This window comes from Phascolarctos cinereus, unplaced genomic scaffold (assembly GCF_003287225.1).
Source record: "Phascolarctos cinereus isolate Bilbo 61053 unplaced genomic scaffold, phaCin_HiC Scaffold_4;HRSCAF=312, whole genome shotgun sequence".
NCBI lineage: Eukaryota > Metazoa > Chordata > Mammalia > Diprotodontia > Phascolarctidae > Phascolarctos > Phascolarctos cinereus.
Genome location: NW_027555847.1, coordinates 194,935,353 through 195,057,248, shown reverse-complemented (window position 1 = coordinate 195,057,248; position 121,896 = coordinate 194,935,353). Strand labels below are relative to the sequence as shown.

General features: G+C 35.4%; 2 protein-coding genes across 3 annotated transcripts; both read left to right on the top strand.

Annotated features, from left to right (window-relative positions):
• Window positions 1-252: 252 nt before the first annotated feature.
• PLAA (phospholipase A2 activating protein) lies at window positions 253-34,807 on the top strand. Its single transcript, XM_020970032.2, is given in 15 exon segments — window positions 253-612; window positions 614-669; window positions 5,907-6,100; window positions 9,010-9,110; window positions 9,240-9,360; window positions 10,975-11,142; window positions 16,114-16,249; window positions 18,795-18,964; window positions 21,339-21,496; window positions 22,543-22,762; window positions 25,204-25,272; window positions 26,334-26,405; window positions 32,116-32,217; window positions 33,256-33,420; window positions 34,082-34,807. Coding segments are annotated over 15 exon segments (2,391 nt in total). The 5' UTR covers window positions 253-519; the 3' UTR covers window positions 34,648-34,807.
• Window positions 34,808-38,507: 3,700 nt separating this feature from the next.
• Window positions 38,508-96,364, top strand: CAAP1 (caspase activity and apoptosis inhibitor 1). Of its 2 annotated transcripts, XM_020970036.2 has the most exons (7): window positions 38,508-38,812; window positions 43,998-44,204; window positions 47,782-47,866; window positions 49,287-49,362; window positions 61,060-61,173; window positions 77,305-77,378; window positions 94,927-96,364. In XM_020970036.2, the coding sequence occupies exons 1-7, from the start codon at window positions 38,666-38,668 to the stop codon at window positions 95,268-95,270; spliced, it is 1,047 nt and encodes a 348-aa protein (XP_020825695.1). In that variant the 5' UTR covers window positions 38,508-38,665; the 3' UTR covers window positions 95,271-96,364. The 2 variants fall into 2 exon arrangements, with proteins under 2 accessions (XP_020825695.1, XP_020825696.1); XM_020970037.2 differs by lacking the exon at window positions 61,060-61,173 and having other exon boundaries at window positions 38,511-38,812.
• The last annotated feature ends 25,532 nt before the right edge of the window (window positions 96,365-121,896 follow it).

Here is a 121,896-nt window from a genome sequence, read left to right as displayed (position 1 = left end):
AGTCCCGATTGATCTCGGGCTTAAAACTCGAGCTTGGTTAAATCCAGAAGAGGATATGAAGATCTGCGTCCTTCGACCGCAATGTTATCATCCCTACTTTCTCTCCGCGGAGTGGAGAAGCAGAGCGCAGAGAATGAGGCGAGGGCGCCCGCCTGTAGCCCCCTAATAAGTGCGTCACGCCCGGCTGCGACCGATGACGCATTTCCCGTGTGCAGTGTAGGGTTGCTGTGTCAGAGCCTCCCGCCCCCCGTTTCCCCGCCCCCCCCTCCCGCCCGGGTCTCCTCACGGTCCCCTCTCTTCTCCCCGGGCTCCTGCTCTTACTCTCTAGAGTCACCGCAAAAACTCTCTACGTGTGGCTCGAGCGCTTGGCGGGGGTGGTCTCTGTCCGCCCACTTTCCCGGCCTCCCTTTTGGGGAATTTGCGGGACAAGCACTGTGTCCGTTTCCCGGGATTTCCCCGCCCCGGTGCACTCCCTACTGCCCTCCGTTCATCCCCGCGCTGTCCGGGGGATCCGGGGCCATGGCGAGCGGCGGGGGCAGGTACCGGCTGAGCTGCTCGCTTCTGGGCCACGAGCTGGACGTGCGGGGCGTGGTAGCCGGCCTTTACCCGCCGGGGGGCCTTCGTGTCGGTGTCCCGCGATCGCACCACCCGTCTGTGGGCCCCGAACAGGTGAGCATGGCCTCGGAGTCCGCAGAGGGACACGGCCCCGCCCCAGCCTTCCCTGTTGGACCGTCTTCCTAGCCCGGAATTCTTGACTTAAGAGATTTAACTGCGTTTCCAGCTGGGCGAAATTATCTAGAACAGGGCCATCTAGACTCAGCTGCCTCCTCCTGTCGCCCAGACTCTGATTAGGCCGAGGGCATACTTCGTTAAATTGTTGACAAGGGAAAGGAATTGTTTATAGCTGTTGGCAAATCATTTCAGAACCCCTACCTCCAAAATCACTAGTACACGGTCGCACTCTTTTATTTTCTGTATTTGTGTGTTAGATTTCAGTAGTCTAACATTAGTGTCAGTGGTTTAAAAAAGTGATTAAGTGGTAGCATGATGCGGAAGAAAATTTTCGTAAAATAGAAATTTACTTCTAGGATGATTTTTTAGATATTATTTTGTACATCAAAGGCATCTTGACAAGAGGTGATTTCATAGCATACAGCCAGGAAGAACTTTTGTGTGTCTGGATTTTCTAGGCTGATGGGGGCGGGGGGGGGGGCAGCAAAGTAGGACATTTTGATTTACTTGTATAAAAGCTTTTATAGAAGCTCGTATAAAAAGCACTTGTGAAATTTTGTCTTGGGGTTTCTCACAAATACTGATGTCTTCAGGATAGTAGTAATTCTTCCTCTTAGATAATGCTGCTCAGATGTAGGTATCTTAAGTGTCTTCATAAATACAACAAGAATTAAGGGCCTATTATGTGGCAGGCACTAGGGATACAAGTAAAAAGGATGAAACAGTCCTTAATCACAAGGGGCTTAATGGAGGAGACAACAGTTATGCTCTTCTTGTTCATTGCAGATTTATGGTACTTTCTGGAGTGTAGTCAGTATATTGAATATCTTAACTAGGGGTGGGGAACCTGGGCCTAGAGGCCACATGTGACCCTTTAGGTCTTCAAGTGTAGCCTTTTGAATACAAACTTCCAGAGGGCTGCACTTGAGGACCTTGAGGGTCACATGTGGCCTTGAGGCCCAGGTTCCCCAACCCTGGTCTTACTTATGCATACAATAATGCTTCAGCATGTTGGAGATCTTTTCATTGTAGATACTCTTACAGCCTATCATTTCTTACAGTGAGGCATTTCCTCTCCCTATTTTTTTGTAAATCTTTCAAAACGGAGCTCTCTTTCATTCTTTGCCTTTTTAGTATTTATTTGTTTCTAGTGTAATACTCAGGCTCTCCAATTGTTCTCAACAGTTTGCTGTCCGAATGAGCTTTAGTTTGTCTCTTTTCTGGTTGTATGTTTCCTGGATAGTGTCTTTTTTCACACTATTTTTTGAGTACCAATTATCATTGCCTGTATGCTGTAGTGTACTTGTGCCAACTATAAGTCTTTCCACATGGTGGTGTTTCTCAATTTTGATTCTTTGGACATTGTAGTGTAACACGATTGGAAGCCATATAGCACCAATGAGTGACTGGTTGTATTAAAAAGATGAGCTTTACATAAGGGAACATCTTGGAGTCTTTGACAGCAGTATCCCAAAGGGACATCAGAAATTTTTATTTTTTTCCATCTTTTCAATTCTGGGTTCATTTTTCATCTTCTGTCTGTCCAAGGTAGATGAATTTGTGTGTATGTGTGTGTACACATGCGCGCGCACGCACACACGCACATGGGTGTGCTGATGAAATAACTTATTGGTCTACCTTTCCAGCTACTTTTTATAGTCTAAGCAATACATGTTCTTCATCCACCTTCTTACTCCTGTCTAGGTTGTTATATCAACCCCTTTTGAATGACTCTGTATTTCACTGAGGAGTTTGATATAATCAGTACAGTGTTATCTGCAATAGGAGCATCTAGAGAACCTTACTACCTATAGAGTATCTCTTCAATATGGACTCTTATCATACTGGCAAATCTTTAGCTAGCATATGTCTTCCTGTGCTGGATATTCTTGAATCAACTTTCTCTGATTACGTTAGTCAAGAAATCAAAGAATAATCTTAACTTTTGTATCTTGATCTTGTTAGAGGAGAGCCTGTAGTTAAGGGTGCATTTAATGCTCTATTGAGTCAGATTTATTCCTTTATTTTTGGTAATTAACAAATTTTCATAGCCAATTGTGCTGAAGATGTGACTTCTTTTGAAAGTTATCTATGAAAGCCTGCCCTTTCTTATATTTTTATCAAGGATACACTTTGATATGTGTAGACACCATTCTCAAAAAGATTTTATATAGATGAGAGGCAAAGGTTGGGATTTGCTGGTGTTTGCTCATTTGCATCTTTTTTTATGATATCTTAATGTGTTGTTTTTTTTCACTCCATTCTTTTGGTAACGTTAGAGAGTTTCGGAAATGGAATATCTAGTCTAACCCATTCTTGAAAAAGGATTCCTTCTACAACATTTCCAGCAAGTGGCTATCCATCCATTATTGATTGTGAGGTACCCTCTACTTCATTTGGTAGCTCATTATACTTTTGGATAGCTCTAATGGTTAAGAAATTTTTTCTTATTTCAAGCACAAATTTGCTTCTTTGTAGCTTCCACCCATTGCTCCTAGTTTGGTACTTGAGACCAAGCAGAATAAAGCATTTTCCATGTGTCAGCCCTTCAGATACTTAAAGATAGTTATTGTATCCTTCCAAGTCTTCTATTATCCAGGCTCATATCTCTTGTATCTTCAAAGGAGCTTTATTGTATACAAAGCCATGATCTGGGAATCACTTTGAGATGTTCAAAATTGATCCATGAGGACCTTCAAAATTGTCATCTTGAGCACAGATTTCTTCTGTATCTACTAGACAAACTATGGCAGTGCTTCCCAACTCCATCTTCTTAATTGCCATTTCCATTTCCTCATATAACGCATTAAGTATTGAGATGCTGAAGATTAGATGTAGTAGTTCTACTATTACTGAAGAGAAAAACTGCTAGAGAAATACTGATAGCTGTTTGTTTATACATGTTTTTCAGATGATTTGGCTTAGGTCTCAATTTATCTTTCATTGCTTTTTATTCTGTGAGGGAATACTATTTTCTACTGTAAATATATCTAGTTTCACTCTTACAACTAAATGTTTAATTGAGACTGATGTCCTTTCAAAGTTTGTATCTTGGATTTTCCTTAACTGAATGGAAGAGTTGCTTGGTGCTTGCTACACCATAAGGTAAATAAAATTCACCTCAGTTCAATTCAACAAACATTTATTAACACCTTCTTATATGCTCAACAATTGGCTTATTCCAGGGAACAGAGATGAAAAATTACATGATCTCTGCTCTCAAGGACCTTACTGTCTTACCCAGACTCAGACTTATTAGTAATGAATAAACAAATAGATTTTTTACTTTTTATAAGTCCTGAGGCTTAGGACTTAAAGCAGGACAGTACAAAGAAGGAGGCTTACAGGTGAATCAGCTACTGTGATCTAGTTTATGTGTTGGGTCCAGGCCACTAAGTTTTGGGGAGCTCTTAGTTACTTGTCGTTGGTTCTGCTGTTGAGGTGCCTGGATCATAGTCACTTTCAGATGAGAGCAGGTTCATAAAGCTGCTAGAGGTTATGGGTTTTGTGGGAGAGGAGCTGAATTCTTGTCCTAAAGAGTCCACTTATAATTCTAGATATTGGATCCTTGGGGGACTCTGTTGACTCAAATTGCGAATATAAACCTGGAGTATGGAAGGAGATTGGAGGTAGAGGAGGTCAGGTAAGAGGCTATTACAATACTCCAGGTGAAAAGGAGTAAACTAGTCTTGTTGCAGTGCAATCTAGAGATGTGTGTGTGCACTGTGATTCACTTCAGAGGGTGGGGAAAGGGAAAGGTATAAGCATTTATATAGTGTCTGCTATGTGCCAGGCACCGTGCTAAGTACTTTTTATAAATATGGGCTTTGGATTTAACCCTATTCGTTGTACCCCAGGAAATTGGATCAGTTCTAAGGTCAGCCTTAAGTTTTAAAGTTACTTTGGGGGGAACACCTAATCTTATTCTTACAAAGACCCAGTCCCCTTGAAGGAAGTTATTAATGACTTTATGGGAGTGACTTCAGTACTGGCAATGGCATGACTACAGCATAAATCTTGAGTTTTCATGAGCCTAGAATAGTTACCATGCTGTTGCTTCAAATTCCTTGGGCCCGCCTCTGATTATATGATCTAGAGTAGACCTTGGTTTTGAATTCAGAGTTTGCACAAGTGAGGTTTCCCAAGAATGTAGGACCTTGACTTGGATGTTATATTTTAGTGTGTTCTTCATCCCATTTCTCACCCTCCACCCCACCCCACTCTCTGTTTCTGCTTATCAAAATCATAAGCTGCTTTGATTGGCCAATCCTAATATGCCTGTCTCCAGAAGCAGAAACCTGTGACAACCCTAGTTGCAAGTGGTCTCTCCCTTCTCTGAACTACCGTAATTACTCAGGACATGCCATTTACCACCATGTGTTGTTGGTAATCTTTTCTCATGCGCCCATTTTGTAGCCTCACTACCAAACTAAGCATCTTGCACGTTTTGATAAACTCTAATTAGTTCATTTGATTATGTGAAGCAGCACAAGAGTGCTATAGTAGAGCTATGTAAAACAGATTGAAAATCCTGTTTTCATATCTACTACTGAATTGTGGCCTTGATGTCCCTGTGTTAGACCATCTTCTGTAATTTAGAATGATAGACATGCTATTTATTAAAATAGATTACTCTATTCCAGAGCCATGTGAATGCTTATCATATGTTAGCATTGTTACTGTCATTGTTGAGATTTTCTGTATTGGATCAAATTATTATAATTTCAGGAATCATTTCACTTGAACCAGAACCCTGACTTTTAGAGTAACGGTTGCTGAAAGAGGAAATGAAGTTTCAGTGATAATCTATTAATATAAAATTTATTTTCTTTCTTTCTATGTCCCTTGTTCTTTCTGTTAATTGATGTATTTTAAGGACATTTCAACTAGATTTCTAGTTATAAATTAGTAGCATTTATTTTGTAGTAAGTACTATACTACCCTTCTGTTTTTTAATTCAGTAGGGCATAAAATAATTGATTGGGCTGAGGTTCAAAACTTTTATTTCATTCTAGGTGATTAAATAGTAACTTTAACATGGTATCATTAGAATAACACACTAAAGTTCAACTTTAAGAAAAATATGTAATGACTATCTTGTATCTTTGATGGTTTGTTAGGTTATATCTATGGAAATAAAATATACAATATATTGATTAGCATATTTTTTTCAGTCCTAACAGGGGTTTTACTGAAATGCACTATATGAGTGGCCACTCCAATTTTGTTTCTTGTGTATGTATTATACCATCAAGTGATATCTATCCTCGAGGACTAATTGCCACTGGTGGAAATGACCACAATATTTGCATATTTACACTGGACAGTTCAGCACCACTTTATATACTGAAAGGTCACAAAAACACTGGTAGGTATAATGTCAGTTTTTTTTCACTTAAAGTTTTATTCTCTCCAAGTTGCATAAAATTAATATTTTCTGGTCAATAAGAATCATGTTTTTTATTTTGTTCCTACTACTACTACAATGGTTCTTTCTAGTTTTCGTAAAGTATTTAAATATATTTCATTTTGTTTTATCACAACATTTTTGCTTATCGGTAAAGCTGGGTATACCGGAATTTTGGAATTAAGTCATTATTAGAAAGTAACAAATTCATTTATAGGAATATGTTTGCATAATTTTGATGTTTTTCAATGGATATGTTTAATGTTCTGTTTGAATAGAAAATTGACAGTGTTTTTGGTGAGATAATGCCCTCTTTTTCTGCAGAAAATGTTATATGTACCTAAAACTAGTGTGGTATAATTTAATTTTATTTTGGAAAGTATGTTTTATTCCTTATTTCCAAAAAAAAAGAGTACTGTGCTTATTATCATCAGTTTGTTCATTAATGGCTACTTTGTATAAAACTATGCGCTCCGATTTGTTGTATGTAATTTTATCTGAAATGGCATAAAAATATGCATAAGGAGTCATTTCAACAGTCAAATATTATGAAAGATTGTAGAATTTAGATCTGGAAGGGATCTTAGACATCATCTACTACAACTCCACATTTTGAAGATGTAGAAATTGAGGCCCCAAGAGTTTGGGACTTTGCTAAAGTCATACAAGTTAATAAAAATAGCAGAAACCGGGGATTCTAACTCTAAATCTAGTGTTCTGTTCTCTTTATTTGGAGCATATGATAATGTATCCCCTTTTCTGTAGTTTTTAAGAATCTTTCAGCTATTAAGGTAGAAACATCTGTGACTTTTAAGTCAAAGGAAGATAATTTGGATCTTTGTTCTTGAAACTTTATAGAAGCGTAGTTTGTATGTGCTCCAAGGCCACAAAGGCAGCAATCTTTCATAGCAGCAATGTGACTGAGCAGATGGAGTGCTAGGTAGGCCTGGAGTCAGGAAGATCTGAGTTCAGATTTGACCTTAGTCACTTGCTCGCTGCGTGATGCTGGCCAAAAATCACTTAACCTCTATGTGCTTCTGTTCTTCATCTGTAAAATGAAGATAATAGCACCTACCTCCCAGGGTTGTTGTGAGGCTAAAATGAGATGGTAGTTGTAAAGCACTTTGCAAATCTTAAAGTGCTGTATAAATTCTGGGCTGTTGATGTTATGTTTTGGCAATCTTCTAAATTGCATGATTATTATTTGAGAGTATATTAAACATTAGAATATGTTAGATATCAGTGTACATTAACATAATCAGTATCGCATGATTTGATGATTATGCATATTCCACATTGCTTCATTTATTTAGTGTCTGTTTACATTAGAACCACTGTGGGAGTGGAGAGATGGAAATTAGATACAAAAATACTTAAGACAGCAAAATCTTTGCCTTCAAGCAACTTGCAATCTGGAACATGTTGATATATACATAAATAAGCCTGAATGTATGATAAAGGACCTGTAATGTGAAATATAATGATAGTAATATGACAGTTGAATGTGTCTTCTTTTGCAAAATAGAGGGTTGGAGAACTAAATATCATTAGCAGTTTTGTAGGAAAGGTCAAATATACTAACTAGTTTTTTAACCCAACAACTTTCTTTTTTTTAAGTGACAATTTCATATTATCCTCTGAGTGGATGTAGTCAGATAGGCATTAATTTTGATACTATGAACGCATTTTACTTTTTCTTTTTCAGGAAAAAAACCCTTTTATTGCCTACAAATTACTTTAGTCTTTTTGTGGTACTGTTATAATGATTTTTAATTCACCCTGCAAATATTTACTGAGCACAGACTATGTTCAAGGTACCGTCCTTGCTACAATAGCAGATAAAAAGAATATGAAGTGACCTTTTCCCTCTTTGAGCTCAGAGCCTAGAAGAGGAGGGAAATCAAAGAACTAAGTAACTAACACAAGGTACATTTTGGCACGTGTGGCTTGAGGTGCACACTGCCATGTTAGTCAGTAGTATGATAAAATTACTTCTGGATGTAATAGGGGAATGTTTGGTGTATCCTCCTGTGTAGGGAATAAGGTGAGGTCTAGCTACAAGAATGAAGAGGAAGGAATTTCTGTGATACTTCAGATAGGATTATTTAATCAGTATGTAGTCATTAAGTACCTACTATGCCCTTGGCATTATGGAGGATACTAAAATAAATAAGCATCAAAATATGGCTGAATGGAAAGAATATCAAATGTATTTTAAGTTATATTACTTGTCATTATCCTTGATATTTTCTTTTTCAGTCAATGCTTGTCTCATATCTCTTTAGGTTTTATTAAACTTTAAAAATTAAGATATGCTGGTATGTGCAAATATAAAGAGTTCAGTAATTTTCTAATCTTAAAAATAATCTGAATTTCACAATTGAAGATAGAGATATGTCATGAGAGGAAAATCCTGCTGCTTCAGAAGACTTTAAATTTCTTTAATTGAACTTTTATAAATTCAATGAAAAAAATTATATTTTCTTTTAAATATATAGTATGTACAATTTTAGAGACAGGTGACCTTTTTTTCACCCATGCCTCTTTGCTAGCAGAAAAATGAGGCATAATTTTGATGGTTTTTGTTAATTATACTATTAAAAAGGAGTATTAATTTGAGGATCAGATGATTGGATTCCTTTACCTTCTAGGAAGTTTAGCTAAAAGGACTAAGACTAGATGTATTTGCTTAAATTTTAAGTCTAAAGTCACTTTTGGGATGTCTCTTACAACGTCCTTTCAAAAATGAGAAACTCAGGCACCACAAGCAGTCGTATTGAAGGCTGAATTTTTTTCCTTTTTAAAATATAAAATCAGATTTGAAGACAGAAATATGTAAAAATATTCACTGATTTTTTTTTTCACCCTAGTTTGTAGCCTTTCATCTGGAAAATTTGGAACATTACTTAGTGGCTCATGGGACACTACAGCCAAAGTCTGGCTCAATGACAAATGCATGATGACGTTACAGGTATAGTAATTCTGAGTCAACATTATAAATAATTGAGTATCTTCTTGAACTGTTGTGTGATCATTCTCTGGTTCTTTATTTGCATGATCATTCTTTGACCCCTTAGATTGATTCCAGTCTTATTTACAGGGTCATACAGCAGCAGTATGGGCAGTGAAGATATTGCCAGAACAAGGTTTAATGTTGACTGGATCAGCAGACAAAACTATTAAACTTTGGAAAGCTGGAAGGTGTGAAAGAACATTCTCTGGTAAGAACAGGAAACAAAATGGCTTTAGTTTATGTGAAACCATTCACATGAAGATTAAGTTGGTATAACTTATCTAGTGAGAGAATTAAGTAGGTAAGAGTTAAAATAATACTAAATTTGGAATTAAAATAACTGAGTTTGAATCCGGCTTTTGTTACTTAGATTGGCTGTCACTTTATTAACAAAGTAAATCACTATCTCTGGGCCTCTTTATGAACTATATTACTTTGACTGTTTTCTTTGTGTAGTTAGATTTGAAGGGGTCATAACCTGGCCCCAGTTATATAGATTATGGAGAAAACTCCAAGTCCGTGCTATACCAGTTGCTTTCTATCTGTCCATCTGGCAGTATTGTTATTGCTTTACTTTAAATGTAAACATAACACACCAGAAAATGCCAGGATTGTTTATAATGTGGTTCTAGAAGGTAGATTTTTCAAGCTTTAATTATTAGATAATTCTAAAAATAAAGTGATTCTTACCTGTTTTCACAGATTTTACATAATTTTAGACAAAACAGGAACATGAAAGATTTTTTTGTGTACTCGTTGGATTAATTTATTTTTCCAAGTTAGCAATTATCTCGAGTAGTACTGGGAGAAGCTCCTTTTATATACGTCACTAAAAGCTGAGGGGAAAATAGTAATCACAGAGTAGCACTGTTTCATATTCCATATTTAAGAGAAATACTTGGGACTTTGTTAATTCTGGAAGAAATCGGTTTTGTTGCTAGTCTATCTCTGATGTGCCTTGACAAAAGAAAATTGAACTTGGGCACCATATTGATGTGTTCTAAGGAATCCTTTGTATGGCATTTTTTTAAAATATGAAAATTATTAACTCTTTACCAGTAGCACAGCTTATATGCTTTCCAAAATTGGTAGTATGAGGTATACCCCTGATTCCCTCCTTAAATTACCTCGTATTTAACTACTTTGTATTTGGTTGCATTTATTCTCTTTATATTTACTCTATGGATATGTCCTTGTTGCCTCCCCAATTAGAATGTAAAGTTCTTGTGAGTAGAAATTATTTCTTTTAATGTTTGTATCCTCTATATCTAGCACAGTACCAGTCACATAGAAGGTACTTTATAAATTTTTTGTTGATTTATTGATGCATGGCAGTTGGCTCTGTGAAGTCTTATTCTTTTTTGATGGTAATAATCTTGTCAGAGATTATATCATTATAAATATTTGTTATGTAATAAATATCTATATGTAAATTGAGGACTTACAGTGTTTTAGTACATAAAACATTTGGTAAGATTTGTCATATGTAAGAGCTTACTAATTTATTGCATATTAAAGCTCAGAACAACTTGGTCTTTGTAAAATCTGATATTTAAATGCTTTAACAAAGGTAATTTTCCTCAGAATTTTTAGGTGGAAAACGTGAAGGGATGTTGAAAGAATACATGTGTATTTTACATGAAATACATGTAAGGCTTCTGATGGATTGTCAAAACTGAAATACAAACTGATTACTTCATCTCTTCAAAGATTAAAATCTCACCAGATCATTTGTTACTATATTTTAATGTATTCTGTAAATAACATATAATATAGTCATCAAATTACTGATACTCTGTTAATTTCTTTTTTCTTTATGAAGGTCATGAAGACTGTGTGAGAGGTTTAGCAATTCTAAATGAAACAGAATTTCTTTCCTGTGCAAATGATGCCAGTATTAGAAGATGGCAAATTACTGGCGAGTGTCTTGAAGTGTTTTATGGGCATACAAATTATATTTATAGTATATCTGTTTTCCCAAATTGTAAAGGTAAGATTCTTATGCTATAACTAGAAAAGTGTAGTAATGGACATTTTTCATAAAATAGCTTCTTAAAATAACAGTAAGTTATTTGATATTTTAGTAACTTAATATCCTACTTAATAATTCATTCTCTTGACAGAGAAAGGTATGTATTCTGTATATCAGTGCAAGCTAATTATTAATTATAAGATTGAAAGATCTTAGACCTCAGAAAAAAAATTATATGATTGATTTGTTGGTATGATCCATGGTTTTCTAATGGAATAGCTGGAAATATGTACTGTGAAATGAAGGAGCATAATACATTTTCATTATTTGTGTGAAATAAATTGTAATGTACATATGTTCTTGTGGTCTGAGAGTTCAGGGAACAGAGAAAGAACTTAATAGTAAGTTGATCTAACTATGGGGTTTATTTGGTAGTATACAAAGTGAACAAATAGACAAAGGATATTGAGTAAATTTAGAATATTAAGAAATATTGAGAATGTTAGATTGGCCCTATCTCCTGCCACTTGAATTTTAGTTATTGGTTCTGGTGTTATTGAAGGTATGTGTCTAGGAGAGAACTGCCTTACCCAGAATTTCTGGCCTGTTCCAGTTGCCAGAGGTAGTTAATGCTAGGCTTATTCTTATATTCAGGAGGACAAAGGGAGCTGGGGCCTTTACAGAGGCATATCCTGGATACTTCTGGTTATATCAGTCATGAGTAGATTATATAGAATAAACACAGTGGTTAGCAGAATCACTTTGGAATTCAAGGGCAACCTTTTTAGACTCATTCTTCATTGTAGTATCCATGTCTTGCCCCTGTACACCAGACCCCAAGGGAAAAAGCCTAGTCTAATTAGAAAGATAGAAAAACAATGTTATAGGAGGTAGAGCCAAGATGGCTGGAGAAAAGGTGACTATTCGCTTGAGCTGTCCCCAAAACCCCATAAAACAACTCTTGAAGTAGCAGAACCCATAAAAGGACAGGGTGAAATTTGTAGCCAAAGATGACTTAGAAGATCAGCAGAATCAGCAGCACCTGGGTGAGGGTGGGGAACAGTTCAGTGCTTATGTATCATGCTTCATCTGAAGTAAAAAAAAAGCAGATGTAGCAATCCTGATCTCAGACAAAGCAAAAGGAAAAATAGACCAAATTAAAAGAGATAAGGAAGGAAACTACATCTTGCTAAAAGGTACGATAGGCAATAAAGTAATATCAGTACTAAACATATGCACCAAGTGGTATATCATCCAAATTCTTAGAGGAGAAGTTAAGTGAGTTACAGATTTGTGACCAAACAAAAGATAGAGAGCATTATGAAATGTAAAATAGATAATTTTTATTGTGTTAGATTAAAAAGCTTTTGCACAAACAAAACCAATGCAACCAAGATTACAAGAAAAGCAGAAAGATGGAAAACGATCTTTACAGCAAGTGTCTCTGATAAAGGCCTCATTTCTCAAATATATAGAGAACTGAGTCCAATTTATAAACATACAAGCCATTCCCTAATTGATAAATGGTCAAAGGATATGAACAGGCAGTTTTTAGATGAAGAAATCAAAGTTATCTATGAGCATATATGAAGTAGTGCTCTAAATCATTTTTGATTAGAGAAATACAAATTAAAACAACCCTGAGGTACCACTTCTTACCTATTAGATTGGCTAATGTGACAGAAAAGAAAATGATAAGTGTTGAAGGAGATGTGGGAAAATTGGAATATTAATGCACTGTTGGTGGACTTGTGAACTGATCCAACCATTCTGGAGAGGAATTTGGAATTATGCCCAAAGGGCTATAAAACTGTGCATATACCCTTTGATCTAGCAATACTACTACTAGGTCTGTATCCCAAAGAGATCATACAAAAGGGAAAAGGACCTACATGTGCAAAAATATTTATAGCAGGCCTTATCTTGGCAGCAAAATATTGGAAATTGAGGGGATGCCTATCAATTTGGGAATAGCTGTACAAGCTGTGATATATGAATGTAATAGAATACTACTGTGCAATAAGAAATGAACAGGCTGATTTCAGAAAAACCTGGAAAGACTTGTATGAACTGATGCAAAGTGAAATGAGCAAAACCAGAAAAACATTGTACACAGTATCAGCAACATTGTGTGATGATCAACTATAAATGGCTTAGCTCTTCTCAGCAACACAGTGATCCAAAACAAGTACAAAGGACTGATGAAAGAAAGTGCTAACCACATCCAGATAAAGAACTGATAGACTCTGAATGCAGATTGAAGCATACTTTTTTCACTTACTTTATTCTTTTTTGTTTTTTTTTTCCTTTTGATCTGTTTCTTCTCTCACAATGTGATTCATATGGAAATAAGTTTTACATGATAGCACATGGATAACCTATATGAAATTGCCTACCATTTTAGGAAGAGAGGAGGGAAAGGGAGAAAAATTTAGAATTCAAATTCTTGTAAAAATTGAATGCTAAAAACTGTGTTGACGTCTAATTGGGAAAAAAATTAAGTGCTATTTGAAAAAACCCCACAGACTAGGTCATATGGTAAAAGAGATATAAAAAGCCAATGAGGAGAAGAATGCCTTGAAAAGTAAAATTGGCCAATTGGAAAAAGAAGCACAAAAATTCACTGAAGAAAAAAAATCCTTAAAAGTAGAATTGGCCAAATGGAAAAGGAGGAACAAAAGCTCACTGAAGAAAATAATTCCTTAAAAATTAGAATTGAGCAAATGGAAGCTAATGATTTTATGAGAAATCAAGAAACAATAAAACAAAATAGAAAGAATGAAAAATATAGAAGACAATGTGAAATATCTCATTGGAAAAATAACTGAACTGGAAAATAGGTCCAGGAAAGATAATTTAAAAATTATTAGACTACCTAAAAGCCGTGATCAAAAAAGAGCCTGGACATCATCTTTCAAGAAATTATCAAAGAAAACTGTCATGATAGTGTAGAAGCAGAAGGTAAAATAGAAATTGAGAGAATCCACTGTTCACCTCCTGAAAGGGATCACAAAATGAAAATTCCAAGAAATATTATAGCTAAATCCCGGAGCTCTCAGGTCAAAGAGAGAATATTGCAAACAGCGAGAAAGAAACAATTCAAGTATTGTGGAACCACAGTCAGGATAACACAAGGTTTAGTAGCTTCTACAGTAAAAAATTGGAGGGATTGGAATATGGTATTCCAGAGGGCAAAGGGGTTAGGATTACAACCAAGATTCATCTACCCAGCAGAACTGAGTGTGATCCTTTAGGGGAAAAATGGATAGTCTTTCAAGCATTCTTGATGAAAAGATCAGAGAATAGATAGATAGAATGGAGATTGAAAATTTGACTTTCAAATACAAGACTCAGGAGAAGCTTGAAAAGGGAAATCATAAGGGACTTAATAAGGTTAAACTGTTTACATTCCTATGTGGGAAGATGATACTTGTAACTCATAAAAATTTTCTCATTATTAGGACATTTAGGAGTATATATAGACAGAGGGCATAGGTGTGAGTTGAATATGGAAGAATGATATCTAAAAAAAATTAAGGGGAGAGAAAGAGAAATGCACTGGGAGAAAGGGAAAGGGAAGGGTAGAATGGGGTAAATTATCTCACATAAAAGAGGCAAGAAAAAACTTTTACAGTGGAGGGGGGAGTTAATGAGCCTTACTCTCATTAGAATTGGCTCAAAGAGGGAATAACATATGTACTCAATTGGGTATAGAAATCTGTCTTACCTTACAGGAAAGTAGAAGGGGAAGGGATTAAGAGAAAGGGGTGGGGGTGATAGGAGAGAGGGCAGATTGGAGGAGGTGGTAGTCAGAAGCAAAACACTTTTGAGGAGGTTCAGGCTGAAAGGAGAGAGAATAGAATAAAGAGGGATGGGAGAAATAGGATGGAGGGAAATATGTTTAGCAATCTTAACTAAAAAAAATTTTGAAGCAAGTTTTTTTTCTGGTAAAGGCCTCATTTCTCAAATACATAGAGAACTGAGTCAGATTTGTAAAAATAGGAGCTGTTTCCTAACTGATAAATGATCAAGAGATACGAACAGTTTTCAGATGAAGTAACCAAAAAGCTATCTATAGCCATATGAGAAGGTGCCGTAAATCACTGTTGATTGGAGGAAGGTAAATTGAAACAATTCTGAGGTACTGCCTCATACTTATATTAGATTGGCTAATAGGACAGAAAAGGAGAATGAAAGATTTTGGAGGGGATGTGGGAAAAATGAGCCATTAATGCGTTGTTGGTGGAATTGTGAACTGATTCAGCCATTCTTTAGAGCAATTTGGAACTATGCCCAAAGGGCTATAAAATCTTGCATACTCTTTTATGTAGCTGTGTGACTATTACTATTAGGTCTGTATTCAAAAAGAGATTAAAAAACAAAAGAGAAAAGGACCTATATATACAAAAATATTTATAGCAGTTCTTTTCTGGTGGTAGGAAATTTGAAATAGGTAGTATGCCCATCAATTGAGGAATGACTGAACAAATTATGCCATATGATTGTAATGGAATACTATAAGAAAAGATGAGCAGGATGCTCTCAGAAAAACCTGATAAGACTTACATGAGCTGATGCAAAGTGAAATACACTGTGTACAACGTAACAGCAATCTTGTAAGATGATCAGCTGTGAATGGCTTGGCTATTTTCAGCAATACAGTGATCCAAGATAACGCTGAAGGACTTATGATGAAACATGCCATCTATCCCTAGAGAAAGAACTGATGGTGTCTAAATACAGATTGAAACATATTTTACTTTTTAAAAAAATTTTTTTTCAGAGTTCTTTTGTCTATGTTTTCTTTCACTACATGACTAATATGGAAATATGTTATACACTGCACGTGTATAATCTATATCAAATATGAAATTGCTTGCCTTCTCAGTGAGGAAGGTGGGGAGGGAGGAAGGGAGAGCATTGTTTTGCTATGTATAAGTGTTCATCCCTCTTAGTTATTATAGCTAATTGTTCCTATGTTAATTTTAGATTTTGTGACAACAGCAGAAGACAGATCTCTGAGAATCTGGAAAGATGGGGAATGTGCCCAAACAATCAGACTTCCAGCACAGTCTATTTGGTGCTGCTGTGTGCTAGGAAATGGTGACATTGTGGTTGGTGCGAGGTATTCAAATATCAGTTTAAAGTATTAAGCATTTACTGTGTGCCTAGACTTGCATTATGTATTGTGAGATGTAATAACATAATAAGACATGAGTCTTGCTCAAATAATTTACCTTTGAATTAGGGTAACAAAAGTATATTTGAAAGTTAGTGAAAAGATAGCATTCTTATTCTGTGTGTAGTATGTTGGCATAACATACTCTTGTAAAACGAATTGTGCAGTACAGATGGTGCAAAAGGCATTTTAAAAGTTTGAGATCAGTATGGGCTAGGTATGGTTAGAGATTTCATGGAGTAACTGAGACTGGAGTTTATAGTCTTGAAGGATAAAAGAGGCATTTCTGGTGTAAACAGAATGTTTACATTCCGTTGGAAGTTGGAAGTGAGCAATGATATATATATGGGGGACAGTAAAGAGACAGGCATGACTGAAGTAGAAATTATACATAAGAGAGTATCAGGAAACCCATTTGGACAAGTAAAATGCAACTGAATTATTGAAAGCCTTGAAACTTTGACAGAAATATTTAGAATAATAGAATCTCTGATTTGAAACGTACCAAAGAAGTCGTCTAAGTCTACCCATTACTTGAACTATTAATCTAAGCCTCTTGTTGGAGATAACGCCTTTGTTTTACAGATGAAGAAAACAAAACTCACTGGGGTTATGTGACTTGACTGAGATTACACAGCTAGTTTTTGGTTGTCAGGACTAGAACCTTTATTTAACCCTCATTTAGAGTTTCTACTGATTGTAACTGCAGGAATAGAAAGGAGGGAATTGTTTATTAGAAAAATTTCAAAGGAAAAAAAGAACTTGGGCACTGACTTACTAAGAAGGATAAGTAAAATGTTTACAGATTGGGTTATTGTAGGAGTGACAGTGCTAGTAAAAGAAATAGGAAAATCTGGAAAAGAGGCAAATTTTCAGTTAAATATGAGTTTGATCTTAGAATTACTGATGTTAATCTGGTAACAGATCAGCTACATAAAGATTTTCTTATACACAGGAAATAGGAATTGAAACATAGACTTAAAGAATCTCAGGTGGAGACCTGAGGTAAAGTAGTGAAGTGGAAAGAGTGCTGGATTTAGTGACAAGACCTGAGTTCAAATTCCAGATTGGCCACTTACTGTGTGAAGTAGGGCATTTCCCTCTGGAAGGGATGGCAAAGAGAGAAGAGCAGAGGACCAAAGACCTTGTGATATAATAGAAAAAAATTGGATTTAAGGTTTTAAGACTTTGCTACACACCTCTGTTAATACTTTAGTTTCCTCATCTGTGAAATGAAGAAGTTGGACAAGATGACTCTAAGGTCCTTTCCAGCTTTAAATCCTGTCATCCTGAGGGGCAGCTAGGTGGCGCAGAGGATAGAGTACCGGCCCTGAAGTCAGGAGTACCTGAGTTCAAATCTGGCCTCAGACCAAACACTTGACATGTACTAGCTGAGTGAACCTGGGCAAGTCACTTAACCCCAATTGCCTTAAAAAAAAAAATCCTGTCATCCTGAGACCTTCACAGATAGGAGATAGGATGAGGAAGAAGAGTGAAATGTAATAAGACCAAGAATGAGTGATTAGGAAACTTAGGATCGAGTTAGTGTTATTTTGTGTAATTAAAAGAGTTTTAAGTGCTTGTGTGATATCAGGAGAAAGAGAATAGGGAAAACTCAATGGAGTTTTTATTTGGTTTGGCAACCTAAGTGTAGTGATGGCAAAAGGAAGGAGATTAAAAAATAGATAGTAGGGATTAGTTAAGGAGGAAGAAAATGGTGACAAATTAGAAGCAAGAGGAATAAATCACTCTTGCAAAAAACTTAGTCTTAACAGCAAGAGAAATAGAGCATGGTGAAATGACTGGGGATTTTTACTGTTGAAGTAACTAAAGTTACAAAGCATGTTTGAGGATGCAGGGAAAGACTGAAGATGGTAAAGAGGTTGATGTTAAATGTGGAAAGCAAGTATCTTGGAAGGGAGGTGATAAGATTTGACAGGTTGGAGAAGTTAATTTTAGAGAACAGGTATACTTTCAGGAAGAAAAGATATATGCAAAATCTATTCTAAACAATCGTTATAAATTGAAGGAAATTTACATGAAAAATGATTTGTTAGTCATATCAAAACGATGAGTCACTTAACAGATTTAGGGTAATCAGTAAATATTCATATCTGAGTTGGTAGTATCTAAATGGATTTGAAATCAAACCAGACTTTGAGTTTGAAAATCAAAGTATATGTTTTTCTATAAATTTTACCTACAAATGATCAGATTTTCTGCCTCTTGTCTACAAAATAATAAAAGATATAAATGCTCAGCGCTATGCTCATGGAGACTATTAAATTGATCTTGCCAATATTTTTTTTTTGGCTGTTTGATACATAGATACCTATGTATTATATATACATGCTTACCAGTTTGGCCCCTCACTTGTCAGCTTTTTAGAAATGTTTACATTTTTGCAGCATTATATTTTTGATTCATGAAATCGTCAGCATACACTAACATGAAGTAAAGTAATAAGTTCATTTATTTATTTATTTTACAGTGATGGCATTATCAGAGTGTTTACAGAATCAGTGGAACGAACAGCCAGTCCTGAAGAACTTCAGGCCTTTGAAAATGAACTTTCTCGGGCAACTATTGATTCAAAAACTGGTGATTTGGGAGATATTGATGCTGACCAGCTTCCAGGAAGAGAGCATCTGAATGAACCTGGTAAATATTGTTTCTTGGGCAAAAAAATCTTTCCCTTTTGTGGAAGAATTTTAGATAATTCATATGGAAGTGACTGTTAATTTTTCAAAATTGTACTTGAAATGCCAAACAGTAGCTCTTAATCACTAATTTGAGATTTAATACTAAGTAAAAAGAATACTGATGAGTTCCCTCTTTTCTCTTGGTACATGTCTTTGAGGAGACAGAAACTTACATACTAAATATAAATTCATGTTTCATGATTTTTTATTGCTTTTGACTCTGAAGTTTTAGTAAATTGTATCTTTGCCAAACAAACCCCAAATGAGGTCGTGAAGAGTCAGACATGACTGAAAAATGATTTAACAACAATAATAACTTAGAAAAAATTCTTGGGGTAGAACCATATTGCTCTCTTCAATATATAATTGAACTATTCAAAGCCAGCCTATAAAAATGGAAATTAGAAAAAGGTTACACATGTATACTACTAGTCTCTACTTGATATAATAAGGGTATCAATAATGGTAGGATTTTAGTTTTTACATTTTTTTTTTGTTTTGAACTTAATATCAACAAACATGAAAATTTTAACAGTACTAGCAACGAGTTAATGTGCCTGTTCTACTGCCCTTCGCAACAATTGCTATTCTTCGCCTTTTGCCATCTATGCTAATCTAAATGGGTAATATAATTTGTATTGTTTTCATTTGACTTTCTCTTAATAATTTGGAGCATTTTTTCAGGTGATTGTTGATAGCTTGCATTTCTTCTTTTGAAAACTTGCTATTCATATCGAGGGTGTTTTTGAACTGGAGGCTGAGAATAGAAAAGGAGTGCTTCTTTCATTATATTTTCTCCAGTGATCTCTCCTTTGTAAAACCAGCAATATCCTGCTATCAAAAATCCAACAAGAAGTCTAGAAATTGGGTGGTGTTAAGATTTTTATTGCGTCTGAGAATTAGAAATTTCTTCAGGAGTTATTTGCACTTTGAGGTTCATTGATCATTAGACCTTAAAGGTACGTAGGAGACAATTCAGTTCATTCTTCGCTTTTTGCAGTTAAAGAAACTGAAACCCAGAGAGGAGAAATTGCCCAAAGACCCCAATTTTACTGATTCCAGTGTTTTTGTATTGTACCATGCAATCTCTCATGGTTTTGTTTGTGCTGTCATATAATCCTTATTGTATCTCCTATGATGGTGCTTTTGATTTTGTATTTATGTATTAACTTTAAGACTAGATTTTAAGTTAGTTGAATGTTAGAACTCTGCTCTCTGGGTACAAGATGCTATGGGGAGATGAAAGGATAAGTAAAATTGTCTCATTTATTTTCATTTTTAATGCTTCATTTTATACAATATGAGAAATTCCATAATCGAGCAGTGCCATATATATAGTAGGTAGTCCCCTAATGTTCTTTTTCACTAGACATTCCATATGGCAAATGATAACATCATGTATCACTTAATTGCTTTGAGGAATGTTCTGCTTGTGTCTTTACTAAATCTATCATGAGACCATTGATTGGCAAGTCACATAAATCACTCTGGGCCTCAGTTTCCTCACCCGTAGAACGAGAGTGTTGTGGATTAGTTCTGAGGCTGTTTCCATTTAAGGCTTCCTTGTTCAGTAGTTGCTTTGTGTGCAGATTGTCTTCTCACCTAAATTGGAAGCTCCCTGTTGGCATAGTTTCTTAAACTATTGTTTACAAGCCCTCGGCACATGGCCAATTAATATTAGTTGAATTAATCACTCTCCTGACAGGCTTAAAATAGAAATAGAAATAGATTCAAGTTAAAGTAAATTCTTAGCCTAAGGATAAATTCAAGTTAGGGGGAAGTTAGTGATATTAGCCAAAATTAGAAGTTATGTAATATGCTCTCTCAAAATGTGCTAGGTGGCGCAGTGGATAGAACACCAGCCCTGAAGTCAGGAGGACCTGAGTTCAAATGTGACCTCAGACCAAATGCTTGACACTTACTAGCTATATGACTCTAGGCAAGTCATTTAACCCCAGTAGCCTAAACAAAACAAAAAAACCCATGCATTGTTGTTATCCATTGTTAGAGACAATATTGGGAGCTTTAAGTGGCATAAAATATAGCCACAAATTAATATTGATATTTTATCAGTTTAGCCCAGAAAGTGTAGATAGGTAGTAAAATATAATCTGATATTTTTTTTTGCTGATTATGTCAGTTATTTGTTCAGTGTGAATGTCTATCTGATATTAAGACTAGAATCACATTTTGTTGTTTTAGATGAAAATAAAGAAAATCTTCAAGATAAAATGTATTGATTTTTTCCATATACTTTTAAGGATTGGAATCTTTGTTTCTAACATTATGTTTTGTTCTTCAGTATTTGTGATCCTTTAATTTTTTTTTTCAAGGTACTAGAGAGGGACAGACACGTCTGATCAGAGATGGGGAGAAAGTTGAAGCCTATCAGTGGAGTGTTAGTGATGGAAGGTGGTTGAAGATTGGTGATGTTGTTGGCTCATCTGGAGCTAATCAGCAAACTTCTGGAAGAGTTTTATATGAAGGAAAAGTATGTTAACCATTGTTTTATTACTGATTTGTAGGAAATTGGAAGTTATCTCTGTACCTAGCTTACTTGAGCAACCAGTATAGATTTCTGGGGGTGTGGGTTTAAAAAAAAATGTTTCACAATGAAGCAAACTTTTTATTCTATTTTTTCTCTCTCATATTTTCTAACATAGATCTTATTTCTTTCTAGATATAGAAATTTTAGCTGCCTTTTATGTCTTAGTTCAGGGATCTCAACATTTTTGTGGTGAGGACCTGCAGTGCCCTTCATGAGCAATTGACATTTAAATCAGGGAGATGTGGAGGTAGCCAACAGGTTGCTCTCCTGAAGGGTCAATATTTGAAATGCCAGAATCACTTGATCATGGTCAACATGTTGTTGAGGACTCCTGCCTTTGATTTTTAAGAGTACAAAAAAGGTGAGGGTGGATAGGGAGGGTGGAGGGGAAATGTGTAGATGCAACAATCAGTTAAGGGGTTATCACTTACTTTTTTACTGTGTACATTAGAGTCAAATGACAGAATATTTGTAAAGCTTTTTACAAACCTTAATGCACTATACAAATACTAGCTATTATTTTTTTTTCTAGGCTTAGTAGTTAGTCTGTTGTAATTGTCATTAAGGAGATTTGCCTTTGATATTTACTAGTTGTGTGACTGGGAGGAAAGTTACTTAAGCTGTCAAAAGCTCAGTTTTCTAGTCCATAAAATGAAAATGATAAAATTTTAAGTAATTACCTCATAAGGTTGCTGTAAGGCTTAAATGAAGATAACCTATGTAGAACACTTTGCAAACTTTGAAATGTATGTAAATATTTATTATTAGTAATAAGGTAAATTTGTATTCATGCCTTTAAAAAATTAATATGCTTTAAAAGTCAGGAATTTAAGGTACTGGATAAAAATGCTAATAGAACTTGATGTTTTAAAAAACAACTGTTTAGGCAACTATAATTTTTCATACTTGCTCTTATTTGTGTAACATTAGACTGATGGTGAAAAAAGCAATTATTGTCAAACCATTTCCCCTTGTATTTATTTTTAAAGGAATTTGATTATGTTTTTACCATTGATGTCAATGAAAGCGGGCCTTCCTATAAGTTGCCATATAATACCAGTGATGATCCATGGTTGACAGCATACAACTTTTTGCAGAAGAATGACCTAAATCCTATGTTTTTGGATCAAGTGGCCAAATTTATTATTGATAATACAAAAGGGCAGACATTAGGAAATATGAACACTGACTTTTCAGATCCATTTACAGGTAAGGGTAGAGGCATATTATACCTCTATTAGTAATGGTTGACTTTTTAAATTTTTTTTGAATAGGGGAGGAAATGGGTTCGTTTTCCTTGGCCTGTTTAAGAGATCTAACAAATTATTTTTAAAACTTTAGCTCCATAACAGGTTGATAAATATGTGAATTTAGTAGTGAACTTAAAATTTTATAGTGTAGTTGCCATATAAAAACAGCTACAAATCACATCAAAAATAATTAACTACATCTAGATTATCTAGAATTTATTTTTAAAATTTCTTCAGAATGATAATCTATTAGATCATTATCTCATTAAAAAGTTTTTAAAATATGAGATTCCTTGAAGTTGTAGAAAAACCTTGGGAATGAAAATTTTGAAATCTAGTTCTTATATAAAATATTTTGATAGGTCTGTTATCTACCAAAGCTAGAATTAGGGTACAAGCTTTTCTTTTACAAGTTTTTAAGTCATTATTTTAGAACTCTGAATGGATTTTCTCATAGAGATCATGTTATCTCAATAGTGATTATGTTCTTTGGGCATCCAAACAAATGTCTGTTTAATGTATGATATAAGTGAACTTCAATAATAATATTAGCTTGAGTTTCATGTCCTGGGTGAAGAAGGTCATGTGATACAGGAAAAGCAAGAGGAAGAGAATTTTATTTTTCTAATGAGTGCAAGGGTTAGAATTAAGCTGAATTTTTAAATGCGTGTAATTTTGTTTAAACTTTTCCTCACTTTTCTCTGCATTCCTTCCCTGACCCCAAACTTTTTAATGCTTATCTTTCCCAGGCCCATAAGTGCATGATCTGCTTACATTGCATTAAAGCTGTCACTCTGCAATCCTACCCAGGTCTGCTTCCCAGATTTGTTTCTTGATCCAAATTTGTGTACTGTTAAAATTTCAAATTCCCCAAGTATTAATAATCTCAGGTACCAAGGATGCAGTCTAACTGAATGAATTCATATATATATATATATTCCTCAGTCTTTTGGAAGATAACATGATCTCTATGAGAAAATCCATTCAGAGTTCTAAAGTAATGACTTAAAAACTTGTAGAATGAAAAGCCTATTTGTTCAATTTTATATGCTTGTGCCTAATTCTAGCTTTGGTAGATAACAGACCTATTTCTAAAAAAAACCCCCAATACTTGTTAACCAAACTACTCTATATTTGGTAGAACTTCAGAGGGTTGGTCATAAGAGCCAGGAAGACCTAGATTCAAGTCCTGTTCCTGGCACATACTGTATTGTTCTGTCAAGTCACTTAACCGCTCAGTGCTTTTGGCAATCTCTAAGACTAAGTCGAAAAGTAAATGCTGATCTGCATTAGTGGAGGGAGTTTCCTTATCCAGTAGTTCCCCACATAAATGAAATCATAGATTCAGCCCCTCTTCTTTTCCATTTCAAGCCAATCTTCTCTCAGATTCTCCAGGATCAGCTTCTACCTTTGAACAAACAAATTCTTGAAAAGCTCCAAACTTTAAAATGGATTGTCTTATTCTGACTATTCCTAATGTGCCACTTTAATAAGTAAACCTTTCTAAAATCGACTTAAGGCTGGCTTACTAAATGATTCTCAACAGATAATCCTGATGGGAGTGGAGGGAGAACATAGCAGTGGCATTAGACAATCCCTCCTGAAGGTATGATATAACTAAGATCTAGGGACCCACATGTGGTGCATATGAGCTCTAAGGATTCCTTATCCAAACTCTCCCCCCACTGATGAGCAGGGCCCTAGAGCTTGGCTATATCACCATCTCATCTTAAATGAGATAATATTTATAAAACACTTTTAGTACAGTGTCTGGGACATAGTAAACAATAAATTCTTCTGGTGCTATCAGCTCCAGTTCCTCCCAAGATTATCAGAATATGGGTCATTTGTAATAGGAAATTAATTTTAATTCTGTTTTTGCTTGTTTTGAAACTGTTGAACTTTATCAGTTTAATTTGATTAAAAATAAAACAAGAAGGATTGCTCTACCTAAGAATTGAAGGAGTTGGTACTTTTTCAGCCCTGGTGCTCATATATCAAGTCCTGCTGTGAAGCATTGGCAGGGTGTAAGAGTACTTCAGTATTGAAGCTGCATGCAGGATAACTCATTTTAGCCCTAAAATTCTCATTTAGTTCTTTTCACTTGCAAACTTTTTTTTTGTTGTTATATATCTTTTTTTGAGGGGGTGGGATGGAGGTGGTCAGTGATGTGAAGAGCCATGTGTATACAAAGTAAAAAATGCTCTATAGATATATACTTCTTGCCTTCAGGAAACTGTCCTAGATTGTTCAGTTTCCTTATGCTTGATCTTTTAACTTATATCTGTTCCTAAATAAATAAGCAGACTGTAGAAAAACATTACAGGGCAGAATTATGGGATAATTTTTATTAATTTGCTTGATGATACAGGGTTTCATTTTTGTTTTTAAACTCTACAGGTGGTGGTCGTTATGTTCCAGGTTCTTCTTCTGGATCAGACATGTTAGCTGCTGCAGATCCTTTTACAGGTAAAGGTTGGGCTTTGTTGATATTTTATTCCTGAATATGTAATACTTTTTAGTTTAAGAAATATTGGGGAAATGATCTATTCACATATCTCTTAGAAACATATATTTCTAATATTGTCTTCTCATCTTCTCTTTGTCTCATAGTTATTGCTTTCTGCTAGATCCTTTAATTGGTTATACCACTGTCCCTTAAGCCAACATATTATCAGAATTCATTACCTTCTCCAGCAAACCTTTCCTCATTTTTATCTTCTGATTTCTGTTACCTCATTCTTTATTACTCCAGTTCTCATTTCTATTATCTTACTACTTATCTTTGAATCTCCTCCAGGTTCATAAAATTTGGGATCACCTTTGATTCATTTTTTTTTTAACTTATTTTCAAGAAGCAGTCCATTTAAAAAGTCAACAAGCACTTATTAAGTACTTAATATGCCAGGTACTGTGCTAAGAATTGGGGTTACAAAGAAAGGCAGAAACAAGTATTTATTGAGAATTTCTTCCTTTTGTCAGAACTAGGTATATTTCACTGTCTTAGCTAACTCATGTTTGGCTTTTGTAGCAGCATCTTTACCTTAAAATCCATCATATGTGCAACTACAAGTATTATCCTATCTTAGCAGCCAATCATGTCCATTAATTTATCCACAATACTGCTCAAATTCCATCTTGTACTGGTAGAATTTCCATAGTAACTTTTCTCCAGTCAGCAATTCGGTTCAAAAACCACTTACTTATTGGTCACTCTTCTGAGTGCCAGAGGTCTTTTGTAAATGTAATTTAAAAGTAACATGATGTGCAAAATGGATGTTCCCACCTTCAGGATTTATTCACAGTTAATTATATTTCTATTTCAAATAGTGCTAGGAAACCCATGTTGGATGAAATCATGGTTCCACTGAAATTATTCATATATATATATATATATATATAGTGTATTTGAATTGGTATTGAAAAAAATCATGTGGAATGCAAAAAAAAATGCTACGTAAGAAACAGTTTTTACTTGAAAATAAAATAATTTGTGAGTAGATGCTACTAATTCCAGTATTATGTTTTAGGTTCGGGTCGTTATGTTCCTGGCTCAACAACAAGCACTGGAGTACCTTCAGCTGGAGTTGACCGATTTATAGGTAGATTCTTAAAATGTACTCAAATCTTTTAAGCCTTTAAAAATTGTCTTTCAAGAATATTTCCCAAAACCAGTTTTTCTTATTTTTCCTTCTTAATAAAGTGCCTACATTACCCTTTATTACTTAGTAAATCAAATTCCTACTTCTTTGCCTGGTTTTCAGGGATTTTAACAATAAGCATCACTGTTTGTACAGTATTATTTTGCCATACTGTGTCAGTCAACAAACATTTTTTCAGAGTGCTTATTATCTGACAGGCACTGTGCTGAGCAGCGGGGATAAGAAGAAAGATAGTCTTTGCCTTTAAGGTGTTTTCTTTCTTTCAAAGGATGCATAAATCAATGGGTATATATTACTATAAATAGTGAAAGGAAAACAGATTTAGAGAGGAAGGCATTAGAAGCTGAGGCGGGGGAGGGCTCCAGGAAAAGCCTCCTACAGAAGATGGGATATGAGCTGAATCTTGAAGGAAGCCAGGGAAACAAAGTGGCAAAGAGGTAAAGGAGGGGAAGAGTATTATAGATGTAGGAGACAGCCAGTACAAAGGCATGGAAATGGTTTGGTTGACCACTTCACTGATTTTATATAAGCCATTCTCATCCTGAGTTCTTTTCACTGTTCATTCTTTCTCCTGACTGGAATGCTATTTTCCCTTACTCCTTCTCTTCCTCTAGTTAAAATTCTGCTCTTCTAGTTCCAATCCAAGCTCCACCAAGAAGCCTTTCCTGATTTTTACCAGCCCACAGTGACCACAAAATTCTTTGAACTCCTTAACGTGATTAGTAACATAGTGTTTTAATGGTGGTTGCCCATAATTGTTTTTATGTTAAAGTGATAGCTCCTCAATAAGATTTAAAAATCTTGAAGGGTAGCAGAGACCATTTGAACTACATATTTGTTTCATCTCAAAATACCTAGCATAATTTCTCCGCTTATATTTAGGTATTCTATAAGTAACTGGATAGTAGGGGAAAAAATCTGACAGAACATTTATTAAGTATCTGCTGTGTACAGAACAATGATAGATGCTGGGGATAATACAGAGTTTTGATATGAAATAATCTTTGCCCTCATTGAGCCTTTATATTATCTTTGTATGACAGAATAGCTACTGAAAGTATTGAGGAACTAAAAAACTTAGGAAAATGCTTTCCTTTGTTGTTCTTATGCATATTGGTATTGCATGTGTATTGGTACATTTGGAGTACAAATTTCTGCTGTATTTTATATATTTTGTATCAAGGGAGAGAAAGCTTCCTTATTTTCTTTGGTTGTAGACTCAGTTTAAGTCCATATTTAACTAGTATAAAGTAGAATAAACACTTAATTTCACTTCAATGGCTTGAGACTGTGATCTCAGTGAAGAGGGTCTTCCTTCATTTATAGATCATCAAAAAAATCCTACCTCATTCTGTGGTTCTTGTCCATTTACTCACATGAGTCTTTCATGGCTAAGTTCTACCTCTTCTTTGATCCAGTTTTTCCCAATGTGGGTTAAAAATACCATATAAAAATTTACTTCTTTGCATTAGGACCTCTAGTTTACACTGCTTGTTTTCCATATTTTGCATTTGAATGTATAGCTAAAGCCAATATATAACTGTATTGCTAACTCCCTTGTTGGATTTTGTTTACTATGAATTATTCTGTATATCTCTTTGTGTAATATGTCTTACATTGTTGTTACTCTATTGTGTCTAGCATAGACATTTTTTTTCTTTCTGTTTCACTTCTCAGTTTACAACCTTTTTTATTAGAATTGTAAAACTAGGCAAACATTTTTACCAGACTTTGCGTATTAGTAGGTTCCTGGCTAGAGATGAAGTATATCATTACCATATTTTAAAAAATCAAGGTCCAGAAATGAAAACTCTGTTCACCATCCTTTTTTTTTTTAAGTAACTTTTATTTTTTTGCTTCTCTTAAGGAAAACTTGACAAATCCCCCCCCCAAAAAAAGAGAGAATATTTTCAAATACAAAGGACAGAAAAATAGAATTATATTTAAAACCACAACTCTGTCACATATAGCTTATTTTTAAAGTATATAATAAATTTAACATACTAGTTTCAAACCTGTCAGTGAACACTGTGCCAGGTCTTCTTGCTGTGAACTGGGATTACAAAGAAAGGCAAAAACAATGTCCTTGACTTCAAAGAGGTCCTATTCTAATGGAGTACACAACATGCAAACAATTAGGTGCATATAAGTCATATGCAGTGTTAAATGAGGGGTAACCTTATAAGGTCAATGTTGCTAGATTATAGACTGTGTGGAAGGGAGTAAACTCTACGAGGTCTGGAGAAGTAGAAAGGGGCCAGGTTGTGAAGGTCTTTAAAAGACAAAACAGGACTTTATAGTTGATCCTCGAGGTAATAGGGGGTCACCTGTTACCACTGTTTTTTTCTCGTTGGGGGGAGGTGGTGAGGAGGGAGTGACATGGTCAGACAAGTTCTTTAAACTCACTTGCAGCATATTGGAGGATGGATTAGGATGGAGAGAGACTTGGAAGGGAGACCAACCTAAAGGCTGTTGCAGTAGTCCAGGTGTGAGGTGATAAGTGCCTGTACTTAGTGTTTATCAGCTGTGTGAATGGAGAGAAAAGGACAGAGAAGAGATATCAAGGAAGAAACAACAAAATTAGCAGCAGATTGGGTATGTGGGGCAAGTGCAAGTGAGGAATCCGAGATCACAATGAGGTTGTAACCCTTGGTGAATGGGAGGATGGTGTTAACTTTGATAGTGTTAGGGTAATTGGAAAGAGGGGTTTGGGAGGAAAAATAATGAATTTTGTCCTGTTGTTTGTACCTCTTTCTGATCTTCCTTCTGTTTTCTAGAGTGTGTGTATAATGCTTAAAAGAACTTCTTTTCTACTTTTGTTAGCTAGCCTCTCTATCATTCCAATGACCCTATTCCCTAATTAAAAACAATAGTCCCTTTTTAATAAATAAGCACAGTCAAGCAAAACAAATCCACAAAATGAATGGCCTTCTCCAAAAAGGTATGTCTTGTTCTGCACATCTAATCAGTCACCTTCCTATTAAGAGTTGGGTAGCATGCTTCATCATTGGACCTCTGGAGTTGTAGTTCAGTATTTCAAAGTTGTTTTTCTTTATAGGGTTGTAGTCATTGTGTAAATTGCTTTTCTGGTTCTTTTAATTTTTGTTGGTATCATTTCATACGTCTTCCCAGATATTTATGAATCCATACTCTTTGTCATTTTGACACTATCTTAACCATTTCTCAATTCTGCCTTGAATTCAGTTAGCATTTGTGTCATTAATGTGTGTTAAATTTCTTGTTCAAAACTTTGTAACTTTTAGTAACTCATTCTCAATTCTTTTTTTTTTGTCTTTTTTTTTTGTCCATGTGAATCAACAGAAGTTAGTAACAGGGTTGAAAAGTTTGGGGAGGTTTTTGGTCATGTCCTGGTTACATACTCCAAGAAAATTCAATTCAATTAAATAAACATTAAGCACCTACTCTGTGCCAGGCACTGTGCTGAGTGCTAGGGATATAAAAAGAGACAAGACAGCCCTTGCCCTCAAGGAATTTACAATCATTAATAATAAGATAGACCTTATTATTGTCTCGTGGGCCAATACCCTGATACCCTTAATAGGGATTTACCCATCATCATCACTTGTCTCTTCTTATGAATCTTATTGGATGACCTTTCTTCTGGTAACCCCCATGGATCCACGTCTTCATTCCTTAGAGTACAAGATCATTCTTTATCAGAGGATCTGGTTCTTTTCTCTGTAAAAATAACCGTCTGTCATTTATTTAGCTTGAAATGTTCAGTGGTCTTTCTCCTTGTTAGATTTTTCTACCCTTTAGCCTCCTTTAACCATCAGGGTTCAACTCTGCTTCAGAATGTCTTTTGTTTTTATCTTTTTGGTGATCCCTTTTTAAAGGATTCTTCATTTTTCCTGATACTGTGAAGAAGTCTTCTCCAAGTCCCTTTACCTTCATCCTTAGAGGTAGTCCAGCTGGTAACTTTGAGTGCAACAAAAGACTAATAAGTATTTCACCACAAAATTGTCCTCTTCCTTCTTACTTGCTACGGGGTCCTTCATCTCTCTCATTCTTGTTGGCGGCTCTTTTAATCTCCCATGGTGACTAGAATCAGAAAATAACATTTTTTTACCATGCTAATTCTTGCATGGAAATCAATAACATATTTGGACCTATTGTGTGTGTTCTTAGAATGAACTGACATAATTGGGCTTCATGCCAATGTCTTCCACCATCGTTTCCCATAATTTTTTTGTTAATGAATTTATACTCTAAACCTGTTTTGCCCATGGTTGACAAGTTTTTTTTCTTTAGAAAAGAGATTGTACTTGCTGGTTTAGATAGTTTTGGGATGGGGAGTTGTTTTTTGGACTCTTCATTTTAGTGATTGTGATAATTTCTTAGCGAACTGATAAAACAATCAGTGTTTTTACTTTTGTCCATTTCCGTTTTTTAGAAGCAACAGCTTTTAAAAATAGGTCATTTTGTAGCTGCTATAAATTGCACACAGTGTCTTCTCATCTTTTCCCTTCTAATGTTGTGATTTAGATTTTTGCATTAACTAGTCTGGCTATACACTGAGCTCATTGGTAAATGACTCACTTCAGTAATCAGACATTTCTTATCTGCTAAGATATAATCAATTTCATGTAAAAAGTTTTTTTGCCTGTCCTGTCCAATGCCTTATCACTATTTTCAAAGAAAATACTCATAATAAATAAGTTATAGATTGCAAGCTAGAAGAGTGTGAGGCTTCTGAGTAGTATATATGCCTTTTGAATCTTTAAATTCATAATTGTGAAACGATTTCCAATATAGTTTTTGCTGTCCTCCCCTATGCCCACCTTCATGTTGGAGTCACCAATTATCAAGGTATGTTATATTGACTTAGTTTGAAGCATCTTGTCAGATTCTTTCTAGATTTTTCTTACATCATTCTTTATCAAGTATTTTGCATAAGGTGCATTACAGTCTTTTTGGTTACAATCAGATTACTGGTAAGTTGTGATAATATAATAGGCTTGGAATTTGTAGATTTATCTTTCTCAATGTAAATGGCCAATTAAAATTTATCAAGTATATATTAAGTGCCTGCTGTGCATGGCACTTTCTTCGGAAAGCATGAAGAATAAAAAAAAGAGATGTGGAACATACAGTTTTTGTCTTAAAGAACTTTCCAGTGTTGTTGAGTTAGAAGAGACAAGTGATAAATTTGCTTTTCTGTGGTATCTTGCATTCTTTGTAATGTCTGTAGTGGCTCAGGAGTCCTGCATTCTACTTCTTAGTACCCTAGGATGTTTGTCTGGTATAAACAGTAAGTGATTTAGAAGGGAAAAAAATATACAGAGGGTGGAATTGATCAGGAGAGGTTTCTTGAAAATAGTAATAGCTTTTTGTTTCACATTTATTTTATAATCTATTAATATATTAGTCACCTTGAAGGCACACATTGTACAGATGTCAAACGTTTAAGCAGCAGAGTAGTTCTCTATTTATATTTCTTCCCCATTTCCTTTTTAGAAAATATCATGTAACTAATACATCATAAGCAAATGGTCTCTTAATATTTACCAAATTATAAACATTTTTGCAATAGTCTTTCTATTCTTTGAACAATTGAAAATGTGAATTTGGGAATAAAAATTTTGCAATAAAATTATTAAAAATCTGCTTACAATAATCTTTTTAATAGGTAGTGGTGTCTTCCAGTCAGCCCCATTTAAAACACTAAATATATATTTTCCCAAGAAGGAAGCTGTCACATTTGACCAGGCCAACCTGACACAAATATTGGGTGAGTATGGTTTTATCATTAAATTCAGTAGATATCACTAAGCATCTTTCTTACCTTAATCTAGTGATTCTATGAGGGATCACTTATTTTGAAAATATTTGTTAACTTAAATCAAGTTTACTTATCCTCGCAATGACTACATACTACATGTGGTACTCTCTATAAAATGGGAATGAAGGAACTAAGGTTGATAATTTTTTATTTGAGAGTCAACTTTGAAAGACAGTCTGTGGTTACCCATCTAGTAAATGTGTTAGGTAGGATTCAAATTCAGACCTTTCTTGGCACCACATCTAGAGTTTTGCCTCACTATGATTAAAGAAAGTTATACAAATGAAAACATTTAGTTGCTTTTGGATTTGTTAGGGGGGAAATAAATACAGACTACTGAGTGGAGCAAGTTTTTTCTTTTTCCCCTCTTAGATCAAGCCTGTAGTTTCTATAGATTGAAAGTACAGAGGTAGAAAGCAGAACACTTTAGAAGTTCTTGGGAAATGATGGGTAAATGACAGGTACATGAAGTTCATTCCCCCAAACCTTACTCCCCATTCTTCCCCAAGATTTATACTCTTTGCCATGGATTGGATGGACTCTAAAGTCCTTCCCTTCCAATGCTAAAATCCCCTGTATGATTTTATGACTTGTGGCCCTTGACTGTTATAATTAGCTTGTAAAACATTTTCAAGTGACTTTCTGGCACTTTATTTTGTCCATCTTTATTTAGAGAGGTAACCTTAGATCTTAGTTGATCTTAGATCAACTCTTAACTTGATTACAGTGTAAGAATCAGGTTAGACATATATTCATGGACTGTATTAGAGTTCCTTCCGGTGCTAAATGTTTCTGGGTTCTAAGGCAATTAAAACTTGTTAATAAAATATTCTTCGAATTAGAAATTTCTCAGGGACAAAAGACTGTTTTCTTCCATTAGTGCATCCCATAATGTACATGCAAACATTTGGCAAGTAAATGTTGACTGGCTGATTACAAATGATGTTTCTGTGATATTAATGATTTTAACTTTTGGTCATATCCTAGGTAAATTAAAAGAACTTAATGGAACTGCACCTGAAGAACAGAAGTTAACTGAAGATGACTTGATACTTCTTGAAAAGATACTGTCTCTAACCTGTGATAGCTCTGCAGAAGGACCCACAGCTCACCAGCTTCAGACTTTGTGGAAAGCTGTTAACTGGCCTGAAGGTATATAAAAATGTTTAAAGGGGAAAATTATATAAATAGGTAATAGGACAGAGTTTTAATGATTTTAAAACAAAATCAATTATCTGTTTTCCATTGTGTTTTTAGGTGACATCTAAAATTTGGGGTCATCACTCACATCTGTTCATAAAGGTTTCTCATTTTGCAAGAGTATCTTCCAAGATAGCAAACTCTCAAAATAGGAGCATAGGTACTAGAGCTGTGCTATATATATGTAATGTTAGTTCTCTGTAGGACTACGGAACTCTATTGTTAGAGAGAGGAAGAACCGCCCCTGGCTTCTCTCAGTGTAGGACATCTCTGCAACTTAAAATTTTAGAGAGTTGCTTGAAACAATAAGGGGGGTTAAATGACTTGCCCAAGGTCACAAAGTCAGTATGTATCAAAGACAGGCCTTGAACCCAGATCGTCTTAGCCCCAAGGCCACTTCTCTATCCACTATACTGTGTTGTCTTTCTGGTCCTTATAAATACATTTAAAATACGAAAAATTAAAATTGTAACTTTTCAGGAATATAGGCATTTTGTAAAGTGGTTATGTCTCTTAGGAATAACATGCATTTTAAGAAAGTGGGTTGTTTTTGTTTTTCATGGAAACAGTAATTAAGATTCATTCAACTAACAACATTTTTTTCAAAATATAGATATCGTCTTTCCAGCACTAGACATTCTTCGGTTGTCAATTAGGCATCCCGCTGTGAATGAGAATTTCTGCAATGAAAAGGAAGGTGCTCAGTTCAGCAGTCACCTCCTCAAACTTCTGAATCCTAAAGGAAAACCAGCAAACCAATTGCTCACACTCAGGACTCTTTGCAATTGTTTTATCGGCCAGGCAGGACAGAGGCTGATGATGTCACAGAGGGAATCATTACTATCACAAGCAATAGAACTGAAATCAGGCAGCAATAAGAACATTCATATTGCACTGGCTACGTTGACCCTGAACTACTCTGTTTGTTTACATAAAAACCATAATATTGAAGGTAAAGCTCAATGCCTGTCAGTAATCAGCACAGTCTTGGAAGTTGTGCAAGACCTTGAAGCCACTTTTAGACTCCTTGTGGCTCTTGGGACACTGATCAGTGACGATTCAAATGCTGTGCAATTAGCCAAGTCTTTAGGAGTTGACTCTCAAATAAAAAAATATGGCTCAGTATCAGAACCAGCTAAAGTAAGTGAATGCTGTAGGTTTGTCCTTAATTTGCTGTAATTGTTTTTACTATATGGGGACCTAAAGTTATGCCTTGATTAGTGCTTTTTTTTTCCATATTTTACATGACTGGATATAATTGAAAAATACTGTGGATGAAGTAAAAATTAAGTTCTGTTGAGTGGGAGGGAAAACAAATAAAAAACAATTTTTGCACTAATCGTAAACTGTGATACTTTCCTATATGGCTACGGGTGGATTTTAGAGTGTATAAAACAAATAAACATAAGGAAGTTTGGTGAAACAGTCATTTGTAAAAAACAAATATAGTGGATGTTTTTATCACTACCCAGTCAAAGAAGAATGAAAGGACTGATTTGGAAGGGTGTAATTTGCCTGTATTTTTCCTTTATATACAACACAGAATTATTTGGTGTTGGCTTTTTATTCTGGTGCATCAATTTTCATTAGCAGTTATCAACAATATTGATTTGAGGGCTTGAGAATACACATTTAAACTTTTAATTAAGTGCATTAAAAATACCTTTTACGTATTGGACAAGGGAGTGTGGTGAAGTGGAAAGAATACTGGCCTTGGAGTCAGGAGTACTGGGTTCACATTCTTTCTTGGAGACTTACTGGCTGAGTGACCTGGCCAAGTCTCATAAGGACCTTGAATTCTAATTTTCTCATCTGCTACATGGGTCTGATAATATTTATACTACCAGGATCAAAGGATTGTTGTGAAGAAAGCACTTTGTAAACATTAAATCGCTGTAGATGTTTTTTTTCGATGCAAATATGTGGAGCAAATCACTCAGTCTCATTATATGTGATGTATAAATTCAGATAAGTTTGGCATCTAACATGTTATTTGAGTACCAGTCCTACACTTCAAAGCAGTTTTCCCTGCCATTATTTGGAGTATTTGATTTTTCTCTCTAATTTTGACACCTGCTAGTTTATGCCAGGCCATCAGTTTATTCTAAATATACATTGAATTTTAGATGGCCATTGCTAAAGTTAATGCAATAGCTGATTATGGTTTGATGATGATTAGTCAAAGAAAGGTTAAATTATACTCTTCATGCCCATCCACATAAGCAGAGAAGGCTACATTTATATATTAGTGGAGAAAAGCTTTTTTTCTTGGTATGTTAGCACATTTTTTATTTTAGTTACAACTCGCATGCATTCATTTGTACATTCTTAGTATTAGAGAATTATGTGTCCTTGAACTATTTGTCCTGGCTGTCACAGATTTTTTTAATTGCTTTTTTAAACTTCATGAGGCCATTTTTGTTCTCATTTAATGAAACCACTGATGCTGTTTTTACACCATAGTAATTTTCAAGTGTTACCCAATTGAATGTGTCCTAGTGTTGAAAAATTGCTAAGTAAAAATGACCAGCTTATCCATAGTTCTGTTTCATCTTATTCTCTGGGACTGAGGTTAACTGTACATAAGCAGGTTTAGCACTGTTTTAGTATTTTCAGTTATCTCTAATAACTGGATATGTTTATAACAAGTTTATCTTTATAAAGTTCTTTATAGTTATGAAGCATTTTACATTCTATGTATTATTTGAGCCTTATCATACTTCTTGTATTATTCTGATTTTACAGATTAAATTCTATTCAGCAAACTTTAAGCACTTGTAAGTCCAGTACATTGTGCTAGGCAGTGGAAGATACCAAACTTAAATAAACAGAGTCCTTGCACTTGTGGAGCTCACAATTTAGCAGGCACACATCAAATAGAGGTACAAAGTGCTATGTGAAGTCCACAGTGGTAGAGACTGAAGTAAGCATTCATAGAAATTATTTGAGTTTGACTTTACAGCATAGGTTGGATTTAAACAAGAAAAGGTACGTGGAGAACAGCATGTGTGCTGCAGCAGAAACATGCTGTCTAGGTGGGGAATGTTGAGTTGTCCAGCTTAACTGGAGTACTGAAGAAGTGTGTAGATAAAAGGAGTATGAGATAAGGCAAGGGAGATAAAAGATTTAGAAGACCTTGAATACTAAGCTGGTAGAAAACCATAGAATGGCTTTGTGCAGATAGCATTGGTATAGCTAGATGAGCTAATGAGAAAGCACTTGTTTTGCGGTGTGCCAAGGGGATACAAATAGAAAAGTTAAGACAGTCCCTTATACTCAAGGACTTGAGAATTTGGGTGAAAATACTATTACAATAATCACCAAGTAGAGTTGGTAATGAAACCTTGGGATTATCAAACTGACAAGACTTGATATAAGAAGTGGAAGGGGGAAAAGTTAAAGGTAATCCCAAAGTTTGAAACATGAGATCCTAGGTAAATGGCAGTGTCACTGACTTAAATTTTCAAACCTTAAGTCAGGAGGAATAGGTTTACAAGATGAAGGCATATTTTAATGACGCATAATGTGAAGTTAGTACTGAAACCTAGTATTTGTGTATTGAAGGCCAGTGCTCTTTCTACATTAGACAACTGGTTGAACATATAAGCATGGTATTCACAAAACCATTCATTAACTAAAAGACGTAAGTAAAGTAGGTATGGTACATAATGTCATGTGATAAATAGGTGTGAATGTGTAGAGCTTCCAGAGGCCTTTGAAATTTAATCCAGTCTCACTTTATAAGCAGGTAAACTGGCCTAAAAGGGTGATTTGCTTAATATACCAGCATCGACAGTGGATCCTAGATTTAGAACCCAGATCTCTTGAGAACCCACTGCCTTTTTCCTTTATACATCATAGCCAGAATGGCACTATGTTTAGATTGCTTAGCTTTTAAATAAGATTATTATAATTATTATTACTATTATTTGCCTCTCCCATTAAACTTTAAGATCAGGTGACCTGGAAGAGAAAAAAAATGGAGGTATCTGAAGTTGATTGTGAGGGGGAGGGGCCATAAAGGATGAGGCTTGTGTTTATCAGGAACAAGAATTGCTATAGGCTGTGTATCCTGTACCCGAAGCATTTATTAAGCGCCTATCTTGAGCTAGGTACTATGTTAAACTCTGGTGATAGAAATAAGAGGCAAAAATAGCTTCTGAAAGGAGCTCACGTTTTAGTGGGGGAGACTACATGAAAACAATTATGTATAATATGTATACAGGACAAATTGGAGATAATCAATGGAGAGAAGGCACGTTAAGGAGGATTGGGGTAAGGCTCCTTGGACCAGGACGGAGAAAGTTCCAGGCATGGGAGCAGCCACTGTGACAATTTCAGAAATTGGGAGACTGGAGTTTCTTACGTAAGCAAGGGCAGTGTCACTGACTGTAGAGTACTTGGAGGTGGGGGTGGGGTGTAAGGTATAAGTGATGTACTCAACCTCTCATAACTGCATGAATATAGATCCTAAATTGGAATCCAGGTCAAATACGGATTCATTGCTTTTTTCCCTTTATACTTCACAGTCCAAATGACATTATGTTTAGATTGCTTACCTCTTAAACAAGATTTTTTTTGTGTGTGCCTGCCCCATTAAACTTAAAAAATTAGGTGACTTTGAACAGAAAAAATTCATGGGGGGGAGTGGGACCCGGGCAGGGAAGCGGGGAAGGGGGCGCGGGGGGCATAAAATGTAATTAAACTGGAAAGTCAGGAAAGGGCCAGATTATGAAGGGTTTTGAATAGAAAAAGGGCGATTTTGTTTTTGATTCAGATGGTGAAGGGGAGCCACTAGTTTATTGTGGGAATGGTGGTGACATGTTAGATCTCCGATTTAGAGAGATGATGCAGAGAAGCCAACCAGAAAAATTTCTCCCCACCCCGGTAAAGACAAATATCACAAAAACCCCTCGCTTCCTAGTCCTGCATTCCTGTGGGTCAGACCCAGCAGCACCACCACCAAGACCCGTCTTCCCTAGGAAGACCGCTCACGTCCCAGCGTGCCGCAGACGTACTCAAGCTCCCGGAAGTGGCGCAAAAGGAATGGAGCGGGGGCGGAAGTGGCGTCACACCGTTGCTCTGGAGGTTCTAGGTGAGCCTGTGGTTCTCTCCCCGCCGAGGAGCAGCGCTGAGGGAGAGCTGAGGCTTCGCGTTACCTGAACTCCCTCCGTCGAATGGTACCCGCGGAGTGGGCATGACGGGGAAGAAGTCCTCGCGGGAGAAGCGGCGCAAACGCGGCCGGTCGGAGACCGCGATGTCCACGGCGCCTATTCCGGCGGGAGGAGAGAGACGGAAGCGGAGAAGCACGGACTCTACGAGTCTCCCTCTTCCCCAGCCACAGGTGGGGCGGCCCATCCCCCCGACCCCCTCTTCCTAACCCCCTTCTGCAGCCGCGGAGCTCTGTGACGTCACAAGGATCCTGCGGGAATCCGGGCCTGGAGCCGGGGCTTACCCTGGTAACCTCCGCTCCTGGTGCTTCCTTCTCTCTAACATCTTCCCAGCTATCCTCCCTGCTTTTCTCTGTCTTTCCCCCATCCCCCCTTGGAGGAGTGAAGTAGCATCCCTGGGCACTTGTCACAGTCTTGGAGGAGTGAAGTAGCATCCCTGGGCACTTGTCACAGTCTTCATCTTCACACACTGTAATGATTAGAAATTCTCTTTCCCCTACCCTGTGCTAGCTCAGACATCCCACACCCAGTTACTTGATAGGACTTGTAGCCTCAGAGCCTTCGTCTCTTTACTGATGAGGAAACAGACCTCCCCTTCCCCAAATCTAATGACTTGCCCAGTGTCACACAGGCAGGAAGCAACAGATTTAGGATTTGAACCCAAGTTCCAAGCCTGTTCTTTCAACCATACTACCTCTTCTTATACTTAGGTGTTTTGTGCATTCTCCAAGGTCATCCTTAGCTCAACGTCCTGCACTTCCATCTTTAGTCTGAACATTGTTCACTTCAGAAATTCTCTGTCATACTCCCTATTATGCGGGAGCTAAATTTGGATAGACTATTGATATTGGGACTAATCTAGGTGACACTGGATAGAGTGGAAGACCTGGAGTAAAGGATGAGTTCAAATCCAATCTCAGACACTAGATGTGTCACCCTGGGCAAGTCACTTAACCTTATTTTCCTCAGTTTACTCATCTTTAATATGAGCTGGAGAAGGAAATGGCAAACCACCCCATTATCTTTGCTAAGAAAATCCCAAATGGGATCAAGAAGAGTGGGACACCAAAAAACAAGGAGCCTTTGTACCTTTTCCTGTTAGTGGTGTTAAAATGTAGAGATGAAACTTAGTAGCAGACAATACCAGAAGAGGTGTTTGATGTCTATCTCCTAGAAACCCATTGCACATCTATTGGTTCATATTCAGATATGTAGTTACTTCTTACTTCTGAGGATTGTAGCCTTTTAATAAATTAACATTTTACAGAAGATAAGTCTTAAGGAGTCTAGAGGAATTGTTTATGTGTTCTCCATAAAACTTAGTACTTTGTGAGTACCATGAAATAGTGTCACATACTTTCAGTTCAGTATTGGGTCACTGGTAGTTCATATTTTAGTCCAGTTGCTACTACTGAATGACAGAATAGTCACAGTGAAATTTCATCAAGAATCATAGAGCTGGAAGGGATGTTAGAGATCATCTTCACCTCCCTCATTTTACAGAGGGCAAGTCACTTAGTCTTTCTGTGCATCAGTTTCCTGTATTGTAAAATAAAGCCTTGAACTAGAAGCCCCTTTGGCTCCAAATCTAGGATCCTAAGGTATGAATCTATAGGCATTATAAAACTGTTAAAAGAGAACAAAACCAGAACATCGAAGTAGTCTCAGAAATCAAGCAGCATTTTATTTGGGTTCAAATGGTTGGCCAGTTTTTTAGCTAGTATACGAGGTAGGTATATTTAAGCTTCTCTTTGTATTCCCAGTGCCAAACATTTTAGTGCTTCCTAAGTATTTGTTGAATTGAATTGTTGAATTATTTGTCTGAAATTGCTTTCTCTAGGATTATCAGTTTGGAATGAATTTTAAAAGACCATTTATTAAGGACTTACCTATGCACCAAATATGGCTGAGCACTGAGGATACAAACACCTGCTTTCTCTAAGAGGGAGAAACTATGGGGAGTTGTGGCCAAGGAAGGATTATGTTGGTTTGGAGAGTTACTGGGGTGTTAGGTGGAACTTTGGGAGAATGGATTGACACCATTTTTCTATGAACAATGGTAGATTTCATTCGATTATGGTTCTAGGAGTGAAGAAGGTGGAGGAGAGCGGCAAACTTGTATGAGATTGCCGGTAAACACAGTGAATCTTGTCTAGAGCAGATCCTAGATGTGATCTAGAGGGGAAAAAAAAACTCTTAAAAAAATGATTTTCTGAATTACTGTATTTAATGAAGTATGGTTTTCTCTTTCACTGAGTATGCACCTCCCTTTTCTTTCTCCAGATTATCATCCCAGGGTGAATCAGTTCATCTCTACAAAAACCCCTACTCTCAAACTCTTATTCCTTTCTTCTTGCCTGTCACACCTTGCCAAAGGCGTATATATCTGATAGATATGTCTATCATCTGTCTCTTCTTATTCATGCTCTGCTGAAAGGAGTTGAAAGAAATCACTTACCTTCACTACAAATTCCTGTTATAATAATAATAGCTAACATACATATATATGTGTGTATATATATATATATATATATATATATATATATATATATATATTTATTTATTTATTGTTTTTTTAGTGAGGCAATAGGGGTTAAGTGAGTTGCAAGGTCACACAGCTAGTACGTGTCAAGTGTTTGATCTGAGATGGATTTGAACTCAGGTCCTCCTGACTTCAGGGCCAGTGCTCTATCCACTGCGCCACCTAGCTGCCCCACATTTATATATTTTTAAGGATTGCAAACCTCTTTACAAACATTGCCTTATTTTATCCACACTGCAGCTTTAGGAGGTAGGTGCTATTATCCTCATTTTATAGATGAGGAAAGTGAGGCAAACAGGCTTCTTGACTTATTCGGGGTCATATATCTAATAAGTGTAGTATAAGTCCAAATTTAAATTTAGGTCTTGTGCCTTCACTACAGCAAGATTCTCCCTAATCAGATTTGCTGTCCCACACTCTAATGGTGATTGTTATAAGCCTTTTTTTGTCTCTCTGTAAGTATTACATGGCATCTGCCTTTGCCCCCCAAATAGAGGCCATTCAGCCAGAACTCTTCTTATCTCATAACATTCAGATGTCTTCTCCCACTCTCTCTGTCTTCATTCCTGTCTCAGTTAAAGAGATGACTTTTCTCCTTGCCTAGGCCTACCACTCTACATGCACCCTTGATCACTTTCTCTTCTGTCGTCTACAATAGATTGGCCCTATTATCATCCCTACTCTCTGATCTTCATTCTTAACCTATCAGCTGGCTCCTTCCCTGATTGATGCCCATGCTTTCTCCATCCTTCAGAAATTCTTACTTGATCTTGCCATAATTATTGTCTGGTATCTCTTTTCCCCTTCTCAGCTAAATTTCTTGAGAAAGACATGAACTTCCATTTCTTTTCTTCTTATTCTCTTCAAAACCTTCTGCCATCTGGCATTCCACTGAAACTACTCTAAAATTGCCAGCAATTTCTAAATTGCTGAGCCTAATGTTCTTTTCTCAAATCCTCATCCTTGACTTATCTGTAGTTTTTGATCGTCTTAATCACCTTTTTCTCCTGGATTTTCTCCTCTCTAGATTTCTTTGATACTGAAATCCCAGTTCTTTTATCTGTCTGACTGTTCCTTCATAGTCTTCTTTTTTGGAATTTCATCTGTAACATTCTCACTAACCATAAGGGTCCTTCAGACGTCTGTCCTGTTCCCCTTTCTACCTCTACTCTCTCATTTGGTAACTTCATTTCCACCTTTAGGTTCCTTTATTATCTCTTTGCAGATCATTCTCAGATCTATTTCCAGGTTTAAACTCTCTCCTGAGCTCCATTTCTGTATCACTACCTGCCTTTTGGACATGTCCCTTAGGCATTTCAAACTCAACAAGTCCAAGATAGAATTCATCTTAATCTCTAGATCCTTCCCTCTTCTTAACTTTTCCTGTTTCTATCAGGAGCACTCTGATCCTTCCAGTTACCGAGACCTACAAGCCAGCTCTTGTTCTCAACTTCTCACTCTCAGGCTCACATATCTAGTCAGCTGCCAGATGGTGTTATTTGGTGGCACAGTGGATAGAGGACTTGCCTGAGTTCGGGAAAACCTGAGTTCAAATCCCACCTCAGACACTTACTGGCTGTGTAAAATGGGGATAATAATGGTACCTACTTTTCAGGGTTTTTTTGAGGACCAAATAAGGTAATAATTGTAAAGCACTTAATATAGTACCTGGCACATTGTTGTTGTTCTTCGGTCATTTTAGTGGTGTCTGATTCTTCATGACCTAATTTGGGGTGTTCTTGGCACAGATATTGGCACGGTTTGTCATTTCCTTCTCTAGCTCATTTTGTAGGTGAGGAAGCTGAGGCAAACAGGGTCAAGTGACTTGCCCAGAGTCACACAACTAGTAAGTATCTGGAAGCCAAATTTAGACCCAGGAGGATGACTCTTCCTGACTGTGACCCAGCACTCTGTGCACTGAGCCGCTTACTTGCCCCGGCACATGTAAGTGCTAGATAAATGTTAGCTCTTCTTCTCTTCTGCTTCTTCCTTCTACCTCCTCAGTTTTGAATGTGTACCCTTCTCTTCACTTGCATGTCTACCAACCCTAGTTCAGGTCCTCATCGCCTCTCGTTTGGCCTATTGCAATAGTCTCATTGGGCCTCCTGTCTTGTCTCCCTTCTTCAATCCATCCTCCACTCCACAGTGAAAGTGATTTTCCTAAAGTGTAGATCTGGCATGTTAATTTCTACAATTACCTTAATGTTCTGTTTTATCCAGGATAAAATTTAAAATGCTTCAGTGTTTAAAGTCCTAAATAACTTGACTCCTTCTTACCTTGACAGTTTTTTTACACTCTACTGTCATTTGTGAATTCTGTATCCAGCCTCTCTGTCCAAGTCTGGTCTACTTGCTGTTCCTCGAATGTGACGTTTCCATCTCCATCTCATTGTATGGCTGTCCCCATGCCTGAAATGCTTTCCCTCCTTCTCACCTACACACACACATATGTATATATACACATACATGTATGTATATGTATATCTATATATTTTGCACATGCCTATTTTTCTGTCCAATTTCAGTGTGAGCTTCTTGAGGACGGGGAACAATTTTGCTTTTCTGTATGTTTGTTGGCCAGTTGACTATTATAGTAATTACCTTCTTTGAATTTTTCTCATTCCAGTGGGAGACTTATATGTAGTTATGATGGTAAGGCACATCTTTAATTTTTTTTTATCCATTTAATTTTTTATTAATCCAGACTTGTGATTTTATAAGTATAGAGATCTCTTGGTCAGGAAACACCCTCTTTGATATGATATTAAAGCATATCAACAATTTGTGCCTTAACTAATCTAAATCTTTGATTTCAGGAAATGAAATGTCCATTGCCATCCGTGGAAAGAGAGAAAGAAAAAGAAGTAGAGGAGCCTAGTGACATTGAAGAAGGTGGATTGGACCTCACTGTATCACTAAAACCAGTTAGCTTCTACATAGCAGATAAAAAAGAAATGCTTCAGCAGTGTTTCTATGTCATAGGAGAGAAGAAATTGCAGAAGATGCTTCCTGATGTCTTAAAGGTGCTGAAATATATACTTTTTCAGACTCAGAGTACACGTGGATTGAATAAGCCTCTTGTTTTGAAAAAGTAAAAATCCTAATTTTATGTCCTTTTCCAGGAATGGATGGAGAGATACTGTTCTTGTCAGAATTGTGAGACCTTCTCTTACCCTGTTAAGAGTTTTTTTTCAGTAGGGCTCTTGAGGTTGGACAAGATTTAATCTTTCTGAGAAAGGATTTTTAAAACAAGTGCATTTACACATTTTGTTATGTGAGAATGGTTGTTTAAGAATGGGAATGAGAATGAGAATACATAGCTTTTACTATGTATATCTCAGACATCTATAGAACCCCTAGTATATAAAATATTTATCCAGAATGTAAGTGCTAGTGTAAACAACCTAAAATTGGTCATGGAATCCAGTGTACCCTGTACCATATTTTAAGAAATCAGTACCTTTATATAATTAGTTAATTAAGGATTGAGATGTACAGATATCATTATTTCCATTTTAGCATGTTTTGGAAAATACTAACATTTTTTTCACATATCAGGTCTGTATTTGCCAAAATTTCCACACAGAATTTCACATTTTTATGAAAAATACAAAATATTGAATTATAAATCCTTTTGAGTGAAAAGATTACTTAGTATGATTCTTATCCTGTCTTTGCCAGATTATGACGATAATAATAGAGTTATATAACTTTAGGCTCCAGAAGTGCTACTTACTTGCTGTGTGATGAAGACAATTTCTTTGTGCTTGTTCTTTTGCAAAAGTGGAGATAATCTGTCTCTTAAGTGATATTATAAATCTAACTATGAATCTCTACAGACTTAGCAAAAGAAAGATATTTTATAAATGTTCAATGGTGTTATTTTGAGGAATTGAGAACCAGAATTATAATCCTTTCAAGTAAAGGGAGATAGTTGTACTTCAAAGAAAAGTAGGAAGCTTACCAAGAAGAAAAAAATTTTGTTGCTGAGTGTAGCTAAAAATTCGTAATAAATGATAGTGCTAGATTCATATTTTATAGGCTATCAGAAGAGACAGTAACCTTAACATCATTTTTAACTTGGTAGTCATATTTCTTAAATGAAAAAAAAGCACATAGACTAAATAAATATTGTAAGTTAATTTTAAATCTATAATCCAAGGAAGTTAACTGTCCCCCAGATTCATAATTAATTCCTATAATTTGAAATAGTATGTATAATTTTAACCTTTTTTTTTGGTCTACTGAAGGGAACTCAAAGTCCAATTTTATAAAAGGTTATTCAAGGGTCATATAAAAGCATTATACTTACTGTTAAGATCTGGATTTGAGTCACAGTTTGGTCAAGCTGTGTTACATAGAGCACATGGAGGCAGTGTGGTCTAGTAGAAAGAAAATTATTAGATTTTGGGGTCAGAGAATATGGGCTCACATTTTACCTTTGCTGCTTACTACTTGTTTTAATTTTGGGCAAGTCCTTTCTCCTCTCTGGCTCTCTGTTTTGTCATTTGTAAAATTAAGAGGGGTGATTAGATTGATCTCTTAAGTTCCCTTTTATCTTTGAATCCTATAAACCTAAGTTTCTTAACCTCTTTAAGACTTTGTTTCTTCTGCAAAATGGGATTAACAGCATTTGTTATCTCACAGGAAATTGTTTATTAAGCTAAAGTAATATATATAAATGTGAGTTGTTATTGTTGTTATTATTTTCATCATCTTATATAGCTGTGGGGAATCATTTAAGCCTGAGTAGGCAAAAGATTTATACTTAAAACATATTATAGCTGATCTTCACCTCTAAATGTTATTAATTTGCATTTCACTGATTTGGAATTTGATAATTCCAGTTCAATTCCAAATGAAAAAAGTGGTTGCTGAATAAGTGAATATAAAGAAAATTCTGATTATACCAAAGTACATATACATTACCATTCACACCATTTTAAAGCATCACCTTAGTTACTATGACAAAATTTAAATACATCAACAAACATGAACATTTTAATATGCAAAGAACAGAAAAGAGAAATGTGTGTGAAACTCAGAATTTCTGTTACATAGGTTTTAAAGAATGTCTGTAAAATTTAACAGAGTAGTAAGGCTTGCCTGCTTTTCTATGTCCTCTTCTGAACCTCCTCTTCTCCTGTTTATTTGTTCAGTGTTTCGTTGATGCTTTTTTCTTTCTTTTTGTTTTTGTTTTTAATTTTTTTTGCATCACTATTATTACCCACCAACTTCCTCTTTCCTTCATATAGAACCTGTCTCATTACAAATATAGTCAAGTAAAGCAAGTCAAGACATTGTCTGTATCTGAAAATTATATCATTTTGCACCCCAGTCCTTTACCTCTCTGCCAAGAAGTAGGAAGCTTGCTTCATTAATAGCCTTGTGAAATCATGATTGGTCATTGCATTGAATAAAATTCTGAAGTCTTTCAAAGTTTCTTTCCCTTATTATCATTGTGGTCATTGTTCTAATTTTGTTCACTTTACTCGATGTGAGTTTACATAAGTTTCCCTAATTTTTTCTGAATACATCATATTTGTTATTTGGTTCAATAATACCCTAGTAAAAAACCTTAATCTGTAATTTGTTCAGCCATTTCTTGTTTGATGGGCAGCACCCTTGTGTTTCCAGTTCTTTGCTACAACAAGAAATGCTACTGTATGTATATGTGTATATGTGTGTGTGTATATTATATGTATGTATATAAATGTATAAAATATGTATCTTTATACTTATGGGCCTTTCCCTCTCAGGTGGCTGTATATGTTAAAATATTTGCAAGTTTCTGAATCTATCTTGATTTCTTCATGTACTTTAAAATAATGAAAATTGTATTTGTTTAAAAATGTTTGAGTGGCTTTACCCAGAATTTCCATTATATAAAAAGGCAATTCTGGAAGAAATAGAGATATTATATTTTTTCTTGAAAAACTATTATGTTCATTTCCATTCTAGAACCAAGTTTAGCCTCCTTTTTTGGTTGATGGAGTGAATGTTGAAACATTTATCAGGTGGATTATGTAAATGCAGGAAGGATCTTAGATATCTCCTAGTATGGGAATCTCCTCTACCAACATGGATCACAAACCATTTTTGACTTAGATAAGTCCTAGGGAGTTTCTGAGTCATATGGAGGTTAAGTGACTTACTTAAGGTCCACCAGCTAGTTACTAATTGTCAGACTTGGAACATGAACCCAAGTCTTTATGATTTCAAGTCCAGATCTTTAACTATTATGCCATGCTTTCTTTATCAGGTAACTTCCCCGTTGTACTTAGGGTTACTATTGAATGTATTGTAAATACATTTGATATTGAATGTGTCTTAATACTTACCCTTTTTCAGTTTGTTCTGTTACGGTAAATGAAGTTTTATACGTAAATGTCCTCTTGAAAAGATGTATCTGATTTTCACTATCTATTTAACACTTTTCAGATACTTTTTTCAGTTTTCGTGATAAGAAGTGGCTTATGTAAACCTCTGCAAGGCCTTAAATATGTTAGTCAGTGATTTAGCTAACCAGTCATTTATTTTAAGTAGTTTTCAAGAGTATATTGGAAGTATTAATGTATATTTGTTTGTCATTTTCCTTAGAACTGTTCACTAGATGAAATAAAAAAACTCTGCCAGGAACAGTTAGAACTCCTATCAGAAAAAAAGCTCTTGAAGATTCTTGAGGGTAAGACTGCATATATCTTTATTAAGTATAACTTATTATTACTTAGTTTGATATGAAAACACACTATTTAATATTCTCCTTATTACCTTTGATTTCAAGATGGGGTAAGTTTTAATATGCTTTCTTCTCCATGATAAAATATCAGTTATGCAGAAGACCTTCTGAGATTCAGTTTTTTTTCTTTCAAATTATGTATATACAAAATAGACTACAGTTTATATAAAAATGAAAAATTAATTTAACAAAAATTCTCTCAGATATACTTAATCAAAATGTCTCAGAAAAAAAGCAGCTGTTGAGAAGTTAGAAATTTAGCTCACCTTCATTAGCCTGGTACATACACCATGGAAAAATTATTTAACTTGAAATCAGAATACCAGGGTCTTGGCTCTGCTGCTCACTATCTTTGTGCTCTTGGGCAAGTCCTTTAACTTCTCTTAGCCTCAGGCTACCCATCTCTAAAATTGGTATTGATGCTACTTGCACTGTCCAGCTTGGAAGGTTGTTGTGAACTAAGTTCTTTAGTTCTTTATAAGCTTTGAAGAGTTATGTGAATGTGAGTTGCTACACTTAATAACCTATTACCTTGCTTTTAGTTATTTCATAAAATTGCATAATTATGTATCCCCTCTAATTTCAGTTATAATTGGTGACCTGGTCACGTAATAGTGGTATCAAAATTTTTTTTACTATTTTTTTACTATTACTACATTTTTTACTATTACTTATATATTTACTATTACTTATATACCCACCTACGTAACATTACCTTATTTGATCAAATAATTAACCATATATGCCTGACCTTCCATCTTTTATGGTATAAGTTTTATTTTGTCTGGAACTGAATTTATTAGTGGAAGAAACTCACTGAGGAAAATCCTTCTAACAGTGCCAACTTACAGTGTTAGAAAATTTCCTGGAACAATCTTTGTGTGATAGAAATAGGACCTTTACCCAGATCTTCATTACCCTGAAGCCAGCTTTTCATTGGCCTTTCATTTCTAAGAATCATGCCCTTAATCTCTTCATTTTCATTCCAAAAAATCCTTCTTGGAAGTGTATGGCAGTTTTCATGTTAGCCTTATTGGTCAAAGAAGAAAAAAATAGACGCTGAATTTCTAGAGATAATTTAATCAGGATAAAAATAATTCTTTTGAATACGACAACTTAGGCAGTATTCAAATATGTATGAATGTGTGCATGCACACACAGGAAATAAGCTTTAAAAAAAGACAACTAATTTATTAATAAAATAATTGACTTTTCAGGAATAATAACTTTAAGACAAATTTTCAACAACTGGAAAGTTCTTCAGTCTAGGTGCCCTCACCTCTTTAAAAAAAGGTAACACTTAAGTATATGAAATAAGGTCAATGGAATGTAGGCACAAATTTTCATGTAAATTTCATTTACTAAGGTGAGAATGGGATCGACTCTGATACGGAAGAAGAGGCAGATGATGGATCTAAGATGGGATCAGAATCAGTCAGTCAGTGAGTGAAAAAAATTCATTTTGAGTTATTTGTATTGTTTCATGTGAGTCTTTATAATTCTTGATCTGTAGCATGTAATTAATTTAGTAACATGAGAGAATTTATTGGCTTTTTGGCTTAATCCTTGTATTAATCCTTCCTGGATGTATGAAGAACAGTGTCAGTAGCTGTGGCTATCTAATCACAGTGCTTTCAACTTATTATCATTTTTAATGGATTTTGCTATTGCCTTTTTCTCCTCCTGTCATGTGGGCTTAATTTTGAAAAAGGAAAGTTTGGTAATGATGTTGGTTGACATTGTGTAGCCTAATTGTTACTCAAGTTGTAAATCAAAATTGAACATGAATGAGATTATCACATGTCATTCTTGTTTATTTATATATGGAATTTTTTTTTCATCTTAAATTCATTTTTAAATGTTCTGAAATAAATAGGTTGATACCATGTAAGTATAACTTTAAAAAAACACTCAACTACTTCGGTCTTATGATACTTTGTCTCCTAAGCATATTATATTAAGAATGCATGCTACCAAAATATATCATACCAGGCTACCTCTACAAAGTTAGAATTCTTAGACATTAGTGTTGTGGAAAAAGCAGAATGTTCACTGGAATGAAATCAGATGCACCACTTTTTGGGGGTTAGGTCTCTTACCTTGATAAAAATCAGTGTGAAAAAATAGATTAAAGAAGGGGTAGCTAAGCACTGGCCCTAGAGTCAGGAGAACCTGAGTTCAAATGTGGCCTCAGACACTTGCTAGCTGTGTGACCCTGGGCAAGTCACTTAAGCTTAGGCTGAAAAAGAGGAAAGAAAGAAAAAAATAGATTAAAGAACAGTTTAACTATCAAGATTTTAACCATAGAGTCACAATAGAATTTTGGAGTTTTGGAACTGGAATAGAAAGGGGAAGATACGTAATTCTGCACCCTTCACTTTAGGAGAAAACCAGCCTAGAAAAAGAGGAAGTTATTTTTCCCTAAAATCATATAACTATTTAATGGCAGAACCCTGGTGTCTTGACTATTTCATAGTGAACTTTCTGGTATACCGGGTTGCCTCAGAGATTTCAAATAAAAAACAAAATAAAAAACCCTCTATTTATCCCTGTAAGTACTCACAGTTTATCCTCAAAATCAATTTTTAGCTGGTGAAGGAACAGGAGGTTCTAAAAGGAAGTGATTAATAAATAATGAAATGTTTATTAGGTTTAGTGCTCATGATAGCCTAAAATACATAACAGTGTAATCACAGTATATGTGAGAAACACTGACTGGCAGGCAGCATGTCACTATTAGTCACGGTATTTATCATCTTTAAGACCTTTTTGCTGTATAATTATGATGCATAGAATTGTAAATATGTTAGATTTGAAATAATAAAAAAGTGGATTGTATCTAAAATGGACATTTTATAATTCCCAAAACTAAGAAATCCTGAATTATTTTTTAGTAATGCTCTTTGCTTTCCACCAATAAGAGCAGTTGTACCTTATGTTATTATGTTAAATTGCAAGATAAAGTTCATTTTCAGTTATGCTGAAGTTAAGAACTTTTGCAATAGCCTATACATATGACCTTATGATATGAATTACCAAATAATAAAAATAATCATTATTGTATTTCAAATATTTCTTTCCTATGAAGCATAATTTCCTGTCGTTAAATACTTAAGAGTTGTTGCACTTTTTACAACTCTCACTTAAAACTTGAAGTGGGATAGTATATAAGCCTTGGAGTAAGGAGATCCTGGTTTGGATCCTGGATTTGGTACATACTGTAGGCAAGGCTCCATGCCTCAGATTCAGGTCATAGTTTTAGAGCTGAGTTCACTTTGTCTAATTTCCCTCAAATGTAAAAGGAAGGTTAGGCCTATTTGTATTACTTTTCTCACAGGGGAGTTGTAAGAAAATTACTTTGTAAACCTTGAAATGTTATATAAATGTTAATTATTACTCATATCTTTTCCCAGCAGTCCTATGAATCTGATGAAGAGGGCTTTAAACTAGAAATCTAGGGGAAGGAAAAAAAGTCCCCATTATCTGTTTACTAAGCTAGATACCGAATGATTGATTATCAGGTACTATTCAGGAAGGTTATCAGTAGAGATGACCAATAATTCGCAAGAGATTGTTTAACTAAAGAGAGTTTGGTATAAACAAAAGAACTCCTCAGACTTAGATACACAAATACAACAAAATATGAATACTAGGGTAAATTAAGATGCAGCTATGGGTAGAAAGGTTTGGAGTTAGAAATCAGTCACTCAGCGAGCATTTCCTAAGAGCTTACTGAGTGCCAGAGACTGCTAAATGCTGGGTAAGACAAAAAATGAAACAGTCCTTGCACTTTGTGCTATAAGGGGAGACAGAGAGAGAGAGAGAGAGAGAGAGAGAGAGAGAGAGAGAGAGAGAGAGAGAGAGAGTGTGTGTGTGTGTGTGTGTGTGTGTGTACGTGTACATACCCAGCGAGGGAGGGAGGGAGGATGTTACTAGTTGAGATCAGGAAATGCATCCTGAAGGAGATGTGGCTTGAAGTGCGTCTTGAAGGGTTTCTTTGAGGCATAGTTAATAAGGGAGTTTATTCCAGAAATGGGTGCCTGCCAGTATGGTCAGACAATACAGTATATGAAGGAGGATGGATTGTGAAGGGTTTTAAAAGTCAAACCAGAGAACTCTGCTTTTTATCGTATATATCATAAGATGAACTAGATAATAAATATTAAATAAACTGGGGTTAATTATGTAAGGGAGCAACATAGTTAAATCTGACCATAAGGAAAGTTTTTTTGACTTATATGTGGAACATAGTAGAGAAGGGAGAGACTCAAGGCAGGGAAGCCAATTAGGCCATTGTAGTTGTTTAGATAAAAAATGATAAAGGGCCATGATAAGTAGTGGAGAGGTGTTGTATGAAAGAAGTGTTGTAAAGACAGGAAATGATGAAGAGTAACTACATTATGGTCCTTCCTCTGGTATTGATTGACTGAGTGACCCTAGACACGTCACTTAAATTTCTCTAAGGCTGTACTTAATGAGTAGGTACTGATATCATTGGTAGAGGGAATTTCCTCATGTGGGAGTTCCATATACTAATGAAATCATAGATCTGCCCAAAAAAAAAAATCTAAAATTAAGACTTATACCAGGAAATAATTTTGAACACAGTAAATGTAAGATTTAGGCAGGATCTGACACATGACTATAATATGACCCAGTTCAAAAGGATTCATATGGAAAACAAGGGCAGTAAATGACCATTGGACTATGATTACCATTGGACTACTTTACTTTCGAAATCTCTCCCAGTTCTGGACCTGTGATCCTGTGATCGTAAGGTATACCTCTGTGAAGAAATGCATAAAATATTGGGAAGGAAGTATGGAAGTGTGATATGCATTTGAGTTAGAATTAATGGAGGTAAAAGCAGGAAGTATTGTTGTGGGAATACACTGCAATTCTCTGGGCCAAAAAGCAAGGCCTTTAGGAAACAGCTTGCAAACCTTTCATGGAGGAAGGATATAGTACTGATTGGGGTTTTCAACTATTTGGATATCTCCTTGAGTTTATTATTTGTCAAAAGGAGAACACCTGAGAAATTCTTTACCTATTGTCAGTTACCATCAAAAAGTCCAGAAAAACTTGAGAGGTCTCACAGGACTGGAAACAGGCAAAAGTCACAATTTTCGAGAAAAGAAAAGAGGGCAGAGTCTTTAAACTAAACACTTAGCAGAATTCTAGAGTACATTATTAAAAAGCTGTCATGCAAGCATTTAGAAAGGAAAGTGAAGAGCCCAGCATTATCAAGAACAGGTTATGTCAGACTAAACTTATTTCCTTCATTGAAGGGCTTAAGTATATGGACATGCTTTTCCTTTCAGCAAAGCCTTTGACAATTTCTTGCTAGTTTAGTGGACCAAAGGGATGGAGAAAGATGGGTTAAGTTGATAATACAGGTTAGTTGGATTCAGAAGTAGTCTAGTGATTGGACGCAAAGAGGAATAGTCAAAGGTTCGATGCCAGTTTGAAGGCAGTGTTCTAGTGGAATTCTTGGGCATCTATGCTAGGCCTTGTGTTGTAGAACATTTTTGTCACTGACTTGGATACAGTTGTAAAAGGCATGATTGTCAAATTTGCAGATGATATAAAATTCATAGGGATAGCTAACGGATAATGTTGACAGGAATTTAGAATCCCAGAAGATATCAATAGCCTAGAATAATGGGTCAGTTCTAATAAGATTAAATTCATTTGGGAATTTGTCCAAGTTTTACACAACAAATCCTTTTTTTAAGGGAATTTGTTCTATGAAGTTTGGATTCAGTCAAAGGGCCACACCTGAGGACTCAGGTTCCTGACCCTGTGTTAAATGCAACAAAACTAAAACATCTAATTGTCTTTCCTCTCCAAACCATCTGCTTCCAAATTTTAATTTTGTTGAAGACAACATCTAATCTCACAGGTTCACAAACTGCATTATTATAGTTTCCTCATTCTTCCTTACCCCACATATTCAGTTAGTTAACAAAGTTCACCATTTCTACCACCAACATGCACTGTTTACTTATGTAACTACCATTTTAGTTCAGTCATAGCCTGTAATAATATAGTCTTCCTGCATCAAGATTCTCGTTTTTCCAGTCTATCCTTCATACTGCTGTCTAAGGAATTTGTGTTAAGACCTGATATGATCATGTGAACTCCCTTATTCAGTCAGCTCCATGGGCTTCCTGTTGTTTCTATGATAACATTTAAGCTTCTCTTTTGCTTTTGAAGCCCTGTGTAGTCTTGCTCCCGATCTCATTGGACATCATTCTCACTCCCACACTTAGCAATCCAGGCAAATTGGCCTCTGTTGTTCACATGGAATACTCTATCTTCTGTGTCTGCTTTTGTATTGGCTATTCCATGTGTCTGGAATATACTCTCCTTACCTCTGCCTCACAAAGTCCCTCTTTTCCTTTAAGATAAAATTCAGGTACCATCTTCTACATAAATCTTTTCCTGATCTCTGCAACTATTAGCACTCTCCCTCCTAAACCACCTTGAATTTAACTACTTTGTATTTCTTCATTTTTATATTTATATGTACATTAGAATACAAGGTCCTCATGAGTGAGTATTATTTTATATACTTGAATCTCCAGGCCTAGCATAGTGCCTGGCACATGGTAGGTGCTTAATAAACACTTGTTGATTGACTGCTTGCACAAGGTCATAATTAGTTTCAAAGCTGAGATTTGAACTCAGTTCCTCTGATTCTAAATCTACCCTTTTTGCTGTTCTATATGAAAAGTCATCAGTATAGTATGGATTCCCAAAAAGCTAATATAATCTTAGGCTTCATTAAGAAAGGCATAGTAGGGGCAGCTAGGTGGTGCAGTGGATAAAGCTCTGGCCTTGGAATCAGGAGAACCTGAGTTCAAATCTGTCCTCAGATACTTGACACTTACTAGCTGTGTGACCCTGGGCAAGTCACTTAACCCCCATTGCCTCACCAAAAAACAAAAAAAGAAAGAAAGGCATAGTATACTGGATTAGAGTAGTGGTGACTCTAGTATCTGCTGGGGTCTATCATAGGATCATAGATCTATTGCTGGAAGAGACCTTAACTGTCATCTAGTCCAGCCTCCTCACTTTGTAAATGAGAAATCAAGCCAAATTGGAGAAACAGCTTTCTAAGAGTCATATGAGTAATTGAGTGTCAGAGCCAGAATTTGAGCTCAGGTCCTGTAATTCAGAATTCATTCCACCTCCATAAGTAATGGGTTCAATTCTGGGCACTGCCTTTTAGAAAGGACATTGATTGCTGGAGAAGAAGGCATTTAGGATAGCCTTGAATTCGTGCTATTCTAGTATTTGATTTACTTGGTCCAAGAGGGTAGAAGTAGGTGTAATGGGTGGTATTTTCAGAGATGTAAACTAAATAGAAGAAAAAAATTTTCTGACAATTAGAGTAGTCACAAAGTAGAATAGAAAAGTTTTTAAATATATATATATATATACACACACATATATATATATATGTTTCTTTTTTCTAGGTCATAAGATCTTAAGAGAACAGGTATATGTCACTTTTAGAATCCTTGACTAGTTCATAGTATTGCATTTTATAAATTTAGGTATTGTATAGGGATCAAATACTAAATCCACAGAGGTGTAGTGGGTGAGTGTAGGTAGCGCAATCCGGAGCTTATGGTACTTTTTTTTTTATTCTACTACGGGTTTTTCTGCTAGCTACCTGTGATCATAGACATGTCACTTAACCTTCTCTGCATTTCAGTTTCTTCACCCACCTAATTGGTAGTTTTATAGGAGTCAGTGATCTGATTTCTTTTATATCCAAAAGCAGATATAAAACTTGCAGGCATTTAAAGCATTTTATACCCTGCGCTTTCCTGCCTTTCCACTTTTCTCTTCCCACTTTGAACTCTGAAATCCAGTGACATTGACTTTATTGTTGTTGTTGTTCAGTTGTTTCAGTCCTGTCGAACTGTTTATGACCCCATTTGAGATTTTCTTGACAAAGATACTGGAGTGATTTGCCATTTCCTTCTCCATCTCATTTTACAGATAAGGAAACTGAGGCCAACAGGACTAAGTGACTTTCCCAGGGTTAAGTGACTTGCTAGTAAGTGTGTGAGGCTAGATTTGAACTCAGGAAGATGAGTCTTCTTGACTTCATGCACAGCACTCTATCTGCTATACCATGTGCTTGCCCTCGACACTGAATTTGCTGTTCCTCAAATAAAACAAACTATTTCCTGGTAACTTGGGGGGAAAAAAGGAAGATTGAAATTTTCCATGTAGTATTTCTGCAGTTACAACAAAGCTCCAGAGAGAAATAATAGTATAGTATGAACTCTAGATGTGCTAGAGATAAATTTTATTTTAAAAACCATTGTGGTCCCATCTGGCAGAACGTTAGACATAGTGGGCCAGAAGAAGTAAGCTCACTCAACACAAGCCAAGACTTTTAATAAATAATGTAAATGTCCAGTGATGAGGAAAATCACTTTTCTTGAGTCTGTATAGCAATGTATGTCAAGACATTCACTAGAGAAGCAAAACTGGGCAGTGATAATAAAAAATTCCTTCCTTCTCTATCAGATCAAATTAAATGAATAATAAGCAAAAATTCAAATGCAGATCACAGGTTATAGAAAAACAATTAGTACTACTAGGAGACTCAGAAATCATCTGGGTCATGTGTTTATAACAATTCTAACAAAACCAATCTTAGTTTTTAAATAATACTTAGAACCATATAATAACTGATTTTCTTAATGGTGATAGATTCAGTCTGCCATTCAGTCAACTTTTATATCAGCAGAATCCTGATATATATTATGGTATTAGATATTAAGTATATCATTAATTCCTGGCCTTTTACAGTGTGAGAGCCCCTTTTTAACATCAAAAAATTCCACCAACTCTGTGATAAATATTAGAATTGGTTCCAGAAAATACGCAATGACAAAATGCTACTTTGGCAAAAGTAATGCTTTTTAATGAATTTGTGTGTTATTAATCATAACAAAATAATAATTATGTTTGGGAGATAATTACAGAAAAGTTATGTTTGATTAGTTATTATGCTGAGTCATGCTCCATATTTTGTTAGAAGACCTTCTAATACAGAGGTATCAAACATGCAACCTGCAACACTTGTTGAGTGTGGCATGAACCAGATTACTATATAATTGGGAAATATTTATAAAGTAAATAAAAATATAGTAAAACATTACATCTTAAAACTTAAGTATGCATCCTGCAGGGATCTTTATGTATGAATTAGTGACCTTGGTTTTTATTTGAATTTGATGCTACTGTTCTAGTACCTGAATAGTTTAATTTTGTCTTTGTATTACCAGTGCGTGTTAAATAGAAGTAGGCACTTAATAAATATTTGTTGAATTGAACTGGAACTGAAGGTACATCAAAATGATACTGGTTGGTGCCCATGGTTCTGTAATACAAGAATTAACAGGAATATTATGTGACAAAAGCAGCAATCACATTTTCTAGTTTTATTATTCATTTCTAAATAATATTGAATTTTTTCCTAATTTTTTTTAACCTTGTAAAATATGTATATATAGATACAGATTTCATATTTTACAAAAGAGGCAAGGGATTAAATTTCTGATTTTTTGGATCAGGTAATTTCAAAAATTATTTTTGTGTAAGTAAGTATATACCTGGGCCATTTTGCGTATCTTTTTAACTCAGCTGTAAGCATATGACTTCTCTTTGTTTTTCATACATGAAGATTAACATAGGCTAAGTTTACTGACATGAAAAAAAGTCTAGATTTTAAAAAGAACAAAATGCAAGTCAGTACAGTTTTTAATAAGACCTCAAAGTACGTGACCTCAGCGTGACTAGTATATATTTTTTTACATCATATATCTTTGGAACATTGATAAATATAGGAAGAAAGGGGGTAAAAATGGTATCAGCTAGTAAAATTTTGGGGGCTTTCCAAAATTAGAGATGTTAAAATAATTTTTTTTTTGTACTTTCAAATGTTAGGCACAACAGACAAAATCTTGGGACTGTGGCAATAGTCTGAGATAGATATTACGAGTCCATGCCTGTTTATCTCTCACTTCTTTATAGATCTTTTCCATCATAAATTTTTCCTAATATACTAATTGTTTTAAAAATATTCTTTGTTAATTATTTTCTGCGTGTAAAACTCAAATTTTGACCTGAAGTTATTCCTAATTGTGTCTTCTCCGAGTTTTATTTATCTTTCGAAGTGCTTTATTAGTTGAGGTGCTTTTGAGGTTCTAAGATATCCTTAGAAAGGTGAGGGGGACAGACAATCTGTAGGTTTTTGTTTTTCAGCAGGTACTATTAGATCGCTTTCCTTCATGTTATAATATTTACTCATAGTACTTTGGTTTCACTCATTTTCTCTTTAGTATTTGGGATCCTCTCTGCTTTTTTTTCCTCTTGATGTCTTTGGTGTTTTTGGTCTTTTCCTTGTATTTCCTGTCACATTCTGACCCCTCTTATTGTACATGTATGTTTAATATTTCTACTTTTCTGCATTTTTTAGTAAAGTCTTTAGATCTTATTACTTAGTCAGTTTTTGTAAAGGTGTCATGTTGAGCTAAGAGGTACATAAATTCTTTTCTAATCTTGTTAAATTATTTGAAATCTGTCATCTCCAGTTTTTTGTTAGTTCTGCTCAAGACCTTAACTTCTATTTTGTTTATCTTTTAGGTAGATTTGTCTGACTCTGAAAGGGCTACATTAAGGCCCCTCATTTTTTATGGATTATAGTTTTTTACTACATATTACTTCTTCCAGTTTGACTAAATTTCCTTTAATCATTTAGAAGCTATGCTGTTGTATAGTATAAAATATTGATTATCTATGGTACCATTAAGCATAATGTAGTTAATTAGTCTGCTAATTAATCTTTTTATCTATATTTATTGTAGCCTTATCTGAAGTGATTGCTACCTCTGCTTTTTTTTTTAGTTCATATGAAGAATCATAGATTTTGCTCTAGAACTCTTTATGAATCTTTGTTTCATGTGTGTTTTATGTAAACAATATATTGTTGGATTCTGCTTTCTTATCTATTTTGTATTCTTCCATTTTATGAGTTCATCCCATTCATATTCACAGGTATGATCATTAATTGGGCATTACCTTCCATCTTGCCCTCTTGCACTTTTTTCTCTCTTTTGTTCTACCTGCCTCTTCAAATAAGGTGGGAGAAGAGAGTGAGTTTACCTGTCATTTGTGATCCTATAAGTGAAACAGCTGGTTTCCTCTCTGTTGCAGTTCTTCTTTTGCCCTTACCCTGCCCCTGATCCTAGGTTTTTATTTTCTTCAGTTCCTTTTAATCATCTCTTTTATGTAACTTCATGACTATCCTTTAACTATCCTGGCTTTCCTCTTTTGACATGTGTCCCTTCCTTGTCCTTGTCCCCTTCTACTTTTCTTTTGAGTTTTATTTATTTCTACATAGAAATCTTTGTCTGAATAATTGTGTTCAATTTTTCTTTATCTGATTTAGATGAAAGTAAGGTTCATGGGATGCCTGTTTACCCTACCCCTTCTTCTATGATTACATATTTTTCATCTTATGTACTTCTAATATGCAGTAGTGATTTCTCTCCCCTTCCACCTTTCTTACCCATTAGAGTCTTCTGTCTTTTCTATTTTGATATTCTCCTAAGACCATTAAAACAGAATAAAACCACCCACAGATCCTCTGTCATTTTAACCTTTTGCTATGATCCTTAAAGATAAGAAAACATTTGTTTATTATTCTCCATTAACACATAAAGAATTCTTTGTCACGTGTTCTCTTTTAATTAAATACACACACACACACACACACACACACACACACACACACACCTTTCTGTGTCTTAGAGCTTGTGTTTCTATTTCTACTGAATGTCTACAGGTCTCCCTTCCACATCATGGAGATTAAGGTGTGGTACCCCTGGAAATCTGGATCTGGAAAATTTGCTTAAAATTTTTGGCCCTCCCTTCATACCAGAGAAGAAATCCAATTTTTTCTTTTTCTTTTATGGGGTGTTTATAGTACCTTATTGTAAATTTTGGGTTAAGTATTTGATCCTAGGTTCTGTGTCATCTGTTGGCCTTCGTGTGTTGTCTGCAGCTTCTGTAAAACTCCCCCAAAATTCCCATTTAATTTTTTATGCCAACCTTCAATATATTGAAACCATGATGGGGGAAGTCATGATGGAGATAGTCACATTATGGAAGGGATAACTATACTCATTTCTGGCAGATTGATGGGCAGATACAGCATTGGGCCTGGAGTTAGGAAGACATTAGTTCGAATCTACCCTTAGGTGATTTACTACTTTTGTGACTCTGGGCAAGTCACTTAATCTGTTTGCCCCAGTGTCTTCAACTGTAAAATGGGAATAATTATAGTACCTATCTCCCAAGGTTGTTGAGGACCAAATAACTTAATATTTTTATAGTGCTTACAGTGCCTTTGCATAGTAATTAATAAGTGCTCCCTTCATCCCTCCCCCTCCCCCTTCCTTCTCTCTCTTTTATAAACACTTTGTAACATTTTGTTTGTAAACATTTATTTCTCACTTTTTGAAAGATCATATTCTAAGCTCTCCCTTTAGAGAGTCTTATGTGATCTCCCTTATGGCTCCTTGATACCTGAACTTTTTCTTTCTGGCTGCTTGTAATATTTTTTTCTTTGGCTTGTAAGCTCTGGATTTTGGCTATGACATTCCTGGGAATTTTTGTTTTGGGGTTTCTTTCTGGGGGCGACTAGTGGATTCTTTCTATTTTAACTTTGCTCTCTGTTTCTAAGAGTTCCAGGCAGTTTTCATTTATAATTTCTTGAAATATGGTATCCAGACTTAAAAAAAAATTATTTTTGGAATCCTCTTTTTCAAGCAGTCTGATAATTCTTAGATTGTCTCTCCTTGACCTGTTTTCCAGGTCAGTTTTTGATATAATATTTCTTAGATTTTCTTCTTTTTTCCTGAACATTTTGTTTTGTTTTATATTTCTTGTTGTCTTATTGAGTCATTTTCTTTCTGGCATATACTAATTTTCAGGCTATTCAGTTTTTGAGTGAAGTTTTCTACAGTCTATTCTAAGGTGTCAATTTTCCTTGCTATTCTTTTCTCCCTAGTTTTTCCATTCTGTATCTCTTGTTTCATTTCTTCCAGGTACTCCTGCAGTCCCTGTGGCCAGGACATTTTTTTCTCCGAGGCTTTACCTGGACTTCTTGTGGGGTCACTATCCTCTTCGGGTTTTAGCCACTGGGCATCTCTCAAACCAAGGTATTTTCCTCATGGTTTTTAGAGTTTTCCTTGGTTGCTCATCTCATCCACCCATTATCTAGGATCTGGGGATTGGGGAGGAGCTGTTTTTGAGTCATGCTGTGGGACTTAATAGTGCAGGCAGGGCCTTCCTGTTTCTGAGCATAGTGGACCAAATTAGGTTCTTTCTTCAAGGAATTCTGAGATTTTTCTGGTGTTGTGCTCTGCCTGAGGACTCCCTTTTGTCACAGGGCTCCAAGACCCTTCCATGCTGTAAGCTCTGCCTTGTGTCTTTTTCCTTAAACTACTGAGGTCAGAGGCTACTACTTCCATTCTAAATTACCATCTCATTTTTCAGGGCTTATTAGGGCTTGATTTTGCCTGGGGCCCCTGTCTGGCTGCTGGGTTCAGGCCACTAGTGCCATGTTTAACCCTGTCTGGAACACCTTGGTTCTTCTCCTTGCTTGGGCTGCCCTCGTGTTCTTTTTGGCTCAGATAGAGTACTGGGATGGACTTAACTCAGGGTATCTTAAAGTTGTTCTTCTCATTAGGTATCTAGCTTAGGAGAGGGACTTTATGTGTTCTGAGTAGGTGCTGCATGGCATTCTCTCCCTGATTGGCCTTGGGGACTGCCAGGCTTATTGTGGACTTAATCTAGTCTTTTGATTTTAACTTTTAGGTTTTTCATAACCCATAGTATTTCTTTACTGTGTTTGATAATTATTTTCTTATCTCTGCTCATAACTTCAGCCTGGCATTTCTGGATTGGGACTTTGTAGCAGTTCATGCTCTGCTTCTTCTTGCACTTGTGGATGGGGAAAAAAAGTCCTTATTTGATTCTCTTCATTCCTTAGTGTGAATGTTACTGCTGCTGCAGTTCTGGAATTGATGGCTGGGGCCAAGCCCTATCTTCTGTGCAGTCAATGGTTTCTTCTTCCTCCTTTGGTGCCCAGTGTGGGTGTTGACTTTTCTCTGTCTCCTTTTAGTGTAGCTCCAACCTAGAGTTGGTTCTGTTCACAAACATGGCCCTCACAAGCTCCGAGTGGATGATGGTGATAGCGCTGGTCTTGGGCCTTGTGCGAGGTCCCTGGCATATGAGCTTGCTTTGATCCAGTTCTTTTTTCCTGAAGGATTATCCTTAGGATGTTATTCTTAGTTATAAGCCTTTATCATTTGCTTTTTGGAATATTGTATGCTAAGATTTTCTCTCCTTTGTAGTAGTAGCTGTCAGGTATTTTGTCTTAACTATGGTTCTTTTGTACTTAAACTCCTTTCTGGCTGCTTATTGTATTTTTCTCGTTTACCTAGAAGCTCTGGATTTTATTTATATTTCTAGGAGTTTTCTTTCAGGAGATGACTGGTAGATTCTTTCTCTTTTCACTTTGACCTCTGTTTCTAATACAGGGGTGTTATTTTATTAAGGGGCTTTGTTCTAGGAAGTTTGGATTGTCAAAGGGCTGCACTTGAGGATGTAGAGGGCCACAAGTTCCACACCCCCGTTCTAATATATCTGGGCAGTTTATTTATGATTTCATGAATTATGGTATCCAGGCTTTTTTTTTTGTTGGTAGGCCTTGTTTTTAGGGAGCCTGATGATCCTTAAAATGAAAATAATAGCTAAAATTTATATAGCATTTTAAGGTTTACAAAAGCATGTCATTTATATTATCTCATTTGATTTGATTCTCACAATAACTCTGTGAGATGTAGGTATTATTAAATTAATTTTATGGATATAGAAAGTTAGACTCAGGGAGCTTAATTGATTTTCCCAAGAGTCACACATCTAGTAAGTATGGCAGCATTGAATTCAAGTCCAATTATAAGTCCACCACCATAAAACCTTGCTTCTGTTTTTTTCAATTTCTTTATTTTGTTTACTATTATTAATTGTCTCATTGAATTCTTTTTGGTTCATTCTGTTTTTCAGGTGTCTTGTGCTTGTGTCATGTTTTCAGCTTTCTTTTCTGAGTTTTTTAATCTCCTTTCAGCTTTTTCTTCCGAATCTCCTATTTCATTTTATCTCTTTTTTTCATTCCTTCCAAGTTTTGTTGTTTTTTTAGCCAAGCTGTCTCCCAGCCTCACCCCCAGTCTCTGCATGTCATTATTGTCAGGTTGTTTTCTTTGGATTTTCTCTTGGATGACTTTTGACTCATAATATTTATTTGTAGTGTTTGCCATATTTTGTTTAATCATCTTTATAGCTTCACATGGATTTGAGATTTCTGTCATAGACAGGCTCTGCCCTCTTGAATGGGGTCTCACTTTAATTTCCTCTCTTCCTCCTGCTGGCTTCTTCTACCTTCATGTTTCTGGGCTTAGAGTTTTGGCAGTCTTTAGTGTCCCCATTAAGATTCTATGGTTGGCTGTTCTTTGTCATGGTATTGCTGTAATCTATTGTTCCCTGTCTCCTGGGGTTTTCCTGGTTAGGATCTTGTTCCTTCTCTTCTCTGTGAGACCTCTCTAGTCATCTCCTTTGGTTTTCTGCTCTCGCTGGTGTTTTCTTGGTTAGGATGCTGCTGGGAACTTCTAGCCTTGTTTACCTGCATTTGTGCTGACTGTTTTGGCAAGACCCTTTTTCCAGGGTCATTACCTTTTGGTTAGTTAGTCATTAAACACTTATTAAGTGCCTACTATGTGCCAGGCAAGGAAGATGCTCATATGGTGGTCAGAAGAAATGATACAAGGACACTCTCGTGCTTTCTTTAAAGAGCTTTGGAATTGATTTTGTGTCATGGGAGACGCTGGTAAAGCACTATTCAGCTTGGCCTGCCCATATCAAAGAAGGTGTTGTGCTCTAGCAAAGCAGAATTGCAGTAGCTCAAAAGAAACGTGAGAATCACAAATTTAGAGACAACCCCACCTCAAAGGTTCATATGGACTATTTGTGCATGGCCTGTAATAGAGCCTTTTGAGCTTATATTGGTATGATCAGCCTCACTTGGACACACACTTGACTCTAACAGTGATGTCATTTTGGTCTAGATACTGACCTAAGTGCTGAGAATTAAAAGAAAGATAAAAAATAATCCATGCTCTTGAGGAACTTACAATATAATGGGAGAGACAGTGTGTAAATAATCATTTGCAAACAAGCTATGTATAGAGTAAATTGGAAATAGTAAACAGAGAAGGTGTTAGAATTGATAAATTGGCAAAGAGGCACTGTAGAAGGGCCTGAATCTAAACATTTCAGAATCTACAATACTGCCATATTTCAGAATTATTAAAGATTGCAAAAGATTTGTCAGAGTCCTTGATCAAGACAAATTACTTAATAAAGAAAACATTTTAGGTAGTAAAAGTAGTACAAAGGCATGAAATTAAACAGTTCTGTCCTATGATGGAGGCAGACCAAAAGAGCAGTTTAATAATAACTGTGAAGTAACATTACTAAATATGAGGACAGATATTAACTCAACCTATAACACTAGATATTTAGTTTTCCAAAAAAAAGTGTTTGTAATGAAATTTAAGCCTTGAATAGGGTGGTAAAATAATCATGATTGAGATATTTTATGTACAGAAAAGAAGTGCAAATGCTTTAGGGAAATCTTAGTAGTAATCATTAGGATTTTTTTCTGCAATAAATATCATTTTATGAATTTTTAATTAATATGCATTTAACCTGTGATGTTGAAGAAAATGTCAGCTGGAATGATGTGGTGTTTTCCTATAAATTTTAAAACAATATTGGGATAATATCGGAGTGCTACAAGGTAATTGAATTCAAGGTCTCAAAGTATGAATGAATGGAAATGGAGTCTGTAATAACGTCTCGGAAATCAGCATTGCTTAGCCCCACTGTCATGTTCCTGAAAGAAAGGAAGTATGTCAGAATTAATTATTCTTAAGATACCTAACTCCTTTTTAATCTTAAAATTATTAGGAAGTAGTATTTGTCAGGTACACATATGCACTTGTTAATCGAGACATTGTGTAATGATGCTGGCTAAACATAATATAAAACCTCTCTAGGACATAGTGCAGTGTACTTCACTCTGAATAAATGTATTACAGAGAGGTAGTATGTAAATTGAATTTTTATAAATCAAATCATTTAAAATGCACTAAGAAAGTGTATTTTAAAGAAAACACATGGTGGATCCTTTTTTAAATCAAAGAGTTTTGAGTAGTTGCCCCCTTATTTGCTACAGTGCCTGGCACACAACGGGCACTTAATAAAACATGTTTATTGACTCTTACCCTCTTGTTTTATTCTTGTCCTTGTGTTCTTTGGAGTTACACAATATGATTTAGGCTTTCCTATTGTTGTTTTGATATTTCATGGATGACATTTGACCTCTTCATCTCTTTGTTGTCCCTCACTTTTATGTTAATGACTAACCCACCTTCTTGTCTAGTCTCTTAGATGTCTTTGATGATATCTTTTATTCAACTTCTTGTTCTCATGTCATCATTGCTAATATGCTATAGGCTGCTTATATTCCCTTGCTTCTTTTCATTATTTTATTTTTAAAATAAGTTTTTATTTTTAGTCAGTCTGTCAACCAGCATTTATTAAATACCACCTTTGGGCCAAGCACTGGAGATTAAAAAAAAAAAAGGCACCCCTCCTTGCCCCCCAAATGAAAGTTTCAAACCAGTCCCTTCCCTTTTCTGTATATCTAATTGTCTATCTATCTATCTGTCTGTCTAATACTTTCTGGTATTTTATGAAGTATGCCATCTTCATTATCCCCTGCCAATACAAAAGAATAGGATGATGTCCCTTTTTTATTTCTTTACCTTGGGGCCAAGCTTGTCATCATAATTTCGTGACATTCCGTTTCATTTGTTTTCTTGTCCTTGTTGTATATTCCATTTATGTTGTAGGCATTGTGTATATTGTTTTTCTGGTTCTGCTTGCTTTACTTTGCATCCATTCATACACATTTCCTGATACTTCTCTTTATTAATCATATTCATTGTTTCTTTTTCCCTTTTAAAATTTATTTTTTAACATTCTTTTCTTCTTAAATTTCGAGTTTTAGATTCTCTGCCTCTTCATCCCTCTTCTACCCACCGAGAAGGCAAACAATGTGATAACAGTTATACCTGTGATTCATGCAAAACCTTTCCATTTTAGCCATGTCATAAAATAAAGCAAAAAAAAAATGAAGAAAGTAAGCAAATTATATTTCAGTTTGCACTCAATCAGTTCACTCTCTCTCTTTCTTTCTCTCTCTCTCTGGAGGTGGATAGCATTTTTTCATAACAAGTCCTTTGGAATTTTCTGGAATCATTGTATTGATTAGAGTAGCCAAGTCTTTCACAGTTTAATCATCATTACAACATTACGGTTATCGTGCACAATGATCTCTTTGTTCTTTTCACTTAATTTTGTATCAGTTCAAATGGGTCTTACCAGGTTCGTTTGAAAGAGTCCTGCTTGTCATTTCCCACAGCACAATAGTACTCATTACAGTCATTTGCCACAACTTGTTTAGCCATTCCTCAGTTGATGAGCATTTTCTCAGTTTCCAATTCTTCACCACCACAAAAAGAGCTGTTATAAATATTTTTGTACATATAGGTCCTTTTCCTTTTTCTTTGATCTTTTTGGGATACCGACCTAGAATTGTGTTGCTGAATCAAAGGGTATGCACAGTTTTCTAGAATGGTTGGACCAGTTCGCCTCTGCAACAGCAGTTCATTAATGTGCCTATTTTCCCTCATCCCTTTCAAGATTTATCATTTTTGGTGATAGAAATGAGATGAGGTGGTATCTCAGAGTTGTTTTAATTTGCCTTTCTCTATACCATCTTGATTTAGAGCAGTTTTTGATATGACTATAAATAGCTTTGATTTCTTCTTCTGAAAACTACCTGTATATATCCCTTGACCGTTTATCAAACTTGAGGAGTGGCTCTTATTTTTATAGATTTGACTCTGTTCCATAGGGACTGTATAAACAGTTGAGAAATGAGGCCTTTGTAAGAGAAACTTGCTGTCAGGTTTTTTTTTTTAATATTCATTGTCCATGGTACCTTTTAGCAAAATGTAGTTTCCCTGATTATGTCTTTTAATTAGGTCTGTTTTTGCTTTCGCTTTGAGATCATGATTGTTATCCTTGTATTTTTACTCCAGCTGAAGCAAAATACGTTTTGCTCCAGCCCTTTATTTGAACTCTGTGTACATCTTTCTGTTTCAAGTTTGTCTCTTGTACATAAGATATTGTTGGATTCTGTTTTCTATTCATTCTGCTATCTGCTTCCATTTTATGGATTAGCTCATCCCATTCACATTCATAGTTGTGATTATATATTTCTCTCCATCCTGTTTTCTTCTGTTTATTCCTCTTTTTATCCTGTCCCTTCTCAAAAGTTTATTTTGCTTCTGACCACTGCCTTCCGTAATCTGTCCTCCCTTTGATCATATATCTTATTCACTTCCCCTCCTATTTCCCTATTGGGTAAGTTACATTTCTGTATCCAACTGAGTATAATGTGTGTATGTATATATATATATAAATATATATATATAAATATATATATATATAAATATATATATATATATATAAATATATATATATATATATATATATATATATATATATATATATATATTTTCCCCCCTGTTTGAACCAATTCTGATGAGAGTGAGGTTCAAGCATTGCCCGTCACCCCCATTTCCGCCTCCAATGTAAAACCTTTTCCTTGTGTGCCTCTTTTTTTGTTAGATAATTTTCTACATTCTACCTCTCCCTTCCCCCTTCTCCCAGTGCATCCCTCTTTTTCACCTCTGCCTATTTTTTGAGATCATCCCAACATAATCAGTGTACACTGTGCCCTCTGTCTTATGTAGAGACTCCTTCTAACTACCCTAATAATAATAAAGTTCTTAGGAGTTATATTTGTCATCTTCCCACATAGGAATATGAACAGTTTAACTTGATTGAGTCTTTTATGATTACTCTTTCATGTTTATTTACTATTTATGCTTCTCTTGAGTCTTGTGTTTGACTGTCAGATTTTCTATTAAGGTCTGTTCTTTTCATCAGGAATGCTTGGAAGTCCTCTATTTCATTAAATCGTCATTTTATTTTTCTTCCTGAAGGATTGATTATACTCATTTTTACTGGATAGATTATTCTTAGTTGTAATCCTAGCTTCTTTGCCTTCTAAAATATCTTATTCCAAGTTCTCTGTTGCTTTAATGTGTAAGTTGCTAAGTCTTGTGTGATTCTGACTGTGGCGCCACAATATTTGAATTGTTTCTTTTGGGCCGCTTTGCTGTATTTTCTCCTTGACCTGGGAGCTCTGAAATTTGGCTATAATATTCCTAGGAGTTTTCACTTTGGGATCTTTCAGGAGGTATATTCTTTCAATTTCTGTTTCTGTTTTACCCTCTGTATTTAAAATGTCAGGGCAGGTTTTCCTTGATAATTTCTTGAAATATGATGTCTCGAAGCTCTTTCTTTGATCATGACTTTCAGGTAGTCCAATAATTCTTAAATGGTCTCTCTTTAATCTGTTTTCTAGGTCAGTTGTTTTTCTGGTGAGATACTTCACATTTTCTTCTATTTTTTTTCCATTCTTTTGACTTTCTCGGTGTCTTATGGAGTCATTAACTTCCACTTGCCTAGTTCTAAGGAATTATTTTCTGAAGTAAGCTTTTGTACTTCTTTTTCCACTTGCCCAATGCTAATTTTTAAGGAATTATTTTCTTCAGTGAGCTTTTGTACCTCTTTTTCCATTTGGCCCATTCTGTTTTTTAAGAAGTTCTTTTCTTCAGTGGATTTTTATGCCTCTTTTACCACTAAGCCAGTTTTTTTTAAGTTTTTGCCTTTTTTTCTGTATTTTTTGTACTTCTTTTGTCAAACTGTTGAATCTCTTCATAATTTTCTTTCATTGTGCTCATTTCATTTCTCAAGTTTTCCTCTACCACTCTCAACTCTTAAATCCAGTTAATGTGCAAGTCTTGTTGGTGTATTTGTCTTCTTCAAGAACAAAGGATGAACAACTCTTCTTTAACTCTCCCAGGAATTCTTGCTGGCCTTGAGTCCAATTAACATTTTTCTTTGAGGCTTTGCTTGTAGCTATTTTCACATTGCTGTTTTCTTCTGAGTTTATTTCTTAGTCTTCCCTGCCACATAGTTGCTCTTTATGGTCAAATTCTTTTTTGTTTGTTTGCTCATTTTCCTAGCCTATTTCTTCATTAAAGTTGGACTGGGGGGGGCAGCTAGGTGGCGCAGTGGATAGAGCACTGGCCCGAGAGTCAGGAGGACCTGAGTTCAAATCCAGCCTCAGACACATAGCACTCACCAGCTGTGTGGCTCTGGGCAAATCACTTAACCCCAATTGCCTCACCAAAAAAAAAAGAAATTGACCTATGTGTACTGGGAGGTGGGGAAGCACTGTGCCAAGTTTCAGGCTTTTTTGTGCTGCTGTTTTCAGAACTAGTTCTTGGGATTTGCAAGTTTTTAATACTTCCAAGGTGGTATCCTGGGAGAGGCGTTGTCACTGTTTTCCTGGTCTGCCCTCTGGTCTTTACCCAGGAAAGGCCTCTGCTTCTTTGAAGCTGCAAATGCAGATTCTGCTCTTTGTCCTGAATCTGTAACCAGGGTCTCTACTCCCTTGTGACAGATCACAAGAGCATCTTGGATCCATCCTGGAGCTGCTACCCAGAACTCCTTATGGGCAGTAGAGTTGCCAAACAGCACCAGCTGTTCCCAGTGCCAGCAAAGTTTCCTCTGTAATCTCTTTCTGACCACTTATCTAGTCCCTTTACTGTCTCTGGACCAAGAGCTCCTGAAGCTCCTGCTGCCTGCAAGGCCCACCTCTGGTGATCCTGCTGCCCTCTTGTTCTGCATCCACCCTCTCCTGTGGACTGGATAAATGTCTCCCTCTGACCTGTTGTTGACTCTGCTGCTCCAAAATTTGATTTGAGGACTTATTTTAAAGTTCTTTGGAGGGGAATGTTGGGAGAGTTCAGCTAGGACCCAGCCTGTACGCTGTCATCTTGGCTTTGCCCCAGTGTTCATTGTTTCTTGCAACACAGTAAGATTCCATTTCTTTCATGTAACATTTTGTTGAGTTATTTTCAGAATTCCAGTTCTTTGCTTGTAAAAAAGTATTTCTTTAAATATTTTGGTGTATATGGGGTCTATCTTTTTGTTACTGACCCACTCCCCCCCTTGACGTATATGTCTAGCAGTCAAAGAGTATGAACACAATTAGTTACTTTGTTCACATAAAGCAACATGTTCTGAAAATCTTTGTCCAGTTTTTAGCTATTAAAGTTTAAAATTGAAATAAGTAGTTGTTTCATAAATTTAAGCAATTAAAGCTTTAAAACTGCTCTGAGACTTCTGGGGCAGCCTAACTAGGTGGTGTAATGGATAGAAGACCTTTGTTCAAACTCTTTTTAGTCACACGCTAGCTTCTCATTTATAAAATAGGGATATAAAACACCTATCTCATAGGGTCACTCCGGGGATCAAGTGAGGTAATATTTGTAAAGCTCTGTGTCACTATATAAATGGTAGTGGTTTTAGCTAGCTTTAATTTAGATTGTTTTCCAGAATTGTTGGATCAGTTCATAGCTCCCTCTATCAGTGCATTTGTGTGCCTACCTTTCCACAACTCCTCACATTTGTTATTATTCTTTTTATTGTCTTTGCCAATTTTCAGGGTGTGAGGGAAAAACCTCAGGGTTATTTTGATTTGAATTTCTCTTATTGTTAATCATATGGAGCATTCCTTTATATGGTTACAATTAGTTTTCATCTCTAATTTTAAGAATTATTTCTTAATGTTTTTTGACTATCTTTTGGGGCATAGCTTTTGGTTTTAAATACTTCTGTTGATTGTTTTTATATTGTGGATATCAGACTCTTTGATAGTAGTATTTTTCCTAGTTGAGTATGTTTTCTTATCCTAGTTAAACTAACTTCATTCATGCAGCCATGTCTGTCTTTCTCTTATTTTATATTCTTGAATTATAAAATACTAGGTTGAAATGCAGAAAATTGGGGGTTATAATAACAGACCTTATTAACTAGCTTTGTTAAATGCCCCTCCACCACCAGTCTAATTGACTTTCCAAAATATAGGAAGTTTCTCATCTATTTTACTTTCTTCTGTGCTACTGCTCATAATCAATTAATAGATCTGGACAGACAAGAATGAGAGAATATCTTGTTTGGATCAACTTTGACAGTGTTGTATCAATAGGCTTATGAAATAAGGGTATTTTTATGTGTGAAAATATTTGTCAGTGGCCATGTGGTGTTTAACCACAACTGTACAGGGAACTAAGACCCAATTTGTATTTTGTGTGTGTATATGCGTACATAAATCTATTAAGAAACCATGTCCTATACTGCTCTGTGCAACTAGCACATGCTTCAAACAGATATTCATTTTGCCCAGTTGTGTGGCTGAAAATATATTTTTTCTTGATGCTTTGCCCTCTTTTGCAGTTGTCTTAGTGGTTTCAGCTTAGCTATCCTTAGTAGCAAATTTGATTTGTTTCGAACTACTCAGCAATGTGTACATGTCATGTTCTTCTAGTTAGCACTAGGTGGCACTCATCTACTTTTGTGGATCATGATATTAAGGGATACTAGAAATAGAAAAAATTTTTTAACTTCTTAGACAGCATCCCTGTTAGGGGATTCATAGTTGAAGGGATCATTTCTGATGATCCAGGAGTTCACGAGGACATGATGTTCCACTAAGTCATTTCTGTAGTTGATAGATTAGAATACCAGGCTTCTTAAATGGGTTAAAGCAGTTAGTAGTATACCTTTGGTAAGTCCTCTTTCTGCTATTGAAATTTTCTAGTGTTTTGTCAGTGTTCAGATAGAAGCTAGTCACTGTTAGTTCATAAAACTTGTGATATAATACCTTTTATTTCCTGTCATTGATTGTTGTGTTTTATTTTTATTCTTTAAATGTAGTACCCAGCAATTTGCTATATTCAACTGTTTTTTTCCAGTTTTTTTCTATTTCTGATATAGAGCATCTGACAAAATTATTTTATGTATCAATTGAAAAACAAAATGCATGTTATTGTTACTGTTAAATGAAAACATTTATATTTTATATAAATAGCAAGAATTATTTCATAAATTTGAGGCACATTTTGGATCATATTATTTCATTAATGCTACTCTTTCTAAATTATTCGGGCATATAAAAATCTTGGAGGGCTGAGCAATTACTTTTAAGTCCTTAAGAATATTATTAATGGACACAAATTGATTCTCCAGAACTTAGAGAAACTTTGTTTTATAACATTGTGATGGCCGAGCTGTCCATCAGCCATCCTGCCTGATAGGGAAAGTTAATATACCAGGAGACTTAACATAATGTTTAGATTTAGTGAAACGTAATTATTGCAGATTGACCCAGTGCTTAGATTGGAATCTAGCATTTGTGGGATGTGAAAACGTCTTTTTTCACTCTCAAATGAAAGTGTAATATTCACTCATTCATTCAGTAAGCATTTATTAAACACAAACTATGTGCCAGGCAGTGATAAACACCAGGGGATTAAATATGAAACTGAAACCATCAAGGAACTTATATTCCGTTGGAGGGAAACACCATGTATACAGATAAATAAATGCAAAATTAGATGCAAAATGAAGAACAACTGGGAGCAATCAGGATAGGTCTTGTATAGGAAGTGGCACTTGAACTGCACTTTGAAGGAAGCTAGGGATTTCTGAGAGGCATAGATAAGAGAATAAATTACAGGGATGTAGGAACACCTGTGCAAAGGCACAGACATCAGAGACCAGCAGAAATGGCGGAGTAGAAGGAAGCAGTGCAATCCAGCTCACCACCCAGAACTATTCTTAACAAAGACCTAGAATGATCACCTGACTCAGTCATGTTTAAGAAATCTAAGGAAGAAAACAGAGAAGAATTTTCCAGAACAAGTAAACAGGGGAAAATTGAGGTCTGCAGGTAATTGCAGGTGTGTTTAGGCTAGGAGGGTGCAATTCAGAGCTTTGAAGCCAGGAGACTGAACTGGAACCTGTAGCTCTGTATTACAGCAAGAGTAACCCCTAAGATCCTTGAAGAACATGGTACTCAAAACCCAGAGAAAGCCAGAGGGCCCCTAGAAATAAAATCAGCTCCAAATAAAGCCCAGACATTCATTCCAGAAGTGTAGAGAACATAATCCTAACACAAAGTCCCAATTCAGAAAATTAATGTAGAAAAATGATTCAACAAACAACAGTCAAAAATGCTACCACAAAGAACTCTTAAAGTTACAGGAAAACCCCAAAAACACACTGAAGAAGAGACTGACTCCAGAACATCTACAAGCAAAGCCTCAAAGAAAAAAACAATTTGAATGCAAAGTCAAATAGGATTCTTTGAAGAAATATAGCAAGAAGTTTTTAGTTTTGTTTTAGTTTAAAAAATGATTTTGTAAAAGAAATGAGTGCTAGCAGAAAAAATTGGGGGTTAAAATTAGAGCTTTGGAAGGAGAATTCATAATTTAGTACAAGTGGAGTAAAATTTAAATGACTTGAAAATTAGAATGAATGAAATAATAGTTAATGACTCCATAAGACAGTTAATATTAAAATCAAAAGGCTAGAAAAGTAGAAGAAAATGTAAGATATCATATATCAGGAAAAAAAACTGATATGGAAAAGAGATCAAGGAAAGATAATTTAAAAACCATTGGACTACTTGGAAAACATGAGCAAAAAAAAAGGTGGTTATTAAATTCCAAGAAATTATTAAAATAAACTGTCCAACTGGCTTAGAACAAAAGAATAAAGTAAAAATAGAAGGAATCCAATTACTTCCTAAAAGAAATCTCAAAATAAAAACTTCCAGGGTCATCACAGACAAAATCTTGAACTTCCAGATCAAAGAAAACATACTTCAACCAGCCAGGGGGGGAATAAAAGGATTCAAGTACCACAGAGCCTTAGTCCAGATCACATAAGATTTAGCAACCACCATAAAGGAATGTGGGATATGATATTCCGAAAGACAAAGACCAGAGACAGGATTGGGAATGTCTTTTTTGGGGGATGGCAAGTAGGCCAGCTTGGTTGGAGGATAGAAGGTATAAAGGGGAGTGATGTGAAAAGGTAAGTTGGAGCTAGAGTTTAAAGAGGTTTCAGTGCCAAACGAATTTTTTTTTTGTCTTAGCGACTACAAGGAATTACTGAAGGTTTTTGAGCAGAGGAGTCACACTTCAGCTTTAGATTTGGATTCTTAGTTTATTCATACCAGCTTTGTAAGATGGGGAATATTAGAGAAATTAGCAGGATAGGGACAAGATGAGGAGTAAATTGGTAATTTATATTCCTTTCAATGATTATTGAAATAGAATGGAGCCCTCTACTGCTGAGGGTACTCTTTCATAAAAAGGTTTAGAGTTGAAGAGAGGGGAGAAAACATGCTGTCACTAGGAATGACCAGAATTTACTTGGAAGGAGACAAATGAGTGTTGATGATCATCCTCTGACCCTTTATTCTGAGAATAGGTTGGAGGTCAATGTATGTTACCCTTTAATTGGGAGGTACTTTACTGATTGAGAAGTTAGAAAATAGAAAAACTGTTGACATATCAGAAAAACTGTTTTCTTCGCCTCATTATGTGACATCTGAAATAACCTTTGGAATCAGCAATTATTTCTGTAATGTAAATGTAGCACTGGACTTGGAGGTTCTTTTCCTGCCTCAGACACTTTCTGGTTGTGTTATTGTAGGCAAGTCCCTTAACCCCTCTGAAATGGAGTTTTTTGATCTATAAATGGGGTTAAGTTGTCACTTTTAGTATCTACTTCATTGAGCTGTTGTGAGGTTTAGTTTTTGCGAAATCTATGTAAAATGCTTTGCAAAGCTTAAACTACTATATAATGTCAGTATATATGTGTGTATAATTTTTCATAAAATTTCACAGTTGAAATACACTTCAAAGATAATGTTATTCTATCTGTTCTCTTTATAAAACATCCTTTCCAAAGTTCATTTATTACTTATGTTGTTGATGTGATCAAAGGAATTTATAAATAACATTATAAAGGCAAGTAAATTTTCTGTCCCCAGCAGATATTTACTGCCTCATCTACAATAGCCATTTTTATGTTACAATAGCTGAAATAATGATGTAAAAAGTGTGTAATTTTCCTAAAGTTTTATAAATTTACCTTATTTCAAAGTTGTTTTCTTATTACATTTAGATAAATTACTAAAATTTAAAAGTATATAATAATTTCTTGAAGACCTTAGTTAAAATTGAGGCTGACCAAATTTTCAGATTCAACTTATTATATGTAATTGTAAAATTTACATCTTAATTAAGTAGTTATTGTAAAGATAATGATTTTAAGTAATTTTATTTTTAGTATTTCTTGTTCACTTCAGATAATCTTAAGGAAAAGTGCCTTTTTCATATCTCAGCCACAAGATGGGGTAGTATTCTTACTTTTTGAAAGAATGGTGAGTTTCATTAACAGTCCAATCAAACCCAAGCTATTATGATAAAATAAAATGTGTTATAAAAAGATCACCTCTGGGACTAAAATAAATTGTTTTTGACAGCAGGTGGTCTTTACGGTGAGCTTCATTTTTATTTGAAGCATTTGATATGGACTAGCTTCAAGGGACAGCTGCAGACAGGCAGGTTTTATCATATCGTTTATTTTATTGCACTATTTCCTATATATGTTTAGATTTGTGAATGTTTGGGGGAGAGGTGGTTATATGTAAAAAGAACCATTTTCTCTTGTTAAAGCCATAAGAGAAGTTAGAAATAGATTAACTTTGCCAGTAGATGTTTATAATTTTTGAGTGAAATATTGTTGTGACACTCAGGACACCAAAAGCCTAAATATTACAAAGGTTACAGTAACACACAAGCGTTTTCCATTTTAGAACTTTTGTTGGATTGGTTTGTTGCCTGCTGGCTTTTTAAGGACTGTTATTGATATCCTTTAGAGATAGTCATGGTTTCATTTTTCTCCTGGACAAAGGTAAAAACTCAATGATAGTTGCTGTTAGGAAAAAATAAAAAAGTAAATTTTTTAAATATGCAAATGATATATCTTAGATTTCATTATTAACATTAAACTAAGTAATTTAGAACTCTATGTGTGTATGTGTGTGTGTGTGTGTATAGGGAGAGCTTTATGCAAAATAATAAAAATATTTATTTGCTTGCTATCATTAAGAATATGAGGATCTTTTTAAAGAAAAGAGTTCAAGTCTTTCTCCCCTTTCATGACCTGGAGGTATAGGTTCTATTGCTGTTGCTTAGCTGAATTAGTCATGATCTTTTGACTGAGAAACTTTGGTGTGGCAATAGTGTCTAAGGTGGTATATGAAAGATTCTTTAAAAATAGCTCTTTTGGGAGAAGTAATCCACATTTCTTACTTGAATAGCTACGGTTGCTCTTTACACCTTTGCGAGTACTTCCATCAATCAATACTAAGATAGTATGACAACCTTTAGAAAGGGAGAAGCAATCTTTCCAAAATAGTTTGTAGCCCTGTCATAAAGAACATAGTGAATTAGAGTATATTAATGCTCCAATTTATTATTTAGCAATGTGTTTTCTTTTTTGCATGTTCTGTTCTAATTCCTGCAAACTGCCTGTAGTTACTTTGATTTTGTATTAATTGTAAAACATATGTCACAAAAATCTTTATTTAAAAAAATAATTGAAATAAGAAATATGTGGAGATGGATATAAAAATAATCCTGTTGCCAAGGTGCTCATCAAATTCAACCCTTTAACTTCAATGACTACTGTATGGTTTTCTGGAAGCAGTGCCCCTTCCCCATCATGTGTGTGTGCTCTATTATGTCATTAAGAGAAAACCTAATTCTGTGCTGTCAATACTTGACCTGGTTTGGCAAAAATATTTGCAACCTAAGCAGTTAGGCATTTCATATTTCTCTTCCGCTACTTTTGTGTGGTGTGTTTAATAATCTTTAGTGCAATAAATTTTCCCATAGTTGTCAAGAGAAACAATTGTACCTTAGTAAGTATTTATTTAACAGTCCCAGATAATGACTTAGGTCATAATAAGGGTAATATGGTTCAATATTCTCCCTTTCCCCCCCTCCCCCCAGTTTGGATAGATGTAAATAAATTCAATCAAACTATAAATATAGTCTGATGTTAATGTTCAAAGCTGAGGTGTTTTTCTTTTAATTTCTCAGACAAGACAACAGTGTAGATTCTACCTCATCCCTGAGGGAAAACAAGCAGCCTGAAGGTTTGGAATTAAAACAAGGTATGTATCAAATACTTCCTGCTAGTGTATCACCATTTATTGGCAAGCCTCAGAATACTTTATCAACAGTAAAATTTCACAATACCTTAATAGGACTTAATGTCCATTTCAAAGATATAGAAATACAGTTCTGAATTTTTTTTGGTCCGAGTTATATAGGAGTAAGTAGCACAACCAAGAATTCATCTTTCATCCATGACAAGTTTAACTTCTGATTTCTGATTCTGTGATATGCAGTAACATTCCAGTAGAAGGACGTTGTCTTGAATACATTTTGGTTGTATGATCTTTATTAGGCAGCTCCCCTGAAACAAAGCTTTCTGTAGGATTTTGGTAATTTGGTGTTTGGGTAGCTTTAAATTATATAGGAAAAAAATAACATTTTCTTGTTGAGATACTTGGTCATTATCAGTTTTGTTCTCATTTTCATGTGTGAGTATTCTTAGCAATATCAACTAACAGAACTAATTTTTTTTCTTTGTTTTAGTCTTAAATAAGGCAGATTTTTCAAGATCCTCTTTGTGTCTTCCATGTACTCAATAGGAAGGAAAGAACGCAAAATAAGTTAGTGCTACCGACTCTCGTGCTTCTGGCATTTTTCCAGTTTTCTAGCGAAATGATTTTAGAGTAGTGAAACTATTCCAGCCAGAGGGATATATTAACCATTATTAAGCAGCATGTCTTTGATAGCTTAGAATAGTTCTTCCAAAACTTCTGAGTTAGAGAATTTATCTGACACAAAAAATTGGACGATAATCCCATCTTGTGAAGAAACACTGTTTTTCCTCATCATTCATTAGTGCTTAATAGCAAATAATAATTAAAATTGGGTAATTGATTCCATCAGTATATATTATGTGTGTTACAGAATTTTAAACTATACCTATTTCAATAGCTATTTCAAGAATTATCAATAGTTTATGAAATTAGGGTCAAATATGCTCTGTGTCTAAGACCCTGTCTACAAATTCACTTTCTTTACAAATTCAGATTTATAGTTGTATGCATTTACATTTGCCAAGTACATACAAGTCCCCTAAACTCATACTCTTTAAATATTTTTATGCTACAGATTTGCACATTTTTTTTTTTACTCTTCTCTGTTCGGCCCTAGAATTATGTGGTTACTGCTATGTCTGTTCTGTGTCCATATTGCACACTTTTCTTATGAACAGAAAACAGGAAATATTGGAGCATGGTTGATTGGAGATGCTAAAACGAGGAATAATTTTTGGCATTGGAAATGAGGAAGAGCTAGAGTAGACTGGGCTAGGACAGTTTCTAAGTATATCCAGTTAAATCAAGTGAATGTGTTAATTGTATGCTGTGTATAATAAAGCACTGTCCTAGGTTTTGGGCATTCAAAGACAAACCTAGAACACTCTCATTGCTCCAAGGAACTTATATATTGCTAGGGGAATAGAGTGTGTATCAAGATAAGGTAGAAAGTGATGGGAACAAAGGGGCAATTAGTTTCTAGGAAAATTTGAAAAGGAAAAGAACAGCCAAGACAGGGGCGTCAAGGAAAGCTTCAAGCCCTTTCCAAAGCCAGTATATTTAAAATAAGGAAGCAGATTAGAAGCACAAGAAGCAACACATTGCTGTTAGCTTTTGCTAATAGTTGACAAATGAGAGAAATGGATGAATGATCAAAACAGAGATCTGGAGCCATTTAGAATTCAGGCAAAGAGCCCTACATATCAGTGGTCCTTGGGTGTATCACTGTCTTATTCTTGGTTTGTTCTTGTGCTTTCATCTGTGTAAGGAATGTTGAGTGTGGAACATCATTCTTTGTATGTGGGTCATTAATGTGTTTATAACTTTCGTTCTTGTTGAGTTGCAAAAGGGTAACTTGCCCGTAGTCACAGCTAGTATTTGTCAGAAGTAGGGCCTGAATCTAGGTCTTTTTTTTTGTTGTTTTATTTTTATTTTTAATCATCAATTTGTTTATTTTTGACATTCATTCAAAATTTTTTTTCTTGAGTTCTGAATTCTCTCACTGTTCCCTCCCATTCCCTCCCCATTGTGAAGTCAAGAAATGTGATATCAGTTATACATGTGAAATCATGCAAAACATTTCCATGTTAGCCATGTAGCCAAAAAAAAGGCAATAGAAATGAAGAAAATTAAAAAATTATGCTTCAGTCTACATTCAGACTATTAGTTCTCTCTCTGGAGGTAGATAGCATTTTTCATCACAAGTCCTCAGAATTGTCTTGGATTATTGTATTGATCAGAATAGCTAAATCACTCATAGTTGATCATCGTACAATATTGCTATTGCTATTTACAATGTTTTCCTGAATTCTGCTCACTTCATTTTGCATCAGTTCATATAAGTCTTCCCATGCTTTTTTGAAAGTATCCTACAGTAAAATTCCTTCACATTCATATATTACAACTTGTTCAGCCATTCCCCAATTGATGGGTATCCCCTCAATTTCTAATTCTTTGCCACCACAAAAATAGTTGCTATAAATATTTTTTTACATACAGCTCTTTTTCCTTTTTCTTTCTTTAATTACCTTGGGAAACAGACCTAGTAGTGGCATTGTAGGGTCAGAGGGTATGTACAGTTTTCCAGCTCTTTGGGCATAGTTCTAAATTGCTTTCCAGAATGGTTAAATCAGTTCATAACTTCACCAACAGTGCATTAGTGGCCCAATTTTTCCACATCCCCTACAACATTTGTCATTTTCCTTCAGGCAAGCCACTTTGTGTCCCAGGCAAGTTAATAATAACTCACATTTGTAAAGTATTTTAAAGTTTACAGAAAGCATTATGTTAAAGCACAACAACCTTATGAGGTAATTAGTAAAAGTTTATTATCTCCTTTTTACAGATGAGAAAAATGTGGATCAGTGATTAAGTGACATAACCTGTGGTTGTACAACTAGTAAATTGATTTACCATAATTTGAGCCTTGGTTCTCTGACTATGAACACAATATTTTTTTCTAGGATGATGAATAAGCTTTAGTTAACTGGGAAATTCACTTCATTCCCCATGCTACCAGGGTGAATGAGGCATTGCTGTGTTACCTTAAACTAGAATTTGAACTGTAGAATAAATGACTTGTATAAGTTAGATGACAAAGTATGGTTAATCTTAAAATAGAAATCCTTCTTAACTTGCATATTTGGACATCTACTAAGACAGGTCATTTACTTTCTTTTGCAAACAAACCAATACTAATTTGTCTCTCATGTATAAGTCTTTCAAAACACATTTATTATAATTATCTCTGCTTCTTGTTATAGGGTAAATTTTTTTTAAAGGCAATTGGGGTTAAGTGACTTTCCCAGGGTCACATAGCTAGTAAGTGTCAAGTGTTTGGTCCGAGGCCGGATTTGAACTCAAGTCCTCCTGCCTTCAGGGCCAGTGCTCTATCCACTGTGCCACCTACCTGCCTTGTATAGGTTAAATTCTTAAAAAGAATAATGTAATACTTCTTTTGGTAGTGTTCTGTCATTTAATCTAGTGTCTTGACCATTTAAAAAAGATTGAGTTGAACCAATTTAGTGGTAGAGTATTGTTCACTAGACCAATATAAAGTAACATCACATTTAGTATTTCAGAATAAAATAAATCTTATTCTGTTGGCATATGCCTAATAAGTTCTTAAGTCAAATTATGTATTTAGAAAAGCAACATCCAGTTTGCTTAGCACTTCAAAAGCTTACATACTGAAAAATAGAAGCTGTGATCTACAAATGCAAATAAAATTTAAAATTAGAATTGGCATTTTTTCACCTAGTACTGATGGCATTGATCTTGTTGACAAGAAACATCATTTGTGACATTAGGAATACTGAAGATGAATATCAGATCATAGACCAATTTTCATCATGCTTTAAAATTGAACTAATATCTAAAGTTACCCTTAACTGTATAAGCATTATTTCAGTGTTAATATTATCTATGGATTGAAGAACTGGTTTTGTAAAATTGAACTGTTGTTTATGTTAGGATTGGTGTTCTAAATAATTTCTTTTAGCAAGATAGCTGTCGCATAAGAGAATATTTATAGCTTTGCTACTTGATTCAGCTAAAAATGTTTCATTCAGTTCTTAGTAATTTCAGAATCTTGCCTTTTTAAAATGAATATCACTTTTTAAAAAGTGATAGCTAATGAGGTCAGTTTTGCCACAGATAGAAAAGAAAACTTGCTCTCCCCTAAAGGAATGCATACAAAAATTTGTAGAAATCCTTTTAACTTGCATATTCAGACATCTGCTAAGACAGGTCATTTACCTTCTTTTGCAAATAAACCGATACTAATTTGTCTCTTTGTATATAAATCTTGCAGGTTATTTGTAAAATACATAAATTCAAACAGAACTCTCAGTATTCTGAAGACATTAATCTGTTAATTTTAGCATTTCATTTGGTTGGAGGTTGGAGGTTGTGTGCTTTTTGAGGATTGTATCAGTGTCACTACGCAGATTATATTTTATGTATTCTTATTCTCAAGAGTTGTCTAAATTAATATTTTGTGTGTCATACTTAGAGTAGTTTTAGTAGGAATTCAAGAAGTATATGGAATGTTGGTTCCCCAAGAATGAAGGTGCCTCAAACATCTTGTTCTGTAAAATTTTCATCCTAGTAAAGCAAAAAGTACAAGGGCTTGAAATTATTTTTGAGAAGCTGTGAGGTAGTTGTTTACATTAGCACTGGTTTTAAAGCAGATATTTTTAAAAAAGTTCTTTGTATAAAGATGCTTTGTGAAAAATTATGGTATCTTTTTTATTTTGGATGACTTGGGCACTTCTCTTCTAAAAATGATGTAGTATCTTTTTCCCAAAGAAAAAGCATAGACTTTGGAATCTCAAGACCTGGTTTTTATGCCTTGGTTCTTCTACTTTCTACCTGTGGCTTGGTTAACTTAACACAGGGTGACAGAGTCGGGATCCAAAAAGGTCTTGATAGGCAAGAAAATTGGGCTGAATCTAATAAAGATTAAATTTAATGGGAACAAATACAAAGGCTTACAATTGGGTTCAAGAAATTGACTCCATAAATACAGAATGGCATGACAAACGGCAGTTAATTTGAAAAAGATATGAAGGTTTTAGTAGACTTTTTGGACTTAGTTTTACAAACTCAATATGAAATAACCATATGATATAGCAGCCAAAATAGCTAACATGTTTTTACACACCCTTGAGAGGTGGCAGAGCATCTAGGAATAAGAGAATGTGGTAGTCATTATGTGTGCTTTGCTTTGGTCAACCCACATCTGGAGTACTCCTTTTAGTTCTGAGTGCCACCGTTTAGGAAGAGCCCTGATAGAAGCCAACTGTAATGTTCCAGGGCCTTGAGTACATGCCATATGAAGACTGATTGAAGGAACTGGGGATGTTTAGCTTGAAGAAGAGAAGACGTATGGCAGGGACGTAGTAGCTGTGTTCAAGTGCTTGAAAGGCTATCGTATTAGAAAGGGAATTTCATTGTTGTTTGCCTGAGAGCAGAACTAGGAGTAATGGTTGGAAGTTGCAAGGAGGAAGATTTAAGCTTAATGTCAGGGAAAACTTCCTAACAATTCAGGTGATTCAGAAAATTAGTTGCCTTCAGAGAAGTGGCTTCTCTCTTATTGGAGATCTTCAGTTAAAGGGTGATTGGCCACTTGTGTGTGCTGTAGTGATTTTTTTTTTAATGGTATGGTATGAGTTGGACAAGATGGCTCTTGGTGTCCTTTCCAATCCTGAAATTCTATGAATTGTGAGAGTCATGTCATCTTTTGGAAGCAAGGTTCAAAATGTTATTATTTGGGAGCATTAAAATCCTCTAAATGAATGAAAAAGTGAATGAATGAATGAACAAATGAAGGAAACTGTGGATGTAAATAGAAAAGCCAGTCAGTCCTTACCCTCAAGGACCTTCCATTCTAAGGAGGGAGACAGCACATTTAGGAGGTTTTTAGCTATATAAGGTGGAAAAACTTGGTGATCTTTAGGATGCAGAGGCATAGCAGATGGTAATGCATCTTCTTTAATATCTCCATTGATAAAAACCATCTTATTTCTGATTCTGAAACATCTGAGGTGTAAAAGCCATTGCCCAATGGAGTCTCCATAGGGATTACTTTCCTGGCCAGTACTTTTAGGGGACAGAGTAGAGCATTGTCAGTATGGAGAATGTTTCTATTCTTAGGGCTCTTGATTTTAGGGATTGCTTCCACCAAAATGGTAGTGATGGTTTTGTCCATTACTTCTTAAATTGTGAGTTGTGACCACATATGGGGTTGTGAAAAATTTGGCAACAGTAAAAGGTTTCTGAACACGTGATGACCAAAAGTTAATTCAAAATCAAATGCGTAATGAATCTGAGGTCTTTCTGGCAGTACTTACTTGTGTTGCATCACACAACTTCACTGCAGCCTTTGTTCTGAACACAAAACATGCACTTTGCACTACACATGCCATCATGCCATGCTATGCCAGTGAATGCTGCCAAAATGTGAAAAGAAGTCATGAGTGGAAAAAGTTTAAGAAGCCTTGGTTTAGTCCACCTGGTTGTACATGCTGTCTTGTCTCTTCCTCAACCTCAGATCATCTTACTGTTTCATTAGCCTGGTTTGCTTCCTTGTGGCAAAGTAGCAGCTGGTGGTTGCAGTAGTGGGTAGGAGTGATAAGCGTGTTTTCCCTTGATGATGGCTGCTGGCACCTGCATTTAAATGTTAAAACCTAAAAGGAAAAAAAAAGTTCTTGTTCTGAGCTGGTATCTATAATGGCAAAAAACAAAGGTAAAAGGCCTGGAAAGGCAAAACATGTAAACCTGTAGAAAAGAACAGAAATATAGCTGAAAGGCACTGATATGCCAAAATGAACTTCACAACTGTAGCTGAAGGAATCAGTACAAGTTATCAAATTGAAAAAGATAATGAGAAAAATGCCATCAGAGGCTTTTATCGGTGTATAAAATTACAACGGAAAAAAAGAATTAAGCTCATCAACTCATTAGACATCATTTGTAGGCCAGTAGGGTTGTGTGACTGATGTGCATGTGCTGATATGGAGACTCTTGAGATCCAAGAGTAAAAACTCTGCTCCCTGTACCTTTGAAGATTTCCATAGTGGTTCTGAGTCACAGGGAACAGTGGAAAGTTGGAAAAGAAACAGTTGTATACCTGTGTGGGTTCTTGAGAGGTAGAGTGAGGAATATGTATTACCAGTTTGTTTAAGAAGTGATTTATAATATATTCGTTTCCAGCACTTGATACACGAGGCCAGCTTTAAAAGATGAACAGGCTCAGAAATCTACTTTTGAAGATTGAGCTGCCCTTCTTCAAAGAAATTTTGCTCTGTTGAAATGCTGTCTAGTTGAGCAATTGGTATAGTAAAAAGGAATTGTGGTATTATCATCAGTGAGACTAAAGAATTCTCATTTCTTATGTCATTGATTCTTGTTCCTTTTTTCTTTCTTATAAGTTATTAACAGAAAATAATACCAAACAGCATTTTTCCTTGCTTTGTATTTTTCTGTAAACTGCATTTCAATAAAAGGTGAAAATGACATCTCATACCAAACAGATCAGCACATACTGTGTATGTACTGTTTAAAGATATTTAGATATGAGACTGTACTATTTTTTTTTAAAATCGCAATGTCAATAGAGAGTTCCACTTATCTCCATATAAATATGGGTCTATTTTAGATAGTCTGTTTTGTTTGTTTTATTATTCACTCCTTAACTTCCTGTTAAGTACTCATCTGTAACATAGAGCTCTATGCTATGTATTTTGTGAAACATGCCACTGTTTTGTGCACTTTAATTACCAACTGTGTGTAAGATGTGGAAAACCTTGTACCTCTCTGCGTATCATTAGAATCAAGTCCTCAGTCCATCTTTTTGAACCTGATGTAATAAATTAAGCAAAAGCAGTGCCACAAAAAATCTGATGGTTGGTAAAGTAATTAAATTAGAGCACACCTCTGCATGGGTAGAATATTGAGCCCTTATATATGTAACTTCTCACAGAAAACACTTCAGAAGTATCTTAGTAAATTGGTCAGGTTCAGGAGATCTTTAGTGAAAAAAAAAAGAGGTAAATGGCTATATTTTAAAAGCTATTGTGTGTAAAACTTGACAGGTACTGTCAAGTTAGAGCCATTCTATCATTCCCTCCACTCTCCTTAAGTAGGAAAGTATGTGTTTTTATTTTCTTTTTGGAATCAGATTTGAATTTATGAGAAAAGGTTTTTTTTAATTAAAACTTATTATTCATTTTTAGCATTTTTCTTTTTAAATTTTGAGTTCCAAATTCTTTCCTTCCCACCCACTGAGAAGGCAATTAATATGATATCGATTATACATGTGAAATCATGCAAAACATATTTCCATGTTAGCCATATGTCAAAGAAAAGCATAAAAAATAAAGTGAGAAAATTATACTTCAATGTGCACTCAGTTTATCATTTCTCTCTCTGGAGGTGGAAAGCATTTTTTCATCATGAGTCCTTTGTAGTTGTCATGGATCATTGTATTGTAGTAGTAGTTTCATCGTCGTAGTAGTAGCCACCAAGTCTTTCATAGTTGATCATCATTATGACATTACTGTTACTGTGCACAATGATCCTGCACTTCTAAGCACTTCACTTTGTATCAGTTCATATAGATCTTGCCATGTTTTTCTGAAATCTCCCCCTTGTAATTTCCCACAGCAATCCTTCAGAATTCCTTCACAGTCATTTGCCATAACTTGTTCAGCCATTCCCTAAATGATGAGCATCCCCTCAATTTCAATTTAGAGGTTTTTTTTAATATGGTTATAAATAGATTTGATTTCTTCTGAAACTGCCTGTTTATATATTCTTTGACCATTTATCAATTGTGAAATGGCTCTTATTTTTATAAATTTTACTCAGTTCTATGCTGCTTATATATTTGAGAAATGAGGCCTTTATCAGAGAAATTTGCTGTAAAAATTTTTTTGTATTACTTCATTGTCTGTGGTGCCTTTTAGTAAAATGTAGTTTCCTTGATTATCCCTTTTAGTCAAGTCGAATTTTGCTTTTTCTGAGATGATAGTTGCTATCCCTCAAGGTCCTCAAGTGGGGCCCTTTGACTGAATCCAAACTTCACAGAACAAATCCCTTTAATTAAAGGATTTGTTCTGTAAAACTTGGACTCAGTCAAAAGGCCACACCCAAGGACCTAGAAGGCCACATGTGGCCTCAAGGCTGCAGATTTCCCACCCCGGGATAGAGCGCTTGTCATAGAGTTAGGAAGAATGCGTTTGAATCCATCTTCTGACACTACCTATCTGATCTTCAGCCTCACTTAACCTTGCTGAGTTGAATGTTAGTTTCCTCATCAGTAAAATGGAGTGATAATAATGATGATGACAATGATGGTAATAATAATAGCTAGTATTTATATAGCACTTAAAAGGTTTGCAAAGCATCTTACAAATATTATTTCATTTTATCCTCACAATAACTATTGGGAAGTCAGTGTTCTTACCTCCATTTTACAGAAGAGGAAACTAAGGCCAGGAGTGGTTATAATGACTTCCCTGATGTCACCCAGCTAATAAGTACCTGAGGCAAGATTTGAACTCTGGTCTCCCTGACTCTGGTTCTAACACTCTATCCATTGTACTACCTTGTCGTACTTGCCCTACAGAATTGTTCTGAGGTTCAAATCAGATAGTGCATATAACTATGCACTTGGATAAGCATATCTATATCAACTATTATTACTCTTACTATTTTTGAAGAATAGTTAGTAATTCTAAAAGTTTTTTTTAAGATAATATAAATCATTAGTTTCTCACCAAGAGTTGGAATGACACTAAGGCAATCGTTAATATTAGTTAAGGTATCAGACTGTGACTTCCTACAGTTAAACTACATAAGAAATATATTCTTTATAACTTGAATTTTAGTGAAACTAAATAGTGTACCAGAAAAGCAAGAGGCATACAGCATTGCTTTCAGTGTTTATGTCAACCTTTGTTAAGCAGAGTAACAGATCAGTAACTAGTAGATCAGTAACACTGGGAGCCTTGTAATTTTAGAATTTAGCAATTCAGGAAAGGATAGTGAAACAAGCCTTTCTGAAAGGCAAAACCATTGGAAGGCAATAACTTCAGCCAGATGAAAAGACAAATTAATAGAGGAAATTAGAAGTAAAATTAATTTAGCTCTTGCGATGACCAAAGTCTGGGATCTAAATTTGCCAGATGGAGGAGTTTAAGGTTTTGGATTTCTAAAGTCCTCCTTTGAAGTGGCATTTTCTTCCTTTGTGTTTAACAAATTATTATTTTAGATTTGAAATTGAAGCTATCTTGTTGAATTAGAGGTGGAACAGATGAAGCCTTTCTGTTTCTTTTTAAACCATCAACTGTCTTGTTTCTTGAGAAATCATTCATTTAACATTCACTATCAAGTCATTTTACATAGACATCCTTGCTAGATGTATTTCTGAAAAAAAAAAAGTATTCCTGAGGTGAAAATGCTTTCCTTGGGGGACAAAACCTAGATTCAAATCTTAACCTCTGACACTTACTATATGTCACTATCTATAGAATAGGGGTAATAATGGCTTATCTGCTTCATAGGGTGATTTTGGAGTATTAAATATAACAAACAATGTATGAAAAAGCACTTTGTAAACCTTAAAGTACTATATAGATATCAGCTCATTACTGTTTTATTATAACCACTGAAATCCTAATCTGATGCCTTATTGTATTGAAGAGATAGTCCTGGTTCATGAAACCTATGCCAGGGAGTACAAAAACTGGCAGATTCCCACCATGCTGTCTTGTAGTGTTCTTGTAGTAAACTCTGTGTGTCTGTGTCTGTGTGTCTGTTGTCTAGGACCCAAGCTAAGCTTAATAGAAAAAAATTATTATTATTGCCAAATTGGCTGCATTGTGATGAATTTTTTGAGTATATCAACTCCTGAATATCATCTACTAAGCTATAGAGAGGATGTGCCCTACATTGCTTGACGAAATCACAGATCCTTAAAGTTTGAAGATATGTAATTTTATAAAGTAATTTTTAATAAGAAAAGGGAGCTCATTACTTAAATAAACCTAATGCTCTTAATCCTATAAAGTTTTTTAAAAAGTTTTTTTGTAATGTAAATTATTACTACTTAATGTGTCTGTTCTTTAAGGTTGTTGGGTTTTTTCAAAAAGTAAAAAACCAGTGGTTTTACTTTATAAATTCTCACCACAATCATAGTTTATGAAAAAAGTATTTTATTTAAATTCACTCTTGCTAGATACAAAGATGAAATAGAAAGATGTGCCCCTTTGTACTTTCTCTGTATTTTTCTAATTACAGATTATCCATTTGTCATTGATGACTTGGGACAGCTATTTCTTCTGTCTAAATGCTCACATTTCTTTCCCCTTTAATAAATCAAGGAGACTTGGGCAAGGAAGGCTGTAATAGAAAGTGCTCAAGATGAAAGAGAAAGGCAAGAGAGCCTTAAAAATGTGGAAAAATAGAAAAACCTCAACTAGGACTAGAAGGATAGATAGATGAGTAGTCTAAGAGTCAAGCACAAGAGGCTAATGCTAAATAATTCCTATCATTCCATGGTGGTTGCACTTCAAAATTTTTCAGGTATTACTCTGTCCTTCCATACTGTTGCTTAGCCAAGCTGTACATATTTATCTTCTTTAATCCTTTCTTCTAAGTCAGTTTCTCCATTCCCTCATTTGTATTGCTGTTCTCTGAAGTACCCTAAATGGAATGCAGTATTTTCTAGTGTAATCCATCTTACTAAAGTAGTGAAGAGGCAAAATTAGTATAAGGAATATTACTTCCCGATGTCTTTTTGTATTTGGCTAAACCTTATTTAGTGCTTTTACTGCTATATTACATCGGAAACTTGGATCTAATTTTCTGACTACTATCTATACAACTTTGGATTTTTTTTTTCAGTTTCTTTTAATATAGTCATATACTTGGAAGTTAGAAAGCTTTTGACTAAAATTTTATTTATTTTTTTTCTAACCTGTTTATTTAAGTTCAATTTAAGGTTTCATAATTTTTTTTACTTTTCTTTTCCAGACCATTAATAAAGAAGCAAAATAAAAAAATAAGCAACAAACCTCTTATACTTCTCTCTGTAATTCAAAGTCTATTAGTAACATTTTTCATTTTCCTTTTTTTATGTTATTAACTATCAATTATTACATCATGGGACTTTTTCCTTTTCAAGCTAGATTGAAGCAATAAAAAAAAAATACCAAAAAAATTGACTCAGTAATGCTAAGTATAAAGCATTTCTGGTTTTTTTACTAATTTATTATTTTGATCTGAAAGAACTAAGCATATTCCTTATTTAAACTGACTTCCTAATTTCACCAACACACTCAAGCCCACATGAGAATTTTTAAAAATCCATCTTAAAGTCTTTCATCATTTAGTCAGGTAAATCTTTCTCAGTCCTCTCACATAAATCTTTAAGAACTACTAGTCAGTCATAAGTGACCTGTTGGTAAATTTGGTCTGACTTCTTGGTTGTTTCTTAAGGCTATCTTTAACTTTTTTACTGACTGTTAATTTATACTAATAGCTTAATTTTAAGCTATTAGGTCCTTGATAGCTTAAAACGTCACTAAGACTTTTGGGATACCCTGTTTATGAAGATCATTTCTGGATTTAAAAGTATGAGATTTCATAATTGATAGAAATAATGCTTGCTGAAAGCTTTGCTAGTGATTCTGGGATTCTAGGGGAAAATATGAAAACTTTAGAGAACTCGTGACGTTTATTTTATTATTTTTTTTTCTTGCAATTTGAAGGCAGGACCTCTTAAGAAAAGCAAATTCAGGGAATAAGCTGTTTGGTAAAATAATATTTTAGAATAACATGCAAATTTCTAGACTGTGGCTTTAAAATATAGGGATATTGAGCTTCTAGCTAAAAATGGAGTGAAAGGAATTGATAAAAAATATATTTCCTTGATATCTCATAAATAAGATCAAGAAAAATGGATTAGGGTAAGAAGAACAAAACAATTCTCTCCCAAACTAGTTAACATAGAGAGTAATAGATACAATATAGGGAGAATAGCAGTAGAGAAGCTCAGTCAAGAGTGTGTCAGGGTTTGAAACAAAGAAACCCTGTGGCCTCAAGTGGCTATACACAAGTACACAAAATATAGCTAGTAAAGCAAGATGATCTAGATCCTAACACAGAAAATAAAGTTCAGCCCTCATACCTGTCACTAAGATTTGGTGGGATAATTCTCAGGCTTAGAATGTGACTCCAGAAAGGTATACCTTCTTTAGAAAGAACACAATAAATAAAATCAGGATAGCAAAGGAGTAGGATTGCGTAGTAAGTAGATAGACTTATATCTGCAAATCCAGGAATCAGAAGGGTAAACAGTAGTAGAATATGTTTGAAACAAACAAAACAAAACAAAAAAACAGAAGCAAAAGAAAGTCAGTGTGGTGTAGTAAGGGGTTGGTTCCAATTCTTCCTCTGCTTCTTGTCAATTTTTCTTTGCAAAAGGTGCTAGAATAGATGACCATATCTGAGATAGCCAGACTGTGGGAAAAACCAACCACCACTAGGTTACCTTTCCTCCCTTTCCTCTACCTTCTACCTGGCTAAGGCCATCCACATCCCACCCAGGCTGCTTCAATGCCTGCATGGCTTGGATGAAATGGAAATTACCAGCTCTCTTCTTTCCAGTGAGATAGAGGATCACCAAGCTTTACCATCTGCCTTATCTCTTGTCTTCTAAGATCCTAAACGCCTAACCATCTGCTTTGACTCTCTGTCTTGTAAACCCTTTGGCACTGTCACCTGATTTAATGACATAAATTTAGAACCCTTAGAATTTGCCATCTGCCACTCTGCTGCCACCTTAGGATTCCTGGATTTTCTATCTGTCCTGCAGCTGAACATTTTTTTTAATGTGTTCTCTCTTCCAATTAGAGTGTGAGCACCTTGAAAAAAAGGGACTGTCTTGTTTTTTCTGTTTGTATCCTCATTGTTTAGCACAATGCTTGGCATCTAGTAATGGCTTTTTCATTCATTCATCTGTAACATTCCTTCTAGCCTCAAATTTATGATCTTATGAACTGGTGGCTAAATAGAAACAATAGAAACCTTAGTAAATAATGAAAATTCCACTTTACAATTTATGATAGTGTGAACTAAAGGAAAGCTTGGGCACAATCTGAAATGTATGTGCCTGGGATTTGACGAGGACAGATTTCAGTGGTTTTAGAGAAAATATAGGTAGGGTTCTGAGCCCTAAAATTCTACAAAGTAAGTCAGCCCGAGAATGGGAAACTCAAAAATGAAATTTTGAAGAAGAAAACAGAAACAGTACTACTGAAGAAAAGAAGGGGCCACTGCCTAAAGAGACTAATAATATAACTATACAGAGTACCATCAACCAGCTCAGTTTTTAAAGATGTATATAAGATGTAAGCAAAGACAGGTAATAGAAGACTAATAAAAAAGCATCTCGTGAACCTGTAAAAATTATGTCATGAGCAATAAAACTTAGAATGGCTAGAGACTGGTAATGAATATTAAGGACAATAGAAGGGACTTTTTTAGCTATGTTCGGGAAAAGAGCTGGCTCAAATAGAGGATAGGATCACTGCTCAGGGTGGATGGAATAACAACAGATGATAGAGTGCAGAGCTATTCAACTCTTCCTTATGCTTTTTTTTTTCCAAAGAAAATTTTCTTTGTAATGTAAAGTCTGGAAGAAGAAAGCTAATAGGGAATTAAAATCTACTGTAACTGAATCTATATGAATATGGTTACTACTTGCTTTTGGTGAGTTCAAGTTACTAGGCCCTAATAAAGAACCTTTAAGGTACTGTGAAAGGACTAGGGGCTCTGATTGATGGGCCTTTCATTGTCTTTGATCTTCAGAAGAGTTCCAGGAACATGGACGTGCCACAGAACAGGAGAAAGGCAAACGTCCTAATTTTCCAAAAAGAAAGAGAGTAGAAAGAATAGGTCAGTAAATGTCACCTCAATTTCTAGCAAAAACAGTGGATTTTTAAAAAAGACAGTGAACTCCTAGAAAAGGAAGTAGTGATCACAAAGAGCCAGCACAACTGTATGAAAAATGGGTCATGCCAGACTAACCTTATTTCCTTTATTGATAGATTTAGAAAACTGGCAAATAAGGGAAATGTTTTATGTTTTACTTAGAGTTCTGCAAAATGTTTGATAATTTATCTCAAGTGATGGTGAGATATGGGCTAGACTGATAGTACAATTAGATAGATTTGGCTTTAGTTAAATGGTTAGACTAAAAAATGTCAGGTTCCATATTCATTTAGTAGGTCTCCAATAGAATACCACAGTGCTTAGACCTGTGCTGTTTGCCAATTTTATGAGTGATTCTAATAAAGGCATAGACGGCAAGTTCATCAAATTTGTAGATGATGCGCAGCTGGGAAATATAGCTTGCTAACACATTGGATGAGAAAAGTTGGAATCCAAGAAGATCTTCATAGGATGGAGATTTTCCTTTTGTGTCTTTTAGCAATCATCAGCTGCTATCATTTTTGCAAATTTATGCATTACTTTATGGCCCCTTTACCTTGCTATATTCTTGCTAAATCTTACCCAGTTGTCTCAGGAAAATTCCCTTTCACTTCTTTTTATGGCTTTCATTCAAAACTTAGAGTGATTTTAAGTGTTTAATGAACACAAATTAACCTTTTTTTGTGGCTGTGAACACGTGACTTAGACATCTTTTTCCTTAGCATCTGTTTCCATAAGATAGTGCAGTGGATAGAGTGCTGAGCCTGGAGTCGGAATTGGGCAAGTCTCTTCACTTCTGTCTAGCCTCATTTCCCCGACTGTAAAATGGAGATAATAGATAGCATTTACCTTCCAGTGTTGTTGTAAGGATCAAATGAAATAATATTTGTAAATTGTTTAGCACGATACCTGATACAGAGTTGTTTGTCCTTCATTCTCAAAGAGGACCATGACATCAGGAAGGTGATGCCATGACATGCAAGTGAATTGGTTTTGAGTGAGAGAGGGCTGTGCAAAGTCATCAACCTCACTTTCTCCTCTGGAGCCATTTGGGTCCAGTGGCAAAATATAAATCAGGAAAATGGTCCTGGATGCAGTGGGAGACCTTGGTCTATTTAAAGCTAAGGTCTTTAACAGATCTCAGTTTGACTGAGGCATCACCCATTCAGTGATTAAAGCTAAGAGAGAAATGAGGCAGAGAATGGCCTCTTTTACCTAGTCAAAAAAAAAATCAGTCTGGGAATCAAGTGAGATAATATTTGTAAGTTGCTTAGCACAGTGCCTTGTATATAGTAGACACTATATAAATGCTTGTTTCCTTTCTCTTTCCCCTCTTTTCATTTTTTTCTTCTGTTTAAAAGTATATTGTTAAAATTTGGTTTTCTATTGGCAGTCCTTGATGTGTTAAAAAATAACAAAATGTTCTTTGTCTTAAAATAGTGAAAGAACCAACTAAATATTACAGCCATTTTTGGATACAACATAAATGTATCATTTTATATGCTTTAATTATAGACTAGAGAGCCTTTCTTAAATTATTTGAGGGATGAGGCAATTATCAGAATAAATGAGTGTTAATAATTAGAGTGATTTCTGTCTACCATTTTTCAAAATATGTTGTTTCATTGTACATGTTTTGTCTTAAAACAAGCCCTTCTGTAGATTTGAGGTTTAGATTTTAAGGTAAATATTTTTAAAATATTGGAATTAATTGTTAATTTTTGAGATGTAAAAGATAACTGGTAATACATTTAAGTAATAATATAATAGATATTGACATGTGATTAAAGTTAAAATGACATGCAAATTACAGTAATTTTTGAGGTCAAGGTGTTGAAAATGATAATCTTTAAAGTTTACAACCAAGTCGCTAGCACCAATTATGGAAATTTTATAACAAATGTATTTTTTGTTATGTTGTACAAACTTTCCTAATTAAATTCCTTAACAAAGACTTATTTTAGCTAGTTAAAAATGGCATTAGGCATTCTCCCTCTTATTTATTGAGTTGAAAGAGAAGAGGTCAAAATAATATAGGAGCAGATTTGAGACAATTATAATGTACAAGGCAGTGTCCAGCTTGCCTAAGGTACTTTTCCTTTTTTTGTATTTTACAAAATAATCTTAAACTATTTTAAGCTGCACTATCAGTATTAAATTTTTCTTCTAAAATAATAATCAGCAGTCAATCCTAAAGGTTTCCAGCATCAGCTTTCACTTTATAATGCATGAGCTTTACTGTAATATAAAACATTATGACATTTTAATTAGGAAAATAGATCATGGAACTCCACATGTTGGAATAAATTTCCTAGGCACTGCTGCTTGGGTATATTGCATGTTCTAAATTGGGATGAAAAATACATTAAAACTTGCCTAATTAGATCAGCTTTCAAAGTTGAGGGGTTTGAGAATGGTAATGGTGGAGGTAGGTGGCTTTTTAGAGTCTGTACAGAGAAAATGAATGCAACACTTTGATATTTCAGCAGAAAGAAAATTTTTATTAGGGTCCGTGGGCTACATTGTTATTTTCCATTTTTGTGTACTACAGGCAAAGGTGAAGATAGTGATGTACTCAGTATCAATGCTGACGCATATGACAGTGACATAGAAGGACCATGTAATGAAGAAGCGGCTGTGCCAGATGTCCCGGAAAATGTCAAAAGTGAAGCTGGTCAAATAGATGACCTCCAGAAGGACATTGAGAAAAGTGTGAATGAAATACTGGGATTGGCAGAATCCAGCCCAAAGGAATCTAAAGCAGCCGCACTGACTGTCCCTCCCTCAGAAGATGTTCAGCCTTCAGCGCAACAGCTGGAGCTCTTGGAACTTGAAATGAGGGCCAGGGCGATTAAGGCCCTGATGAAAGCTGGTGATGTTAAAAAAATAGCTTAAGGTTATTTCATTTTAATAAGCTTTTGTATTTCCTTGAAGGGAATAATGTCAGTTTATTTCAGTTATAAAATTTATTAGTATTTTATGTGACATTCCTCATTCAACCCTATTTTGCAAAGCCTGATCTTTGGCCAAAAATGCTTATATAGTTATTTTTTGTTGGTTCTACTGTGAGGCTTTTTTTTTTACTTGTGACTCATAAAGCTGGATTATTTGGACACTTTGCTAGATCAGTATTTATTTGGGCCTAGTTATTTTTTGGCATCCATTAACAAAGGGTCCCAGATTATATACATTTAAGTCAAAAATATGACTTAATGCTTCATAAAAATAATGACCAAGTAGGTTGCCTTTTAAGACTGCCTGCACTTTTTCAGTAAGAAGTTAAATTGTTTCCCTTTAAACTTCTTTACAGTTGAAAAATTCAGTTTTGTATATGCACTTTTAAGAATACCAGTGTCTTGAAGATGCCTTTTATTGATTTTTGAAATATTCTGATGTGGTGTTGCCAGGCTTCTCATTGGGTCCAAAATGTTAAGAATATGTATTTAGTTAAAGCTGAAAAACTATTTTTTGTACAATTAAATGCGTACTTAAAGATCTGAAGTGACTGAGGAGGAGCCTTTTTACATAGTAACATAAATCATTTTCCAACAAACAAACCACTTTAAAAGGTTTTTGGTTCTGTTGGACATTTTGTTGAGCTTCTTTCCTGATTGGGGGGAAAAATTCATTTACATTCCAAGTTATGAGTTAAAGAGAATATTTTGTTTTACCAGATTTTATCTGGGAGTTTTTGGTTGAAGATCTGCTGTGATAATTCATTCAATTTAAAAAAACAAAAAAGACTACTCTTCTGGGGATGAAGACTTTTTGATACTTTGCCAGTAATAAAGTTGTTTCATATCAGCGTGGAGCACTTTGATCACCTAATAATGTGACAATTACCCTCTAGTTTTGTAGCATTTATAAGAAAATTAACACCTTAATTTTATCTTTAGGATATACTTATTTTTCTTTAGCAATAATTTTAAAATTTAGTACAAAGCTAATTTGGGAGACTCTTGACTTAAAATAAATCAATTTTTACTGGAGTGGATACAGTACCTTAATTTTTATACTTGACTACAAATATGATGTTCACACAGGTTTTCTAACAGCAGAAAATACATGGAGCTGCATTTTTATTATGTAGCTTGTTTATTGTATGTTGGCATTGAGTTGATTTCCTATGGAAATAGATGACACTTACTAAACATATGTACTGCACATATTCATTATTGTTTTGGTTCCCCAAACCCGATTTTTTAAAGTTACCATATTTTTTATCCCTGAGTCATTTTAATGAAACTCAACAGCCAAAAATTTTTGAAACAGTTATCTTTAAATTGGTAAGTGTGGATATTAATTTGAATAACAGGTTCACAATGTGACCGGTTTAAGATGAAATAACATTGATTGAAGTAATCTTTTTTCTTGAAGTTGTAAAAGCAGACTAAGTTAAATACTAAGTTTCTATTAATCTAGTGCAAAATGAACTTTTAAAAAGCTTGCCAAATTATTAAATGAGATAGATGATATTGATAATGTTACTGTAACAAGAACTGTAGCAGTTTGAGTGACTCAAGGATGACAAAAATGATAGCCTTTAAGGACCATGATTTTTCATTTTATTCATGTTAGTCACTGTGGTTGGAGGACATTTGAGTGGAGTGGGTGAGTATGAGGTAGAATGCAATGAACGAATGAGAAGTAATCAGAATTATGCCCACAACAAATAGGTTCTCTATTTTCAGACATGTAGGTATGTGTGTGTGTTCATTTTCAAGTTGAAAAGGCTTGAAAACTCTAATAGTGCAAGGCAGTAGTTAAGCAGAAAAAGGCTTGTTTCAGAAATATTTTAAGTAATGGAGAAAGTTGAGTATAGATTTGTGGTGCCATATACCATCAGTTGATGATTTCGTATCGAGCTGTTAGGTATTCGGCATTGTTCAGAATTTAAACCCAATCATACTACAATAAACAATAAGCAGATGAATGCAGAAATTCTTATTTCTTAAAGATTAAGAAAAACCCTCTTGTGAAATGTTTCATCACATCTTTTGTGTGTTTTTTCTCAAATAGCTGACATCATATAGTAAGCCCCATTACCTCATGTGATCCTTACAATAACTCTGTGAAGTAAGTAGGTATTTTTTGTCTGGATTTGTGATTTTATTGTTGAGGGAACTCAGTATAAAATCATCCCCTTTGATGTAGATCAGTGACTTTTCTCTAACTGAAAGTCTTGTAGGGTTCCCTGGGACACTGAGAGGCTAAGGAATTACCCATAGTTACCCAGTCAGTAATATGGCAGAGGCAAAACCTGAACGAAGGTCTTCCTGTCTATACAAGTCTAATCCTCTGTCCACTCTTAAAAGTAAGTAGTTTGAGTAGTTTTGTCACTTTTTTATGGTTAATGAAATGAGCCCAGAGAAGTTGTGACTTGTCCAGAGGCGTAGAGCAGAGGTTCCCAAACTTATTTGGTCTACTGACCCCTTTAAAAAAAATTGCTCAGTGCCCAATTTCAAAAAAAATAAAAAATATTTTTTAAAAATTGTGCATCTTAAATTTAATAATTTATTGTAAATTTGTGGAGGTTTTCCTACATTGAAATTCTAATGATACTAAATATTGCATTGTGTAACCATATAATATTATATTGTAAACAAGTCATTACACACATACGTTCATGCCAGTACATGCTGGACTTCCCAACAATGCGCTACATGCTCACCTGCCAACACTTGCTTCTTAGGATCTTTTGGCGGACTTGACCATTGATTGGTTATAACTTGCATTTTGTGTGTTTATTTGGAAAATAATTTAATCGTTACGACTTCAACTCTGTTATATAACATATGAAACATGTATGAATGGTTTTTCAAAAATTTCTTGTTTCCTTATGCTTCCACAGCCCCCAAATTTTTATTCAGTGCCCACCAGTTGCACCCGAAGCTGTTACCACCCACTTGGATCATTCCAGTGCCCCCCAGGGGGCGGTATCACTCCCTTTGGGAACCTCTGGTAGAGCTATTACAAAACTTCAGAGCTGGTCTTTAAACCCAAGTCTTCCAGTTCCACTATGCTTCTTCAAGCTGAGTTGATCTGCTATCTTTAAGATAATTTTCCAGGCAAAATGAATTAGTAGTTAAACATAGTTAAATCTTATTCCCAAATTTATTCCCACTAATTTGTTAGTTTAGTAGCTTGATTAGACTTTCATTTGACTCAGTAGCTAAACTTTTAAAAATTGCTTTTCTTTTTTATTAACTTAACAAAGTTTAACATTTCAATAAAAGAACACTTTTTATGAAACTGGATTTGTGGTATAGTACAGAAGTAAAATAATGTGGTAGATAAAGAGCCAACCTTTGAGCCAAAGATTTTAGTTCAGCTCCCCACTCTGACATTACTAGCTTGGTGACCCCTTGGGAAATCACTTCACTTTTCAGTGCTCTAAAAAACTCTCAAGGACAGTAAGTTACAGGTAACATGTGGGCTTGCATTTCTAGAGAGAGTGCGCTCACTTGGGAGTTGCTTATACCAGTAAAATCATAGATCCAGCACTTGTCTATTTAATTTAACAGTATAGTAACAAAAATGGCCTGCTAGCTTAGTTGTTAATGGGCTATATGCTTTAATAAACAATCTCAGGTACAAGATCTTACTGATCTTTAGAACTCTCCATCCACCCACTCAAGTATACTCTGAAAACATAACAAAACATCTCCAAATCTTCTTGAAAATCATAACCCCAGAGTCCTTAACATTGAAGTAAACCTTTTCTTTCCATACTTTATCTTAAGAACCTACTTTCCATAAATGAGTTTTTTAAGGGTAATGATTTGGGCTGAGGATTTTCATTCCTATCACATATTACAGGCAGGACAGAAACTGAGGCAAGTGGCTCTAAGAATAATTTCTGAACTATTTTGGTAATAAAGTTAACTCATTTATTAATGCCTGTTTAGACCTAATAATGAAAGGTATTTAGAAATGCTTCCCTAATCATTTTAAAAATTCTCATTTCTGTTCCACCATGAAAAATTAACTTAGAAGACATTTTAACTTGAGATTTTAATTATTTTATAAAAGCAGTGAGCAGTGGTCAGGAGACTAAGACTTGAACTACCTGGGTTACTAAATAGGTATAATGTTTTACAAGTCACCTCAAACTCTCTAATTCTCACATTCTTGACCTGTAAAGAAAGGGGGTGAGATGATATGATTTCTCTGGTGCCTTCCAATTCAAATAGTATGTAATTCTAATACACTAAAATTTTAGAAAACTGAAATTCCTGAAATATTTTTGATCAGGCATATGTGAGGTAAGTTGATTTTGTTTTTCAAACTAGGAATGAGATAAAATGCTGCATTAGATCACATTTTGCCCCTAAATCTGGCTTTAATAAAACATGAGTGTGTAAAATAATATTTACGTGTTTTTGGAAGCATTTAAAAATTTTAAAAATAACTTATAATTTTAGCCTACATTCAGAGCAATATGGTATTTATACAATCATAGAATCTTAGAACTTGAAAACCTCAAAGATCATCTCATCCAACCCCATTCACCCTAATATTCTCTAGGGGGAGAGCTTGAGCCTGAGAGAAGTGAAGCCCCACAGGAAGTAATCTTTATTTGCCTTTCTTCTTCCACCTTTGCCCCAGGTTTGATGCTGAATGTGTCTATAAAATTAAAGATGGTTCCAATAGCCTTGTAATTTAATTGCATTATTTAACAATGTAATTACAGTGTCCATTATGAGGATGGCTTTGGTTGTATGTTCCCTAGAAATGGGCTACTTTGGTCTGTAAGCTTTTATCAGTGTACATCATCTTTCTTGAGTCTTGTTTTCTACTCACAAGTGATTCTGTACTAATTCCAGGATGAATGAATTTTTAGGATCATTCCTATTTCTGTGATACCTTGTTTGTTTCTCCTTCCAAAGATAATGTGAGTACCATATAGATGGCCAACCAACCTAGGTGTATTATTATTTTCTATGATATATTGGAAATTTCATAATATCCTATCAGGGCTTCTTATGCATTTTCCACTTGTGACCCCTTCAGCACTTCTTAAACTCTATGAGGTTGTGACCCACAGTTTAAGAAGTGCTGTTCTAGATCATAAGATCACAGGTAAGAGTTGAAAGGAACATCAGATGTCATCCAATCCAGTACCTCTCCCTGGCCCCTGAGGCCTAGGTAGGTATGTGACTTCTCTAAGGTTAGACAGCCAGTATTTCCCAGTCCCTGATGCCAATTCGATTCCAATTCGAGTGTTCTTTCAACTTCACCAAATTGCTTCCTATTATATTATTTTCTGTAGAGCAGAATTTACAATAAGATGGGCCTATTCTTGACTGCAGGTTTTTTTTTTATTTTACGCTAATGAAGTATGGAATGGGGCTTATTATAAAGCTACTTTGATCTATCAAACCTGGCCATGAGCTCTTGAGCTATTTCAAGAATTCATGGAGTGAGTAGTACCATATTAGTCCACATACAGGCCTCATGCCTAAGAAAAGATTTATTTGAAAGGAAAAAAGAATGGAAATACACCAAAACCACTTAAAATTACTGTATTAAATATTTTTATTGTGCAAGTCTGTTGTGTGAATAGGGTTTGAGTGGATGTCTACTCTGAAGCTACCCCCATGAGGTAATGTCCTAGAGGACTTGTTGGGGCAAACTCTAAATCTGATAGAGTTAACAAAATAAAAAGGTTGTTCCTCCCAAATGTATATTTCTTAACTAACCTTTGCCTCTAGAGAGGCTTGAGATGGGGCAGACAAAGGCCAATTTGAATGTGATGACTGGCTTCACTCAGGCTTTGTACAATCTAGATTTGGGAAAATATATTAATGTATATTTAGACCCAATAAGGTTTATTTCTTATTAAAATAGCATGATATTTAAGTGTTACTCTAAATGTTCTACCAACAGGCAGTAGTACAATGTTTTATTTGGGTGGTTCTTAGCTGTAATGAAGGTTTGTTTTATACATGAGGCAAGAAAGGTAATCAAAATTGATGGGAAAATGAAAAGTGTTCCAAGAAAAATATGTTAAGAATACTTAATCAGAATTTTTTTTTGTAATGAGAAAAATGCATTAACAGTATGGATAGTTGATTACCTGTAATTAATTTTTGCAATTCTCTGAGCTTTGTTGTGGTGCCTTAAGTTCTCAGCTTCACAGTGAAGGCTCTTAGATGGACTTACTAGATTTCAATAGCTTTAATATGTAATTTAATTTTGCATTTGTTGAAATGTAGGCTTAGAAGTTTTTGTTACACAATTTAGTAGTTTGTGTTGAGAATATATTTATGTGTTAAAAGCACAACTGAATTATTTATGACACTCTTTAGGTCATTTGGTTTATTTTTTACTAAAGTTTTAAAAACTTATTTTGTGGGGCAGCTAGGTGACACAGCGAATAGGGCACTGGCCCTGGAGTCAGGAGGACCTGAATTTAAATCCAGCCTCAAACACTTGACATAACTAGCTGTGTGACCCTAGGCAAGTCACTTAACCCTGAATGCCTCACAAAAAAAAAAAAGAAAAAGCAGAAAAGAACACCTTATTTTGTATGCTGAGAACCAAATCCTATTATTTTTGAGATGTATGTGCGTTTTGATTTTCTTGAAGGCAAAAACACCACAACTCCTTTCTATTAGAAAAGGAATTTCATGAAATGAACCTTTGCTTTCCTTTGAAAACAGCACATTTTTAGTGTTAGATAAATAAAAAACAGATCAATCAATAAGCATTTACTGTGCTGTGTGCCAGGAACAGTGTTTAGGCATAGGGGATTCAAATACAGAGAATAAAACAGTCGTAACTGTCAAGAAAATGCACATCATCCAGAAATCCAAATGTAGTGGTTATTCCTGTTGCGGCGCTTGATGGTAATGACTCTTTATGGTAGTTTTATAGAGAACAATAATTTTGACTTGTGTCACTTTTTAAAATAAGTTTTGTTTTTTTAACCTATGGATAATCCGGGGACTTAGTGGTTTTTTAAAGAATTATGATATTTGCATTTTATCAAGGGAAATATTTTGCCTGAAGTGATGAGAATACAAAAGTTTAGGTAAATGAAAGAAGTCTTTTTTTTTTTTAAGCAGCTCTCTCTCCACCCCAAAAAAAAGTTTCTGAAAGTGATTGTGTTGTTTTGTTGTTCAGTTGTTTCGGTTGTGTTTTACTTTTCATGATCCCATTTGGGGTTTTCTTGGTACAGACACTGGAGTGGTTTGCCATTTCCCTCTCCACCTCATTCATTTTATAGATGAGGAAACTGAGGCAAACAGGGTTAAGTGACTTGCCCAGAGTCACACAGCTAGTTAAGTGCCTGAGGCAGGAAGATGACTCTTCTTGACTCCAGGTCAACCACTCTATCCAGTATACCAACTAGCTGCCCTTGTAGTGATAGTAATACTTGTTGAGATAATATAATTTGTTTCCTACTAATGTATCAGTATGTGATGGCAGCTATGATTTTTTTTTTAAAGAGATGGCTCCTTAAAACAAGATTCAGAAATTGCAAATAGTTTTTACTTAGGCAACATAATGCATTGACTATCTTAATCTCTCCTTGAAAATGGCAGTTAAACACAATTTCCTATTGTAAAAAAGTTCACTGGAGGGGTAAGCAGTTATGTAATAACCTATAAATAGGGGATTATGTATTAGTAAACATGAAGAAAAGGAATACAGTTCTAAAAGCATACAGATACCAAATTAAAATCTGATTATGAACTCCTATAGCTTAGTCACTGTAATATAAACCTTCATGTTTATTGCTAAGTCAATCTGTAATATGTGGAAAGAGAAAAAAATGTTTATTATGTTTACTTTATTTATGGCCAAATTTAAATGTTAAAATACTGCAATTTTTTTGTCAAGTTTCGTGTTTTATGGTTTTTTCTTTCCATTAATATTAAAATATGTAAACAGGATACATAAAAGGTGAAGAAAACTCTGAAGCCTGTAAAAAGATTTTTGCTGCATACCACTTAATCAAACTGATGCTGTAGTCAGAGGGGGAAAGAACCAAAGAGCATAACTGTAAATATTGCATGGTTATTAAACTGCGGACAAGTAATCATCTCTGTTTTAAAAAAAAATGCAAGTTCACATGGCAGACCATCTTTTTAAATGCATGGTAAGAAACCATTCTTTTCAGTGTGATCTGTATACTGTGGCACCAGAACTTCAGTGCAGATTTTAGGTATATAAACAAAATGGTTCTCCAGCATATTATAATTTACCAAAAAGATATCTTACTTATTTGTAGAATAGTTTTACTTTTAATCTTTACTTTAACTTGTATTAACAAAAAATTTATTTTTAATGCCACCACTTAACCATCAGTGGTCATTTGAAAGTTCTGATTTCCTTTCTTTCCCATTCACAGAAGACCAAAGTTTGGAAGAGAATTGGACCTTTGTCCACCCATACCCCAGACTGATTCCCATGACTATAGACCTGAAAAATTGTTGGTCATTTAGCCCCTACTTTTGAAAACCTCCAGTGAAGAGGAACCTACCTCCAGAAGCTGCCGACTTCCACTTTTGGAAAGCTCTAATTGTAGAAATCTTTGTCTGACAGCAAGCCTAAATCTGCCTCTGCAACTTCCACACTCATTGCTCCTAGTTCAGCTGTTTGTGGAAAGTACAGAAAGTCTAATTCTGTTTCCACATGATAGCCCATTAAATACGTGAAAACTTTATTAAATGTCCAGCCTGAGTCTCTGGGCTCAGTATCCCCAGTTCTTTCAATCATATTGTGTGGACTTGAGATCTTTCATTGTTGTGGTTGACTCCTCCTTGGACCCATCCAGTTTTATCAGTGTTCTTAAACTGTGGTTCCCCAAACTGTACACAGTACTGATATCTGATGAGGATAGAGTACACTGAAAATACCATTCTTCCTGGAGGCTGCTTCTCTTAATGTAGCCCAAGATCGAGTTAGTGTTTTTGGCTGTCATATCACCCTGCTGATTCACTTAACATTGCAGTCCATGAAAAACCCCTAGGTCTTCTTTCAGACAAATTTCTATCGAATCATAACTCTCTTCCTGTAAATGTGAAGTTGATTCTTTTTGTAACCAAACACATCTATCGTATTCAATTTCATCTATTTAGGTTCAGCCCATTTTTTCTAGCTTGTCAAGATCTTTTGGATCTTGACTGCATTCCTGTGTTAGCTGTCCTTCCTTTCTTTTTATTATCTCCAAATTTGGTAAGCATTGCTTCTATCTAAATTTAAGAAAAATATAAAGAACCCATCTAGGCAGCATTGTTGGTCACGAGTGGCATGGGTGGGATAGGAGTCATCAACTCTATTCCTTCCAGTGAGATAAGAGCCCATCAGTTCTTAACACACCCTGCTACTCCTAAGATCCTTCAGCCTTTACTATCTGCCCTGCCTCTACACTGTCCAGACCCCTGGCACTGTCATTTCTCTTCCTGATAGGATTTAAGGACCACTGGGACTTGCCATATGTCCTGCAGCCAAACTTTATTTCTTGCATTTTCTTTCTCTCCATACTCCTCACCCTCCAGTTAGAGAGTAAGTTCCTTGAGAACAAAGACTATCTCATATTTACTGTTTTCATCTCCAGTACTTAACAGTGCTTGACATTTGGTAAACATTTAATAAATGTTTTTCACTCATTCATTCACATATCCCTGAGGCACTTTACAAGAGACCTGCAAAGTTGATATGGAACCTTTAATGACTGCTGTGACTGGCCATTCAACAAGTAGTAAAATCCATTTGTATTCTCACCTAGCCTAATTCTCTCTTTATTTTCTACAGGAGTCTCAAGGTATGCTTTGTCAAATACTTTGCTAAAATCTAAGGCCTTCTGATCTATGGATTTCATAACCTTATCATAACAGGAACAAGATTATTCTTGAAGGCCTGGTCTTGAAGTGTTTTTTTGGGGTGTGTGTGTGTGTGCATGTGTGATTACCACACCCTTTTCTAGATGTTCATTAACCATATCTTTATTGGTCTGTCCTAGAATTTCCTCAGGAATTGAAGTCAAGCTCATTGGCATATATTTTGCAAATTTTATTCTTCTTTTTTCAAAATTGAGACATTTGCCCTCTAGTTCTGGAGCACCTATCCTGCTTTTCCCAATCTTTTATCAGTTGTTGACAGTAGCTCAGTAATGATATCTATCAGTTCTTTGGATGCTGGGTGCTATATGTAATAAATTCATCTTGGATAGGTGGCTTAAATTTATCGGGGACAATGAATTGCCCTTTTGTATCTCCTTACTTACCTTGAATGATAGTCAACTCTGTTATTTTTATCCTGTCATTTCAAGTGTCAGTGCTTTCTCAGAGAACAAAATAAAAATTGTGAGACTCTACTTTTTCATCTGTCACCAATTGTTGTCTCTCCATCCATCCAAGCAAAGGTCCTGTGCTTTTTTGATCCTTTTTTCCCCTATATATCTAGAAAAGCTCTTTTAGTTGTCTTCAGCTTTAGTCTTCATGACACTAGTTTTACAGGACTGGGCCACACAAAATAATTTCTTGTTACTTGATTTTGTTGCTGTTTTCTATACATTAATTTTTAAAATCCAAGTTGGTTGGTGTATCCAGATAAGTCTCTTTAAACAAGTCTCACTTTTCCTTTTCAATGGAATTTTTACATTTTATATCTTCAAAATTTTATTCATAAGCATTTCCTCTCTCTCCTGGGCCAGTTTCCTTTGTAGCATTTTGGTCTTTAGGATCTTACCCATTCTCTGAAACAACTGAAATCTGCTTTCCCAAAATCTATGGCATATGTCAGACTATGCTTGGTTTTCCTCTCCTCTATCATACATACATTTTAGGATGGAGTGGTCACTTCCCCCTAACAGTTTCTCCCGGTTAGAATCAGATCCAGAATATAATTTTCGCTTGAGGGTTCCTCATGTTTTAAAGAAAGAATTTAAAGCAAGTCAGGAAATTACTAGCTTCTCTGCTTTTGGCAGACACAGAGACAAATTTGGAATTTGTTTCCTAAATTCCTCATTTATACTCCATGACTGAAGCACTTCTGTTTCTCATTCCTTTAACCCTCACTCAAATATAATAATAATAATAATGATGATGGCTAACATTTACATAGTGTCTGCTATACACCAGGAGCTGTGCTGTGCTCTTTACATTACAAATATCTCATTTTATCCTCACAGCAATCATGGGATGCTTTTATTATCCCAGTTTTACAGATGAGGAAACTGAGGCAAATAGTGGTTAAATGACTTGCTCAGAGGCACATAGCAACTAAGTATCTGACACCTGATTTGAACGCAGGATCTTCCTGACTCCAGGCCCAGCACTCTTATGATGCTCCATCTAGCTCCCTAGTCTGCTTAGTCTCTGTTTTGCTTTCTGCCTCTAATTGCTAGGACTTCGTAACAAGTATATCTTCTTAACGTACATTGCTACCCTGACTCTCCCTCTTACTTGTCTTTTTTTAAATAAGTCATTGCCTATCTGTAACCATGATCCAGTCATGGGTTTCATCTCATCAGTTCTCAGTAATGCCAGGTCAGATTTGCCCTCTTCATTAGAAGTAGGCCATTTTCAAATGATTTAGCACCAAATTCACCCCAAAGTGAACAGCCCTCCACACTAGGTTCTAGCCACATGAGAAGCTCAGCAGGGTCAAGGAAGAGGGAATGGATGATCTTTGATGCTCAGGCATCATCACACTTAGGAGGGATTCAGTTATATAAAATTATAAATAATGTTATAAAAATAAATATGTAAAAGTAAATAATAAATACTACCTACAACATATAAATTATAAGTAATTGTAACATTTTAGATGTCAGCTGGGAGGGATAGTAAAACATTGAATAACAAGATTGGAATCCAAAAGGATTGTAACAGGATAAAGTGTTGCACTAGATGTAATAAGATTAAATTTAGTAGGGATAAATGATTAGTCTGGAGCCTAAGTACAAAAAAAATATCCGCAAAAATAAGACAAAGTTGTCATGGATAGCAGTTTTGAAAACAGTCTGGGTGTTTTAGTGGACTGCTAATTTAATATAAGTTTGCAGTGCAATGTGGCAGCCCAAAGAAAAAGTACACTAGTACTTGAGGCAAGCATAGAGTTCTCTTAGCATTTTAACCTTGCTCCCAAGACTTACTCCTCTTCCTTAAAACTGTTGGAAAGCTTGGAAGCTGACAAAGAGGGCCATCTACCACCAAGAAACCAAAGCATTCCTGAGCATCTTGCCACCTACCCTGCCACTGTACTCCTGGAACAGCTATCTGCTGGACCTTGGACCTGACCTCCAGAGACTGGAGGTGCCCTCCCTGACCTCTTCCCAACTTTGTTATACATTGCTCTTTCTAGTCTCATTGTTCAGTAGTCTCTTTCCTGTACCCTAGGATCCTTCCTCACACGGGGGACTCCATCTCCCAAGTGTGCCTTTGCACTGGCCCTTCCCCATGCCTGGAGTTCATGCCCTCATTTCCACCTCATAGAATCCTTAACTTCTTTCAGTCCACTGATCAAGCACCATCTCCTACATGAAGCTTTTCCGTATCTCTTCAACTGCTAGACCTCTACTTTACTTGTATTTAACTTCTTTTGTATTTATATGTATGTGTTGTTTTCTCTGATAGAATTAATCCACTAGCAAGCCTTTATCAGCACTTGCTGTGTGTCAGAACCTGTGCTAGGCGCTAGGGGTACAGATACAAAGAATGAAACAATCCACACTCAAAAAAAGCTTACATTCTAGTGGGGGACACAAGTACGTATATAAGTATAGAATGAGTAAACAAAATGGAGAATAAAGGGTCCTTGAAAGTAGGTACTGTTAACTCTTTTGTCTTTGTGTCCTCAGTGCCTAGTACAGTGCCATAGACAACTGTCAGGCATGCTTATTGATTGAAGATGGATATTTATTAGACAAATTTCAACAAAATCTGAATAAACTATTTACAAGATGGGAAAATGCGTACCATGATTACTAGTGAGTGTGGTCAATAATGTATTTCTTTCATTTGGATCTAAATACCTTTGTAAGATATCTCTTTCAGATATGATAGCCATTAAAGCAAAGTATTAGAATAAATGGAATGTAGAGACTTTCAAATTGCCATATCATAAAGGGTTAATTAAAAAAAATAAAGCATAGACAATCACTGCTTTCACTAAAAATATGGTTACTAATGATATTTTCAGTGAGAGTAAAATGGAGTTTTGGACTATTAAAAAAAATTTAAATATTTAATCTTTATTACCCCTTTTAAATTTCTGTTTTTTGCTTTATAGTGTGTATAATTTATTAGTACAATATTACATGTATATAATTTGTAAAGAAATTAACATACATGTATTTGGGGTGAGTGCTCAATTTTTTTTTTTTACAATGGGAATGTGAGATCCAGAAAATTTGGCCACTACTGCTCTAGGTTCCTTATGGCAGTATCATTGAAGGCCATGTGTACAAATCTTGAGATATTCTCTGTTGCTTGGGGAGCACAGTAAAGCTGCCTAATGATTTGATTAGATCAATGAATAGCTGCCTCAGTACTGTTCAGCACAGACTCACCAGCCACTGCTACTCAAGTTACTACAAGTATGTACTCTACTACACAAGTCCCAAAGGTAAATCTTCCTTCAGACTTCACCTTTCAGAGATCTTTGAAAAAGTCCACTTAAAAAAAACCTTTATTGTATCAACAGTATTATAATATAGTGTAATAATGGCATTTATGTGTGTAATTGAGATTACATACATAAGATTTGCAAAGCACTTTACAAATATTTCATTTGATCCTTGCGACCCTAGGAGGTAGGGACTATTATCTCCATTTTACAGATGTAGAAAAGGAGATTGACAGGGTTCAAGTGACTTGCCTGGAGGAACACAGCTAGATTTGAACTCAGGTTATGAGGCTGGATTTGAATTCAGTTCATTCTGATTCTTGCACCACCTAACTGCCTAGGCTTACTGTTCCTCACACAGAGTACTCCATCTCCCAACTTTTTATTTCTATATAAATGCCTTTCCAACAAGTCTTAAAGTGCTATAGGAGGAAAAAGAAACTTTAGATGGTACGAAAAAGCCTACCAGATTTTTATTAACTATGTAACACTTTGAAACTTACAAAAGTATTTTTCTCACAAAATAATTATAATAGACCACATTTTATAGACTACTTTAAGGCTTGCACAGAATCTTTGCATGTTACTTCATTTGATACTCACAACAACCTTGTAAGATACATACTATTATTCCCATTTTTCAGGTAAGGACATTAAGGTTGAGATAGGTTTAAATGACTTGCCCAGGATTGCCCATCTAGTAATATCTGAGGCAGAATTTGATTTAAGGTCTTCTTGACTACAATTCTAGTGCTCTATCCCCTACATCACATAGCTGCCAACAACCTCTTGGAGTGGTTTAGATAATGCAAGTATTCTGATTAAATTACTGATCTGAATTTATTATTAAATTGATTAAATTAAATTAATGATCTAAAACCAGGAGTTTTGAATTCCAAATAACACAATGGAAGAAGTACATAAGCAGAATGATACCAATCAAGAGGAGATGATATATGGAACAGGAAGTAAAAATGGGGGCCAGGTTTTTCCTTTCTTGGTTCCTAAAGATTTATCACAGTTCCTGGCACATAGTATTTAATAAATATGCTTGTGGACTGACTAATGTGTGAACCAATTTTAATCCAAATAGTCTGAGGCCTTATAGATTTGTAGCATAAGTTTAGAGCTGGAAAGACCTTTAGATGTCATTTATTCCAACCCTCTACTTTATGGATGAGTAAACTGAGGCCCAAAGAAGTTGAAGGACTTGCCTAAGTCACATCGGTGATTTTTTTTTTTTAAAACAGAGCCAGAATTTGAATCAAGTCCTTCTAAATTCAGTAATCTTTCCACACTACTGTGCTGTGATGGTGAAGAAGAGATGTTATAAAGACTCAAATTCCTTACAGAATAATTGTCCAAATTAGGGGCTGGGAAACATTTAACTTTTATGTGATTTAATCATCCCATAGCACAAGGATAAAAGCAATCAAAATAATAATAAACAAATCTCCATGCACATTCACCAGAGCATTGCACTCAGAGGGTGGCAGGCTCAAAATATTGTGGCTAAAAAAGTAAAGAACTGGGAGCAGAGAGGAAGGTAATAGCAACAGAGAGCTACCTGGCCCAGGCCACCATATTTACTGGCTATATAACTACAGTCAATTATGTTTTCTGATCGCTGTCCTCATCTTAAAAATGAGGACAGTAATACTCATTTACTAGATTATTATAGATTACTATAGATTATTATGCTTTGCAAACTTTAAAGTTCTGTGTAATGTGATCATTTAGCATTCTTATAATTGTTAAGGGTATTAGGCCTCTGGCATGCTGGGAACAGGACTAATTCTATTTATTTTCCAACTAAAAAGTATTTATATTCTCTCCTATCTTACCACACATTGAGTAGGAGGGGAAAACTAAGGGGTACCCTTCAATTGGGAAATGGATGAACAAATTATGGTTTATGAATGTAATGGGATACTATTGGGCCAAAAGAAGCAACAAAGGGGTCTTTTTCAGAGAAACCTGGGAAGACTTGTATGAATAAGGTTGTTTTTGTAGAGGATTGGTAGTGAAGAGTCAGCAAAACAGGTCAGCAACTATTACTGTGAGTTCTTGAGGACAGGGCTGGAGTAAGCTATGGGAGCGAAGAGGAGTACAGGGTTTGATTGGGCTTGAGATAGACTAGACCAGGGGTTCTTAACCTGGGGCCCATGGGCCCCCTAAAAAAAAAGACCATGGATTTGGGTGGGAAAATGCATTTTCATTTTCACTAACCTCTAACTGAAATTTTACACTTCCCTCAATTATGATTTTTTTTTAAAATTTATTCAGAGAAGGGGTCCATGACACACAAAAAAGGTTAAGAACTCCCGGACTAGACCATGGCTGTTAGGAGCTTTGGCTGCCAAAGCTAGAAGCTAGACATATTATCTAACTATAGGGTCAATTAAATATTTGCCTACATACTGGAATTGGAAAGGGGGTGAGGATTCCAGGAAGGCTTTCCCTCACCCTCAGACATCTTTGTCAAACTTCTACCATTATTGATCCATTTTGGGAGAGCTGGTAAGCTATTTTAAACTTGGAGAATTAACACATTAAGTGAGTTATTATTCATTCACACCTTAATAGGAATTTCTTTTCTAAGATGGCTTGCCTCCTATTAACTAGAGGAGATTAGTTACACTGGAGGAATGGATGTTTTAATAGGATAGGAGGAGGAAGAGGTAATTTTAGAGGATAGGGCATAGCCCAAGGGGAGCAGGCATGAGTAGATCATCTATGAAAATATCCCAGAGGTCGAGAATAAATGAAAAAACATATATTAAGCACTTTGTATGTGCCAGGCATTGTGGTAAGCTACAGAGATACCCAAAAACTAGTAAGCAAGACAGTCCTTGACTTCCAAGCATTTACATTCTAGAAGGGTAAAACAACATGTGAAGGGGAGTTAGATGTGAAAAGCGCAGAGTGAGAGAGCTCATGAGAGTACATGAGCACAGCAGCATGGCAGGGAAGATGCTAAGATGGCCCAGTTTTCTTTTTTTTAATCTTTTCTCAATGAATAGCAGAAGGTTGAGTATATAATCATTCACAGCCATTGTTTATATTGTTTTGCTGAATTGTTTACAGGGTTTAGGCTTTTTTTTAGTCCATATTTGCTTTTATTTAGTAAAAAGTGCCACGAATCTGTGATCTTATTAGCATAGGTTCTCCAACCAGATCAGAATCTATTCATTTTTTTTTTTTTTGTCCTTTGTGACTCTTGTGTGTATTTTTCTGTAATTGCTCCATCCAACATGGAGACCTGGGAAGAGGTGTGTGCTGGAGCCAGCTGAACTGACTCCTGAGAGCTGATTGTTAAAATTTCAGTTTGAGCATTTACGCTTAGGACATTGATAAATGCTACAGGTCAGAGCTTGATTTATTGTTTTGTTGATTTCCCAGACTTAAGAAAGTGATGGAGAAAATATTAATAATGCAGATTAAACTTAAGTGTGTTGAGGGTACATTTTCCCCTGTGGTACATTTTCTGCCTGTGACCTGTCCTCTAAATCTCTTGACTGAATGGGAGTTATTGTTGCATATAAAATGTCCAGTGATCATCCCCCACTCTCAAAGTATGACTGGCACACCTCTTTTTTAAATCCTATATTTCTTTTATTGCATCCTTTAATAAGAGGTGTCAAACACAGCAACACTCCTGAGTGTGCCTGAAGCAGATTAAAATGTAATGGGGAAATATTTAACAGTAATAAAACATAATGTTTAAATATAGTTTTCTTTATTTTTAAGCATATTTTCACATTAATCATGATATATAGAAGAATTAGAACTAATGAGAGGAACCACGAGAAAGAGAAATAAAACAAAATGACAAAAGAAAAGGAGAGCAAATAGTATGCCTCCATCTGCATTCAGACTCCATGGTTCTTTTTCTGGATGTGGATAGCATTTTCCATCATGAATCTTTTGGAGTTGTCTTAGATCCTTGCATTGCTGAGAAGAGCTAAGTCTGTCAAAGTCAATCATCCCATAATGTGGCTGTTACTGTATACAATGTTCTCCTGGTTCTGCTCATTTCACTCAGCATCAGTTCACATAAATCTTAATAAGTTTTTCTGAAGTCTGCTTGCTTATCATTTTTCATAGCACAATAGTATTCCATTACATTCGTATGCCACAGGTTGTTCGGCCATTCCCCAAATGATGGGCATCCCTCAATTTCCAATTCTTTGCCACCACAGAAAGAGCTGCTATAAATATTTTTGTACAGGTGGGTCCTCTTCCCATTTGTATGATCTCTTTGGGACATAGTCCTAGAAGCCTCGCTCTTCTTTCTTTGGCTCTTGCTCTCCTGGGCCTTGCACTCCTTACTTTGGCTGCTGCTCTCTCAGGCCTTGCACAGGGATGTTTCGCTGCTGGGAGATGTCTGTCAGCCTGGAGCTTTGCCTCCTGGAGTTGTGCTTCCTGGAATTGTGCTCAGGCCCCAGGGGATTTGGCTGCTGGAGAAGGCAGTTGCATGTGATGGTTTTCAGAGCTGGTGTCTACTGGTTCCCCTGCCTGTACTGAGGGACTCAGGGGTTCTCGTATTGGTACTTGCCTGCTCCACTGCCCTGGGGCTCAGGATCTCCCCCTGATATGCTGAGGCGGGGCTTGCCACTGGCTTGCTGGGATGCCTCCCGTACTGCTCTCTCTTCCCCCTCCAGAGTAAGAGGGGCCTTTGCTGTTAATCCCCCAAGGTTCCTGGACGACAAGACTGCTGCACCCCATCTTTCTGCTGGCTCAACTATTCCAGGGTTTTTCCTGGGTGATATTTTCTGGGCTTTCAGTGGTCAATAAGGGAGCGTGAGAGTGACTTACATCTTACTCCGCCATCTTGACTCCCAGAAGATGAAGTCCTTAAATGTAGTTTTCTAAGTAAATATACAGCCCACAGAGATCCCTATGTACAGTATAATGACCCCATTTATATTTGAGTTTTACACTACTGCGGTAAGATACAGAAAACAATAAATATGCATGTAGATTTGAATAAAAAATATTTGAGTAACCTTTTAGAGCGTTGCAAAACTGTATGGGAAGTCATTTAGGAATTTTAGAGGAAAATGCACATGAACATACTTTTACTGAAACATGGATTGTTAAGTGTCTGTAGTCATATCCCACTCTGTCAGAAATCAGACTTCATGGTTATGAACCCAGAAGAGAGTAAAAAAACCATGGAAAGAAATTGTCACAAAGTCAATTCTATTTATTCCTTAGGAGAGGTGGGAAACTATGAGGAACTGCAGAGTAATCCTCTGGTCTTCTTGCATGGGAACTATTGATTTACAATTGTATGTAAAATAAGGATCACTTGATTTGGGGTGGAGGTTCCCAAACTTACTTTGCCTACCACCCCTTTTAAAAATTTATATTATTCAGCACCCCCCTGGAAATCTACTTTCTTTTCTTTTCTTTTCTTTTCCTTTTTTTTTGGCTAGGCAGTGGGGTTAAGTGACTTGCCCAGGGTCACACAGCTAGTAAGTGTCAAGTGTCTGAGGCCAGATTTGAACTCAGGTCCTCCTGACTCCAGGGCTAGTGCTCTATCCCCTGTGCCACCTGGCTGCCAAAAATTTACTTTCTTTAACCCTTTAATGTTTTTTTAAAATTTGCATCATTCCAAAAAATATATATTTTTTAAAAAATGATACATCTTAAATTTAACAATTTGTTGTAAATTTGTGGGTTATTTTCCTGCATTAAAATTTTGATGATGCAGTATTACACTATGTAACCCATGGTATCATATTGTAAAAAAACAGTCATTACATACACATATTCCTGCCAATGTACGTTGGACTTCCCAACAATGCACAACATGCTCCCCTGCCAACACTTGCTTGTTACGACCTGTTGGTAGACTTGATCACTAATTGGTTATAACTTGCATTTTGTGTGTTTATTTGGAAAATGATGTAATCACTATGACTTTCACTCTGTTACACAACAGATGAAACATGCATGAAAGGTTTTTCAAAATTTTCTTCTCTTCTCTTCTTTCCTTATGCTTCCACCTCCCCCTTATTTTTATTCAACACCCTCAAATTGCAGCTGAGGCTACTACCACTCATTGTTCCAGTGCCCCCCAGGGGCCAAAAGGGAGGAATTTGCTACACAGTAATACAATAATAATAGCTAATATTTATATAGGCTTTAAGGCTTGCAAAATGCTTTACATTGTAGAATCTCATTTGAGATTCACACTAACCCTGTGAGATAGGTGCTATTATTATCTTCATTTTTCAGGTGAGGAAACAGAATATTAAAATTCACACTTTGGGAACCTCTGAGGGCTAGAAGTTTAGTCAACAAGCATTTATTAAGCACTTCTTAAGTGCCAGGCTTACTACCAAGCACTGGAGATATAAAGAAAGGAAAAATAAACTGCACAGTCCTCTGTCCTCAAGGTGCTTACATTCTAATGAGGGAGGGAGAGAAAGTGTAAATGCTGGATGGATATGAGATATATGTAATGTAGATAGAAAAGACTCTCAGAAGAGAAGGAATCAAGATTGGGGAGGGAGGGGTGCCAGGTAACCAGAAAAGCAATTTACTTATGGAATAGGTGGATTTGAAGAAAGGCAGGAAATCTGATTTGAGAGAGTGGAAGGGACTTTGTAAAACAGATCATTTGTAGACCACATTTTACAGATGAGGAAGCTAGGGTCATAATTGGTGATGATCCTATATCTTCAAGCAATAGTCAAATCATGTTACATATATTCTGTTAAGATGAAGAATTGTACAGTGTTTTTGAAAAATTTCCATAAAAGGATTTGTTGTTTTTGTTTTTTAACTTTGATAAAGGGATGTTTCTGAAAAAAAAAATCTTTGTGAAATACCTAATTTCTCATTGGTGCTACATATAAAATGATGTATTACTGTGCCAGATTTGTATGCTACTTTGAACAGTTATTTGGAAATATGTTTTGTAAAAAATGATTTTAATAACCAGTGTCTTGGAGATTCAGAGCTTCCCCCATCTTCTACCAAAGTCCTGACTTATGTTCAGTTTTTCTGCAGAAAGTCGTTATTGATAAAAGATTGCATTGATTCTCCTGGTCAGCCCCTACCCCTGCTTGCAAGTAATTTAAAGTAGGGAAGCTCCATTGTGTTCTGCTTATGCTTGGGTAGAGACAGATTCTTTTGTATAGGTAGCTCAAATCCAGGGGAGTGGTCTGATAAAAGAGGTATTTTCTCTGCCCACATGTGAAATGATGATGGAGTAACATCGGACCCTGTTAAAAGGGTATATAAACTGTGTATCCTAATCCAAAAGAAAGTACAGCTCCCATGCATGGACACATACATGTCACCTGCTTTGAGAGAAATTAAAGTAGGCAACCAACATAATTCTGTTTGTCTTTCTTAGACCGAACTCGGAAGGTTGATAGTGTACTGCTATTATCCAGTTAAATTTTCATTCAGCCCTAACTACGGTCTAATGAGTAAAATGTGCTTTTTTCCCTGCCTTCCCTTCCCTTGTCCATAACACTCAACGGACTGTGAGTTATTTGCAAAACTTCACTTATTTTTTTTTTACTTTTTTGTTCACTTAAAAAATTTTGTGACAGCTGATAATAGAATTGGTATTCGTTAAATGAAAATAGGCCAGAAGGGAGGAATTTGTTATACAGTAATACAGTAATAATAGCTAATATTTACATACGCTTTAAGGTTTGCAAAATGCTTTACATTATAGAATCTCATTTGAGATTCACGTTAACCCTATGAGTTAGGTGCTATTATTATCTTCATTTTTCAGGTGAGGAAACTGAGAATGAAAATGATGAAGTGCATTGCCCAGGGTCACATCGCTACTAAACATATAAAGCAAGATTCAAACCCAGTACAGTTCTTTCTGACTTCAAGTTCCCCTTCTCTACCCACTGTGCCACTCTGTTAATAAGTACAGGATTCATAATGTTTGTTTACAGTACAACACCGAACTGAAGGCTGAGATGGGTGAAAGAATTATTGGGCATTGTTTGACACATTAAAGGTGTAAACTTGATGAAAAATAATTTAGGGTAACAGGTGCTTCATGTTTGGCAAAGGGAGGTGGCAGATTTACTTAACATATATTGCATATTATTTCTCGACAAATTTTCCAAGTATCAACTTTTTTACTGCCAGGCAACTAGGTGGTGCAATGGATGGAGTACTGGGCCTGGAATCAGAAAAACCTGAGTTCAAATGTGACTTCAGATACTTACTGTGTGACCCTGGACAAGTCATTTAACTGCTGCCCATATCAGTTTCTTCAACTGTAAACTGAGGATAATAATAGTACCTACCTCTGGGGTTGTTGTGAGGATTAAATGAGATAATATTTGTAAGTGGTTGGTGATTCAGTTTAGGGGTGCAAGGACTCCAAAATACTGAGGTTCAGGATGGAGTTGTTTAGAGATAATTCATGCACTCAAGCAATCTTCTAGTCAATTGGCAAAAAGTTTATTATAATGCTAATATGGTGGGCAGAGCTCCTTAAGGACCTCGCAACCTAACAGGAGTGATGCTAAAGCTTATGTAGGAAATGAATTGTGAATTGTATGGCAACTACACTAATTAGGTATTGAACATACAGTTTGTCTACCCAGGGCACACGTGTCATTCACTGCTAACGTAGCGGATGGAGGGGGAGGCTTCTACGGGGTCTGTATGTCTGTACATCTACTTCTATAACAAGATAGCCTCGGGAATTGACATCTGTAGCTTGACCCGTGGATTGTATACAGTGACTGTGGGAATCAGTACATGATAGTTCTGCTGGTACAAGATAGTCCTGTTCATACAAGGGAAATTCTACAGAGGTCAGCTTGTTCTTGTAAAAGGGAGAAAATGGGGCCCATTCATGAGTTATTGCCAGAGATAGGGTCTTTGGGCTGGGGAGAAATATGGTCCTAGGGCTGGGGTCCAAGCACAAGTACCCCATCAGTTAGCACAGTGCCTGGACAAAGAGTAGGAACTTAATAAATGCTTGTGTGTCATTTTTTTGGTAGGAACAGGATCTTTATTTTAGTGAATTCTAGAGATGAATAAAGAATACCTTCCCTTGGGGAAGGCAAAACTTAAATGTCTTATTTTTGTCAAATTAATGCCAAATATATAGAAGGATATGTTTGTGTGTAATGTGTTTACATGTATAGTAATATATGTCATCTGGAAGGCTTTGATTGTATGAAGCTTAAGCAGTCTAAGTTTTAATCAGATATTAGTTTGCTGTCCTTAACTCCCTCTGTAAGTGATTGAGTATTGTAATCAGCCCATTTGACCTTGTTTTCATTTTGTGTGTATGTTTTCTTGAGCAGGGAACTCAAGTTGAATTTTTACAAGGACCTCTTTTCTTAGAAACTTTTATCTTTAGCTAGTGAAAAAGATGAATAATCCTTTTACCTCCATCGTAAGAGGTTTAATAACCAATATATAATTAAAACAAGGGGAATAAAATAAACCTAAGAGGTTCTATTTCAATGTTTCCAATTTGTGTCACTTTTCTTTCTCTGCTTTTTTTTTTTTAATGGATGGAGGGTAGGGGAGGATGAGAGAACTTCAGGTTTTTATATTTAATTGAACTAACAGCATGTGCTGACAAGTAATAAATAACAGCAGTTCGTAGTGACTAAATAAATTGGTTTCTACAAGTAATGATTCATTCTCTGTCTTTCATTGCCATCAGGTTAAGAGACAGCTTCTTTTTGTCAGCCTACAGGAGAAATTATTTGATGGTATAACAATTCTGTTTTCCTTCCAACCACAAGAAGACTTTTACAGCACAATAGAGTGATAGTGTTTTAAAAATAAATAAAAACTGTAGTGATTAAATAAAACTTTGATTCCTTGTTCATTTAAAACTTTGTCAAGATATAATTGGGTTGATAATGTTTCTTCAGTGGCTCATAGCAGGGCCATGACGAAAGATTGTTGCTTTGAAAAAGAGATGAAAGAAAGAAAGCTTGTATAATCAAAAAATAATTTGATTCTGAAAATAACCCAGTATCTGCAGGTATATAATGATAAAAACTTAGAGAAGTTTCTAAGTTGACTTAGTTTTATGATTTTTAAAAAGTAGTGAGCACTTTTTTTGTGTGATAAGGATAATACAGATTAGATTTTTAAGGTAAAAATAATTAGTTTTCTAATTTTTTTTAAAGAAAATGTCATGACTGTTGATTTCCCTGAATTACTTCATTTCTAATTGTGATGTTTTAGTCATAACAATAATAGTAATAATAATAGTGAACATTTATATAATACTTTAAACTTTGCACATTATTATATATATATATACACATAAATATATACACACATATGTATGTGTGTATATATATATATATATATATATATATATATATATATATATATATATATATGTGTGTGTGTATATATATTTCCCCCCCCTCAGATTCACAACAACCTTTTGAGGGAGATCCCACAGGTATTCTTACATCCATTTTACAGATACAAAAACTGAGGTTCGCAGAAGATAAGGGGCTTGCTTACACAGCTAGTAGACCTCTACGCAGTACTTATGGACAGTATCCAAAGCGACATTCTTGGTTACACAGACCAAATTAAAACAATTTGGGGGCTCCGGCAACAATCCCACCCTTTGTGTATCCCAACACATGGTTTCCCCTGGAAACAATGAGATATGTAGGACATCTATAAACAATATAAATATAATATAAAACAATTAAGAGCCCTTAACTGTTGTGCAAAAAAATTAGAGTAAGAATACATTTAAAATAGTTGGGCTTATCATGTTCAATCAAGTCTGACTCTTTGTGATCCCATTTGGAGTTTTCTTGGAAAGGATACTGGAGTTTTTCTTCTCCAGCTCATTTTACAGATTAGGAAACTGAGGCAAAAAGGTTAAGTGCGTGACAAAACAGGAAAATGACAAATGTTGGAGAAGAGGTGGTAAAATTGGAACACTAATGCATTGTTGGTGGAGTTGGTGGTGCATTCTGGAGAGCAATTTGGAACAATACCCAAAACTATAAAACTGCTGCTTGGTCTGTAATCCAAAGAGATCATAAAAAAGGGAAAAGGACCCACATGTACAAAAATCTTTATAACAGCTCTTTTTGTAGTGGCAAAAAATTGGAAATTGAGGGGATGGCTATCAATTGGGGAATAGCTGAACAAGTTATGGTATATGAATATAATGGAATACTTTTGTTCCATAAGAAATGATGAGCAGGCAGACTTCAGAAAAACCTGGAAGAGACTTGCATGAACTGATGCTGAGTGAAGTGAGCAGAACCAGGAGAACACTGTACACAGTAATAGCAACATTGTGGGATGACCAACTTTGATAGACTTAGTTCTTCTCAGCAATGCAATGATCCAAGACAATTCCAAAAGACTCATGATGGAAAATGCTATCTACATCCAGAGAAAGAACTATGGAGTCTGAATGTAGATTGAAGCATACTATTCTCTCTCTCACTCTTTTTCTTTCTCGTGGTTTTTCCCTTTTGTTCTGATTCTTCTTTCACAACATGACTAATGTGGAAATATATTTAATATGATTGTACATGTATAGCCTATATCAGATTGTATGCTGTCTTGGGGAGGAGGGAGGGTAGGGAAGGGGAAAATTTAGAACTCAAAATCTTATAAAAGTGAATGTTGAAAACTAAAAATAAATAAATAAATACTTTTTTAAAAAAATGGTTGAGTGACTTGTCCAGAGTCACACAGCTGGCAAGTGCCTGAGGCTGAATTTGAACTCAGGTCATCTTGCCTGCAGGCCACCCCCCTCCCCAATCCACTTGCCACTTAGCTGCTCAGGCTGTTTTTATTTTACTCAGGAGAAAATACAAAGGACTCCCACTTGAGCCCACTAGCAGTTGCAACAACTCACCAGTCCATTCTGTAGGGCCCTACCTCCCCAAAGGATTTATCTAGTTGTTCTTTTCTTATAGTGTTGAGGCTGAGCCCCAGACACTCCTCTCCCCACCCATAAAGGGAAAGCATTTGGGGTTTCTAAGAGACAATCAATCTGTGAATCCCACCTGCTCCCAGGGGACATGTATACATACATACATACATACATATATATATATATATATATATATATATATATATATATGTATATATATATATATATATATATATGTATATATATATATATATATATATGTATATATATATATATATATATTATATATATATATATGTATATAGTCTTCCAGATTTATGGTATTCTAGAACCAGATCTGAGTAGAATTTAATCTTACATGACGAAAATCCTCTCTACAAAATATCCCATGAATGGCCTTTGCTTGAAGAGCTCCAGTAAGGAGAAACCTACCCTATCCGCACGCTATCCATTTCACTTTTCTGCAGCTCTAGTTCTTAGCTTCTTTAGGCTAGTCAAATCTAGTGCCTTCAAATCCTCCTCATAAGGCATCACCTTGAGTGCCTCATTTTATCTTATCTGCCCTCTTCTGGATGCTCTTTAATTTATTAAAATCCTAACTAAAATGTGGCAACCAGGACTTAATTCTCTAGATGTGGTCTATTTAGAGCAGAGTACTGTGGTTCTATTATCTCTCTAATTCTGGATACCAGCCTCCATTAATGCAACCTAAGTTTGCATTAGGCTTTATTTTTTGAGGGGGTTGCCATATAACATTATTGACTAGTGTTGATTTTGCAATCCTCTAAAATACCAAGATATTTTTTCAGGCAAACTACTATCTAGCCATGCTTCTCACATCTGTATACATGAAGCTGATTTTTAGAGTCTTAATAAAGACTTTAAATTTTTACCTTTAAATTTCTTCCTATTAATCCATCCCAATGTTCTAGTCCCCAAAGTGACTAGAGTGTGATATGTAGTACAGTGTTTTTTAGGGAATTTTTTAGAAGCAGTGGTTATAGGCCATATTTACGTTTTAAACACAAAATCTATGCTGTATTTTTTCTT

Bases quoted from the DNA above. Each gene is read 5' to 3' on its own strand.
- CAAP1 (XM_020970036.2), top strand. From the start codon at position 38,666: ATGACGGGGAAGAAGTCCTCGCGGGAGAAGCGGCGCAAACGCGGCCGG. The intron at 44,205-47,781 runs GTGCTGAAATAT...CATTTTCCTTAG, and splicing joins TGCTTCCTGATGTCTTAAAG to AACTGTTCACTAGATGAAAT. The intron at 47,867-49,286 runs GTAAGACTGCAT...TCATTTACTAAG, and splicing joins GCTCTTGAAGATTCTTGAGG to GTGAGAATGGGATCGACTCT.